General features: G+C 44.3%; 2 protein-coding genes across 2 annotated transcripts in view; both read right to left on the bottom strand.

Moving 5' to 3' along the window:
- Nucleotides 1–18,361: 18,361 nt before the first annotated feature.
- Nucleotides 18,362–100,695, bottom strand: RCOR1 (REST corepressor 1). Its single transcript, XM_005520115.3, has 12 exons — nt 100,481–100,695; nt 100,322–100,381; nt 59,652–59,735; nt 41,707–41,759; nt 37,548–37,709; nt 34,872–34,990; nt 31,721–31,799; nt 26,923–27,117; nt 25,859–25,936; nt 25,643–25,700; nt 24,887–25,116; nt 18,362–22,740 (listed from the first exon to the last, which is right to left on the bottom strand). Exons 1-12 carry the CDS (start codon nt 100,665–100,667, stop codon nt 22,699–22,701), a joined length of 1,347 nt encoding a protein of 448 aa, XP_005520172.1. The 5' UTR covers nt 100,668–100,695; the 3' UTR covers nt 18,362–22,698.
- Nucleotides 100,696–113,693: 12,998 nt separating this feature from the next.
- Nucleotides 113,694–115,314, bottom strand: part of LOC148184034 (uncharacterized) — a 44,053-nt gene continuing 42,432 nt past the window's right edge. Inside the window, exon 3 of the transcript XR_015772956.1 lies at nt 113,694–114,713. The gene's annotated coding sequence lies outside the window, so the exon portion shown is untranslated. The remainder of the gene's footprint in view (nt 114,714–115,314) is intronic.

Raw genomic sequence — 115,314 nt, 5'->3', positions numbered from 1 at the left:
TGCAGCAGGCAGGCAGGGGAGGCTGCCTGCCATGGCTGGTTGTCTCTAGCTGCTTATCTGGAACCTGAGTCACAGTTGGCTGCTGGTCCAGAGCTGAAAAGTGAAAGAAACCCAAATGAAATGTAGTCAGCTCAAGCTCTGCCATTTCACTCATGGGCTACTTCACTTCAAATCACTTACAACTTCTGCTACACGTGCAGAGGAAAAGAGCACTGCAGAAGTTACAAATACTCTACAAATACACAAAACCAAGCAGTGGCTTAGCTAAAACTGAGTATAGATATGGGGACATGGGGCAAGAGGGAGAACCCAGTACTCCTATTATGCATTTCAGGCTCACGCATAATAAGAATCTCATTTTCCTTTCCTACCTACTATCTGCATTCTCTCCCACTGTGGGCAGTGGTTGGAGAACCCAAATAAGCCAAGAGTACCCCAATGATGTGCCACTACAGGTGCAGTGGTGGCACTTGCTGTTTGCACACAACTGCCTTTACTGTGTAAAAGTGACTTCATGCTCTTGTAAAACCAGCCAGAGACCCTGTCCCACACTCCTTCATGAGAGCAGGTACACCTGCTACCCTATCTGTTCTATGGGCAGAGAAGGTACATTCACTATGTGAATGTATCCACCAAAGATGGGCTGGATGAAATAGGGGAAAAGTTCCCTCAAAGTACCCATTTTTCATTCCCTGTGAAGACCAGACCCAGGCAATAGCACAGGCTGTGGATCACTGTGTGACATGAGGCTGTACTGCACGCTGCCAAGCTGTCCAGGAGCTACAGACAGGACACCTCAGTGCCTCCAGCTGGCTTGATGTGCTCAGGACCTGTGGAGCCCTGTGCACTGCTCCCCCCACTGCTCAGTCCAGGCCATAAAGTTTTACTACAGCAAGAAAAAAGAAACAAGTGGGGATCTGCATGTGCAAGAGCTAAAGACAAAAAGGTCAGTCTCCACTTCCCAGCAGCAGCAATGTTTGGGCACTTCCTGGGAAGCAGGGCTTCAGCATGCATAACAGCTCCTCCAGAAGGGAAATATTGAAAACTCATGAATGCCCTCCCTCCTCCTCTCTCCCTAAGCTAATGTATCTGAGCTGATATCACAGGGTATGGAATATCCCTTTGGCTAATTTGGGTCAGCTGGCCTGGCTGTGTCCCCTCCCAGGACCTTGCCCACTCCCATCCCCTTTGGTGGGGGAAGGAATGTCAGAGGGACACTGCTGCTCAGCAGTAGCCAAAACACTGCTGTTACCAACACCCATCCAGCTACCAATGCAAAGCACAGCACTGTAAGGGCTGTGAGCTTTACCTCAGTCAGACCCAATACACCTGCCTAATGGAATCTCAGCTTGGGATGTTCAAATTACAAGCAGCAGGTCGATTTAGGGAGTTAGACCTGGAGCTGTGCTCTTGCAGGAGCCTGAGATGCTGTTCTGAGCATGACGCTGTCATGAGGAACCAGCCACCTGCCAGACCCAAGGTCTCCAGGCTAGGACTGGAACTTGACTCCAAAAAACAACTAAAACCCATGTAACATCCTAATTTTCTATTTTACCACTCAAAAAATGCTTCTCATGTTTTCTCGTGTGGCCAACAGCATTCAGCTGTCACTGCTGAGCAAAGGCAGCTCCACAGCCACACCATCCTGGCACGCTGAGCTGAGAGTGTGGCCACAGCCAGGGGAGGAGCTGCACCAGAAGGGCTGTGGACAGGCAGGATCTTCCTTCTGCTTTGCTCTCTATGCAGTGTTTTCTCCTTTTATCACTTTCACTTCTCCCCTAACCCTGACCTTTTCCTGCTGTTTTCTTCCTCCTCTCTCCTTGATCATGAGCCCACTCACAGTTCCTACCAAAGCCAGTGGGTTCAGCCTCTGACATTTGAAGCTCCCAATGCTGTGCTCTCTCTCAGGCAAGGATCAAGCTCCCCACCAAGACTGGTCCCCATTCTCTGCACTCCATTTCCCCCCACAGCTTTTCACTCTCCAGTCCCCAGAGTCACCAACTGTCTGGGTGAAGTTAGATTTGGAGACTGCCCATAGATGTCCATGGTGGCAGAGGACAGCCTTTGGCTGGATCACTGGGGCAAAGCCTGAGCTTTGATGTCAGATCTGAGTCCCTGGTGGGGGCACACGTTGCACCCCTCTGTCCAGCTGTGTTTGGACCCACAGCTCTCCCCTGCCAAGCTGGCATCTCTGCTCACATCATCACCCCACGCTCTGCTTGCAGCACTTGCTCAGAGTCAAAACATGCTCAAAGTCAATTGACATTCACAGTGATTGGGTACCTATGTCCTTCATTCCCATTGTTTCACTATGACACTGTGAGAAAATATTCTTTAGATTCAGCTTAGTGCAAGAAATTATTTCATTAAATGTTCACCAGAAACCCCTTACCTTATCCATGCTGCTTATGCAGTGCAGGACTCAGCATTAATCCAACATGCAGCCACCAACAAACCAAATCTGTTGCTAATAAACATGCAGAAATGCCTGGCCCCTGATGCATCCATGACCTTGTCTCTGGCATCACAAGGAAATACTATTTCCCCTCTACCTGATGCCTTCTGTTCCATTTCCCAGGATGTTAAACAATCAACCATGGCATGGGGAGGGAAGGGGGAAGTACTCCTCCTTGCTCCTGGAGAGGGGAAGTAAGGAGCTGCAGGACATTTCCAGCCCAAGTAAAAAGCATCAGCATAACAGTCTGGCACCAAGTCATTCTACAGAAAAATTAGCAACGACCCCCACTGCAACAGGAACAGGAGCTGGCTGGATATTTGTCAGGGTTTTGGCATGTGTGGGTTGGGGTTGGTTGGGGTTTTTGCTTTTACTCAAATTAATTTAGAAATGGAATGCAGAGATGCCTCTTTTATAGTGGCTCAGCTCAGAATAACGTTGATTTGTAGTTTTTGTGAGGGTTTAGGTGATAATGCTCCTCTTGCTTTCACTGTAGCAGCTTATTTCTACACCATGGACACACCAGTTTGCTTCCTCTTTGCTCATTCATGAGGAATATGTGTCAGCTATATATATGTTGTTTGTTTTCTGTGTTTGTATTTCAGACCTCCTTTTTTCCCTCTTCAGGCAATTCTTATTGACAGACTAATAAATATTACAGCCTCTTTTTCCTGTGGATTAGGAGGGCTGCAACTGTCAGTTCAAATGCTCAGAACAAGCCATTTTTTCACTGCACATAATAGGGGAGGGGAAGAAAAAGCATCATAACCCACGAAGGGCAATCAGGCAGGGGAACAGCATGTATACAAAACGCTCTGTGGCAGCTCTGGACTTACACTGTACCTGTTTCTGAAAGCTTCATTTGTCATTTCAGGATTTTGTATAGCAGAGGATCCAGCTGCAGGCTTGAATCACTGTTTCCATCTGGGCAGCTCTCAGCAATCATCCAGGAGGAAGGACACACACCAGCCACACAGGGCTTATTGTTTACAGCAGGCCAGGTAAGAATGGTTGTTTCAAACCAGCAGCGTGCCTGTATTTCTGGACACACCGAGCTGGGTCTGAGGTTCTTGGGTCAAGAGCAATCTTCTGGTCTTCTCAAGCACCCAAATATCTCAGGATGTCACAGCCTCACCTGCTCTCCCAAAGATGGTGCTGCATAAGTTAATCCCATGCTGCAGTGTGGGACCAGACAGGGGAAAGCCACACCAGATGTGCAGGCAGGATTTCCATCACTGATATACTATGGCTGCAAGATTCAATGCTCTAGGAAAGGCCAAGGTATTGGGACTTACTAAAATCACTGTTTTCCCTCAAAAAAAACTTTTTCCTTGTCTTTACTGCAGGGAAATTACCCATGGACTCATGGAGCTTTGAGAGCACAGGGCATCAAGTGGATAAAACTGACAGGAGTGAAGGAGAAATGAGATATGAAATTAAATAATGGATTATAACACTTGTCTCTCGCCTGTAGGAATTTGGAAAATAAGAGACAGGAAGGTGTCCAGCACCAGAAATACCATCAACAAAAGCATATGCAAGATTTTATTTTTATGAAGACATGCTCAAAAGGGAGACAGGCAAAGCATGGCTCTAAAACAAATATAATTTTTCACAGTCAAAAAGATTAGTCTTGCTCAATAGTCTACAGCTAAGTGAGAAGAGCTGGTAATTAGGTGACACTCAAAAAGAAAGAGAAACTGCAGTCTCACAAAAAAATGTTGGAGGGATATCACTATCATATAAAGACAGAAACTTCTGAGGTCTAAGATGGGAGATTTACATCTAACTCAGTATACTGAAATGCCTAGTTTAATGGTAGGTTATAAGGGCTGTCAGAGACACCAAACTGGAAAAGCCCCTGCTAAAAAGGGCTCAGTAAGGATTCACTATTGCTGAGGATCACAACTGCAAATCCTGGCCAGAAACCCATGGTGGACTGAGTGGGCATATCCCAACACCAGGGGCGGGTGCAGAGCCAGAATTGCAAGACCCAAGACAAGATTTGCAAAGTCCAGTGTCTTTGCAGAAAGGGTTTTCCATCCAGTGTGAAAGTACACATGGGCTTCTGCAGCTCTGCTGCACCGACAAGAGCACAGTGCAGCCCCACAGAAACACACCTTGGAAGCAGCCCCAAAGGTCCAGCCCCACCAGGAGCAGGTGGCTCCACTACAGAGGTGAGATGGGAAACCACCTGCAGGGATCTCTCCAGAAGTCAAGGCTCTAGATGAGTAAAACACCAGTGTGAGGGTCTCTTATAACCTGGATAGCTCTGGGGGTGGGTAGAGGTTCAATACAAGGGCTGGAAAGAAAATGTAATCAAGCACATTGCTGAACTCAGCTAGCACAGCAGGAAATCATTTCTGTCATGGGTAGAGGCAAGCTAGAGGCCTGAGGAAAACAAAATGTTGAGCAGTTTGTTTCAAGTAGCAAGTTTCTATCCCAGAGCTGAAAACATCTTAAGCTTCAGCACCTGGACTCCTCTGCCCCAGCCTGGATGGAAAACTGAGTCTGCACTGACTGTGCAGCACCCGCCATGTGTTCATAGAGGAGAACAGGCACCTTTGGGATGCAGTTCAGCTCACCTAGCTTAGAGATCTAACTTAGGAGGGCATGACTTGTGTCCTAGGAGAGGATATTTTTCTCCATCAAATCAAAACGGAGGCTTTACAACACAGGTAAACATGAGTTGGTCACATGGGTGACATGGTCTACACACAAGTTGGTGACCATCATCTGAAACCAGGATGGCATTCATCTCATCTAACTGAAGGAAATTTTTATCATAGTACAGGAGCTTGCAAAGAAAAAATAAAGAGAAGCAGAACTAAAGAAAGGAACAAAAACAAAATAAAAGCCCAATTCCCAGTAGTAGGTGAAGGCAATGCAGAAAGAGACACCTCTAAAGTAAAATGAAAAAGAGACAGAATGAAAAAAACCCTAAGATAGTGTTTCTGAACATACTGGAGGAAGCCAGATTCACAGGCCAAGGCTGGCAAAGGCCTGCTTATTCTGGGAAAATATATATATTGATTTTGGATCATTGTCCTTAAAATCCCAAAATAGCATGATTAAAGATTACAAAGCAGTAACCATGTGTCTAAAGTCTATCTGCCAGTCACAGCGTAACAACTATGGAAACAACAGATAAACAAACCCCAGCTCATCTGTTACAAGTTAAATTGTCCCGGGGGGAAAAATTATTGTGAATAAAATCCCCTGAGCCCAAAGCGATTTGGCTCAGTCTGGGATCTCCGGCTTATCTACCTCATGGGAAGCGATGCCTGCTGTCCCAGACCAGCACATAAATGTATTATGTATTATTCTTTGTGCTGGTGGGCAATTCCACCCTCCTCTAAAGGGATTGCTAGAGGGGCCAGACCAATAAGAGAACAGGAAACCCTCCTCAGGTTCATCCAGGGAAAAGGGAGATGGCAGCTCTGGTTGTCTGGGTGGGCAGGGAGGCTGGCCAGGCCCGTGGCACCTGGAAGGGGCTGGCACAGGGACACTGGGGGTGCACAGGGGGGAGGAGGCCAGCACTGAGAACAGCCCTGCTGAATTGCTTGTTCAATGCAAGACTGTCCTTCTGTCCCTCCAAACAGTGGGGCTGAACTGCAGTGTCCCAGAGCAACCCAGCCAGGGCAGTATTGGGAACAGCTTGAGTCTGCAGCCAGGGACAAAGCAGATGATGCCTTTCTTCAGCTGGCAGGAGGATTTTTTTAGATTTATCTCATACACTGCGAGATGCATCCAAGCCATTACTCCAGTCAGGCAGTGTCCCCTCTCCTCCTACACTCACTGCCTGTGTGGAGAGGCTGTCACCCACAGCTGGCACCCCCACCCCGCTGTGGCTGAGCCTCCTGACAGCTCCCTGCAGGGGAAGCAGGCTGGTCCCAGGGGATCCAGCACTGGCCCTGCAGCTCCTCTGGCTCTCCGGTGGCTCCTCTGCATCCAGAGCATCGCGACTTCAGGGTCTGCTGCAAGCTTGATGGTCATGATGGGAAACCTGGAACTTTTGGCAGAGGCACAAGAAAGAATGGAGGAGGGAGAGGGTGATAGAGAAGAATTTGATGCTGCTCTGAGAACAGTGAAAACTGCAGAAAGAAAAAATAATCCTGCAGAGGTAGAAAAACTGATTTACAGCTGAGCTGATTTTTAGAGTGGCAGCCACCAACATCTGCTAATGGCAGTAAAAGTCTTCCCACTTTGGCTACACATCAGCTTCTGTATAAACTCATCTGAAGGCTGGCAGGCATTCTGGGATGGCTCTTCCAGTATGTTTTATTGCTTTGGCTCTTGTAAAGGGAACAAATTCGTGTTTCTGATGGCCGAGGGCCACACGTAACCTGCAGCCTCCCCTCTCACGGAGATTTAAACCCCCCTGCATCCCCTGTCCCACACGGACTCCTTGATGCTGCTCCAGGCTGATGAGCCCTGGCTCAGCACCCACCTCCACCAAGTCCCTGCTTCCCAGAGTAGAATAAGAGCACAGCATCCAACCTTCCTCCCACCTGGTCAGGAGGAAGGCTCAGGTAAGCAAGCCCAGGGCAGGCATTGCTGCCCAGGGCACCGCCAGCAGGGCAGGAGGACAGCTACAACTTCTGCTCAAATTCCTCTGCAAAAGACTCAAGATGCTAATGGGTTTTAATTTTCCATGAATTTGCAAAAGCAGTATCCTGCAAAGCTGCAGATGATTGTTCATGCTTCCTCACCTAGTCTAACATTTATTATATTTTTCAAACAGACATTAGTATTAATTTAATCTTGATTTTTTTTTTTTTTTCCTGAAGCAGGCTATAATTAAATATGCTTTTCCCTGTGACATTTGCTGGGATATAGTGAGGCCAGGGCATTTTTAAAGACTGATTCAATATAACTAGCATTTCAATTAGTGTAAGCGCATGAAGTAAACATTTTAAAAAAACAGCCTAGTCACTTGAACTCATCCACATGGGACAATTTGATTTTTAATTGACTGCAGTTTTTTATTTTTTCAAAGGATAGGAAGTCTGATTGAGTGCTGGAAGTCCTAGCAGAGTATGCATGCTAAAGCATGCTGAATTACATCTCATTTTCTCCTCGGAGCTGTCATTTATTTTCCTTTCCACAACTGAAGCTTCACGTTGACACTTAATCTCTGTGTTCCTGCCCTTACTTGGGGAGGTTTTCATATAGGAAATTTCCTACTGAGCAGCACTGTTTCACTGAAGAAAGCTTCTCTTTTGGTCCATCCCATCAACATGCCTGAGCATCGACTGGGAAAACCATGAGTAATATTTTCAATGGCTTTCCCTTCCTCTTTACAAACAGTAACAGAGAAATATGGTATTCATCTCATTCCTCTATTTCAGGGAACATCTCTTAAAAAAAAATACAATAAAGGCCTCCTTTGGGAGTTCACAGGTCCCAGCTACCTACTGAGAAGTAGGTTATTAAAGCAAGAGTCAGATTTTGCTGTGTATCAGTGCAGCATCTCACACAACAGACCCCTGACCTTGCTTGGGGTGCTGGGCAGGAGGCAGCAGCGCTCTGCAGCAGGAACAGCCATCGAGCCTTTAATAAGTTGTCTCAAATTACCATAGGAGACATTAAGGAAAGAGACATTTAATTACAGTTCTCTGTTAGAGGAAAAAAAAAAAACAAGCATCATTTTAATCCATCTCCTACAAGCACGGGAAAGGAAGGCCACCTTCCCTGTGCCAGGTCTCCTTTCTGTACCGTGGTGGCCAACGCTGAGGGTCACAGGGAAAGGACACCAGTGACACCTGGAAAACAACATGGAAGGCTTAACTTTTCCAACCCATTCTAAAGGCAGCTGTAATACAGCATTGGAGAGGTTCTCCTGCTTGGAGAATGCTCCCTGTGATCCTGCAAGCAGCTGAAGTTTGCACAGCCCCTAGGGTGGCAAATTTGTGAGAGAGCTCTAATGCTTGTGGGCTTTTCACAGGAGCCACAGGGAGAAACTCTGGCTGAAGCTGAAGAGACAGGCTTGGGGAAAAGGTGAACCTGATATTTCCCTGTAGGAAGCAGAGGCCTGGGGGCTTACAGGGCAAGGGGGGCATGTCCCTAAAGTGACTGCTCAAAGGCATGTGCTGGAGGCTCCCACCATGGCAGCAGCAGCTCGTCCTTGGGTAACCCAACTGTGCTGCAGTAAATTGGGCAGGTCTTTGGCTCCAGTTCTCCCCAAGACCTGGAGAAACATGGGGACAGCACTCAAGAAGAAACTCAGTATCTGTACCACTATTTCTCTTCCCAATAATACTGCTGCCATACCAAAATGAAGCATGGTTACAAAAGCCAACGGTGTTTCTAAAAATAAAGAAATACCAGTAAATGCCTACATATGAAATGCAGCATTTTATCTAATGCTCCCAATTGAACTAAACGCTGTGCTGCTCACTCTGCCGTTCCCAGGAAAAGCACAGTGCATCTCCAATTGATTTACCCTTATTACTCATTTTGTACTGGGGTTTGCAAATTCCTGTCCCGGTGCAGCACATAATTTTCCTCCATTGCTGATGAACGGCAGCTGGCTGACTCCGATAAATCCCACTTGGTCACTATCAAGTATCTCCATATTCATTCCTCCTAACTGAGTGGGTGAAACACTGCTGCCACTGCATTAGTGGGAGGCAATTTCAGTAGTTGCCTTTGTCCTTCCTTTAGCCTCTTCCACAGATCCCAGAGCTTTCCCATTATTTCAGATGCTGGAGATGCTTTCCTTGACTTAGGTGCAAGGCAATCCTCTCCAACAGGAGGAGATTTGAATACCATCATCTCTGAGTGGAAAATCACCTTTAGAAAGGCTCAACCCAGAACCACTCCCAAGCGGAACAGAACATCCCAGTGCCCTTTTCCCATTTCACTTGGAGGCGCTTGGCTTGAGCTGGAACCCACAGACCCCATGGCTGGAGTAGGATTTGTGAGCAGTTTAGCACCATGTTTGGTTTTGAGCTGTCAGCTCCTACACACTGACAAATGTCCTTAACAGGGCATGTCTGGGGCTGGCATTCCCTGCCCAACAGGAGCTGCCCCAGGGGCTCTTACTAATTCATCCCTGGCCATGCTCAGTATTTGCTGTCAAGATCCCAGAAGCAAGGGTCCATGCTCCCTTTTCCTGGGTGTGAATAACTCATCTCCCCCTTTTTTTTTGATTGATCTGGCAACATGTGAATACCAGATATAAACCGGGGAGAAGGAGCAAGATGACAAGTTAAACATGGAAGCAGACCTGCCTGCCCTGCCAATGAAGCTCCCCCTTGGCAAAGCATTTCCCCACCTCTCCCTATGGCAGCAGAGAGGTGGCACAGGAGATCGCCACAGGGAATGCAGACCTGTGATCTGCTGTGACCTGCAGGTCAGTGAAAGGTGACATCTAGAAAGCTCCTTGCTGCAGGAGGGAGGTGGCACTCCTGGCTCTCTATTCCACTGGAGCCAACCCATGCCCCTCCCAGAGGAGCCTCCATCCAGCTCCTTGCCCCATGGCCTTGAGGTCCTGGTGCCCCCCAGGTGCTCCCCCAGGCCTTCTAGAGTCAGAGGAAGCCACGTTGTTTTTTTCTCAGGGACACCTGGGGACTTGCCTGGACTTTGCCAATTAGAGGCAGAGTTGCAGAGACTGCAGAACAGCTCTCATTTTGTATTTCATTTTTTCATTTAGATTAGTTCAGGGATCAGAAAATGAATGAGCTTAGCTCAAGTCCCACAAGCCTGCCTTCCCTCCAGGCAGCTAAACACGCTGCTCAACTTGCTAGGCAAACATTTAATCACTTTCTGTGCTCAGCATTCTCCGTCACAAGGGAGGTGGGCTCTGGCTGGGCTCCTCAAAGAGGCAAAGCAGCCACACAATTATTTCCCAAGCAAGTTGTGACCAATGCATGAGGACAAACACAAAGACAGGAAATCACCTTTTGGAAAGAAGAAACTTTGGATTGGGTTGAATTGATTTCTTGACTTCCAGAGCATCTTCAGCACAGCCATGAAACAGGAAACAGGTAACTGGCTGTAACCTACCTGTCTGATAATTTATTCCAGGAAACACAGGAAAAGGGAGATTCACCTCTGCCAGTCACCAGTGCCAAATATCATATGTTTGCGTGGAGGGCATTTAAATTCTGTGAAGTCCTCCTTTCAAGGAGGGCAGTAGCAAACTCATACTACTTGGTTTATTCAAAATAAGGCTGAGGCGTAGCTGCCCCCTCATTTACAAATAGCAGGCTGGGAAAAAGTGGCTGTCATAGTGTTTTTAACCTGGCAGAATGTGATGCAATGAGATATGCCAAGTAGAAAACAAAAAATATGCTGGGCAAATTAAGGCAGCAAAGGTAACTTAAAATTGAAGCCATTTGCTTAGGGACCTTGTGAATTCATCATTGCTTGAAGTCAAACCTGGGCATCATTCCAAGAGCTACGTTACAGCTCGAGAATAAATTACAGGTGTGACAGAGCTGATGTTCTGGAAGTGCAGAGATATGATAAAGGCCGTGGAAACAGTCACATCAAGCGGATGTTATTATGAATAAATTGACATTCCTTACCTAATGGGAGCTGCTGAAGTGTGTGGGAGAGGAAAGGGGAGAAAGGTATAATTAGGGCAAGCTCCCACAGTTGCCTGTACAGACGGCTTGTCCTCCTGAGACATCTCCTCCCAAAGAGAACAGCACTACTTGGCCTGGCAGGCTGGATGAAGCCTTTAAGGTAAAAGCAGTACTGGACATAGGAGAGCACTCCTCACTTAGGTACCAAATGCAAAACACAGGCTCCATATGCACCATCTTCCCCCTCTGTGGTTCTGGGCAAATGGGCACCTGCTTTGTGGGACCCTCTGCCCTCAGCTGGGCAGGTCGGGCTGGCATCCAACACCTGCAACCTACCACATTACATCTGAAGGCAGCCTGTTTGAAAACCCACTCCTTGGCTTCCAGCCTTCAAAACCTACAAGACATCATCCCACTTGATCATTTATCACTAGACATGTCGGTCCTTCATGCATCCCAGCAGAGCTTATGCCTCCCCTTCAAATTATATTCATCCAGACTTTTTTCCAGAGAAATCCCCCAAATAAATCATTAGTGATTTGTAATTTTTTTAAGCAGTCCCCGGTTCTTTGGAATAGGTATTGCTTGGGCTGTCATCTGACAAGATTAATCACTTTTCAGGGCCACAGGGAACACCTTCCCCATCCCTGTCTCCTCAGAGCTTTGCCGACTCTGGCAAAGTACAGGCTGGAGGTGCCACCTGGCACTCCTGCATTGAACACAGGCAGTTGAGAAAGAGTTTCTGTACAAAGATAACAAAATTTGAAGTTTCAGAGCAATAAGGAATGCGGCACATCTGTCACTCAGGTCTGCTAATGATTAATTCCCTTTGCCGCCTCATTTCCAGGACTTTGTCAAGAGCTGATTTCTGGCCCTACCACACAACCACGGCTGAAGCATCCACCTGTTCACCCTCCCTGGCCAAAAAACCATCTCCTGCAAAAACGAATTCTGCACTTCAGGGCTCCAAGCCTCTCCCTGCTCCAGGGGCACAGCCTACACTCAGTGTCTCCTTTCAGTCTCCCAAGAACTCACACCACATCCCTCCAGCCCCTCACCATTCCTGCCATCGCCCTTCTGCAGCCTCAGCCTCACCACTGCACAAGAGGTGGATTTTTTGCCAGTAGATTTCAGTAGCTTTGAATGGCCAGAGTAATGCAGATTTATGCAAAGCTTCCCACATGAAAGGCCTCCTCATAAGGGGGGCCAGAAAGGAGTGCAGAGAAAATGCAAGGACACATCCATGCCCCTTCCTACTGTAGGGTTGACAGTTTCTCCCCTGGCTTCTGCTGCAGGTGCTATTTAAGACAGCAGCCTGCACACATTGCCCAGCTCCCAGCCACAAACACATGGCTTCCAAAGGCTTCTGCGAGCATTAATCAGACACTTCAGGACACAGTTTTCACGTACTAATTTACTTAAATGACATGTTACTTTGTCTTCTCATCCGAGACACCTAAACAGCTGAACAGAAATCACAAAGTGAATCTCAAAGGAATAATTAGTATACAAAAAATAAACCAAGCCAATCTAAAGCCACCCAGGCAAGTGGCCCTTTGGGGTCTGCCTGCAAAACAACTCATTTAGAACAAAACAGTCACACACTGAAGAAATTTGGACACAGTTCTCCAAAGCTCCAGCTATTCTAGGAGAACAACCTGTTATAAAAGGCTGTTGTGAAAAAAGGGAACTTGTGATGTGCAGCCAGACTCAGCAGGGAAAACAACCCAAATTTCTCATCCATTACTCAGGAATGGCCTTAGAGACAGGATTGTGGCAGCAGTCCCAAGCCCAAACTCCCCCACAGACTGCGATGGCGCTTCCATTGCTCCTGGTGTAGGTTCCAGGCACCTTCTGTTGATTTCTAGACACCCACGCTAATCTGCAGCTGGAGCACAGCCCAGCAATCTTGTTGATGTGTATAATATCAAGACATTCTTCTTGTGCTCTCCAACTTTACTCTGTGCTTTGATTATGCCTGGTTAGGAGTTTCCAGAAAAACCTGCTAAAAATACCATCATTGCCAAGGAGCAAGCCAACACCAAGGGCAAAATCCTTCTAGAGTCAGAGAACTTCAGCCTTCAGAGAGCAGGTCCACGCTGACATCTCTCCAGAAGCCTCTTGCATCCAGCTAAGCCCTATCCCTCCAGTTTGCTACACAACCTCAGCCTCTGTGATGGTCCTCCAAGAGGGACATGCAGATCAAGCCCATCCCACCTGCATTGACTTCTCATGGGGCTTGTCTTACAACAGCCAAAAATAACCCTATTAGACAAGATCCACCACAAACCTCTTTTACATCACCTTGCTTGATCACTCTGCCTATAATGACAATTCTGGGGCTTTTGGTAGCCATGCACCACAAGGATTAGGAAATGTCTCTTCCATAGGTACATAACTGCTCTTCTATTACTGTGAAACATTAGCTAAAGGTTTTACCTCCCAAACACCCACAGGCTGGCAGTACGAGCCCTAACTGGTCATTATTCTAGGACTCACTAATCCATGGAAAGGACACATCCTAACACTGCCCATCTGCAGATGTCAGCTCACGGATGAGTTAACCTTGCCTTAGGTTTGGCAGAAATTAGCAGCAATTATAGTTTTGCTTCACCTCCATAAGCATATTAGCAACTCACAGCAATGCTGTGAGTCTCCCAAGCAACTAGCAGTTGTTTGAAGCCTTTAGCAGGTTCTGAATTTTTAAACAAAGACATATTCTCCTGAGGGTTTACAGGCCATTAAGTAAACGTTTAACTTTTTAGTAAAATGTAAAAACATTGAAAACCATCTCAATTACTCAGCTTTCATTTATACAGCACTGTGACCTCTCCATCCCAGGAGGCTGTAGAAACAAAACTGAGTTACTAAATGCAAAAATGCACCTTTACAAGAGAAACAGAGATGATTCCACTGCTTTATGGCAATCTTTAAATGCAAGAACAGCAACAAAAATCACAAATGCCCTCTTCGCTTTATTTTACAGATAACTTTTTCTTTTTATAACAGAAGCAAAACATTGCAGAAGGATGGAAAACTGGACCACATTCACTGCCCTCTTGTTAGTACAATTACTAGTGAAATCCTACCAATTACCCAGTTCAATCCACAAAATTACCATCTCCAGTGGACCAAGTGAAAAGGAAAATGCTTCATGAATGCAACATAATTCCCTCCTCTGTGTCTTCCAAACAGGTCCACCAACTAACAAGGAAGCCATTTGAGGAGCTGGACGCTCTCTCGAGTCCATAAAGCATTGCTGAAAGCTTGCTGCTCCTCACAGCACACCAACACATCCCCTCATTAGTAAGGCACATCCTTGTCAAGTTTCTGCTTGGCCCACACCTAATGAGAGGCTGACAAGCAATCATTTAAAACTGCATTTGTTCTAACATTATGAAGTTATTTACTATCCCCTGGTTCAATACTTATCTACTATCTCCCTGCAGACTATGTAAATGCACCTAACAAAGCTTGGATTAGGCTCCCTATTATTTAATGCCTATAGCAGGAACTACACCCCCTCATTTGGGGAGTTACGGTTTAAAGCATTAATACAAAAATACCTTAGGAAATCCAGCAGAAGTTAGGGAGCCATAGGTTATTTTTGTGTATACATATACACACATACACACACACACAAAATCAAGTTTTCTCCTCTTATTGTAAGAGATTTTCTCTGCACCTTGAGAGCCAGGCTGGCTGAAGAGGACTGCAGAGTGTATTTTTCATTCTGGAGGCCCTAGGCAAGTGTACATTTGAGGCAAGAGAAGATGCAAGTCAGTTGATATTTATCATGATCTTTTTTCTTGACACTGAATGCTGAACCACAATTCTGGAGCCCTGGCAGATCCCAGCACTCACTGCTAACAATGCACTAAAATAAAACCAATGAGGAAGAGAAGTTATCCATCCATGCCTTGGGCTAAAGGCATTGTTCATAACAAATTGCTTGACTAGTTTATCTTCCCTGTGTGCATGGAACAGTTCTCTTAAATTATTTTTCTGCTACTAAATCCCACTGTGGTTCTGGGTCACTCACAGAAAGTCAAAGCAAGAGGCTGCTTGTGATGGAGCACAGGCACAGGGTATTGTTTGCTTCCCGAGTAAAGCATGGCACTGAACCCCTGGCCTCCCATGATTAATTGCAGAAACTGAAATCTCTATACAAATACTTTTAAAGGAAAATTTGTTTAAGCTGAAAAGTTATCTTCTCAGAATATTTGTGCCAGTGACACTTGACCGTACAAAGGGGAGAACCAGTCACGCAGCAAAAGGGAATTAGCTTAAAGGAGAACATCCAATTGACTGCTTTTGGGTTTGGTTTATTAATAGTTGGTTTTAATTTATTTTTTGGGAACATTAACGGCACAACATAGTGATAAGAGACACAAAGCTACTTTTGGCATTAGAAAAGCTGTCCCAGAAGTTGTACTGAAAAGGCTAAATATGGTAGAAAATACACCATTATAACATTTTCAGCATTAGGGGCATTTCTTCATAGGACACTTACCTGAGCTATCCCTCCAAGTGAGGTGGGATACAGGGCTCAAAGGAATTGAAATTTGGCCCAGTGGAGTTCCCCACACAATAAAGATCCATTTACAGAGCAATTAAAATGTTCTAAGCCACTGGGGAGCTTGCTCTGTAATCAGAGGCAAATTTCAACAACCAATGAAAATTCAGGATCTTGAGGACATACTTGTCTAGAAGCTCCAGAAGTTTCCAACCCAGATTCCCCACTGTATCTTGGGTCAAGAACACAATATCCCAGAGGAATTTTCCAAAGCATGAGTATGAGACATCATCAACATTTCTTTGTCCATCTCCAAGCACAGTGCCCTGCACCGCAGTGAGGGGTCCAAGTCCTCGTCCCCTCTTGGGTTAAGGCCAGGCAGCCACGGCACCAGTGTGGTTAATGCCCAGGTCCCACATCAGAGACAGAGCCCTAGGCTCTACCTTGATCTATAATAAGGAAGGGAATAAGCCCTTTCAGGATGTAATACATTAGATCAGTTTTCAACATCTAATTTAGGATTAAATTAATTATACCCTAGAAAAGCTTATTTCTCTCTAAGGGATCCTGGACAGCGAGCTCAGGCAGTGATATCCTTATCCACTGATGAATCCTGCACCTTGCCATAGACTAGTCAGGCACATGTGGATCTCTGGCAAACCCACTGCACCCATTCTTCTATTTCATTAATTCACTTTCCACTGTGTCTTATTCTAAACCTTGAATACACAAGGCAGCATCAAGAAGTCTGCAGCTGCTGAGATCTCCTATTCATCTTTTTCTAATAGAAATCAGTTCAGTTTTGTCACACATACAGTCTCATCTTCCATTTCAAAAGCTTATCCAGGTCTTGCTAAGCCACAGTCTCATATGCTAGATGTCAGACAAATTAGGTCTGTGCCCCCAAAGTGTGCAGAGAGGGAAAAGCACCTCCCCCTTCACATTTTATTTCCATTATTCCACACACCTTCTCCTGTTGCAAGTACCTTCACGAACACATCCAGAATCAGAACAAACACCTCACCTCTTCCTCACCCTTGTCTCCAGGTACAAACAAGAAGCCACCATGACATGATTCCTATTTCCTGATCTGCCCTGTGTGAACTCCTTACCCGGTCAATGTTTTTACCCAAATCGGAAAATCCCGCCCTTTGCTGCCCTTGTTAGGCTAGGCTGCAGCCTTCTTCCATACAAACTTCTCCCCTTGCAGTTGGGGAAACTTCCAGGTGATTTCTCCATCTATTAAAGTTCAGGTCTCTACACTATCCCTTCTTGATAACCTTAGAACCTTCATTCCCATAAAATTTTACAGTGATTCGTCCTTAGTTCTTCTGCAGTAAAATAAATCAATTTCTCTAACACTGTCAGCAGGCCCTTTGCAGAAATGTTTTTGTTTGATTTTGTTTGTACATATACATTTTGTTGACTGTTTACTAAAAGCATGACCAGAAATAACATTTGCTCTTACTACTTCAAAGACTATTTGGGTGGATAAGCCAGAGCATGCTTTAGAGGTGAATAATAGGTTTGAGACCTGGTTTTCTCTCTCAAACATCACTCTCCATCCTTCAGACTGGAAGATGGTTTATGAAATTAAATCCAGGCTTATACTGTTACTTCATAAAGCTGATACTTGGGGATATTAAGATCTTGGCATACTTAGTAGCACCAACAGCAAACTCTTCCCTTTCAGCCTGAACTCCATCCTGCAAGGCAGCTCCTACTCTAAGGCAGAAGTGCTCAAGTGCCACCATCTTCAGATTCCAATTTGTTTATGCAGGACAAGCTATATCAGGAATAATACAGCATTAATCCAACACTGCATTCCCATTTACAAATACATACCATTACCAGGCACAGACACAGCACCTGTGTTTCCAAAAACACTGCCTTTACACTACCTTTGCTTCTAGACTCCTCAGAAAAGTACATGTTCAGGCAGGGGAAGTCCCCATTTCCTCACCTTTTTATGCTCTCTGATTCAAAGGTAATTTCCTTCTTTTTTGTTTCTCTTTGTTTTACTTTGGGGTTGGGGGGCACATGGGGCAAGAAGGGCTGGTTTGTATTGAAGGTTTAAGTGCTTTGAGTCAAAGAACTCCCCTAAAAAAGCAGATTGCTACATTACAATATTGGTACTGTATTCTCCACCAGCAGGAAAATTACAAGGAATGCTTTCCAGTAAGGAAACACCCTCAGCTCTCAAAAATGCTGCTTGTTCTTCCAAAACCCCAAATCAGTTTCCCTCCCTACCACTTTGCTTTACAATATAGAAATGCATGACTAATTCCTGCCCTCCATAGGCTGCAGAGCTGGAAACCACCAGTGTCCTGCTGTAGGAGTTCTGCTGCCTTTAACACACACGAGCAAAGCAGAGAACTTCTCGTCACCTGTCCTGTGCTAACCCTGGGCTCCCAGAGCACTGCTGGGACCTGCCTGCCCAAAGCAGTTTCCCACAAACAGCCCCACAAAGTCTTGAATGTGCTTCTGCATTTAGTGCTTAGCAGCACCCCATCATGGGGAGACAGAAAACATGATCTTCCTGAAAATTCCAAGGTGCAAAATTTCCTGCCCTTCTGAGAATCTTCAACAGCAGTATTGCACATTGCTAAGCTTTGAGGGCAAGTGTTGCCTTTTCCTATGTGTTTTAAATGTGTCATTCATTTGAAAGATGACAATCTTGTTAACTTGTACAGTCAAGGGCTTTTTACACGAAACAAAGAGGCAGCAGTTTCTTCTTCAGGTCCTCCTTATCTTAGGGATGACACTGTCAGGAAGGCAAAAACCCCTTTTGCATCTCCTGACCAAAATCTGAAAGGTAGGGGTTCAGTTACACATCAGAACCACACTTTACATCAATAACATTTTACTACATATTTTATTACATCAATGGCTTGAAAAAATTTTATTTGATGTCAGCAAACATTGGAAATCATAGAAAAATGAATTATGTAGAATTTCACAAAGGAATTTACCCACTATAATTCCTCATACAGTAAAATAATCCAAAACCAAATGTTACTTTTCAGTGGCTAAGCAATTTTATAATGCTATGAACATTCATCACAGTAAGTGTGCTGAATAATAGAAAACAGGCAAAAAAGACATTTAAAATATTACTTACAACAGCATTATTACAACATACTTTCTTTAAAATCCCAACAAGTATTTCGTCACTTCAAAAGCTATACAGCATTTCCATTATATTTGCAAACTTAACCTTATACATCTTTTAAAATCTTGAAAAAACTTCTTTTAAGCAATCTATAAGCAGTTAACAAAATTGATAAAATCTACATAATGGAATACTATACACTCCAGTATAAATTTTATTTTAGGAGAATATGAATGTAAACACTCATTATTATACAACATGCATAGACTATACTGACCTTCCATCTTCTGAACTGTAACTTTCACTGCAATTGTGCTTTACTATCAACAGGAAAAGCTGCATTAATCCAGGGAGTGGCAGAAAGTATTTGCTTTAGGGGCATTGCACAAGATCACTAGATTTTGACATACTGAAGACAAGCTGAAGCTAATAAAATAATTTTTCCTTTTTTTTTTTTTGTAAAATATCAGCCCACACATCGCTGAATGGGCTATACACAAATTCATACCAATTTGAAAAATAAACACATTATCAAAAAAATCTCCTATGGTATTTTTGCATTTTATTGACTTGGAGATTTTTGTTCACAAATCCAGTGATCAAGTTAGTGTAATGCACTGTTTGGCTCATATTTGGTGTGCAAGAATACCAACAGCAAATTAGCGATTTCATAGAATAAAAACTGAAATTTAAAGTGACAATGAGCATATTTTAATACATAATGTTTCTGATGTATTTGTACAGGAAAGAAAAATGTTTGTCAGGACATTGCTTTAAGAGAGTAAGAGTTTCACTCTTATTTTAACTATTAAAAAAGTGTTCAAGTGGATATTTATGGGGTCTTCCTGGTTGCAAACTTGTAAAAATATATTAACAAACCATTATCCCCACTGGTATTAAATATATCAAGACACAACCATTGTGGTTGCACTACCAGGTATGGCTACTACGGTCTTAAGCATCTGATTGTACATTGTTGCTTTACTGTTAAGCACAACTGAGGCATGTATTTTTTTCCCTTGGTTATAAGATTATATTACAAAAATTGATCACTGTTTCAAACCAGTTAAACACGAATATTCAAGTAACAAGGTTGTTTTAATGGATAAGTGAAAAAAGAAGTTACCTAGCACTTTACACAACTACATAAAAATTAAATAGAACAAATGAAATTTGTTTATGCATATGCAATACACTTTTATATCTTTAAGATTTCTAAAACTAAAACTTAAACTATCATTTTCTTTAACGATACCATATTTTGCACAATAACTTATACTTAGGAGAAATAATTTCCCATTTTCCACAAAATATATATAATTATGACATTCACATCGATAGTTTAAGAAACAAAATTTAAGTGAATATTCTTATCTTATGCAGTTATCTTTGTGGACCCTTCTAGTCAGAATGTAACCAGTTGATGTATCTAATGCTTGACCCATTTAACAAAAGAAAAACAGGGTCTTCACCTAAACAAGGTCAAACCATTTCAAAAGCTAAAATGATTTTATCGCATTTAAAAACATAGTTCAAGAGAAGGTAAAAAACTAAACGTTTAAAATACAGTGCTATTATATTGCATGTATCAACTACAATAAGATAGCAGTCAACTGAGAAGTAATTAAACAACTTTTTTCTTCCTAATATCACAAATTATACATGTTTCCCCCTACCCCATGGGGATGAAGCCAAAACACAACTTTTCTGATAAGATGGACAGATTTGAGGGCAAAAACCAATGAGAAGTCCTCACAGGTACCTAAGTCTCCAGCAGAAGCCTCTCCTGATGAGTTCCCCCAGCTGGGATGCAAGCAATCCCACACGGGTGAGGACCTGTCTCCATGCATTGGTACCAGCAGGAGGTTTAATATTTAATACTAGAGTGTTTCTAAAGAGCAGCATTGCTTTACACCACAACTGTCAGCTGGATTCACAGTGCTATTTGCCCGGTCTTTGTTCCTAATTCACACTGGCTAACACCTAGCATTCCTTCCCAGCTCCAACTGACACAGGTCTGAAGGAACATTTGAGCCACCAGAGCTGCCAGTTCACAGCAACAGCTGCAGAGACACAAAGAGCAATACAGAGGGTAGGGAATAGCTCCCTTCCATCCTCCCATAACCTCAGAGAATCTCCCTGAGCTACTGGTATGGAACTGCTCAGAAACAGCTGCCAAAACAGGCCCTTTTGGGGCTCCACACTCTAACTTGCCCTAGGAAATCTCGACCTGCTGTGCCTGTGTGCTGCTGCCCAGTTTCTGACATTGAGTTACTTTCCTCACATACAGCCCAAGGGTAAGACCACACCTCACTGCTACAGAAGGCCATGTCCCCTGCCTTTCCTGGGGCTCTGACCACACTGCAGGAGGTGCCAGAGCCAGCTCTGTTGCCCAGCTGGCATTAGCCTGCCCCACTCGTCTACAGAGAGCAGAGCCACCACAGCACACAGCACGGCACAGCCCAGCAGCCAAACCTCAGCACCAGCTGAGCTCCACCAGCCTCAGCTGCAGGCCAGGCCATGGGCTAGCTCATTTCAAGTTGTGGTAAGAAAGGCTGGTGCTGTACATCACTGTGTGCCATCTTGGCTTGAATCCTCTGTAGAGGAAGAGAAGCAAGAAAGGTCCTTTTTTCGGCCTGCAAAGACACCTGGTGATTTCTTCCAACATCATTAAATTAACCATTTTTAAATGCTTTGTGACTAGTGTTATTTTGCAGCTTTCCACTGTACAAGTAATACTGCTGCTTCCAGCTTCCCTGGACACTGTCTGCTCAGCAGTCAGCAACCACCCTGTTCAAGGTGCAAAGTCCTCCCATGGGACTTGCAAGAACAGTTCCAGTTCAAGCCAGCTAGATAGGCCAGAGCAGGGGCCATCCGAGCAGAGGGCTGGATTTGAAAGCTGTATGCACCAAGTATTTGGAAAAGCACCTCTTAAGATTTTAAATTGCATATCTTGGTTCAGAACATGAAAGCAATGTGTGCTTCAGAAGGGTTAAAATGGCCAAGGAAAATTAACCCGGTTCTTCTCCATTACACTTCCAAGAAACCAAAAACTCTTGAAGGCTGAATTTTGTGCTCCAACCCTCACCCAAACTTCCAGTGAGAGAAGCAGTTTGATGTCTTTGGCAAACAGCGCTCTGAAGAGGAATGAGACACTGGGACAGAAAGTGATCTATGGTAGCCAAATGCAAAAAGGCACATATTCCCCAAAAGGAGAGGCACCAGAGAAAGTTGTTTTGACTTAATCCCACAGAGGATCAGGAAAAAGAAAGTTGTGTAGCACTCACTTAACAAGTTACAATGCAAATGCTGAATGCCAGGGGTTAAATAGCGTATCAAACAGTTTAAGGTTAAGTATTCCAATTTGCACTAAATAAAAGCCATTAAAATATACAGGAATAAAATGCTCAGTTAGGGAGCTTTCTATGAAGCAAGAACACACAAATACAGTGGAAAGAATTGCACAAACCAGAAGTGTAATGAATTACATCTACAACCTTGGACTGACCAGACCTTAGAAATACTATTTCCTATCACTTTGCATTATTCATGATTGCTTGCTAACATGTCCTGTCACTGCAGAACAAACCTGACACGGCTGGCATGTACACAGGCCCCTCCTTTATAGAAAGCTCACTAATCATAGTGTCATCGTAAGAATACACAGGAAGCAGAGACCACAAGGCCATGCAGCAATACATACTTATACCCTACGGACCAAGTATTATAAGAACTCCTAATGTGTAGTTACTGTGGGGCTGCTAAGGAGCTCCTTGTTTTGCAGGTTGGTCAAAATTTATAGACAGGTGTTACTGGTTCTAGAAGTCCCCATGCTTAAGCATGACGTTGGTGAAATGGAGAGCTGAGCTACCTGGGTGCTTTTGAAAGAAAGTGGAGGCAGTATGGAGGAATGAGGGGAGATTAAGGCAGATGTAGCACAGGACTGGAAGCGTTTGCCTTTTTTTTGGTAATAGCTGCTTGTCCACAGATATGATGCAGATGGCTGTCTGAGGTTTGCTAATACCTGATATCCTGGATAACACAGTAGTCAACACAAATTGTTCTAGGCTACAGCACCTTCTCACGAAGCAGATGCATATCTGACATCAAGAACAGAAGTAGCCTGGAGGGAAGTGGGGAGAAAAAGCAGATATTTAGTTTAAATTTAAAAATTTAAAATGAATACACACAGCTTTCTTGCATGTCCAAACTTCAGCCCAAATCCATGGTAGTGACAGTGACAAAACAAACAACCTTGGCACATGGGAGGAATTCCAGCAGCTTTTCCTATTCTGAGGCACACTGGGATTTGTTGTTGGGAATGTAAACATTCAGGAATTAAGACTGGAGTTGATGCTGCTTTATAACCAGCAGCCTCAGCTCCCCCCTTCAAATAAAAGGAGCTATGGCCACTTGCTATGGAAAAGCCCAAAGCCCTCAGAGGCTTGACGAACCTTTATCTCGGCTGGTGGCCCAGATAGCCAAGGCATGCCAGGGAAGACAGCACTTGAGGGATTTCAGTGGTAGACCAGCAAAGTCTTCTGGCTACTGCTGAGTCCACCTGACTTGACCAGACACTGCCTGTGCAAGCACCCTCAGGAGCAGGCACCAGCCATGCAGCACTGCACAAGGAGGGCCCAGGAACCCGCTCCCAGTCCATGCAGGTCGCTTGTGTCACAACCCAAATTTCACTTTGGCCCCAGAACCACTGAGACAGACACCCAGTCAGCACCATGCTTACACCACCTCTGAAGGCAGGAGCCCCACATTCACAGCTTCTTTTGGTCTGGTTCCCACCACTCAGCACTTGCTCTGCTCCAGAGTGGACACTTTCTATCACTAATCTGGTGATCACAACTACTGCTCTAGTAGTAATTTTACCAGACCTTGCTGTCATGCCTGCACTCTCCTAACTCATTTGGGATCTTCATTGTTCCAGTATCCATACACCCAGCCACATCAGCCCACTCCAGCTCCTGCTGAAGCCATTTTTTCCTCATGTCAAGTGAGACTCCCCTTTTTTGATGTCAGCTTTCAGAAGTTAGGGTGTACTTGAAGCTAGGAAGAATCTCAGAGGGCTCAGAGAAGAAAAAGCTCTTCATTATCAACGTGTAATTCTACAAGTCACAGGAAAATACAGAGGCAAGAGCCACATAGCTTTCAAATTGGTGGCTGTGTACTAGCACCAATGCTGCTTTTCTCCACTTCTCAATTCTGGAAGAATGGGACAATTTCACTCACACGTGCCTGTGAAGGTGAGTTTTCTGAGTTTGGTTTTGTTCATCTGTCATACCTTTGGACTTAGTTCCCAAATATAAGCATCTTTGAATTGCATGTAATTAGGTTTCGTGAAGCAGTGAAGTTCTGCTTTTTTAATGTCTGAAGGACAATGTCCAAGTGATCCAGCCCTAATCACAGCAACAAAAATATACAGCACACTGAGAAGTCTTTACTCCATGCACAGCCAAGATTTGCCTTATGCTGTTGACTGTGCTTGCATTTGCAACACACAGCTTTTTCACTAAGTTGTTGTATAAATAAGGCCAGAGGGAGTCCTTGATCAGACTTATTAACGCACAAACCTCTACCATGGTTTTCTTCTGCAAGACTAAATATTAGTCTTTAGTGTAAATAATAAATTTTTGCAACTAACTTCCATACTTCAACATCCTACAGTCTCTTTGCTAATTTCAAACCTACATGACCTTTGGAGAAGTGTTAACTCTGTGAACCTCCATCGAGGAGAGGCTGTTCCTAGAATTTGCCTCTACAGAAACAGCTGAAAATTAAGGAAAGTTTGCCTTTAGGTAATTCCAGAGTGAAGTTCCACACACTCATCTTGCTTATAGCTTCCTTCCGTTCATTTGAGTGAAACCATTCACCAAAAATGAAAGAGCAAGCTTTGGCTCAAAAGACTCTATGGTCCCACAAACCTAGAAGAGCTGGGAGAACTGCATGCAGGGAAAACATCCAAGTGAGATAAAGATGCATGGGGTTTCAGCAGCAAGAGGCATTAAAGAATCGATATTCTGATGAGATACACATACTGTCAGAAGACTGCAAATTTACTGTTCTCCTTCCACTTTCATACAAGCCTGGATTTCCCAATTCCCCAAACCACTACTGAAATTGTATATCCAGGTAAAGTGAAATATGCACAGATTGAAGATTGACAAAAATGGCTTTTGCAAAGACTATATAAATACACACACACCTATCTGAACTGAGCTCAGACTGGGGATTTTATGTGACTTTTAAATTGGATTTACCTCATCTTCCTCTTCAGACATTTTAGTGGAATTATCAGGGGATTTTACAGGCTTTTGGCTATTGGTTCCATTTGTCTCCTCTTTGCCGTGCTCTGCCTCCCACTCCTGTAGGACTTCATCTATGTTGAAACGACGTCGATAATTTACAAAAAAGTTTTTCACTTGCACCACAGATTTGTTGCCAATCACATCAGAGATTGCCTGAAAGTCTCGGCCGTATTTCCTGATTGCTAAAGCAACAAAAAGAAAAACAAAAGCAGTGTGTTATTTCCACAAAGACCACAAATCAGGCTCCAGTCACAGCATAAAGACCCAAAGCTGAACTTCTGTAAAGGTCTCAAACCTTGAGATTAATCCAGGATTTAAAAAAAAGTCTAAACTGGACAAGAGACACAGTTAAGATCAACCCTGGAGAAGAGAAGAAATTTGAGGTGTCGTAAGAGATGGGCAGTGTCAAATGTACAAGACCTCTGTAAATCTGTCTGTACTACTTGAAAAGTCACAGCAGTGACTCCAGCAGAGCTTCACTTTCTGGAAGTTTGGACAAGCAGACATTATTTGCAACCATTCATACAATGTCATTTATATTGCCCAGGGACTGGAAGGGAGAATATTCTTTCCTTTTTCAAACACATTCTTCAGGTATTAGTACACAAAGTCCTCGTTCCTTAGCCACTGAAGAGAAACTCAGCTCTGAAACACAGCAGGGTTTTGACTATCAACAACTGAAGTACAAATAAACTTGTAGTGCCATACCTTGTACAGCAAGAAGCTGCTCATCTGTGGTCCAGCGTGCATTAAATTTCTGTACGACCTAGAAAACAACAAAAAAATTAGGTAAATTCATTTATATACTTTCACTTGTATCTGAGCTTATAAAAACCTCTCAAAAGTGCAATAAGGAATTGACTGTTAGTCAAAGTGTATCATTAGCATTTATCTTTACAATTAAAGGTCAGAAAATGATCTCACCTCTGGAAGTCTGTATTGTTCTATACCACCTTCAAGCTTTTCTTTGAGCGCGCTGTTTGTCTGTTTGATATTCTGAATCTGAAAAGAAAGTTTCATCCCTTTAAGAAGGATTAAAAAATATTTTTGGACAAGTCTTTTTCCAGCAGCCTTGGCAGGAACCTCACAAGCTCAGCCTTCCAGTTTTTCTCACAGCTTGCCTTTTCCAAAAAGGAAGTTTGCTATATTGGAATAATGTACAGCAGGAGCAGCTGGCAAATCAGGAGATCTCATTTAATTTATTCTCTGCTGTCTACAAGTTATCTGGAGCAAGAACTGCCCCAACTTCCAGATCTGTGTAAAGCCCAGCATAGGAAGACCAAACCCATCTGCAGCAAGTAATGAATCAAAGACTGCTAAAGAGTTCAGCTTGTCCCAGAGTGCCAAGAAAAAGGCTTCAGGCCAAAATACAAATTCTATTAAGTTTAATAAAGAGCCTGAGACAGAGCTCTGCTTTAGAAACAACAAAATGCTCAGATCTAGGCAACAAACTCATGTAGCAAATCTGTATTTACTCACAAATATTTGAAAAACATTTGTTTAAAAGGCAGACCCATCAGGGAAGCAAAAGGTACATAGGGAGTTTGTATGATACCTATCTAGGAAAGACCAAGCTGAACATATCTGCCACTTCTTAAAGTACCACATGAAAAGGCAAAGGAAACAGCTGCTCCACATGGAAATCAAATACCTCTGAAACCAATGTCACCTGAGGAAAGCTAAAGTTAAAAAAGAAGGAATTCTGAACTGCAAGAAAAGCTAAGTGCCAACAAATGTTCCTTTCAAGTCTCTGCTATAAATTTTTCCTTGCTTTACTTCAGGTCGAAAGTAGGCTTGCCCACAGAACTAAAACCTAAGAGATGTAAAACCCAGAGCTGCATTCAGAGCACAGGGACAGCAGCTTGTCAACTAAGGCATGTAGCATTGTGCATCATCACTGCCAAGCTACAAATTCCTGCCAACTTTGCAGACTGCAACAAGCACTACCAGCAAACCCAGCAGTTACTCCTGTACGATCTCGTTCATACCTGCCGTTTGATTGAGACTAATTCCATGTCCAGTTGTCTGAGTACAGTGGTAGCAGCTGTTGCATTTGCAGAAACAGCCTCCACATCCTCCTGGGAAAGGAACATTCCTTTGGGAGGTTTCCTCTTTGCTCTGTTCTTGGCCTGTGTACTGTGCTTCTCCTTCTTCACCTGAGGGACAGTTTCAGCAGGCGGCACCTGGCAAACAGCAGTCAGTCATTTTACAAAACTAAGTATCTTTAGAGATCCCTTCCAGCTCAAACCATTCTGTGACTCTGATTTTTAGCCACCATCAAAGGCTGGAGAACAACAATGCTAGTATGCAGACAGAAGGACACTTTTGCTTTAAGTGGCATGTCATACAAACTGTTTTATAAAAATTTCTCCCTTTCTTTAGCAGCTTTCAGTGTTCACAGAGATACTATGGTTGCCTTCTCTGCCCATTCTCATTTTGGGAGACAGATGCCCAATTTTGCATTTGTTAAATGTTCTGGTTATTTTCAAGCTTCCAAAACCCCTCTTCTTGTTTTCATCATCAAATTTGAACACACCAGTTTAACTGAACACCAGAAGGAAACAAAGTGAAGTGTGGAGACAGAAAGAACATAACTGAAACAGTTTACTGAGAATTGTTTTACTACCTGACAGACACAGGAAGGAATAAACCAAATTTATTTAAAGGCAAAGTGAGATTTAAAGGCAAATTTATTTAAAGCAGTGAGGTGACAACAGGATAATTCTTAGATTGTTACACCATTTCTTGGAAGCCAAGTTTTCTTGCATAGCACTTGTGTATCAACAGTTCCATCAAAATGGTGCAGTTTTGCCTAAAATAAACTTTAACCCTTTTTTGGAAAAAGGAGTATTTCACAGACCACTTCCTATTTTTATCCCTTATGTCTAAAGCAAAGACAGGTAGATTAGCCAGGACACTTACTACAGATCCTTCAAGAGCACAGCTGATTCTAAGATAGCACAACCATTTCTTCCAGAAGGTATACTCAACAATCAACTCATACCTAAGATTTATTATCCAGTGACTGGTTCTTGGAACCTGGCCAAGAACACACAACAGAAGGGTGGCAAGGCGAGAAAAAGCAGAGAGGGGAGGAAGTACATCTGAAACCTCTACTTGATCACCTTGGGCTTTAAAGACATTGGCTTCACTTGGTGCTATTGTTTTCCTCCTAATTTGAAGCTACATGCAGTTTCTACACAGTTTGTGGCATTCGCTCATTAGCACTGAATGCTTGCATTTGAAACCACATGAGGTGAGCACCAAACCCCAAGTAAGTATGAGGTTCTGACTCCCTAGGGACTCCAGCACAGCTGCCACAGATAAGTTTTCACCCTCCTCATGGGTACAACGGCCAGAGCCCCACAGCAGCAGCAGCAGCATGGACAGTTGCTGCTCTCAACCTTCTTCTTCCACACACTGGTGCAAAGCATTCCATGAGATACAATGCCTAGGGCAAGCCCAGAGGCAAGAGGTAACCCCTACTTCTCCTTGCAGATGGGAGTGGTGAGCAGGAGAAACCAGACTGGCTTAGGAATGAACAAGTAAAGTAAACTCTGCTCTCTGCTTCAGAAGGGAGCACTTGGATAACTGAGCCAGGTAAATTATTCAGCATGGACAGACATTTCAGATCCACTCATATTTCATCTACGTACACTGCTGCCCAGGACCACACAGCAATGCCTCACTACAGGTTCAGGCTGTCTGTTGACCAACAGGCAATGCCTGCAGTGCAAACATCCCAGAAGCCTCAACATTAAGGAAAAATGAAAGCAGTTTCAAATTACTGTTTTACACAGTTCAAAAAATGCAAAGCTCTTTTGTGTTGCGGACAAAAAGCAGAGCTCCAGCAGAACAATTTTTGACAGCTCCAAATGCCTTTAGGCCCCAGCAAAAATTGGAACATCTAGTCTGTTCTGGAAACTCTTCTTTTGTGGCCACACACATTTCTCTCTAGAATTTAATCAATTTTTGAAAACCACAGAGAATTAAAACGCAGGGATTTAGAAGGGATTTAGCAGTGCTCCTGTTTATTTAGATATTTCAACTGCTATCCAGTGCACTTCAGTCTTACAAACCCGTTAAAATACAAAGTTCCCTTCCTCAGATGTCACTGTGTAAATAGAAGCTGAAGCTATCTCAAGTTACATAAAAACAGGATGAAGTGAGAGGCACTTCCAGGAACAAGGAAGATACAAAGAAAGCAGGTCTAAGGTCTTGACCTCAGTATTACAGAGTCACTATGCAAGGAAATCCAAACAGTTGCACTAGCACTGGAAAAAAAAAAAATTCCCCCTCCAATGATCCTCAAAAGAAGAAACAGATGAGAGATTTCAGAAGAAATCCCTGTATAACTCTGAGAAATCCCAGTATAACTGCGTAAGTCAGAGAGCAACCAACAGGTCTCAGAGCTGAAAAAACCATCTCTGCAGATTTGGGACAGGAAGGTTCCTTATGGTGAGAGTCCCTGCACGTCTGACCACATCATTAGAAGAAACCTAATGATCAAGAACTCCCCCTTGGTACCTGCTCGCTCTCTCTCTCTCAAGGTATTTCAATAAGCCCTGAGTTCAGGTACTGTAAAATCAGAATCACTGAATCAGTAAGGTTGGAGAAGATCTCCAAGATAATGGAGTCCAACCTTTGACCAAACACTTGTCAACTAAACCACAGCACTAACTGCCATGTCCAGTCATTTCTTGAACACCTCCAGGGATGGTGACTCTGCTATGTCCTCAAGGCAGCCCATCCCAGTTCTTATCCACCCCTTCAGTGAAAAAATTCTTCCTGGTGTCCAGCCTTAACCCCACTTGAGGACATTTTCTCTCCTCATGTGTCTGGCTGTCTGGGAGCAGAGACTGACCTCCACCTTGCTACAACCTCCTTTCAGGCAGTTGTACAGAGTGACAGAAGTCTCCCAAGTCTCCTCCTCTTCAGACTTAACAGCCACAGCTGGATTCTGAACAGGCTATAAAGGCTCTTTTGCTCTCCAGCACAATCCCTGTCCTGAAAAGTCCCCACAAGGCTGCCTGCCATGGCATACGTAGCCAGACTGCATACGCCCCTTGAGTTTCAGATTGGCTGGAGTGCCGTGGCCTGTACCAGTGTGACAAGGAGAGCACAAAGCCTCCCCTGATGCTAAGATTTTCTGCAGAAATGTCTTAATGGTAACTGTCCAAACCAGACATCTGAGCTGGTTTGGTCTGACAAGAGATGCAGCCAAGGCGATGAAGAATTACTTTTCCCTCTTCCGCAGCAAGTTCAGGTCATGTCAGCATTGGCTGGGAAGAGAGAAATAATAAAGGGGGTAGACGGGAGCTCTTTTACAGGGGCAAGCTCTTGAAGAGCTTACAGAAAAATCTAAACAGTAAATTTATTAAAATAATGGGAAATGTGATAATAGTATTATTTACAAACACTATAGAGCTGCAGTACACAGCTGCAACTTAGGCAAGTGACAGCCTTTCCTGCCTGGGTATTGCTGAGACTTCTGAGAGCTCAGTATCTTGTAAGGATAAATACAAATGGCTTCACATCCCTACCCCTAGGGCACACTCTGCCCCCTAGGAAAACATCAAAGGTGCTGGTTCACTCAGTAGAAACAACAGCTAAACTTTCCTGGAAAGTCTAGAGAACACCCTCATGTGGGTGAGGAACAGATGGGAATGTTGTGATTTTTCAGTTATTACCATTCAAAATTATTTGTTGGAGAAATTAATCTCACTAAGAGTGACTGACAAAAGTCAATCTGAGTGACTGTTACTCTGGGACTTCTTTTTGACTGTGTGGGATCATGTTTTTAAACACTTCTACTGGGTTTTCCCTAAATATAACCTTTAAAAAAAATAAATTAAATAGAATGACTGGGGGAGAGAGACTGGGAGAAAGAGACTGGGAGAGAAATCAGGCTAGAAAAAATCAGGAAATGGAGCTAACTTCAAGGAGAGAAAGTCCGAAGCATCTTCCTGTAACTCATGCATACTACCCACATTGCTGCTGAACGAGGTGTTTTTATTTAGTAACAGGTAACCTGCAGGTTACACACATGGAGATGAAGTATATGATTTCCTGTAGGGCATGGCAGGCTGGGTTTTCAGAACTGTTTTATTTTTGTAGCTCTTTTCATGCAGAACTGTATGCCCACTGAAAATTAAGTACTTGAAGTGAGACTCAAGTACTACATTTTGAGCTGATGTAACAACAGGTGAAGGCCACCCTGCCAGACAAAATTAACTGATCACAAAAACTTTCTCCTTTACTCTTCACCAGTACTGCATACACCAATACTGCAGTCTTGGTGCCAGTGAAGCGACAAGTACTGCTGGGGATTTCAATACATTGGGAACTTCCCTTAGAGTCCAACGTGTACATAAACACACTTCTACCTGGAACAGGTCTGGTCTACCTAGAACAAGAGGCTTTATTTCCCCTCCACCAAGCCATCTCCACAGGGGGATATGCTTCTACTCCATCTCCATGCAGGTGGGTTGATTTAAACCATCGAGGGTGGTTCAAGCTAACACAGCCCAAGAGGGGATAAAAGAGTCTGGAAACAATCACATAGTACATTATCATGGGATGGTAAGTGTTAAATTTTTCCAGCTCTATCCATAATAAATAATTTATCTATACTTGTCTTGATCTAAGAATAATTGTGAAGACAATTCTTTTCTTGTATGACAACTATACAAAGTACTAAAGAAAATAAGATACTGTCAGCCTCTACACAAAGTATCTAGTAAGCAAACACTTTCATTTGTACAGGAGTAAGAAACAGAATTATACCTCCTTTTTGCTCTCCTTGTTTTGTTCAACTTCAATGTCAATAGCGTTATTTCCATTTGCTTCCTCCATTTCATCCTCACTGGAAGACAAAAGCAAACAGTACTGTATTAGTTTGTGAGGCTCTCTTTTTCTATAAAGAGCATGCTAAAACAAATGCATGAATGCCACAGCAAGCACAACAGCTTTCCTTAGTTTTATTCCCAGGATGTGTTTTCTTTTGGGGAGTTGGTGTTGATTTTATTTGGTTTTGGTTTAAGTCAATAAATTCTTAATTCTGAGGATAGTGCATACTTCTCAGCAGTGTACTTAGTCAAAATAAATCTACACAGATGAAGACAAGAGACATGAAATTAATTCCACAAGTTATCTTTCAAAGAACATGGGACACTAAGCATTTTTACTTTAGGCAAACTGAGACAGGAAGTAAGACTTAAAAATACAGCAAGTAGCTAAAACATAGATTTCATACAGCTCCTTAATATTTAGCAAAACAGACATGCACAAGATGAACTCCCTCAAGAACAAGCACAAAAAATGGGTTTTTTTCAGTGACTGCCTCACATTTCATTTTCCTCTGGAAAAGAAAAAGACGTTATCACTTACAGAGTAATAATAGGCATGAAATTGGGGCCATAGTGAAAGTGACCTTGGCACATCTGTCCAGTCTGGCTTAGGTGAAATTTTAATCAGACATTAAATCAAATGTATTTTCATGACTTAGAATTCTTGTACTGTACACAACCAAAGTTAATTGCACCATTTGAAATGATGCCCAGAAACAGAAGAAATAAGCTGATGTAATCAAAGCTTTTTTTTTTTTAATCAAAAAATAAACCTATTTTGTCATATCAAACTTCATAGGCTGTGCTGAGGAGCATCAGCTGGTGCAGGTATGTCACAGCTCCAGGGCAGGGCAGGGCTATGCTCACAGGGAGCAGGAGCCAGCAGGCATAGCATGGGCTGGTGAGCTTGGCTGTGGCATCCACACTCACGTGGCCATCTCCCTGCTGCAGCCACATCCCAAAGGAGGAACGAGCTGCCTGCCATCCTTCTCCACAAGAGCAATCAGTCATACAAGCCACTTCTGCTCTCCCATACCACCTGGCTCAACAGCTGAAAACAGACATTTAATTTGGGTAATGATGATTCCAGGGAATCAACTCCCAAGCATCCCCTCCCAGAGCTGCACACACAAAGCCCCTCACATACAACTTAGAACTAACTGCTGAAAACCTGGTCTCAAATGCACCAAGAGTTGTGTTTGTAGCAATCTGAGGGTTGGGGAATTTTCCTGCCTAGCCACAAAGGGGATATAGAGGTATTTTGAGTGAGATGCCTCAGACTGCCCCTTCTCTTAACCCCATCTCCAAAAGAACTTCCTTGTGTTCTCACCTAGGTTCAGATTTTAGCCTTTTCACAACAGTCTTTGCTGTGCTGATAGTTTGCTCTTGTATTCCAGCAAGTTCCCTAGACACGGACCAAATGAAAGCCCACCCCCTCATTTCTGCGGTTGTAGACACTGATTGCCATAACCAAACAACACTTGTGAGGTTCTGCCAACACTGAATGGCACAGTACAACCTGAAAATCCAGGCACCCTAAACTCACCCAGAGTGGATACCACACCCTGCGTGGCTGCACTGACATATCCTTTGAGGGTGTAGAGGTTTGACTATTTTACATAATGGAGGGGAAGAACAGAAATCAAACATCAAGCTGATAGCCTGGTGCTTAACTTCCTGCAGATGTAAATCAAGTTAAGCATTTCCAATCCAGCTGCCTTTCTCAAAAGTTGTAAAATTACAGCACATGCTGTAGTAGAGGTGCTACTTTTCCTAGCAAACAGACACAGGTACTGAGAGGTGTATTTCTACATTCCAGTAATTTCATTTGTGAGCACAGAACAAAAAGAGAGACAAGCAGTAAAAGACCCTAAATCACAAAGTACAAGACAAACACAGACTCCATATAAAAGATTCCCATCCCCCCCACAATAACTTAGTAGGAAAACTGAAAAACTAAACAAACAAAAAAACCCAACAACCAGAATGGGGAGCAAAAAAATAGACAGCCTTTGTAAAGAAGATACAAGAACAGAATGGAAAAAGAGACTCGGGTCAAAGAAAGCAAACCAAATACTGGACAAGTTGGTTGTCAGTATTGTCCCTGGCCCTGCCTGTTAAGAAAGTATTGCTGACATAATGGAGAGATGGGAGAGGTTGAGTGAGTCATCGGTGCAGCACAGCTCAACCCTAGAAACACATTTCTTCCCCCTTCCCAAACAAGACTTGCTCATATGCAGTGGAGCCAGCAAACAGCCCACTGGGAAATGCAACAATTCATCTGAGGGCAAAGGCTTTGAAGAAATTTGCCCAATTATGTCAGAAGTCTTCCAAAGGCAGGCAAACTTCAAGTTTGGTCTGCAAAGACATTAATTGCATTTTAGAGCAGTTTGAAAAGGCACCTGCATCAAGCAGATGGAGTTGCTGCTGTTCAGAGCAGTTGTTTTCCCCTCAGTCACTTGAAACCTCCGCATTTCTGAAGCCCTTTCGGCTCCAGAACTAGGTGAAGTCACCAAGTGACAGTAACTGTAGAGGTACTTACACCAATACGCACAAGGCCACTGATGACCTATCTTCAAGGGCTTGCATGGGTATCCAGGAAGGTGAGCTTGCAGAAAATGCATGAGTCAAGCTCATTTGCTAAAGCTCAGTAGTTAATGACCTCCTGAACACCACCAGCCTCACCCACATGCCAAAGCACCCAGCACTCCCTGGAACAGTTCAGCCAGAGAGCTCATCCTAAGTTTCCCTGTGCTCTGCTGACAACAGTGCCAATCAGACTGTAAACAGCTTTAATTTCAATTTCCCAACCCTCAAGTGGTACCAGAGAAAAAGTTCTAGAATGGTGGGACTGTAACCAGTGGGGGCAATCAGGAATTGGAATGTCAAAAAGGGGAGCACAACTAACTGCCTTTTGGCTTTAAGCAAACCAAAACACAGAAGGGAAGAGGGGTGGGGAAAGGTGTGGTACCAGGAAACATTTTGGGGAAAATCCTACATCTAGTTCCTTACAAGCTAACAGGAATTTCTGGGATATACTAAAGAAATCAGTGTGCAGCCATACATGGCCTTTCTGCTTGCAAACCTACCTTTCCTCACGTTCCCTTTTTTGTTTACGAGCATGACGGTCCATCACACTAGTTTTAGTCCTTGTCTTCTTCCAGGAGTAGTAAAATTTCACCAGGCTGGCTATTGATTTGTCAGGAAGCTGTAATTAAACATGTATCCTTTTATACATTTATAAATAAAGCATCTCCAGTTGACATACAATTGGTCTGTTTTTCCAAGGAACATCTGACCTCTTTACATTGGATTCTCTCAAAGGCTCAAGCAGGGCAGTTCTGCAACCTTTCCAAAAATTATCTATGGGGAGTGTTTCCGATTAATGCCTACTATTTGGGAAATCAAAATCTCTAAAGAGCATCTCAGCAAGCTTCCACTCTCTAGTCAAGTAGCTGATTTCCTCCAGAATAGGGGAACACAGCAAGAGCAAATTTGAAATGAGGCCTCAAAACTGAGATAACAGTTTTAAAGCCAGAACAGACCAAAAAGCCAACACAAACACATGTAAACAAGCACAGAAACTGCTGAATTGCAAACATCCCAAGCATATCTTTGATGTTTGGTTAAATAGGTTTATTCACACCATTCACATGACAAAGTCTATTCAAAGGTCTCAACAAAGGATGTTTTCAAAAGGTGAAGTATTACTATATGGTGAACTGAGGGTACAGGAAAACACAATTTTTTTTTTGTCCTCTTACACAAATGCCATTACCCTGTAGCTAGGAAAGAAAAGTGTGCCTCCAAAAAAGCATAAAACTACATTAAGACTAATTCTCTATTTTTGAGGTGCTCTACATAGATGCTCTTACACAGGACTTTTAAAAAGTGAAAGTCCAGTCTTTTCTGATGAATAAAACATACTTTTCTTAAGTGTCTGATTCAGTTTGAAGGGCAGAGCAGGTGGGGAGGAAAACAAAACTGAGAAAGAGCCAGATCTCTTTCACTCAAACACTGTAGTTTAAGCCTTCACCTGAGACAAACCTGGTTCTCAAACTGCAGACTGACTTCAGGTTCTAATAAAAGATCACACCAGCACTCCCACTCTGGCCCACAGCTGCACACAGGCAGAAATCCATTGGTGCTGGCAAAGCACGGGTGCTAAGTCAATGTTGTGCTGCCAACAGCCATGCAACAGGTTGGCGTTCTGAAATTTAAAAGAGCTCCACAGAACAAACTCAGGGACAAGGCCGTTCATGACAAACATCCACTTGGCTATAAACCTGTGCTAAGAGTGCCAAAATATCAGAACCAGCTCTGGTAGATAATGCAACTTGCCTTTCATTCTCTGGCTTTGGAGACTGCTCCCCTCAGTTCCAGTCTGCACAGGTGCTAATGGGGCAGCATCTATAAACTAACAACTAACATGCTCCTGAGCCATTGATTCCTGTCCCCTGCTAAACACAAAGCTTTGTGCCATTTAATTCCTTTCATGCAGAATTGCTTTCCTGGGAGCAACAGTAAAACAAATATCATTACCTAGGGAACAGTGCATGTGCTTGGAATGCACTTCACTCAGGGACAGAGAGCCATGCTTCTGCACATAAACCAAATTGAGAATTTCTTGCTTTGGCAGTTAACCAACCAACAGGACGGGCTTTATGGTCTCTTTTTCCCAGGACATTCCCCTGCCCTATTTTCCCTCCTATGTAAGAACACAGGAATAAAGCAGCTTCACTCTTGAAGAGTTGCATCACCTGACCCAAGGGAATGGGAGACCCTAGGACTCCAAGAACATTTGGAAACGAATGTCAGTGAAGGACAAGGAACACCAAGGAGGACATGATGAAAACAAGCCTCTTTCTGCCACCCTTTTGAAAGTGGACCTTCATCCCTGGAAGGCAAGGCACCTTTCTCTTTTCAGTGGGATCAGCAGCACAGATCTGTGTCACATGTGCTTTAAGAGGCTGAACAGACTGCAACAGCCAAGGCTCACTTCAAAGGGTCATAGACAGTGGAACTGGGTCCTGCTGGAACCCTCAAGAGGCTACTTTACTGAAGGAGAGCAAAGAACAAAGTCTAGTTCCCAACCAGATGATAAACCACTTGAAGACACTCATGATACAATTAATAAAATTTTTTTACAACCCATCCTCTCCCTCTTTCAAAAGCAAATTGCACACTCCCAAGCATTACCCTTTCAGGCAGAAACATATCCGTGAAGTTTTCAATCATACGTTTAAAACAGTATCATTACCAACAAAAAGCAAAGGACTGAAGCTTCCAAGGATGTATAAAAACCTCCACCACAGCATCCACTGACAGTCCCAAATCACATTAAACACAGACTTCATCATTTAATAAAATTAATTCCTAGAAATCAGGCTATAAGAAAGGAAATCAACTTCACACAGAGATGATCTTTACTGCATATGTGTGGGCATATGTGTACAGATCATGCCTGAACTCCAGCTGAGACAAACACTACCATAGCACACAGGGGACTGAAAACTGTAATTTCCACTAAAAAAAATAAAAAAAATCACACAGTCATAGTTTATCCTGAACCAGTAAAACACTTGAGGAAAACACTTCTACAGAGACTCTGGGAATAATATTGTTTCTTTCTATTCATGGTAGTATTTTCCCTCTAACATCCCCTTTGGCCTGTTCACTCTCAAGAGCATTAGACACACATTCAGCACAAACAGCACTGAAGACGACAGTCTATTCTGCTTTTCCACTCCTGAGACACCACTTACCATCTGCTGGATCCTATGAAAGGTTTTCCCATGGAAACTGAAGGCCTGTTCAAACAAGACCTTGTCTTCCACTGTCCACTCATCTGGGAATGGAGTAAAGTTTGGCAGATCTGCCAAAGACTTCTCGATGTTGTGCTTGTGCCAAAACAGCATCCCAAGAGCCTAGAAATAATACAGACACCAAGGTGACAACTGTAATCAAAAGAAACATTATTGGAAAATGGAACGGGAGAGCCACAACATTTTTCTCAGGCAACACATTTTACATAATTTTAATTCTCAGCTATATCAGATGCTTCTCTGAGTGCAAGAAACCTGCAAGGAATCTGCCTCCCAGCTAAGCTGTGAAGACCAGCCCAAAGTTTATCAAAACCACACAGGTCATCATATAATAAAAGATTGGCAACAGAAAGGTGAGAGAAGAACCTTAAGAAATTATTTCAGCTTTACTGATCATGGCATGCACAGATAAGCTGAGCAAAGGCTTGGGAAGTCTGCCTAAAGAAGACTGGACAAAAGGCAGCGTCTTTCCATTGCTGGACTCTATTTCCTGGCAATTAGAAGGATGGTTTACTTGACTGGGTTTTTTTACAATTGTTAACAGGGTTCTTTATGAGGGGGAAGGGAAAAAAGGAAAGAGAATGAAGCAAGAACTGGAAGAAAGAAAGGCAGAGAACATGCACCACCTTGACTTGCTACTAAAAGTCCCTGGCCCAAAGGAGGAATAAATCTCACTCATTTTGGGGGCCGCTCTTTTGTTCGCTTGAGGGAGGCCTTATTTTGCTGTCACAGTTTCTGGTTCTCAGTTCCAAAGTGCCTGTGCTGCACTTCACCACCTGCAAACCATTCCCCTTCTGCTGTCTCCGAGACACTCGTGTGCAGCCCGCCTCTCCCAGGGGTCCACAGCCCATTGTGTGTTATGACACAACACTACCTCTGGCATGCCAGCAACCACTGCGAGTCATTTTGGGAAAACTTGACTCTACAGAGCTAAAAACCAGCCTTTCACAATTGCTGTGAAGTGAAAGCAATCCCTACCATGCTGAGTAAAACCTAAGAGTAACCTACTCATCATATGCAAACTCAGCTCAGGTTTCGCAGACATAGTTACCCTCATCTAGTAGTTTCACCCTGGCTGCCCAGCATTACAAAATCCCTCCAAAATCAGGGTTTCCCCATTATGCTTTGATATGCAAAAAAGCAGTTCTTTTATGGGATTTCTGCAGAGAGATGCATACAAATGTTAATGTTATTATCCAACATCTTGCCCAGATCCTACTGGACTCTCAGTGCTGCCCGGACACCTTCTCCCTTCTGTCACCATGCAGAACAAATAGTAATCTCAGTTACAGCACAGGCACTCGAGATGTCATAGAAGCCACACAGCCATTCTGGCAAGGGTGGGGTCGAAGAAACTATTTTGTAGTCACGAAGGACTGAGTTTTCTCTCCCCTGACAACCTCCTTCAGCTTCAAATATGAGATCTACCTGATATCCCTACGAGGAAGCAAGGGATAAACAAGGAGCGAGACATTTTGGGAGGGCAGGGTAACATTAAATAGCACTGAGATATTAGTGAGGACTGAGGGGAGAGCTGCTTACATAAAGCAAGAAGTAAACAAAAATATTTTTCTTCCAGGCTTGTTTAACAGGAGATCAGTACTCCTCTTCCACCTATGCTGCCCTGGAAGAACTCTGCAATCATACACAGGTGAGCGAGCACAGGGCCTTCCCAAGCTTTTTCCTAGGGTGTCTGACAAAGGCTGGCAGGAAAGCCTGGGTCACAGCCAGACCTTACTGTGGTGCTTCCAAAAGTCAATGACTATTACAGCTCAGCACAAGCACCCGCAGCCGTCTGCACCACCAGCTGAAGCGCCTGCCCTGCCAGAGCTCACTGGCCTGCGGGGAACCTGCCCTTTGTGTGCCCTGGGGCTGGCCAGGCTGCAGGGACTCCCACCAGCACAGTCCTGAGCCTCCAGCCATCATCCAACAGCAGCAGAGCCAACAACAGGGCACTGAGCCATGGGCAAGGGGAACATGAAGACAGGGATGGGAGCTGGGCTGGCACGGATTGGGCAGCTGGACAGGAACAGTGCCGGGCAGAGAAGCACCAGCCGGCACACGCCCCTGCACCCTGCCAGCAGCTCCCACTCCTTTCAGCACACTGGCACATCTCAGCCTTTAAAGAGATGCTTTGGGCACTGGGCACAGGTGGAAAAAAGGCAATCTCTGTATGATGACTATTAGCCAAGCCACCTGGACAGAAGAGCAAAGTGACCGGCTGTCAGGGGAATGCACGTGTCAGAAAGGGATGCTTTGGCCAGCGAAGCCCAGAGACAGTGGCCAATTGCTAAAGTGAGCTTTTACTGCCTTCCAGGGAGTCTGTATCAGCTTGTCCAGTTACCCAGCCAACAGCAACTCTGGTGATACCTGCTGAAGACAGAGTTTCCCTTGGTGACACAAATAATCATCCTGATTTGAAAGCCTTGACACTTGTCCCTGTAATACGAAATGAATGTGTGCCTTCCAGAGCAATACAAGCTAGATCCTCTCCAGTTATTTCCTGAAAATGCCTAGCACAGCTATCCAGGAAATCCCACAGGACCTGGGAAACATATTTAACTCCAGATGTGAGATGTGAAAGTGCTACAGAAAATTTTTAGGAGCAGGGACGTTTTTACAAGACACTCAACCACTTCACACTCTGATGTGGCAAGTCATGCAACTTCTGTAGACAGAGAGGGAGAGAAAAATGGAGAAAAGACTTCAAAGAATAAGTGGGAGGTCTATATTTTCAACATGAAAATTAATGCAAATCTCTGTTAGCTAAATCTAAGTTTTTCAAACCACAGGAATTCAGTGGGTTTTTTAAAAATTGCAAGCTTTATCTTCATCAGTCTTCTGTATCAGTCTTTCCCAACACTTCTCCACTAAAATAATGAAACCCATTTCTACTATTCCAAGACGATCTGTCTTGGAAAATGTTATCCACAGTAACCAATACTAGGTTATACCAATATCAGCTGAAGAGAGCTACCATCTTTACTGTCATTTTAAGTAAATAGCCTTTTGATGCCTTCACATTAATTTTATTACTGTCTTCTGCTCTTAGAACCTACGATTAGCATCTCTAATTATTCCCAGTTTTGCTGGAAATTTTGCTGGCTATCTCAACTTCAGTGCTCTTGTTCAGCAAGAAGTCTTTTTGAGCATGAGTATCAACCACTGAAACTCTGAGTCAAGGATGACAGCAGAATCATTTACATAGAAGCCCTTGCCCATCCCAATCATCTGTTTATATGCTCACAGGCTCTGTCTGAACAATTTCATAAACTTTCAAGTTTTTGTACTTGTAGAGACAGTATGTGGTTTGCCAATACAGTAAGTCATGAGATTCCCTGCCTTCCCTTTCCGAGCAAGTATTAGTGCACGAGGAAACTCCACAGAATTCAGGAAAGTTTCCCAGGCACAGATCTACTCATCTCCCCAGCAAGTTTTGAAATCATTGTCAGTTAATGCAGGAAAGATTAATACACAATCCTAGACTACAGGGAATAAAGGAGAGGTCTGTTCTCAGACCAGGACTTCCATCCCTAGGTTACAAGTACTGGCTAAGATCAGTGGCCGCTGGCAGTCATCCTCTGTTTACTGCCCTGACAGCCAAGGTGCTCATCTGAGAAATGCAAAATGATTTGCAGCACAGTTTTAAGGTAAATAACTGTGGGTATCAGTTTGCCTCAGAAAAGCACATGATGGTTCAATAGCTCATTAATAACTGCCAAGACATCCATGAAGCAGAGACAGAGCAGTCAGCTGGAAACTGCACTGCAATCAGGCAGCTGTCCAAAGATAAGCCAATCTTTTTAATGTTGTTTAGGGGCTCTGAAAGTGCTCAAGAAGCAGTCACCAGAGGAAGCATAATACTCACTGCCAGACTCCCTTAGAAATGATAATGGTTTTGTTTTTCTTCTTTTGACTCTTGGGAACTCCGTGTCCACAGAACACAGGCTACTACTATTAGGAACAGTCAGTTTTGGGAAAAGTAGTAGAGGAGAAAACACAGAACATACAGAAAGAAAGAAGCAGTTCTAGGCAGTGGCTTGAAGTAATTTCTTGATGCTTGCTGAAAAATATTTTAAAATATTCAAAGGGTTGTTACCTGCTCCATATTGTATCCATGCTTCTCTTTAGCAATGGCAATATATTCATCCACTGAAAAACAAAGAGAAGGTGTGAGTGCATTTCATGTAATGATCTCATCATCTCCCCTTCCCTTTCCCAGTCTAAAAGCCAGATCTGCAGCTCTGACTTCAGCCCTCCACAAAGAACTCTCATGAACAGCAACAGCTTCCAACAATTCAGAAACAGAAGGAAACATAAGAAAAACTAAGTATTTTCCTTAACAAGTCTTAAATGGTCCATGATATCTAATCTAGTTCCAGTACTTCTGAAACATGGCCTATAGTACTTTATTGAAACTGGAGACATGACTGTCAGCTGCTTTTTGGGGTGTGTGTTGATTTCATTTTAAGTTTTTTATTGGTTGGTAGTGATTTTTCTTAATAGCCCCAGAGCATTTTTTTTTTCCTTAAGGAAAAACATCCCCAGACACAATCCATACCTTCCAATACTGCCAGAATTCTAGTGTCACATGACCACTGCAGGTATCTTGGTAAATTTTTCAATTTTTACGTCTCAGCAGTTTTTATCTTGGACCAAACTCCACACGCTTGTATTATGCCCCATGAGCTTTTAATCTTTACAATGTGCATGTGCACTGAGAAGTTATATTTTGTACAGATGTGACTAAACCCAAATGTCTTTCACTGAGAGTGACTGAGCCCACTTTATGTGCAACATCACCCATTTGAGAGGAATGGATCAAAGTTAGTAGCAGCACTGGTGTTCTGAAGTCTGTGTCCTTATGCATGATCATTATTAACCACACTGTAATGATAGTAACACCCTTGAAAATGAAAAATTAATCTAAAAGGTGAGACTCCAGCTTCACCTAGTGGAGTGGAAGATGCTAGAAGCACTGGTTTGTCTGTACGATCCCAAACAACAATGCTAGTACCCTAACCTAAAACTGGTACACACAGACGAAGTTTTCATCCCCCTACAAAATTTGGACTTCACAATGAGTCACATATCAGTGAACCCAAAAATCATTCCCTCTTCTTTTTCTACAGATACCCAGGGAGGGATGAAAGCAAATTCCAGTGCTGAGCACCAGACTCATGGAGAGCACGCGCAGCAAGGAAATGGTTCTGTGCGCTCTGCAGCTAAGAAAGCCACATTTCCTACAGGCTGGATCTCATTATTAACTTCAGCTCTCAAATGTGCTTCTTGCATATTTTCTACCTTTGTAAACACTCTTATGGAATAGTATGGCATTCTTTAAAGCTTTTTCTTCAAGCTGGGACAGTCCTCAATTATTCCTCCAGCTTATTAAACTAAGCTATAAGCTCAAAAGGTACTGGAAAAACAGAAAGGATAAATCAGAAAACACACAGCAGGAGAGCACCAGCCTCTTATTTTCAGCTTGTCACTAATAATAAGAATTTAGATCTAGGTAGTTAAAGTAGACATCCCATCTTTAGACTACCCAATATGACATGTGATAGTATAGTAATCACAGACCTTCACCTGGAAAGGAAAAATACAAACATTTTGTGTTAATTTTCACAAAAAAAGGTGTTGTAAAAGAGAGCCTTGTTAAGTGCCCTGCGAAAGTCCATGAGAATACTAATTCAGCCATATATTGTGGCAGGAGAAGAGCATGCTGTAAACACAAGGCACAGTTCCACATTAGCAAGGACATTCCATGAGGTTCTTGTCCTTCCAAGATCCCACATGCACACATGACAACTCCCAACAGGCTGACAAACCTGTTCATGGCCCCATGTTCTAGATCCATTCAGTAAAGTTTTCTTAGCCTGTTGAAAAAAGATCTAGCCACAACCATTCATTTGCACTGCTACCACACAAACACATCTGTCTCTCTAAGGAAACAAATTATTTCTAAGAACCATGTTGAACGGCAATGAAAACCATCTCATCTTGCAAAAAACCTTTTCTTGTACAAGGGAAACATAATAATAGTTACAAAGGCAGTGGAGATACTTGGGACAATGACCAACTTCCTAGGCTGAATTTGCTGCATTGTCTAATAGAACACTATTTTTAAGAATGTTTATTATTTAGGATGTTTCCTGAGGGTTACCAATGCCTAGTATGAAGCCTGAAAATCAGCTTAGCCAAAGGAAAAAAAAACAAAACAAACTTGCAAAAACACATCCCCAAGCAGGGAACATGATCCAAAAGAGACACACAGGGTAAAAATGGACAGAGAAGGGAGCTGCCTCATATACACACCATCCCTTCCCTCCCCATGCCCAATGGGGCAGGGAACATCAGTAGGGTGGGGGGCAGAACAGCAACTTCAGGTGCTTACAGAGTTATAAAACCACATCAAGAACAAAGGCTGCCAGGAAACCATACATGCAGCATTTCCCTGTAGTTTAGCTAAATGCTCTCTGCTTCCTTAAAAAACAGGTATTGCACATGCAGTGTTATGTATTTCATCTAAGGAGGATGTGAAGGAAGGAGGAGGGAACGGAGCTGAATTCTCTCAAGTCCAAGGCTGAATTAAGCTCCTGAATGCTAAGTACTACTGCATTAACTACTGCGCTTTCACTGTGGAAAGATCTATAGCTCCTCATTTGACTTCAGCATCTTATCCTTTAATATATACACAGAGAAGAGATGAGGTTGTCCTCCTTTCCAGCATATTATCTTTCTTATGCTTGATGTTGTTAAGTAATGAAAATATACTTGCTCCCAAAAAATCATTACAGCATTTTCTCTCCTAGCTAAGCAAGAATATTAGCAAGGTCCCTACATATCAACAGGATTTCTCTTCAAACAAGTCAATACACCAGTGAGCCAAACAGTAGATTATGAGTGACTAGACACCATGAAAGTAAGCTTTCCGGAAAAGATGCTTTTACTGTCACGGTAGGTTCTGTAACGCCTCAGTATTACAGCTCATTGTTACAGTGGAGGAAGAAAAAGAAGAAAAAGGCAATAAGGCAGTAAACTGACCATGAGCACACAGCAGTAGTACTCCTAAACACTAAAAGAGTGTTTGTGGGTGAAAGATGGACAAGGAGTACTCTCCTCTTGGCTTATTTCCTGCCTGCTTACTGCCAATCTAGCCCCTTCTGCTCGTCATTACTCAGCTAATTGTGAGCTCACTCGCTTTGATGCTTGCACCATCCAAGAGGAATGACAGTCCCTTGAGCAATCCTTCCGATTGCTCTTTATCTTCCCCCTCTGTATGAAGTAAGTAAGGAAGAGCAAGCATGGCACCAGCTGAGTCACACGGCCCCTTTAGTCTCCCATACCAGTAGAGCCTGGAATTGCCATAAGCTCAATGCTTCACATGCCACACCAGATAAAGAAGTGTCCTCTTCCATCTCTGCCTTTCCTCTGCACATGTAGCAAGCACAGGGCAGCAGGCACGTGAAATTCTGCTCACTGCATTTCAGTAGCATGCAGTCACGCTCAGCGTGTAACCCAGCAATCTGTTTAGACACCACAGGTCAGAGCCAGAGGAGCCTGCAGCAGAGCCCTGCTTATACCAGAAGAGATAGCTTGCCAGCACAGCTCTGAGCTGCTTTCCAGAAGAGGACAAGCAAGAGCAGCAGAGCAATCCCAGCCCATTTCCCCCAGCATAAAATACACCACCAAGCACTCTTCCTACCAGCATAACTTTTCCCTGAACAGGGTAGATAAAAGTATCCTCACCTCCCATCCAACTCATTTCCCTACGCCAGGAAGATATTTCCATACAGAGCAGCCAAAAATACAATGATACTTGAACAGAGACAGTTGTGTGACACAGGAGATGCATTGCTCCTGTGAAGGCTCTTGTTGCTACTAGAAACCAGATGGGGGGAGGGACAGAGAAGAGAACCATACACTGTATTTCTTCACCTACTTGGCTACATTTCTTCTCTTGCATGCATTTTAGCTGTGTTGGGGTGAGCAGGATCGCTCTGTTCACCCCACACCCAATATGGAGGGAGCACTGGCCCAAAGAGCCCCTTCCTACAGCCAGTCATGCTCAGGAAGGCAGGAGTAGCACAAGAGGCAGGGATGTAAAGGGAACAGAGCCTCACATCCACACTGTCACCTGCAAAGAGGGGTACAGAGTGCTCAGATGCTAAAACACATCTCCTGAATAGGAGATGACTGAAGGACCCCGGGTGTAGCACTAAGACAGTCAAAGAGATAAGGGAAACGGAAGGGAGTGGCAAAGAAAGCACAGAAAGATGCTTCTACCCCCCTGCCCTCTAGAGAGGGGGGTTTGACAAAAATGGTGCTCTTCATCCCCTGAATTTTGTGTTCTTGTTCCCAGCCAGCTTTCTCATAAAGACTTGCCTTTTGCTAACCACTTCCCTGCAAAAATTCTTCACCAGAGGCAAAAGAAAGGAGACCCTCTTGGCTGACACAGGAAAGGAGGAACAAGAGCAAACAACTGCATTGCTGATTTTCAGTCCCACATCCTTGAACAGTGAATTGAGACGTAAAACATGAGCATTTATTTCAGGAGGGTGGAACTCTGAAAAGAGAAATGCCTGAAAATAATGATTCCCCTCATCACCATTTGATCACATTAGGATCTCTGAGTGGGTCCTCCTGGATAATTTCTCCCCCCACCCAAATTGCTTCTCAATGACCCCGTAAGGATCACATTGTGTTCAGCAGACTCAGTGACCCAAGGCAGGTTTGCAGCATGAGCAAGTGTGCTAAAGCCTATAGGAAGCAACAGGAATGCAGAGGTAGAGCTGTTGCTGCAACCTCAGTTCACCCCTATTACTAGGGTACTGCAGGAGCTCTGAACACTTTGCATATTACGTGATGCAATACCCTGACAGAATAGGGTGAAATGAGGACAAAAGCAGCATCCTTTGCAGCCTCAGTAATGTGCTTCACAGGGTTTGATCAATGCTGGAACCTGCAAGGAATTCTGGATGTTGCTATACATCTTTCCCTCCCCTCCATCTCCCTTGAGAATAGGGAAAAAAAAAAAAGAAAAGAAAAAAAAAGAGTCAAGACTCAAAATAAATCAATACTATATAAAGAAAATAAGGACATGTAGACACACACACGTGTGAAACTTTTCCAAATTCCAAAACATAATTACGATGGTACGCAAACAACGGAGCACAGTTTTCACCTCGCCTATAAAAATGAGCAGCTGCATTGCTGTCCCGCTGCCCTGGCAGCACCGGTGGAACACTCCTGCCACCTCGTGGTTCCAGCTCGGGACTGGAAGATGCCAAAAACACACGAGTCTGCTCCATTGTCTCCCTAAAGTTAGCTGCAACTGGAAGCAGGGGAAGCAGGAAAAGATCCTGAACAAAATCACTTAAAAGAAACTAAACCCCACCTGATCTTAGAGGTCATTCTAACCTTAATTATTCTCTGTTCCTATTCAAAAGGTTCTTATGCCTTGGATGAGCTATTTCCTCTTCTTGGTAAGATGTGATGTAACAAGCAGGAGAAGAGCAGGGAGACAGAGCACAGACGTGTGTTTTGTGTCCTGTGCTGACCCATCTGTGCAGGCACACAGCCTCCTTTAACACTGTTTCTAGGAACAGAGCACTAGTTACACAGACACAAAGGCTGCTTAAAAAACACTTCAGGCAACTGAAGGCTAAAGAGGATTCAGGCTTCAACTCCACTGCATCTGCAGCAGGTGAGGATAAAGTCTGGATGCAATTGCAAGGCAAAGGAAAATGTACCCCTTACTTGGAGAAGCTTACTTGAATAGGACCAAGAAAAAACATGCTGCAGCAGGGAACAGTAACTTGAGTCATGGGACTCCACCACAGTATTTATCAACCCCCCTGTTGCTCAGATTTTATTTGCCTATCATCTCTTGTCCACATACCAAGGACCATAGGGTGGCACTGCATTAAAATCTCCTATGGCAGCAGCACCAGACTCAGCACCCCTATCTCCTCCATCCACATCTTTGCGCTTGTGAACACAAGCATCTGCCTGTAATGCCAGGGAAGCAGACTGGCAAACTGTTCCACCCGAAAACTCTTTCCCAGCACATCAGTTTCCTCACCTAAGCATGCAGTTAAAAGTCATACAAGCACTGACTGAAAGTATGGAGATACTCTGGCCTCCTAGGAAGGGCAGTCCTGGACCATCTTGTCACCAGCCCTACCCACACAGGCTGTCCCCTTGTCCTTTGCTAGCTCTGGAGCCCCTCAAGGCACTGACCACCACCAAAGCAGAAAGCTATTCATACAAGTTTTATACAGTTGTGTATCATATAAAAATCCTTTTTGTTGGGAGGTTGCACAAGTTTGAGAAGAGATGAGCCCTCCTAGTTTCAGTGAGGAATGAGACAGGCTCAGGCCAAAAGTGTGACTCATTCCTTGCCCCAGCACAGCACAGTGGCAGGGATGAGCAGGTGGGTAGGAACAGGTTTATGTAAACTTGCACTGGTGAGGAAAAAGCTGTTCACAGAACCACACCTGGAACACAGAAACTGCAGCCTAAGAGAGAATAAATCAAGGAATAAAATGAAGAGCCCCACTGCTGGGAGATTTATCCCTTCAAAAACCCTAATACCTACCAAGAGTTTCCTTTGTCACACAAAGGCAATGAGTCCTCAAGCAGTGCACACTAATAAACTAAAAAGAAGCACCGTATCTCCTACCTCCTTTTTAATTATTTTTAATACTGTTCTTTGCATGGCCTGCATCTAAGGACAAGTTCAAAGCTGAAACCTCAGTGATGGTTAAAGACACCAGATTTTGCTACACCAGCTAGAAGGCTGTACTACAGACACTGGTGTAGTGACAAATTAGCGTAATTTTTGTGGCTTGCCAAAACTACATTAAACTCCTTACCAGGAAAGGGCCTTTTGTTAGTACACATGTAACTTCTAAAGCCTTTACCAACATATGTTCATTCCTGAAGTCGCACCCTCTCCTGACACCATCACACCATGAAGTCTCCACACACTGTGCATATACACAGGGCAGCGGGTTAATGAGGACTGCCATAAGGAAAGCCAGACGGATGATGCTCTCTGCTGCTGTTCTCCTTCAGAAAGGCCATGTGGGTGCCCGTGGTAAGGACATCCATGGAGGATCCTCCGGGAAGAAAAACTGCTTCTTATACATCCATCACATTCAACCTTCAGTTAGAAATCTGCTCTGCAAATTAGCAGAGCAAATTAGTTACCCATAGCATAGTTTGCCATGGCAAACTGAACACCACTTTACTGGAGGGATGGCACAGGTTTAAAAATCTACATAGCCCAAAGCACCACAAACCCAGATGTTGCCAGATGTCCTACAGAAAAGGATGAGAGAGATCTCGCAGGGCAGTAACAAAGAGGAAATACTGTCTTTGGGATCTAGCACAGAACAGGAAGAGCCAAATGGGATAACCATGGGACCTAAACTGTGACCATATGGAATCTGAGCATGGCTATCATTTAGCATGGCAAGCCTGATCCTAGATCAGACACAGACACTGGACTGTACTAAATGTAATTATCAGAGTAATTGATATTGGGTTTAAAGCCTATGTGAGTACAGAAACCCATCACACATTAGCTTCTGGCAGGGAGAAAACACTCATTCCCATGTATGACCTTCCAAGACAGAAAGAGAAGCTACAGACAGGATAAATGCACACAGCAAACACCTAAACAACAAAGAGAGTTCATGGCAGAATAGCTCTTTGCATTATTCAGTACAGTGCTCTCAATTCAGTCTGAGAAGCCCTAAAGCAAGATTTATTCTGCTGTCAAACCATGGCTTGGTTTTTACTGGGAGATTACAGCCTTGGATTATACACTTCAACTACAGGCAGTAACACACCCAAGCAACTCAAGTAGCAACATTATCAATACAGTCAGAGGTACAGTTATCAATACAGTTAAAGAGGTAGATTATTTTAAAAAAGATTAAAAATCATCATATTGTTCAGTGCAGGGGATTCTAACTTGGGTTAGAAGAAATCTCCTTTGCAGATTTTTTTTATAGAAATTATCATGCTCACTTCTTGAGAATGCCCAATCTAGTGAATGCTTACCAAAAGCCATATTTGCTGATTTGAACAAAAAGAAAATATATATAAAAAATAAAAATAAAACAAACACCAAACAAACAAAAAACCAAAACCCCAACAACACCACCACCACACCAATTTGACGAACACTAATGACAGAATCAGTATGGGAGACCACAGAGTCAGGCTACTAGCAATCCAATACAAGACTTCAGTACCCTGCCTAGGAACATTCTCAGCTCTTCATCCACGTCATGCTTTATACGTTGAATTTCTTGGTCTGCAAAATAGTCAGCACGAATACCATAGAGCTTCATTGAGTAACCTGCTGCCAACCAGCTTCAGAAGCCACCAAGGACTATGCAGACTGAAAACACTAAAGACAGTGAAACCTTCCACAAGGTCCATTTTCCAACCTCAAAGAGATTTTGAAAGCCCCTAAAAACCAGTGCTATTATACTCTCTGTTGCTATAAGAATGCAGACTAATGAAAGCCCTGTATCAGAGCCAGGCTTCCTAAACAGCATGTGTAACTCCACTTCCTCACAACACAGGGTCTTTGTGCAGTATGAGGGCACACACACAAGGGGTATGCAGGAGCAGAATAGCCATCAGGTTCAATTACAGCTCATTATTATTGTTACTGATAATAAGGCCTGTGACAAGAAAGGAGAAGCCACACTGACTCCCTTTATATTGCAAAAGAAATGATCGATTTGTCCCCTGGGTACCTCCTTGAGAGATGTCACTTGGGCAGAAGGGAAGCATCAGGCAAGCCAGCAGTCAGCAAGAGAAAGGAGATAATTCTGTCACACAGTGGCTGCCCTCAGCAGATGTGGATCACCCTACTACAGACAGGTCAGCCTTTGGGAGATACTAACACTCAGTGCATCCGTTCTTGCACTTATCTACTTCCTATAGGCTTAGAAGCAGAAGAGTGGCAAAGATGTGTCTGACCTCTCAAAAAAGTCCATGCAGAAAGACAGCATGGTTCCACAGCCAGATTTTGGATAACATCATCCTTACAGCACCCTCTAACCAAAGCAGTAGTGTCATGTTGACAGATATTAAGGTACTAAAATACCTGTCAAATTAAGTCAATTTAGAAAAAAACGAAGTTACAGATTCATACAGCACATGCTGAAAATTGGATTATATGCAGACTCTCGGCCCTCAAGGCTAACCCTAAGACACTCTATGGAAAACCTTATGATAAACCAATGTTACTAAACAGACCCTGGGATATCAGTGGTGGGTTATCATGGCTTTTAGCCAGGAGTTATAAACCCAGTCCTTACTGAGAAGTTATTATGTATATACATATTACCACTAACCCTTGCAGTGCTAGAAAATTCACTACAGCCCTACCACAATTTGAACCTGCACAAGAAGCACATGAACAGGGAAGTAACTTAATGCAGAGTGCAAAAGTAAGAGTACAGCAAAATTAAGTAGTAGGAGTGGTTCCTAATTAGAGCACATAATGCCACAGCAAACACAATGATGAGGGAAGCTCTGGCACATGTCCTGGAGAAAGCCAGGCTGCTTTGCCTCCTGCACTAGCAGATCTGTAAAGGTCACATTTGGCAGCATAGGAACTCATCATGGCAAGCTGTTACAGCTACAACCTCCTCAAGCACTCCTCCACGGAAACATCTCCCACAAGAGCTCCTCCCTGCCTGTGCACAGCTTCCATCACATACCTATAAACACATACCTGCTGACCAACTTTGCTCTGAGGAAAAAATTTTAAGAAAAAGAACTTAGAAAGTTACCCTCAGTTCCCTGACCCTTCCTATTTTTGGCTCACAGCTACCATAAGAGACCAGAAAAAACAATCTAGTCCTCTGAAATGCCCCAAGCCTACCATTCCCAGCAAGACTGGAGCACACTCAGCCCGTCCCAGGGCTGGGCCAAGCAGCGTGAAGCAGCTGCAGCCTCCTAGTTCTCGTCATACTGGTCCTACAACTCGCACAGCGCTGATCAGGCTGGCTAAGGCTGCTCCCAAGCACATTTCAGATCAAGGCTCACTGCCAGGGTAACTCTTAACACAGCTATCATCACTCCATTACATCCACGTCATCCTGTCTCTAAACTTCTCTTAGGAAAAAAAGCTTCTGAGCGCCAGCATGGGTTCAGTCCCACAGCAGAGGCAGCCAGCATTTTCAAAGTGGGTCATCTTGACACGTTTGAAGAAGGCCTGGATCACGATGCAGTGAAAAGGAGGAACAAACAGGTGGCAGGAGAGAACAAGGCACATGAAGAAACTGGTGACTACCTCCCCCCTCCCAGCAGCAAAAATTCCTCCAGGATAGCAAAGCTACTTTAGGTAAGACATCCTTTTCCTGGATGCTGTCCAACACATTCTCTTTTTCAGGCGCTTTTTTTTTTTTTTTTTTCCCCCCAGGCTTTGGGGAAAAAAAAACCAAACAACAAACCAAACAACAAAACACACCAACACAATCCAGTGTACCTTTGTTACAATCCATCCAAATACACAGCCTAGTTCTCTCAAACTAAATTCCTTTCCTGACTCCACTACTGTGAAAGGGTTAAAAAATCATCTTAATTTAAATATGCATTCAGGATCCAGAAATATCAACCTGCAGCAATAACGATGAAAGAACTGCTCTGAGACTTCCACACAGCGCTGCAACAGCAACTAGCACAGCAGATGACAAACAAAGGGGAAACTGCTGCTAAGTTTGAGGCAACTCAGCCATTTCAGGGATACCCATAGCCCTTAAATGCTGGTTAGCTTATTTTTGCTATTCATAATACCACTACTATAAGCATCAAAAGTTTCCTTAATTAAAACAAAAAAGTGCATTCTTTCACCTTCGTCTTTTGAGCATTTTCTGAAGCGCAGTGACTGCAGCTGCTGGGAAAAGTGGCCATGACTATTATTTCTACAGCTAAATTTAAGCAGAATCTTAAATTAAGCACTAATTCTTTCATTTCTTAATTCATGGAGACACATTCTTCAGCTACTGTATTTACATCCAAGCTTCACAGCTGCCAGGTTCGCTGCATAATATGAAATTTGGATTAGGGATAAACATAAACCCAATTCTGCTTTAACATTAATCCTTTTTGCTGCCACTGGGACAGACAACAAACTGATCTTTCTAGGTAAGGAGCATACACAAACAGCACAAACCTAAGTTTGGATTTTTTTGCAATCTTCACTTCAGCAACAAAAGGTCAGCATGTACCTCCAGGAGACAATCACAATTCCTCAAGTCCACCCCTTAGAGACCTAGCAGCTCTTTTTTCACTGCTCATACTTTTACCACTATGAACAAAAAAAAGGAAACCAGCACTTCAACAAGTAAAATCTTGGACACAAACAAGCAAAAAAATCCCTAACAGGAGAAGCACAATACATATGCACCTTCCTTCACAACCTCCTACAGCATTTAACCAACCACAAAAAAACCCCAAGCATAAGCTCAGCTAAGAGTTCAACAATACTTTTTTTCTCTCTGGTAGCAAAGCCTAAGCAGTTCCTACTCTCCCATGCCTGGCCAAAGTGGCTGCACTTTTACTGAGCATCAACACAATCTTTTATGGGGTCACAAACTAGGTCACAATAGAAGATGGGGGGAGAGTGGATCCAAAATAAAACAACAATTTTTCAATAAAACAACAGTTTCTAGGACCCTGTTTAGGGCATGATGGAGAGAAGGGTCTTAAAAACAGCTTTTCTGATACATACAAGACTATATCCTCTGCCTCACTGCTGCTGCCTGAGGAAGAGTGCCTGTGTGCTGGGGAGAACGTGGCTCTCAAATATCTCTGAAGCAATATTCCCTTCCATTTTACATGCATCCTGTAAATAGGGGCTTTATTTTCTAAAGGGGAGATTTTAAGATCAGCACTTTCCCCAGTCTACACTCTCCCATTTGTGGTTTTCTTCTCATATTTATTTATTGCTAGGGCACTCTACACCCCATGGAAAATGAGAGCTAATGATGATAGTGACAGAGTCATATGTTCACAGAATTCACAGGACAAAGTAAGTAAGGCAATGGGAAAAGGCTATGTCCAAGCAGAAGCTCTTCTTAAAACAGGTATGGCTCATATACACACTGAAAACAGAGACCAGCCACACAAATCACCATCAGACACATGCAGGAAACCTTAGAAGACATTTTCGTGTTCTTTATTCTGATAGACATTTTAAATTAGAGAATAGACAAAATAAATTTCCAAGCTTTCTCAACATTCTCTTTAGAAGAAAAACTAAAGAGTAATCCAGAGTCCATTTAATGCAAAGATAAATATACCTTTAAAGATATATATATATAGATATATATATATATCTTTAGTATACCCTTGAACTAAAGGTAGAGACAGAATCTGGCCACTTTAACCTCCAACCTGCCCTCAGAAATTCCGGCATTCACCATCACAACAGTGAAGAGCTACCAAAACTCACTTCCACCCTAAGAAGGCTTCTGACACACTAAGGAACAGGGCACACTTTAAAACGTGGTTGGGACATGGGCTTTTCAAATCCTGAATGCCAACTCATAACTTCTTAGGGTGGAGTACCACATGCTCCCAGTTACCCAGCCAGTAGCACAGTTAACTAAACCTTGCCCATCCAAACACCACAGGGTTAATATCTTTAGTAACCATAGCAACCAGCACTTCTTCCTCCATCAGAGCATCAGCTGGCACATTACTGCCTTCCCAGCATCAGGTTTTTGCAGCACATTTAGGGACTGCTCCCTTTCCCCCCAGCCACAGGGTGTGGCCAGGCACATCAGGAAGATGTTGGAGCACTCAGCTGTTTCACCTAATTCTGGCATTTCTCTGTTCCCATGTCCCCTGAGTCTTTCTGTTTCCCCTCCACAGAGGGAAGGAGGATGTCTGAATTCCCCCTCATGTGCACCAAGGCAGGCAAAAATGTAAAGCAGGGAGCCAGCTGCAGCCTCTAAAGAGATGCCACAGGATAACACAGGAAGGGACTGGTGAATGTTGACGTTGGCAATGTCAATCAGCCATCAGGTCAAACAGAAGCAGCACTGCAAGACCAGAAGATTCAGTTGCCCTCCATGATCCAGTGTCTCACAGGTATTAGAAACAGTATTTGCCTGCTCAGTGACACCCCATAAACTGTAAATCCGCTGGAGACATCCACCAAGATACCAGCGAGAAAACAAAACGCCCATCTAGCAGCATACACATTCTGTCAAGAAGAAAGACCAAAAATTACTTTCAAAGCAGAGCTTATCACTAGCAAAATAATACATCTTTCCTTCTTGTAGTTCACCTCTGAACTGCAGATGCATAAAAGCAATAATCACATCCTACCCTCTTGCCTGGTGTCCGTGCCTCGCTCCTGGGCAGCTGCTGCATGCCAACACTTGCTCATTTCTAAACCAACCCAAAGTCATTTTTTTGGTTCCACTCACTGGCGCACTTGGCACAGAGAGAGACACTGCTGTTTTATTAATAGCTTCATGCTGGCCCAGCTCAATCCTGTGCAGGGTTTCCACAGCATCATTACAATGCATTTTTCACTATCTCCCCTCCTCCTTCACCACGTGCCACTCCGAGAGAGCAGATGCCTGTCTTCCACCTAGCTGTTCCTGCTCCTCAATGTCACCTTGCTCAAGGCATCATTCTTCCTGTGTCCTTCCCCACCCTCTGTGACAGAGCCAGCACAGCCAGAACAGCCACCCTCCATGGCTCCAAGTCCACAGAGCCTCTCAGGAGTCTCACTTCGAGAGCAAGCTCTTTGTGTGAGGTGTGACCTGGCCACAGCACAGGGAATTTGGAGCAGAACTAGAAGGGAGCAGTTATTTTAAGTCCAAATGCTCAGTTACTGCATAGTGACATTTCTTTCTTTCATCTTCAAAAGAGATAGGACAAACTTCTAGTTCTGGGCTAACTTTGTGACTACTATGGTGGCACTGCTATGCAAGTGACCCCTAAAAAGGCAGAAGTATGGAAGTGGATATGGACTGTGCTGGCAGCTTTCAACTTTGGTATTAATACGGGCAAGGCAGTAAGTGGTTTGTATCCAGAATTAATGGTTAACAAGGCAGAGGATAAAAGAAATCAGCAATGCGGCAACACATACTTTTGCTTTCATCTTCTCTGTTGCATCCATCACTTCATGACATCCAGGTAAAAGGTTTCTCCAGTGTGACTAAAACATTTCTTCAGCACACAGGCTGCATGGGACCCAAACAAACTGTGCGAGCCTGGAGCATCAGGTACACAGATATCCACCAGGTCTTGGCTGACACACTGGTCTTTCTGGGATTCATTTCAACAGCTTACAGGAGACCTTCCCATAACCTCCAACAGTTTGGCCAGCCCTCTGCCAAACCCATCAGGTGCACTGCACTGCTCTTGTCACAGATCTGCTCAGTGTTTTGTAGCACAGATTCCCCTTTAACAAGGGCGGGTTGCACAAGTTCCACTGATTGCACAGAACTCTCCCGCTCATGAGAGCTACAGTTCACTCTGAGGAAGAGCTAACATGTGCTACTTCCATCTTCATGCACAGCCCCAGCCACAGGAAGAGAGAAGAGTTCTGTAACTTTCAGGCACAGGATGGATTAAAGGCTTTGGAGTACAAACAAAAGTAATCACAGGTACCAATGTGCTGCTGATTGGAAAGATTTGTTCACCCACACTTCAGCCTGAAGAGCAGTACTGAAATGGATGTGTTAGCTGGGACTCACAGACGAACAGCCCAAGGGGCTACACCAACCTCCTGGAGACCACAGCTCCTTCCACTTCCAATTTCACATTGCCAATTAATGATCTTCCCCACCAAGAATAATACATTACAAAACCCCATGATTTAAAAGGGCATCAAGAAATACAAGAATCTATCGCTTCCCTGGAGAACTTCCAGCAGTCAGTCTCAAAAAAATGCCTCCACATACTTGGACATTTCACTTCAGTCTGTGTGGGCTTATTTTGTAGCCATCTATTTGTATTATGTGTGTCTCTTATTATGTCAAAATTTCTCTTTGAGAGAATAATTGACAATAGTTCCCCTTTCAGTCTCTTTTCAGTAAGCTAAACAGATGGGGTTTGCTTCAGCTTCTGTTTCCAAATTGTTTCAGCAGCTCCTGTCTCCATCCTTTTCTCAGTTTTTAAACACTAAAGCCAAGGTTCATTCCCCTGAATGCTGCTGGGTGGAGAGGCAGCAAACTGTTCCAATGACTACCTCACTCTTTACACCCACATCATCTTCTGGGTCAAGCACGACACTGGGAAGCTTTGCTGAATTACCTGCCCACTGTTTCCCCAAGATTGCTCTCTAATCCATTTCCTTCCAAACATCAGGCTTGATGTAGAAAGCCAGAGATTTCAGTACTGAGATTCATAACCCTGCAGTTGGGTCATTAAGAGCCCATTGCATTGGCAGCAGTCCAAGTAAGGAAAAGACCCAAAGCACTCTACAAGACTGTCAGTAGCATTAATTTTATTTACCCTCCTGTCAGTCTACGGCTCATCCACAATTCCCTATCAACTCCCACATCACTGATGGAAATGCTGATCATCATCAGTCCTCTCACACATCCCCATGGATGCCATTTAATTAGGATTCACTATCAACAATGCCAAGACTTGTCAGTGAACTTGAGAGTAGCTGGAGACACCTCCTGTCCCCTGACGTTCCCTCATCATAAACCATAAAGCAGATTAGGGAACTCTGGTTGTGATACATTTAGTAAGTGCTCTACAGCCATTGCAGAGCACTGGTGTTTTGGAGGAAGTTCCCCCCTTTTGCAAGGAAGTGGGATTGAATCAGGCTCTCATGCAATCAGTGCCTAACAACTCTCTTGAATACATTAGAGCAATAAACTTATTTCTACCAATCAATCAATTTTTAGTTTCTACCTAAAAGCTCCTACCTCCATCAGCATTTGTTTTTCACAGTTCATTTTTAAGAAATGCCAGATAGAGATAGGAATACCTGATTCTGTTCAAAACTATCAGCTCAGATTGACACAGAACAAAGCTATGACCAACCAGCCCCCACCCTGTTCTCTCATTCCCTGCACAGCTGCCTTCTTCCCATCTGCCACCCCAAGGTCCCCATAGCCACCTCTAACTATGCTCCTTCGGCTTTTTACTACTACTAGATACCTAATTTCTTAACTCCACCCCTCTGTATCAAACAGGCACCTGGGAGGTATTTTTGGTGCCATGCACAACATGTACAACAGCCTCATACTTTACTTCCCCAAACTCCACATGAATTTTACTGTTTTTTTGCAATGCCTCTTTTGGAAGGTGAACTCACTGGTGAGTCTTATATACTTACTAAAATGTTCAATATTTTGAAAAATTCATTCTAGCCCTGCTCTTATATTGAGGTTATTTTCCCCAACTTTTTTAGTGTACTAACAGACAACTGCCACCTAGTTTCTATTTCTCAATATCATACTATTTTTTAATTACCTCTTATGTTCATGACATCTTAGCAGGTATTATATCTTCTCTATGCTTTATAGAGAATATATATTTACAGGCTCCAAGCCCTGGACATCATGAAACTGCATTGTGCAGACAGATTAACCCTTCAGGGTAGGCACATGCATAAATATTTTTATGCCAATTACCACAGAATACTCAGTTAAGGATTATTTTACTCAATCCCACATATCTTCCCTCCTTTTCCTCCTCCATTCTGTCTTCCCTCCTCAAGAAACCAGTTTCCTATCAGGCAGGAGTTAAAGGTTCAAAACTTGAGATGAGACTCAAAAGACATTCAGACTTGAGCGGCAGCTACAGGAATCCCATGTCACAGACAGCCCATGAACAGTCACTCCTTTTGGTGGTGGCAACTATTTCTTGCTGTTATACCTTTTAAGAGGTTTCTAGCCGTAAATAACTCAAATACATTCTTCTCCTCATCAGTTTTATTTATTTCAGCATCCAATAGCCAGCAGGGAGCAGACAAGGAGAGAAGACAAACATGATCCTTGCAAAGCCCTTTTTATCTGCAGATCAGTACCATCATCCTTCTGTAATTTAAGGGGCGACTTGCTCAGTGGAACAAATGCCCCAGGGCAGAGCACAGGCCTTTCATGACAGAGCCAGTTGGTGCACAAGCTCTGCTGCCTTTATTTGCAAATGGCACTACATCTTCACATGTGCCTTATGATGCATCCCAGGCCTTGAGCCTACTGGAAAATCAGTTATTCACTTAACAGTGCCACCACAAAAACTGCAGAGGATCAGGAATGCATGATTCTCATTCTTGGCCCCCGAATCAGAAAGGATAAAAAAAAAAAAATCAAAAATCAAGGTATAAGCACAAAGTCAAAATTAGCTCCTTTCAGCTCCCTCCCCCAAAAGCGCTTAGGTTTAGTTACTGCATTCAAACAGCAGCCCTTTAATCAAGGAGTCCTACTTATTCATGAGGAGAACTGTAGCTAGACAAGCCTTTCAAACACTAGTTCTGCCATCTGGCAGCAGCACTGAGACTTGTTCCCAGACACACACAGAGCGCTGTTAATTGCCCTCACGTGGAATTGCAAGGCACTGCAATTGTTCTGGCATTTAAAACCTCCATGGGCTCCAGATGTGGATTTGTCTTTGTGGAGGAAAAGGTACTACTATTTATCAAATATTTCCTGCCCCTCCCCACCCCCCAACACTTTTCATTTTGCTCTCCCCAGTTCTTTCTGTCATCTTCTACAGCACCAACAGCAAAAAAAAGCCAATTGTGTAGGCCTGCAGATGAGTATCTTGAAGAATTCATACCACAGAATAATGTTTGTCACATTTCTCTTGCTTTCCTGGCCCCTGTGGATTTGACACTGAGCAGCTGCCCAGTGGAGAACAAAGATTATCTGGGGTTTGCTTTGTAGGCTTTTCTTTTTTCAAATTAATTTCAATTCATAATTAAAAGGTCACAGACATAACCTCTCTACCAAAAGTGGCAACTTTGCATTCTTGAAGTGATACATGTAAGGAAAGAATGGAATAAAAGCAGTTGAAGGGACTTACATTTTGCTTCAGACAGATTCTGGTTAGGTGACCAGACCAGCATGCCGAGATTCTCTCTCTCCTGACTTCGCCTTGCAAGTTTGGCTTAAGAGAAAACAGATACAAACCAAGTTACAGAGAAAGTAATTTCAGATGCAAAAGGGATACAAAAGTGACTTATCACACATCTGCAACTTTTAATCAAGATATAAAACCCAGCCACAGAGTTAAAACCCCATCTTCCCATTCAGACCCGAGGCTTTTCCTTGTTTCTTCAATGCATCACCGTCTATGTAACATGACAGATACTGCACACTCTCCTGCACTACACTAAGCAGCATACGTTAGATCTAAATTAAAAGTTAATTAATGTTTCTCTTCCAGCACACTTGATTATTTTTCTTCCAGCCATCATTAAATGAAAAAGGGAGGAGCTAGGCTCTGGCAGCAGGCTCCAAGCCCTGGACATCATGAAACTGCATTGTGCAGACAGATTAACCCTTCAGGGTAGGCACATGCATAAAACCTCCCACACCACTTCTGAGTGCCTCCTGCACCATCCCAGCAGCCCTTCTGTGCCTCCATCCCCCACACAGTCAGGAATGCCCACCCAGGTGACACTGGGTCCCTCAGGTTACCATCAGGTCCCAGTCTCAACTGCTCCAGGGAAATCCAAATGCATTCACACCCACACTGAAGACACACACCCACACTCAGAAAACAAGTCTGTTTTCAACCAGCTTAACTAACACCTGGCTGGCAGGAAAGCTCTGCAAGTCTCAAGTGAAGATCGACAGCTGCACATGGTTCAAAAAAGCAACTTCAAACTAAGGTATGTTTCAAGAGCAAGCTCTTGTCAATTCTGATGTTCAATCACAAGCAGTCAAAAAAGAAGGAGGAGGAAGAGGACAAGAAGAGAAAGAAACTCCCTCCTTTGAGTCAGCACACACACAGCCAGCCCAACCACCAGCCCTAGCAGACAGAAACTTGCAAATCTTGTTATGAATGAGTACCTACAGTACTATTTCCACTACAAAATACCACGTAACACTCAAATTTTATGCAATATTTCAACACAATGCTATTTTCTCTGTGCTGTGCAATTAGACATATTACCGCCACTTCATGATGCAATTAAAACAGGTCAGAAAAGATCTAGTAACACAAAATTACATTACAGTACTATGAGCACTCATTGTTTCACCACTGTTTTTAGCCTGAAATCTGCTCAGCTAAGAACAGTCATTTTATAACAGAAGTATTTTAACATTAAATTTAAAGCACAGCATGTATTAAAAATAACCACCTGTCAGCAACATATTTACACTGAACTAGCAGGTTTTTTTCATTATAAGACACCATGATTATCTTTCACTCGGGTTTTTGGGAAGGTTGTTTATTGTTTCAGAGAGGTTAGCAACTGTGCATACAAGGTATTTTGCACACTCTGCATGTTCATTACTTTCTACACTTGGCAAAAAAAAGGAGTGAAAGAGACAACAACCACTGTTGGCAAGAGATGGGAGGTGAAGACCAGATGCAGAACACAAAGAGTGTCTGAAATTAAAATTACAAGTCCTGAAACATTAAGCATTAAATTTTACCTTCTTCCTCATTTCAAGTCTAAGCTGCAATGCAAAGAAGGCAATGGAAGAGTCAACCCTAAACTTTCCCTTTATCAATTTTTTCCCTTCACCCTCCTTATCCAGGATGGCCTGTTCTACTAAAATCTAACATGGGGTTCAAAGAATGGAAAAGTAAAAAGTCTCCCTCCTCTTTAACCTACACTGAAAAGCACATTCTTATCCCATAAAAATACTCAAAGACAGAAATCATCAGTCCAGTCTCCATGAATTTAAACACTTCCATCCAAATGCCAACACACCCCCAGTACACACCACAGCTCAGGAGCCTGATGCCCAAACACTGCCAAAACCAAGCGAGGTGTAACAACAGGCAATGTCACAGCCTGCCTTTAGCACAGTCTCACTCGCTGAACTGGCAAAACCCACCTAAATCAGGAAAAGGAAAAAGCTTTCTCCCAGTTTAGCAGCCTGAACATCCTCCGCTCTGGGACACATCAGGCACACATCCCAGCCCAGCTGCCCCTGTCAGGAGCAGTGCACCACTAGCTCAGCTCACCCACAGTAAGCTGGGTGAAGTTTCACCTCCCATGGTTAAACCCCAAGTTAGGCTTTGGGGCATTGCAGAGGGAGCTCCACAGCCCTTCCAGGAATCCCTGGCTCCCTTCCTGAGCCAGCCCTAGGAGGTGATAACCTGTGCAGGAAGGTACTGCAGGACCTCATGGCACCCAAAAGCAGGGTAATGAAACGTGCTCCTCATGCTCCATTGCAGCTCCGTAACAGGTACCCAGGAACTCCCCTGGTCAAGAAAATGCCTTGGGTTAGGAGCTGCCTCCTTCCAGCCATGCATTCCCTCCCTGGGCATCATGCAGAGGTGCCTGCAGATGCTGGGCTTCATGCCACCCTCAGGACCCTCTTCTGCCCAGTTCCCACAGCCCAGTGTCTTCCTCTCTCCAGCCCCTCTGTAGCACCAACCAGCCAAGTTACACTGGGCTTGTGATATATGTGTGAAACAGCACCTCCAGTGCTCCCACAACTTATTCCCCATTCCACCTCTCTACTGAAGCCCACACCTATCCACCCTCAGGCCTCATTGCTTGACAGCTGTAGAGGCCAGTCCAAAGTACACAGAGTTATGCTGAAACTCATGCTTTTCTGCAAAGGGCAGAAGTACATAAAGGCCAACACACATAGAAAGATGGGGGTGGGGAGTTCCTCAAACATCCATAAAGGCTGATACTCCCTCCCTACATTCAAATATGCTTGCCAGGTCCTTCACCTTCCAGCACCACATCCTCCCCAGCACCCCTTCTCAAGCCCACATTTACTGTCCCTCATATGTAAGGCAGACATGACAGGCATTCTTCCAAGTACGGTGCTGACCCCACCACAAATATACACAGCATAAATACTCTTACTGCATGATGTACCAACGAAAAGCTTAAGAGCCTGCTCAGAATTTGGAAGCACACAAATTGAAATGACTGCTTGAGAGAACAGCCACGAGAGCAGAAGAGGGACCTCAGAGCAGAGGTTACATCCCTTTACAGCACCATTTCATGCACAGCTGCAGTGCTCACCCAACACTGTCCCATGCTTCTGAACAAGGAATACCAGGATGAATTCTGACACTCTGCACTTCAGTGCTAAAGCTATAAAGATAATTCAATTTAATCTGTTGTGTATTTCATATAAAAATAGCCACGTAAGAAGGGCAAGGGTTACTCTTTTTTTAGGAGAACCGATCAATTTAGGATCAATGAGGTTTGCTTGTTTAAGCAACTGCAGTTAAACCAGTGCAACCTGTGTTTAGAGCAGCTGTAGGGTGGCAGACAAGAACATCTGACACTTCAGGTAATCCTGCACTTTCATCTAGCTACCCACCAGATATTTGTAAAGTCTCTGCCACAGCCATTAGTTCCGTATCACAGTTGTTGTGGGAACAAACACTCTGTAATCACTTTCTCACTGTTAGCTTTCCCATTTGTCCCAAGTCTGTCAGGAATCATGCTTCCTCCAAGAGGAAGACCTACTACAAGCAGCACCGCCTAAATTTTGTTCCACTATCAGAATTCACAGGGGATGTAAAGTTCCATTGCCTCTACCCAGGCAGAGAAGTGCAGCCCCAACTAGCCACAGTTGCTTTTTCCACAGCAGCTACCATATCTCTCTCTTTTCTTACCACTAGAACATACCCCTACTCCATGGACTATACATTAAAACTCAGGAGAGAATCAATCCAGCTTAAAATTCACTTAGAGAGGAAAATGTTATTTTTAATTTTTGTCCCATTTTACAGATGTGGTTTACTGCACAAGCCCAAAAAGTTCTACTGTGCAAGGGAGGAGATGAAGTCAGGCAGAACACACACACACACACACATATATATATATCAATATTATTATAAAATGTTGTGGGGGCTTTTGGGCTTTATCAACTCCTGAAGCTGTCAGGACACATCTCAAAACCAGTGTATAAAATACCTTGATTTGCACAGGAGAGAAATAACACGGCCACTTAATTGCCTATCACTTCTACCCACAGACTGAGGCTCTCCATCCCTGGGGGCTCCCTGAGCTAATGCACAGGCCTGCCACACGCAAGAGCAGCACACTGCTAGATTTCAAACCCTGATCCACAGCAGCTAAGGCTCTCCTCACCTCTATCCAGGAGCTGTCAAGCCAGGACACCTGAGAGGGAAAGGGAGACAAGGATGTCTCCAAACAGGAACTACCAAAGGTCACTGTATGAATGTACATACATCAAGTCCCCCCTACAGGTCAGAGAGTACCTTCCCCGTCCTTCTGACCCCGCCCCAATTTCAAGTTAGCCATGGAGTAATTTGCATCAGAAGGAAATACAATGCTTCAACAGCACCACTGCCAAAGAGAGCATTGTTTCCACTTCCACCATCCCCTTGACTAACCAAAGCAGGGGATCCACCTGAGCTTTAAAAAAAATAAAAGTAATTCAAGAAAAAAAGCTGCTAGATTTAACTGAATACCAGTTCCTGGTTTTCTACCACATATCTTTAGAGACAAGGAAGAGTAAGGAAACAGGGACAGCCAGGACACCTCCCTCAAACAGAGCTCCTGTTTAAACTGTCTTAAGGACCATGGGTGGAACAGGCATTATACACAAGGAGCATGCAGGAAGGTAAAACACTGCCTGCGAGCAGAAGCCCAGCAGTACTGTGCAGCTCCAGCCTGACAAATCACATTTTATTTTTCTTCTCCAAGTCAGAGAAGAAACATGCCAGAATAAACTCAGTGGGAACAGAGGCCTCTCGAAGAGCCACCAATCACTCTGTCATCTGTTATTTTGCCGCTGTGCAAGGCAGCAGCGCAAGCTCCCACTTGAGTTCCTGCACTTGAGGGACTGCTCCACCTCACAGCTCTCCGTAAGGATGCTGCATGATCCAGCCACAGCTGTGAGCCATTCAGGAGCTTTACATTTCCTTTTGACACCTGTACTGACCCCTTGGAGAAATTATACTCACCTCTTGCAGATGTCAAGACATATTTAGCTTTCAGTTGCATCCTGCCCAAGTCAAAGTGAAGCTCGGGCAGGATGCCTCCAGCATTTTTCCTTCTCCATAACCCTTTCAGTAGTCTCTGATGTTTTTGCTGTTGCTGTTTGCACAAGGCATTTCAGAGCTATTGAAACCCTCTGGATTTCAAAACAAAGCACGCTAATACATGACTGTGAGAGCACTGCAACACACACCATAAAGAGTAGGACCCCGCTCTAGTCAGCTGCTTCTGTTATTTAGAAACGGCAAAAGCTAACTCAGAATAGTAGGTCCACAATCAGGTGCTTGATACAAACACATCCTTCTCTGGAAAGCAAACATGAACCTTAAACCAAAGTTTAAAATCACTTGCCATAAAACTACAGGGAATTCTTCAGGTACTGATCTTTTGCAAAACAACAGGTAAGAAAATACTTCTAGATCTGAGCAATGTCTTTCATTAAGTTAATAAAGCTTATACAGCAACTGAAATATCCAAGGTACAGGATGGCAAGATTCCCACCTACCAAACCTACTGCTTTACTAACAGCACTTACTGATCCCCTCCCCAACTGGTACTAACTCATTTTTAAATCACACATTGCAGATTTTTTTAAAAAGTGTAAGAAATTTCTCTTCCTTTTAATATGCAACCCTGAGCATTACATATAAAACATGCATTGTATAATATCCAAAGGTGAATAGATGCTTTTATTGTTTGGAAGAGCTGGAGCTGCCATATAACAACTTAGCTGCCAAGTGCTTCTTAAAGCAGTTTTGGATCAAGTCTAATGTATTTACTTCTAGTGAAGTGAGATTAAACAAGTGCTTCCATTCCCAACCCTGCATTTTCTTTATCAATGCAGAATTTAAATTTATTGCATAGTATAAAATTCCCAGTTTACAGTACCCATGATGGCTGTTAAACAAAACAAGACAAGGGAGGCACGGGCTCCCATAATACAAAAATCTTCTCTCTTAAGGATTCATTAGTATTACTCAGGCTCACAGTGTAATTGTAAATGCAACAGCTGTGATACAATAGCACAACACCTATGTGACTCAAGAGAATTCAAACAAGAGTCAGAAAGTTTTTTCCCCCTTCCTTCCCCACTACTGGCACTGGTGTCCCAAGCAGCAACTCAAAGACATTTTAAGAACTTTGCTTCTCATCTCCACTTCCTTCTGCATGTGACTTCTCCCTGAGTCAGCAGATAATGCTTGTGATCCCCTTTCATTTGTGTTTTCCAAGGACTGCCTAGTCACAGCAGCTGGCACCTCATAGAAATACCATCACTATACACCCTATAGCAGCATTAAATGAAACAGAACTGGAATCCTGAAAACTGAGAAACATTTTTTAATTAAAAAGCTATAAATGAAGCAGCAGTTAGCTCTTCCTCTACATGACTACACCCGGCTGGCACTATAATCTATATGCAAATAAAGTTCTGAGGGCATTTTTGTATCTGCCTAGGGAAACAAAAGTGACTATTTGGGTTTCTGTACAGAGCAGCAGCACTGGAAACATAGGGTGAAGGGCCTTATTGCCTCAAAATGACTGCATGTGCTGCGCTACAAAACCCCACAGTATCACATGTTACAACTGTGTGCAAAATATTGCTTTAAAAATTACCCAGTTAAAGATTAATCACCCAGCAATGATTACAAAGGTCACTTTGCAGTGATAAAAATTATTACCATTAGAAGAACTGAAGGAGAAAATGAGAAAAAGCATAGATAGCAATAGTTACCTTTTCTCTAAAGTAATCAAGTTCAACTGATCCTAAGTTTGAAGTTTGCATCTTTGTGTTATTATTTTTAAACCTTTTAAGAACACATCGAAGATTCCTTTCCAGTTTAAGAGCCAGCAGTAAAGCAAAAGCTGTGGCCTACATTCTGCCCACAGCCCAGGCCAGACCGAACAATAAAGCCAGAACAGATGTTGAGGCCTCGCCTTGTATTTTTTTTTTTCTTGAATAATAGGAGTCCGCTCATTCTCTCCCACAAGCAGGTGGCACCAATGTGCAGCCATAGATGAAGTCTGAATAACTATACAGGCAAACAGCCTTTCAATACACACTTTAAGTGTGTAAAATTTTCTACACCCATACAATTCCAACCTGAGCTCTTAAGAGAGTTCTGCAGATAGAAGCCCTGCAATCCATACACAAGCAGGAAGTACATTACCCCATCAGGAACATGAATATACCCCTGCACATGCTTAGCATTGAGCAGCACACCTCTGCTAATCACAACGGGCTTTTGTCTAGACATGGCTGGGGTTTTGTACCGAAATGTGAAAGGGCTGGGGTTTGTTTAAAGAGAGAGTTAAGTATAAAATTAAGAGGAAAGAGAAAATGCACATTTGATCAAGATTTTATCAGTGATCTCTTGCAAACCTTTTTAAAACACCATCCACTTTTTTTTTTTTAAGGAGGACAGCTGCTAACTATACCACAGCAATCCTGACTGCACAGCCAGAAAGCAGCAACCAGAACAAAGCCAAAGCCTGCAGCATACGTGTCACACTGAACTGATGAGGCTCACCTGCCCTCCCAAGCACACTTCTCCCTGCTCCACATCCCAGGGAGCATCCCCCACCTCCCCACACTGCAGTTCAGTGCCAGAGCAGCTCCAAAGCTCCTTCAGGACCAGAATGGGACTGGATCCAGTCCACCCCACCAGTCAGTACCAACAAAAGCAAGCACCACACATGGGGCCTCATGTGCCCCATACACTCTATGGCTAGCACCCCACAACCCATAGCTGCCACATGAACCCATATCCTGCCAGTAACCTTGGGAATCCCTGCACACTCACAACCCTACAAAAAAAAAAACCAAACAAAAACAAATTAAGCACCTCCACAGAGCCACACAGTGAATTATTTTAAAGTTTGTTAAAAATAGGTAAATGTATGCAAACAATCAGATCCGAAAACCAAGCTACAATAAGCAAACTACTGCTAGCTTCTGTTCTCCCCAAACACTGACCCAACAAGACGACACTTCTTTCCTTCCTTCCTTTTTTCCCTTCCATGCTATTTCCCTTCTGGTTTCATTCAGGTGACCAAAAAGTTACACAGGAATGCCTACATGCACACAAGTTAAGAATTTAATGTACAGAAAAGGAACAATAACACAGCAGTTTCCTCAAGTGCTAGGTCTTGTGCTGCTGACAAACATCTAGACACTGCTAAATCTATTTGAAGCCAAACAACCTACTGATGAGGAAGCAAAGATAAGGCAAACACATCCTCTCTTTCCATCACAGATCTTGATTCTGCTGCCTCCCCTGATCTTTGACAATCAGTAATTCCTACATGCACAGCTCCACATTCATACAGCCTCCCCTTTCTTTACTAATCCAGCCCTCTGCTCTTCCCACCCACTGAACAGGGTCCTCTGCTGTGTTCCCTTAAGAACAGAGCAGCTGCTTGGGCCAATCCTGCCCATTATTCACAGGCAGCACTTAGGAATAACAAGACCAGGACCAGCAGAGAGAATTCCTGAGCCTAGTACTGTATCTGCATCACTGGATTTAATGGCCCTTCATGGGAGGAGGGAAGAGAAAAAAAATCCATCAAAGAGACTAATCCTTTTTGAACCCATTTGTAATTTTGGCATCTACAACATCCTGTGGCAGAGTGCTTCAATTTAATTATATGTTTGTTGTCTGAAGGAGAACAAAGAAAGCCCATGCACACACTCCCTTCTCTACTCTGAAGCTGCTACCCAGTCATTTCATTTGGTGGCCCCATTTCCTGCCTTATGAGAAGCAGAGAATAACTGCGCCCTGTTCACCTCTTCCATGTTTCTTGTTGTTTTACAGATCTTCTACTGAACTACTCTCAGTCATCTGCTTTCCAAGCTAGACAGTCCAGCCTTTTCTGCTTCTCCCTTGTATGGAGATGGGAAACAAGAATAAATCCTGTACTTTAGTTATCTTACAGCTCTAAGCAGCATGTACCCATGGGGGAGGGAAGGGAATGGGGCACAACCAGAAGTGTACACAGTGTTCAAAGGTAAGGTACAACACAGGATTTATAAAATATGCCATAATGAGGTGCTGTGTTTTGTTCTCAGATACTTTCAAAACAGCTTTTAACAATACACTTGCATTTTCATTATTACCATTGAGTTGATGAAAAAACCACTGTCTATCAAGATCTTTATCTGGAAAGGCAATACCAAATTCAAAGACCACTGCTGTACAAACAGTAAGGGCAGTTTAGAGACCACTACTGTAGAGATACACGTAAGAGCTGTTCCACCCTACTCTCCCCCTCAATATTAGCACATAACAAGTGCCACCTGTCACAAGACTGAACATGTTGCCCATTCCCTCCATTCAGCAGATGCCCACACTCCCTACCATTCACATATTGTTTTCTGACAAAAGGACAATCCAGCTGTTAGTAGTAAAAATAAGGTGAGAAACAGAAATAACAAGATGCATAATTTGAAATGGGGAATACACAAGTGTTGTTTTATTTGGAGAGTGACAAGTACAGAGTGACTCTTCTCCAACCCCTAGATACAGGACACCCTTGGCTTCCCAAGGCTTCTTCCCTTGGGAAAAGTGACACAAGGAGCAAGAAGCCAACAGAAGGGTTTCTCAGACCTTGCATTTCCCCCCCTCTTCCCTTTCCTGTTAAACAGCAATGCTGCTTAGATCACCCATTCAAGAAGTCCCCACTCCTCAGTTCAAGCTACCCTTTTCCATTCCCTGGCAACCCAAACAAGCAGCATTTTACTCATGTTTCCCACACATTAAGGACCAGCTGGCCTGCTTCTATTGCCCAATGCAATGCAAGAAGAAACTTAAAAAGTCAGTCTCAAGTGTGTTTACTAAGCAGAAATTACTTTTTGGTATTTTTAGCAATACCTCTTCCCTTCCCACCCACCAAAAGTTCACAACAGCCTTCTTCTGAGATAGCTTAAACTGATAAGTGGAAGTAACAAGTGCCTAGAAAGTACCAGCGACATAAAATGTAGATTCCTGGTGAACAGAGTGACTGGTTTATTTTTTCCATTTCAAAAAACCTTGCCAGGATGACAGTCGGGAACAGATCTGACTAACCAGAACCCAGTCTCCAAAGAGAATGAGATGTGGGCACCTCTCGTCCTCACCCCACATCTCAAGAGATCAGATAATTTTTAAAAAACTAATGACCAGCTATGCTCAGTGGCTTATGAACTAACGCTGCTGGGAAAACTTGTTACTGCTTGGCAAGACAGTACTGTGAAGGACAAGGAAACACACCTGCATCCAGACAAGAGTCCACCCAAAAGGACAAGTGAGAAATTCCATGTAACTCTGCTCTTGCAGTACCAAATAATTTTACATAGTCAAATGAATTAATCAAGCACAGTCAGCTCTCAAAGACAGTAAAGGTTTGTCACATTATTATTCTTTAAAACCTGGGTCAAACACCAACACTTTTCAAGGCCACAAGCAGAAAAGCTCATCACAGACATCACACAACAGTGGCAAACACATCTTCCAAACTCAGTGGAGTGCTTTGAATAGGCTGGACATCCAAGGAAAGCACTACCAATGGCACCTCCCTGATGGAGGGTAGTGCCCTCCAAAAGAAGCGGAATCAGACCCTGCCAGCATGTCCAGGAGAGGCCTCATCTCTGTGCTGAAGTCACCTAAACCAACCCATTTCTACCCAAAGCCCACTTTGTAGAGGTGGCCTGCCTGGCAGAGCTGTGGAGAATGCAGCCTTCAAAAAGGGGACACAGCCTCCTCTCCCAACACAGCCACCTCCAGACACAGATACCTGTCCTTAGGCCAATGCGAGCATACAAGAAGCTTATATATCAAATCCCACCCAGCACTGAGTCATGCACGATGTGGTGTGCAACTGCAATCAACAGGCTGCGAGCATGCCCAGTTTAACCCACACAAATCCGACTTCTAAACGTCTGTGACAGTTGCATATCCTCCTCTCACCCCCAGCCATGACACTCTTCCAGGTCCTTATCCTCACAGTACCCCTACCAGCAGATGAGAGCTTTTATCGACACACACGCACACAAAGCGCTGACTGCCAGGCTCGCAGAGGCTGAGTGAGGTTTCCCCAGCCCCATGTAAGAGCCCTAACTGTGGATCATCCTCCCTCATCACCCCACTCTCTCAGAAATGCTGAAATCAAATAGGAACCCACAAATAACACATTTGTGATATTTCAAATCAGATCTTGAAAACTCAGTCTGCTTCCAGCTCTCCTTGGAGATGACTGGTGCATTCATTAGCCCACAAGCTCCCCAAGGTACAGACAGTCCCTCTCCTTCTGTCTGCATGGGGCCCACCTCCACAGGGTGCTGTAAGGATAATATTCATACCCAAAAACACAAAGTCAGATTTAACATGCCCTTGAAATGCAGGCGGCTCCTGGATCACAATTTTCCAACAGATTTCACAAGTTAGTTTGTTTTTTCCCCCATTTCTGCCAAACTCAGAGGCGCAGTAAGGACTATATTTAAAATGTAGTTAACAATTATGGCATTCTGGTTTTAACATTCAACTTTTACTAAAAGACTATCCAAAACAACTTATCTGGTTTCTCTCCTTCTCCCACCTTCAAAGAATCCCAGAACTAGTTTGTCCTGCATCTACATTAATAATCAGAACAAGAACACCATATGATAACAGGAGAGGCTAAGCAATTCATCACTGCTGCACACCAAGCACTGCCTTGCACTCACTCTGCAGATTCCTGCTTCACGCTGAACCTAGCTGATCCTAAAAGGTGCCAAGAAACATCGAAGCAAGCCCTGGAGACACAGGCTCTCGGCACTAAGTAGCAGCAAGTACACTTGCAGCCCAGAGGAACAAAACAGGGGCAGAGCTCTGCAAAGACGTTGGATTTTCCTGAGCTGCCTCTGCTTTAGGATTACAAACGCTCCTTCTGCAGTGCCAGCATTTGCATACCACAGCATATTTACAAAGAAATCAATCAGGACACAAGCCCGGAGGTGAACACGGAGAAGAAGCCCACAGCATTCGGGGCAGCCTGCAGAAAAAGCTCGTGGCTTTCTGCTCAGCCGCTTCAGAGAAAAGCAATCCGGCACGATCCCCTTCCCCACCCTGTTTAACAAAGGGGACAGAAGTTTGCAGGCGCAGGGCCCTACAGGCTCTCAAACGCAACCACCACGTGGTGAGTGAGCATCAGGAGCAGAGCTCACACAAAGAGCCGAGAAGCAGCAGCAGACAGGGGAGAGGGCTGGCAAAGCCTCGACAGCCAGGAGACAGGGGGAGAGCCAGCCCGTTTCCCCAGCCATCGCCAGAAGGAAGCAAGCACAAAGGGGACAGTGAGGCTAAGCAGATAAGGAGAAGCCCGCCGAATGCCAGGCTGGCAGTGCAGATAAACCGAGGAGCCAGGACGCTGCTGGAAGGAGCAGAGTGTGGTTTGGTGGAGAGCTGAGGGAGGAAGCCGGCTTGGCACTGGCCCGGGAGGGGAAGGAGGCAGAGGAAGGCTTTACCTGCGCCGGAGCACGTCCCTCGCACGGCGCACGCTGCGGCACGGCCCTCCACTCACACAGCTACAAAATTAACTTCATTTTTACTGTGTTCGGGGCCATTATTAGTCTTTCCAATCCGAAAAGTAGGATCCTATTCAGCACATAAATGCCTCTTTACTGAGGCTGAAAATTCTTGTTTTCTCCAATTTGTGGGATGGGGGAGTATCTTTTAGGCATAATTTATGCCCAGCGCAAAATATCCCCTCTCTCCTTTTCTTCCAAAAACCATCAGCACAGTGAAAGCAACCCGATTGTCCCTGCATGTGTTAAGAGCCCAGAGGTCTTGTTTTACCCTTCCACAAATTAGAGACTGGAAAAAACAACAACAAAAAAGTAGTGGCCATCCCCTAGCAGCTGTTTGATGGAATATGTGCCCCCCTGCACATCAGTTATGCTGCCCCACACTGTTCTCAAAAAATTCAAAGTGTGGGTTCCCAGTTCATTAGCTTCGCCCAGTGACTACTGGACAGCTTCACAAAAGCAACCAGTGACTCTCCACATGGCACCACATTGAGCTCCAGATACCTAAAGAGGCATTAACCAATTGTCCCTGTCCTCCTACCTCCAGTGCTACCATCCTGGCCACTCTGGAACAGACTCCGTATTAACACCTTCTGAGCATCAGTAACCCAAAGCAGTTCCTCATTCTGCCACCAGATTGCTTCAAATCCCAACCTCAGCTCCCCCCAGCTTGTACAGAAGTGCTTAATGGGGCTTGTACATATGAATGCAGAAGTTAAAAAAAAAAGCGAAGCAACAAGAACAAGGCAGCAAGGGAAACAAAACATGCAGGGACATAAAGAGGACAGAGAGCCTCAGGGGAGGGACAGTATTTAGAGTTACTAGAGACTGAGAAGCTAAACCATGCTAAGGTTGCTGAGCCTTCAAATGAGGGAAAAAAAGTCTGTGCTGAGCATCTTTGAGAACACAACAGTCATACAGGTGCATATGCAGGCTAGAGCACAGAAAAGCTGAGACATACTGGCACCAGAGAAGAAAGCAGACTGTCAAAACTACAAGACAAGACAGGCCAGCAAATACATATCATTTACCTGCAGTAAGGGGCTCTGCCAAGCTTTTTGAGACACTTGTATCTTCCTCAGCAGAAAAGTTGTGTCCACTTCTGTTCTGGCCTGCATTTTCTCTGTAACTTTCCCAGCACTATTTATTGCTTTTACTGAAAGATGACCATTTTCCCTGACATCTGGATTTTCACAGGCTGCTATTTCAATAAAATACTTTGAAGAATAGACTGTAAGACAGACACCATGAAACAGGTTGTAGCAACCTCTATTCTTAGTGCAACTGAGCTCTGATCTGTGACCGGGAGCTGCAGGTACTGCTGCAACCCTGCACATTTTAAAGTCTTCAGTCTTCGGCTCTGTGTCACCACTTAAATACAAATTGCTACAAGTCCAGTTATATCTATGTTGAAAGGCAAGAACAAGTGTCAAAATAATTCAGGGTATGTTAGTTCCACATACTTCTCTCTTCTACTCCTCCTTCTACCTCAGAAAATCCTTCAGTCCCACCTCTCCCCTTGCACACACACAGTCCCTTGGCAAGAGCTTTGCACAAATTAAACCACTACTTGTTAGCATGGCCAGGGACCCTGCTGAGACCCTCAGCTCCCTTAAGATGTGCTCCGATTGGTCTGGCTTTCTAACAACACAGCTATTTGTAGTCAGATATTCGTGATTCTGGCAGTGATTCTTGGTATAATTACTAATACCTAGCCTGAACTTAGAACAGCAAAGGAAGAAGAGCCCACAGCCTGTAAAAGATACCAAGCTTCACTCAAAAATACACGAGTAAATCAGCTTCACCAAACAAAACAACTAAAGCTCTTTTCCTATGCCTGATTTCTGCAGCATGCATTTACTGAGAAGAGCAACGAGAACATCTTACTCGTTCCTAAGATCCCACCCAAGTGATGCCTGCAGAAGGCACTGGCTGGTTGTACTGGGCCCAAATGCAAGACTCCAAATATGCTCTTGTTAAGACTTCCTACACCTCCACTCCTGCATGAGGGCATCCAGCTGCAACACTGACATGTTTACCCTCCCACACCTCCACAGACAGCTCTCCACTATCCTGCAATAGCTGTGGGAGCTCCCTGCAGGAGAAGACACAACAGGCGCTGCTGTGCATGACACAGAAGCAGCAGGGAAATGGGATTCCTTGAAGGCCAAGACATATACTGTCTTCACCATCATTCAGCAAGAACATGGTCTAAGTTTTCTCAGCAGCTGAATGCTAGATCTTTGCACCCAGATATTTTTTCTGGTATATCCAGCATAAGACTCTAACACGAGTGTTTCTGCTCCAGCAAGGCCTGAACACCAGCAATGCTTGCAAGATTGTTAGCACAAGGCAGGGAGACATAAAAACCCCTTTTCTTCAAAAAGAAGAATTCAGGATATTTTTCTCCAGGTCATGATTATCACAGGTACCAGTACAGGTATCCAAGCTGGTAAGGCACATGTCTGATCAACTCACACAGCCTCTGGAAAAGCAGTCCCAACAAGTCTTAGACCTCTAACCACCTTCAGCACAGTACCTCAGACTGCCAAACTGCTGACAGCTGGGCCTTGCTTGTTTCCCTGCCCCCACAGAGAAAGACAGAAGAAAGCTGCTTACAGTACTCCATAAAAAAACCACTTTCTCATAGAGGTGTTCCAAGTCCACTGCCAGCTGTTCCAGACTTACAGAACAGGACAATCCCATTGCATCTGATGTTGTCCTGAACCAGAGGCATCAACTTACATGCAGGAGAGTTTAGATGTCTGTTGCTGCTGAGTTTGGTCTAAATCTGCCAACAGAGTCCCCTCCAAAAGCCTCTGTTTCTCCTTCTTACCCCCACACCTCACTCCCCCACCCCTAGACACAACAGTTCAACTACATGTATGAACAGGTTCATCAAAAGACATGATCAGTCTAAGAACAGTTCAACAAGTCCCAGAACCCTGGCATGTCCCCTGACAACCTCAGCAGCTCCTTATGCAACTACCCAGTCAGTATGCAGAAGAGTCACATGAGACTAGCACAGATCCTGGGAGAGCAGGTTTTAAGTTATTCCTGCACAAGAAAAAATGGTGTTAATTAAGCAATGTCTAGTAAGATTCCTGGACTCTATCTGTTTGAGAATCCTTCCTCCCTTGACTACACCAAGAAAACTACATTCCCTTTTACACTGTTTGTTTAAGTATCAGTGCTAGTTCCACTAGAGAACTCTGTAGCAATTTCTAGGAAAGATGACACCAGAGCACCAGTTTCCACATCCCTGGCTTACTGCCCTTGGACAGTTCTTTCTGTGCAGTCAGTAAGGCTGAAAACTTATTTCTGTCTGACACTGACTCACGATGCAGTCTCCCCTCCCTCGCAGCCTAACCAAGAGCAGAGCCCTGCTGAAGCCCCAGTGTCTACAGGAACAGAGGAACTACACATTTTTTTACCAAGCGCCACTTTGCTGGTTTGATGCTACTGAAAAGAAAGCTTTCACAACAAGCTTCTACATTGCTTCTCAATCCCTAAAACTGAACGTCACGTGGCAGCAGGATCAGCGAGTGCCCTGCAGCTCACACTGCATAAGGCAAGGGCACTATGCCTTTGCTCTGCTGCTCACCTCCCTGCAAGGAAACATTGCCCCTGCAGGAGCAGGGGATACACAAAAGGCACAGGAAACACACCAGGCATGGTATGTAGAAACAAAATGTAAGCATTTGTCCCTTACAGCCATCTCCTGACAGAATACTGCTGAGTGCACACATGTTGGGTGGTCAGTTGTTACTCCCTCATCAAGTTTATGATCAGTCATGTCCAACTTTGTCCTGTGATGCTGGCACCTTCCTGAACTCAGCTCAATTGTATCAGCCAAGGACATGCTAGGAAATACCACTAGGAAAGCAGATTTTTTGTGCTTTCAGAAGCAATTCTGCTGCTGTTTCTACAGAACCATCAATTTTGACCACTAAAAACCTTGCCACAAGGGGAAGAAATACCTTTTTTTTATTTAAATAGAAGCAGCAATTATCCTCCTTGGTTTTGCCTTTTAGTTATCCTAACCATCTTCCAGGCTTCTTGGCTCTCCTGCATAAAACTCTTGAAATTATCATGCATTCCTACCACTTCTGCTGCTGTTAAAAAACGTTGTGAGATTCTCTTGTTCCACCCATTTCTTTCGTTTTGATTTCAGTGTCATTCTCAGCACCACCACTAAAGTAGCACTTGTGAACTGAAAGGGGAACTTCTCTAGCCACCTAAATTCTGGTAGAACAATGTTAACATGTAGAGGATAGAAGGACTGGTTTGTACATGTGCTGTCTCCTTACATCATAATGTAAAGATAATCGGTCCTGTTCCCCTCATGCACCATCTAGAGGTGTCATATTTCTGCAAGTTTGGAAACATGGAGAGTGAAAACTACTTTTTTCTTTCCACCTTTCCTAGAAGTTTTCAAAGAAGTCAGCTGTAGGAACTTGGAACTTCATTGTCTCGTTTAGGAATGAGAAACATGCCATGCTTATTTGAGTTAGCACATAAATTTCCACCAGGTATGCTTTCAAATACAGCTCTTTAATACAGGGTACATTTCTCACTGTTCAAAGGTGAGACTAGAACATCACAGCACACCGCAATAATAAATGTATTTGTTGCCAGTTGGTGAATCTGTAAAATGAGACAAAGGGGGGATGAAAAGTGTCAGAAATAGGAAGTATCAATATTGTTAACTCAAACAGAAGGTTAAATACCCTGGGGGCTCTGAAATGATACATAAATAAAGACCTAGTGTCATAATGCAAACATAAAGAAACATGTACAAAATCCCAGTCTGCATGGAAGTGTCCTTCATTGTGACATGAAAACATCAAAGACAAAAAGTAAATCTGATCCCATGTTATCACTAATTAAATTCATATGTACCAATTTTCTTTTTTTAAATGAAACATACATTCAAATTCATTAGTGACAGAAAACATTCTGAATAACTTAATTGCAGCAGTTATTTCCATTTAAAGCTTTTCACTTTTAATCCTAAATATATCTCAAGAGTATCTCTTCTGATTTTTCCACAACGGACATGGTGAGAGGAAAACGGACTCTAAGAGCTTATAAATTACTCTTTTTCCCTGTCAAGTCCTCACATCAAGTACATGACATCCCTGACTTTTCTACTGAGATTAAGAGTTGTTTCATGTACTGAATCTTGCCTAGAGAACTATCCGGCCTTCATGAAACACAATGCCAGCATTCATGAATCAGTCCTAGGTGTCATTTGCTTCCAGTTATGAAGATATGAGTTAGTCTGACTTCTGACTTTGAGCTCAGAGTTCGCAGGACACCCATAAAACCATTTTATTCATTTATTAAAATAAACAATGAACCCAAGGGTATTATTTTATTCTTGTAGACCTAAAAGATCTGATCCTTGGAATGGGACTCCCTGCATTTCATTATTGATTCATGAAGACCTACCCTGCTAAGTTTCTTTGTGGCCAGAAGCCCCATGTTTTCTCCTCTGAAGTAGCATTACAACAAAAGCTTAGATCACCTGCTAGAATGCTTATGCAGTGCAGTTCTGAAGAAAAAGCTGTATAAAAATGGATTTATTTCTGACTACCACAGAAAGTAACTGAGCATGGAACTAGGATGCAATTGGAAAACCATGTTTTGCTCCCCGAAGCAGAAGTAAGTAATTTTACCTCAGTGCCTCCATTTGCTCCTGCTGGCAACATGGGTGGGGTACTCAGCACTTTGCAGATGTACATGTAGAGGTCTAGAAAGCCTAAGGGCCATGATCAGGACAGCATTCCACACTCCAGGGCAAAAAGAACTGCTGCATTTCCATGAGCCAGGCAGGGACTGAACTTGGGGGAATTTATCACAATGCAGTTCAAAGTGAGAAGACCACAGAAGTCAATTCCTGTTACCTCCTGGTGGCCATAGCACCCATCACATCCAAAGAATGAATCACCCACTGCTAACAGCTCACCGACATAGGCAGATCACTGTGCCTGCTGAAGAACAACTTCCACAGTAAATTCTACTACAAAAATGTCTTTTCTGGCATTTTGAAAGAAAAAAACAAAAAGGTGGAGTCCTGCAGGAGAGCTACTGTGCTTTGCGGTCACACCCCCAATTATGTCTAATTTTTCCAATACAGACACCACCAGCAGTTGCATATCTGGTTCCAGTGCTAGTAAGAACAGACACCAGTGCCAGACCAGTTAACTGGGCAAGTCTCTTGGTAGCTTTGTCCTTTTTGCTTCAGACAAAGGCTTTTCCAGGAACCCAGATACCATAAATTGGCTCCTGTCCAGAGGGGGCAAAGCAAAGCCAAAAACCATTCACTCCAGCCGGACAAAGGAAAGGTGTCCTTGGGCTAACAGCCCCAGAATGGAGTCTGGTAGGAAATGAGAAGCCTTGACTACCTAGGCAAGTCTGCAGCTTCCCAAATATTATTTAAGGTTTCACAAAACTCCCTTCTAAATAGGAGACCCCAAAGGAAAAGGAAGGAAGGCAAAAACAATCTATTCAAAAGTGACTGGACTTCCTCTGTAAGGGTTATAAAGCCTTAACTAAAACAGATTAATTTCACAGCCTAGTTCAGCTCACACAAGAAAAGCTTTCTAGTATAGACAAAGAGTTAGAACCATGTGCAGATCTGTAGCCAGAGATGTGCTACACAGCTCAAGCTTTACCTAAACTACTAAAAGAATATAGCAGGACAATGATTCCCATATACTTGAGTTACCAACAGGAGTTCATGAAGTTCTTACACCCAGGAATCTCATGACAGAGTACAGTTAACTTACCTACAGCTGCTAAGCCAAGCTAGGACAGTTATGACATAACTCAAATCTCTGTACAGATACAGGAGATGAGAGCAAGTTAAACTGAGCAGTTACTGGTGAAAAAGGAGTCACATCACATTATGCCCACTCTTGCACTGCAGGGAGGTTGCTCCATGGTTATACTGGTATGATTTTATCAATTCAGCAGCAGAACTTCACCAGAAGCCAAAATCCTCTGTGTCCTTCAGGTGTGCTCCTCAGGGGCTGCTGAACTAAACCTTCCTTTCCTACAGTCAGGTTAAAACAGACAGCAACCTTCAGGCTGAGTCCAAGGATGCTCTGACATTTTGTAATGGCTTTACATATGGTATCTTTGGAGGAAATACTGCCAAAATACAACAGAAGGACAAGGCAGGACCAATCCCACTCTCCCTCAAATCCCATATTTCTCCACAATGAAACTTGATAAATTATTACATGCCAAGAGAAAGTCTAGCCCTAGCTCAGGATGACTGATGCCAATAAAAAGGAATCTTAACTCTTTCTGGTAAAGTGTTGGATGGAAAAAAATCAGACTGAACCACCGAGTTATTTACAGCATTACCAACTTCCTGGTTTGATGCAAGTCAGCAAAATCTTCTAGAAAACCCAGGAACAAAGAGCAGTAGTTAAGGGTGATAAGTGAGTTACAGAGAAGCTAATGATCTATCTCTGTTAAGACTTCAGAACAGAGGAAACTGCATCTATACCTCTCCTTTTCTAGCACTATTTCAAAAACTAATGCAGGCAAAAAAAGTAATAAAGTAATGAACTAGAAAGAAGAGCAAGGTACCAGTCGTAACAAAGGAGACTCCCTCTGCCTTTGGAATTGCAGGTAGAATTCTCCTCCCCAGTCCATCCTTCTGTATGTGCCACATCAGTTTATTCCAACTGGGCACTGTCACTCTGGTTCCAAGTGCAGAATACCTTTGGAAGGCAACTGGGCAGAAGCACTTCCAAAAAGTTCAGAACAATCTTACCTCCACACCAGGTGAACTGCTTGAAAAAGATCACTGGAGGCAGCTATTGAAGCAAAAAACTGAAGACATGACATTTGGGTTCTAGGAATCTTTTTGTTCTTATAAAAGCTCTTAGACTACTAAAAATCATTTTATCATATCACTAAGCTTTAATCAAGTCTCTTGCCAACTTAGAATTGTGGAGAATCACAGGTGACAGGGTAAGACAATACCATGGATTAAAACTAGCTACATTTAAGTGATAGGACAAGAAAAAAAACCCACAATTCTTTCACATCATAAATTGGAAAAGACGATAAATGGCAATACAAGGCCCAGCCTACAGTCCTCCAACCCACAGGGACTTGTTCCACTGACCTAGCTGGGCTCTGGGTCACAGCATTTACACTCTGAAGTTCATGGATTCACTCCATAGCAGTAAAGGACAAAAGCATCCCTGGAGTGTTCCCAGTATGTACCCTGCTATATTGGCAGAGCTCTGCTTTGTACAGTTATACTGAATCACCTCCCAGCAAGTTCCGCTTTAGAAGGGTGTGGTTTGCTGGTCACACAGCACCTACAGGAGAGATTTCCGATTGCCAGCAGATGACCCATACCTCTACCTCAAATATAAACTAACAGTGCATCCCACCACCAAAAGCCTGCACGCAGCCAGTAGCTCCAAACATTTTTAAAGCTGTAATTGATAAATCCATGAGGAAAGACCTTTGCATGATGATAGAATTAGTCACAGTATTCGTAAGAATGATGTGCCTCAAGGATTGCTCTCAAAATACCAGCAACATTGCTCTCTGATCCCCTGCAAGCATCTCTACTGCAGAACATGGTGCTGCAAACCTCTCTCTTCCAAGGCCCTAGACCAATTACAGAGAAAGATCATTCTCTTAAAAGCATAAAATTTCACAGAGCTGAGAAGACACAAGCAGCAGGCAGCCAGACTTCCAGCAACTGCTCCTGCACTCAGAGGCTCCATCCGGGATCCTTTGCACATACTGTGCCAATCAGGGACCAAGCCAGCACAACACACTTCAGACTTGCTGCTTAGCCCACCAGTGTTCACACTCTGACAATTCAAAAGCAAGTTTCCAGGAATAAGGAGCGGGGATTTTTGTCACTAGATGGATGGATAACTTTTGTTAGCATAATAAACACACCCTACAAAAAGTCTTATGATAACCAAGGAACAGCTACAGACCGATTTGTCTGATACACGAAATGCCCTGCATAGCTGGCAATACACCTTACAGAAATACATTTGCTAGAACCCTTGGGTGCATACTAGCAAGCAGGTTGATGAGCTAGCGTTTGTTTCATTCTTCTCTCTGCAAGCCATTCCCACAAGGTACTGATTAGGACAGTGTCTGTTTGGCTGCAAGATCTAGGAGAGGCTGTTCTAGCTACTCTGACCTCTTGCCCTCTTCTTGGCTCACCTGTGTGCCCATCTGTCAGAACACACGTCAAACTACAGCCTGGTGTAATTGGTCATAGCCTTGGAGCAGCTCCTGCTTGTCCATGTCACGACAGCATCGCTTCATGGTAAAGCAGGTCATCAGGAGGCCTTGAACCCTGAGAGGGGCCTCCTTAAATTATGCTTCTGCATCAGAGTAACAAGAGCTTATTCCCCTCAGGATGCCCTAAGGCTCCATTATAACTGAACCTGGGAAGATAATTTCACTATCCAATACACCGCGGTTTTCACAGACCACAGCAGACACATTTAAGACCTGCTTTTAATCTCTCCCTTCCAAGAGCCAACTGAACACGAGTTCTGTTAAAGTTTCCAAATAATAGGCGTGTTGAACAGACACACCTTGCAGAGTGGGCTGGAACAAACCTGAGATCCACTACCAAGGACTTCTGACGAATGTGACAGGCACTCAGCACCCTGTGCACGTGGCCAAGTGACAAATGCTGTGGTGTCTCTGTAGACCAGCTGTCCTCTCATCACTTCACAGGGGATAGTTCTGTAGTTGTTACTCAATGACAATTTTGAATTAATTTCCTATTCTACACCATCATGAGGAAAATCAGCATAGCTCAGAGGCGTAAGACAATGAATGGTGTGACTGATGCAGAGGGTGTTTATTTAGGCAAGCAGCTAGAGACAAATCTGGAAGAACTGAACATGCCTCTATTAGCATCACTTGACATTCCATTCTCCAGCTTTTGCAGTATAGATGAGGCCTTTGAGTGATGGAAATTCTAGGCTTCACGCACTTGCTTGAAAATCCAGCCTGCCAGAACACTTACCTGCAGAGTTTCCCTGCCTTCTCTGGTACCTTGTATTCCCCTCACAGATTTTCAGAGTACAGGTGTCCAGATTTTCAGAAACCCTTTTCTGTGACTATTTCACAAACAGAAAGCATAGAACACAAATTGTCAAGAAACACCCTCCAAAACCTTTGTGTAAGGGGTAAGAGGGTTTCTCCTGAATCATTGAAACCCACTGGCCCCAGGGCTGTGGCTACTCTATGATGCCAGGCTTCACCCACAGAAACAACATTCAAAAAGAGGGGCAACACCAAAGCAGTCAGACCAGAGAATTCCCGGGACTTCAGTGGTCCCTGGGAGCAGTTTTTCTTTCATGAGAAAGCAAGAAAGGCAGCACCATGAATGACAAAGCTCAGGTAACCCAGAGAAATGTGCCCATACACGAACAGCACTGGACAGTGCAGGGAATCTGATCCCACATAATTCCCTTACAGGCAGAGGGAAGGAGTTAAACTTTGAGACATGTCAATGCTGCTCATAAGGCACAGAACAGGTCTGGCACAACAGAGTCTAAACCAAACACACATTAACTTTGTATGTATTTCTCTTCCTTCCAAGAAGGGAAAATCTGTAAATTTAGCCTCTGCCTTCCCTGTTAGAAACACCTCTCCCTCTTGCCCAGTGCACAAATGCAGGCTCCTCCCCGAGGTAGCCAGGCAAGCCAAGCACTGCCTGCACCTGCTTTGCTTTGCAATAAAGCCAGACGAAGCACACTGTCTCCACAAGGAATTCACAGTGGAATAGTTAATGCACCTTAGTTAGCCTGCAGCCAGAAACACTTCTGACTTTTGGAAGACAGATTACATTTCTTCCTGTTCTACCTCCAGAACGTGAATTAGTCTGTTGTGGTCGGACCAGACTTCAGATGCATCGGTTGTGTTCATACGACAGACCACAAACACTGACATCTATTCCCATCTTCTTGTCACCAAATCAGACGGGCAATTCCTGCCTCATAAAGCACAAACTCTTCTCAGGCTGCTGTTTTCCTCTCTGATGTTTCTACATTCACACACATTTGTCCACTCCACTCTCATCCCATACTGAACAACACAGGTAGATTTACCACAAAATGGAGAAAGCTATAAGATTCAGCTTTCTGTCCAAGGTCACACTGGAACTCAAGCAATGAGTTTCCTATGGTGAAACACCTGTCATCACTTCCACCAAGTGGCAATGAGTCTCACGTGTCAGGATTTCAGGTGACTTTGCTTAATGAAACCAAGCTCTTTTTGGAGTGTTCTCCCTGCTACCACCTCTTACCTTCAAATGTCAGTGTTCTTTGCTGCAGGGCAGAGTACTCTAAACAAAGTTTACCTTCTTTTATTAAGGGAAACTTGTCTGTTGCCCCATTTGAAGAATCAACAGGAGGATATTTTTTCAGAAGAAGGTTTGAAGCCACTGGGCCAAAAGGAGAAGGAAGGGGAAGAAACATCATCACATTATCTTGTATACCAAACCGGGTCACCTCCCAACTGATTTCTCATTCATTCAAGTCCAGCCTCCATTGTACAAAGAGAGGTGACCCAGCTGGGTGCTAAGAGAATGCAAAACTTAAGAACTTCATGAATGCTTAGCTGTGGAGAACACACATGCAGTGCAGAGGTGCTAATTACTCATCTAACTACCCAGATTAACTGTACTCTGAAAGTTCTGTCCTGAAAGGGAACATTTTCTACTTTTCCTGTGGCACACGAATGTCCCAAGCTCTTCTGTGTGGACTGAAGTAAGTACCAAGAGCTATAAATGCTGCAGGCAAGAGTATTTATTTTCCCCAATCCCAGCGCAAGCTCATACTCTGACAATCCAAATGACTGAAAGAGGGGAACAGGTTATTTTTCTTCCCTTGCCACTGCCCACCTCTTGTTCCTACACATCTAAACCCTGGAAGGAACCGATCAGACAGCTTCACTTATCAGTCAAGCCACTGGCAGTGGTCAGATATGCCTGAGAGCCCTTCAGAGGCTCATGTCAAATCCCAGCATCCTACATGCGCTTCCCCCCATCACTGCCAATTAGTCAGACATCTATACAGAAGGGCCATTTTGGGTGTGCTGACAGCTTCCCCTGTCCAATTCATTCCAGGGTCTGTCCATGATCATTACTTCATTCTCTCCCTCGCTTCACTAACACTCTAGCTGTGCTTGGCCACGACCAGACTATTTATGGCCCTCTGGAGGCAGCATTCCCACCACTTCCCTCAGTGCTAGTCCATAGTTCTACTCCACTCAGTTGTAGTTGCATGGAGGTAGCTCACTACAATGTAAGTTAAACAGCCACTTAAACATCTGTTTCAACAAGGAAAGCTTTGACATCCTACAGCTGTGTGACACAAACACACCTGTGAAACAACAGGGTGTAACTGTACTGTGATCCAAGTACAACACAAGTATACCTCATGTATAACAATGGCACTAAGTGCCTGCTCTTATTGAACAGAGTTCTGGGCACACATGATGAAATTCAACACCAGAGTGACCACTTGCTGCATCAGGGACACCCCAACAGCAAAGGAGGGTCCTGGTCTGAACATGTGCCATGGGAACAGTGCATGAGTGACTGATTGTTTTCCAGCAGTAGTTAAATAGCACAAGGAACATGAACTGACATGACTCAAGATCTGAGTTAGACAAGGCCTGTCCCAGACTCTTAGAGGTCCAGAAGTGTGGATTTTCACCTCCAAAAAAGATAGGATGCTTTACGCTGCTCAGGGATGAAGCAAGATGTCTGTAAAGACGGGAGGTTAGAGGTGGAAAGAGAGAAAGCTGTAAGGGCTCCTTAACCCAAACAAGTATTTAGCCAAGAACTCACATGGAATAAAACACAGAGGTGGAAGAAAAGGACCTCTACTGTAAAACTCAAGCCTTAACAGAAGTAACAAGACTTTAGAAGATCCACCCAGAGCTGAATCCAGACTCTAGAGCCTGCAAAGCACATGTCCTGCAACTTTACTCAGCTGAATGTTGTGCCAAGAGCTGGCTTGCATGGTGACTTACAGTGTTTGGCTCTTCCTGTCTCTGGCTTGGGCACATTCCCCAGAGCCAGCAGTTCATTTGGCTCACTCACACTTCCAGCAGTCTGCCACAATCCAGGTAATCATACAGCAGTACTAAGGGATGCTGCCTGGCTCCAAAGGACAGGCAGGACAACCAATAGCAGAGTAAAACATATGGCAGGACAGCATAAACACACAGTTGCAATCCCCCCCACACTTTTATCACAGGTTATGGCAAGTCATGAGTTCCACTGTGACCAAGCCCAGCACAGCAGGGCCACATAAATAGTGCTGTGGAGGACATCACATTTTGCTGATGGTCACAGGAAATCCCAAGTGACAGCAAGAACAGCAGGTGCCAAACACAACATACACCCCACTATGTAAGTCCTCAACTTCTAAGCACACTGCTTCTGGAAAGGGTAAAACAGAAGTCACAGCAAAGAAGACATCCAGCTGAATGGCCTGAGCAGCTGCAGGTCTGGCAGAGGGCATGTGAGCACAGAAAGCCACAGGTCTCCTTGCCTGGGAGGAGAGAAAGGAAGGACAGGCCTGCTCTGGCTCTCCCATCACCAGGCAGGGTGCCTATCTGCCCAGGATGCCAGAGCAGTACCCAGCCACGTACATAAGCCTCTAACACAGACAAGAAGAGCGGCAGCAGGCAGAAGCAGCAGCTCAGCTCAGAGTAGAGGTGTCAGGCCATCAGGCCTTCAGCTCATTTAAGACTGTCATGAATGTAGCTCCCCTTCTAGCACCTCCCCACTAGCCTAGCCCTGGCTTTCTTCCAATGTCAGGAATTCAATTCAAGACCACATTCTCCAAAGTTTAGGAGAGCGGATTTGTACTCAACCTGAACTGAAAACTGTGTGTTTAACCTATCAAATCACAAAACAACAGAAAGAACAGACAAGTACCTTCAGAAAAGGACACTAAAAACATAAGATTTTTTTTTTTTATTAACATCTTGCCCAGTGTCACTTTTCAGCTGATCTCAGTTTTCTTCCTTCTTTATATTACCCACCTCCCATCTTAGACACTTAAGCTTCCAGCTCTGCTGACCTCACAAGTCCTTCTCGCATCATTCTTCAATCTCCACTGATTTCTCTCTCCCTACAGTTGCCCTCCAGGACTACAAAATCTTGCCAAAATGCAGAAGATAAAACACGTTGTTGTCAAGTCAGCTTGTCCTTTTAACATATGGCACACAGAGTTTTGTTTCATCTCAAACTCAAAGCAGTGAAGTTTAGCAGTCAGCTCTCATTACAGTATTGCAGGAGGAGAAATTTTAGGCTCATTAGAAAATAGTGTATTGAAATTTCTGTATTAGAGTCATAAACACTGAAAGTTACTTTAAAAAAAAAATCAAAGGCAACAGAAAGACATGTTTCATACAGCCTGAAAGCAATTCTGCCATTTGTTTTAAGCTTTCCAGCAACACAAACATAGCTTTTGAGTTAGCATTTCATTTCAAACCACTTTAGAATTATGTGGCTGCTCTGTGATTGTTCTGTTCCTGTGGACATTTTCGTTGGAAAAAGTAGATCTGGATACATATATTTTCTAGTCAGTGGTCACCGATTCCCTAAAACAAAGGCCAAAAAACCCAAGGGCATAAAAAAATGCTTTTAATTACTTTTACACTATTGATGAGAATCAGGTATTTGCTCTCTACTGCACCATCTCTATCTGTCAGGTACTGTATAACTCACCAGGATGCTCTCTTTCAAACTTGTTTACAAATGCTTCTGTTTTAACCAAGTTCCCCACCAAGCCCATACAATAGTTGTTACTCAAACAGGGAGAAAATTACATGGAATAGAATTGTTTTGCTGAAATTCATTACAACTGTCATTCCTAAAGTTTCCAGGTACTTCCTGAAAACATCCCCTTTCCTCCATTCCCATGAGATGCAGAGATTGATGAAATACACCTCTGCAAAGAAAGCTCCACAGGTAAGCCTTGCTCAAATCTGGGCTACGGCTTCACTTAGTCACAAAAGTGGATTTTAGTTAGAACAATTATGCCCAGAAAGATATGGAAAGATGGATTTCTTTTGAAGGCAGTATCCCATATCAAATCTGTTTCCACCTAGAGCACAGCTACTTAGAACATTTTGTTCAAACTGAAAAATTTCCAGCCCTTTGATTACAAAGGCAACCTGCCAAGTAAGAGTATAAAATTAGCACATTAGTGCAGTAGTGTCTTCCTTAGTTTGGATGCAGCTTCAGTGCCTCAACTGCATGCCATAGTTTTACCGGGATAAAACTGAGCTAAGAGTAACTAGATTCATTCTTTAATACTCCAGAGGCTAAGAATCACTTTTACAGCAGTGAAATACAGATATCAAGCCAAATTATGTCTACTGATGAATGACTAAGAACAGAGCAGCAGTAAGAGTGCAAGACAATCCTAGCACACAAGAGAGCCCTGCTGCAAGAGCCAACAAGCACCAGGGTAAGCAAGCAGCACCCGACCCTGGTAGCCCTTCCTGCTGCAGGGCATATTGCAGCACAGGTGTTTCCCACTGTGACTTGCAAGTGCCAAGTCCATTTTTCAAACCCTGGTTGTAACTGCTGCTGACTGTAGAAACATAAGCTATTTTTAAAATGCATCATCAAAAAAATGTTAAATACAACCTTTTTCCTTTTATTGTCGTGTTTGATAAACATTTCAGCAGGCATCTATCCAACTTCAGCAACCCCTGGGTATGCACCTGATCCAAGCTTTGTCCCAGTCCTGGCTGCATGAATTAAACCCACTGCCCATAATATTATACAAATGATTTCTCCTATCCATCTCTCTCAGAAACCCCATCACATCTCCTCCTACCCCCTTGCCCAGCAGACACTGAAATCATTTTGCAAGCAACACTACCGCACCCAGTGGTTTCCTTCACTCTAGCTGAAACGAAAGGACATGGTTGCTGCTACAGAGGTATTGCTGTGGGCAACACAGGGGCCACAGCACGGGACGCTGGATAACCAGACAGGACAGCATTCCACCAAACTGAGCTGGAGATAGCTGGTTCCAAAAGGAGCCCAGTGTAGGTTCCCAGAGCCTCTTTCACAAGGGCTCAGGAAAGAGGGCATCAAACAGTCCCCTTCCCAGCAAGTGTCTGAGCAACAAGGACTGCATCCAAGTCTAACTCTCCAAAAGCTCATTTGTTTGCTTTTATGATCTTTAAAAATATTATTAGCGGTTCAAGAAGTTCCATCTTTATTTTTCCTCCATCCTTCAAAATAACTTCAGCAAGATGAGTACAATAAACAACATGTATCTGCCTAACATGACTACTTCCAAGCACACTTTATACAGCTTTAGCATTTACAAATGTCTTCTCAATCTGCATCTATCCTTTCAAATCAGTGGTGGTCAGTCAGACTGCCATCTCCACTCTGTACCAGCACATTGGTGTTCCCCAGTCACCAGCTGCACCAGACCTCCAAAACTGCAAGACCTTCCAACTCAAATCATCTTTGTATCTGCTCATGTACAAAAAGCAATTTTTCACCCAAATCTACAAATACACTCCTAAACCCTTGCCAATTTTCAGTCTACTGGCAGAATGGCTGGATTTGTGCCTGCCCTGTTTGCACCACAAGAACTGCACCGGACTTGTGTGGAGGATATCTTGCTGTTTCATCTGAAACTACCCAAGAAAATAAACTGATCCCATGCACGCACAATCCCAGGTAAATCTTGGAGGAGAATCATCTTAAAAACCAAATCAAGAGAACTAAAAACCCACCCAAAATATATAAAGAGCTAGAGCACAATGCAGCACTTTCCCAGAGAGCAGACCCACTTCTCAGAGTGGTCCAATACACACAGGAAGAAATGATTTGCCAAGCAACTCAGCTCTTGGGCTGAAATCCAGAGGACAGCTCTGAAAAACCATCCTTCCATCACCAAGTTCCCACCAGCAAGTCTCTCTCCCAAGTTATTCGATACTTGCATAAAGCCAAACAGGAGAAGAGAGGCGATGAGAACTTCAGATGAGATCCAGCTGTACCCTCCGAGCCTCCCCTCACACAAGCAATGATGAGAACGAGGCCAAGACTACGTCAAGAGAAAAGCTCTTGCATGTCCTCAGTGTTTGCAGATTTGAGTCAGCCAGCAACCTCAAGGTTTGCTTTATTCACAAAACAGGTAGGGAAACCTCCCCTCTCTCTCCAAGTTCATAGGGCAGGCTTCAGAACTACTCTCAGCAATTCTGCCTCAGTGCCCAGCAGGCAGGGGCCAGCTAAAGGTTCCAGACAAGCACTCAGACAGTTCCCAGAGCAGCCCTGGCTGAAGGAAAGATCAGCTCTCTCACCTTTCTCACACACCTGTTTGCTCACAGCAGCAAGAGTTCACAAGAGTGACATGACTGGCCAGAGACAGATACTCCACCAGCTAAAGTGGGAGGGAGCATTTGCTCTGACAAGAACAACTGCCTTCCACAGGAGAAGCTGAGGCAGAAATTCTTCAGTGATGAAACAAAAGCTTTAAGGAGCCTGAAAAGGCAAAAACATCACTACTGCACAAATGCTTGAAAAGCAGGCAGAAACCATGTCCAGAGAAGCATGCAAGTTGTAAAAGAGGTTAAGGGAGAGACTTCTGATATATTTTCCCCTCTTAGAGAGCAAAATTTTAAGAAAGTAAAAATATGACCACTTTCTTCCAGCCTGAGAGGGAACTTGGAACAACACAACTACAGTGATGCTCAGAAATGGGTGTCTCTCCTGGATGAACAAAGTACCAAGGAAGAGGACTCAGGAGCACAGAGAAGAGCACAGAAATCCAAGCAAGGCTGCGTTAGAGTAAGAGGGTGGACAGAATCTATAAACTGTACTAAAACTCTAATCAAAGCTGGAGAACCACAAATAGCACTTAGGAAACAAACAAAAAAAAGGGATAAGACACTAAAGGAAAGAAAACTTTTCTTATAAGAGCTGACTACAAAAATGTCTGGGGCAAACCAAGCAAGTAGGCTTTCTCCCCAGAAGCAGATAATTTATGGAAGGACAAACAAGGACAACTGCAGTTTTTTAGGGTGGTCAGAGGGAAGAGGTATAGCAGTGAGCCAAGATGCAAAGAGAAAACAACTTCAAAGCAATTGCTGTGGGAGGTTAAATTAGGTAAGAGTGTATTTTGCTAAGAAAGAAAAAGAGCAGGTGGTAATTGGGAGCATCTCTATAAATGGCCTTATTCCAACAGGAATGACAGTTACTGCAGAGCAAATGTTTATAAAATAAAAAAGATCCATTTAAACCAGTGGCCAGAGCATTACTAATTACTGCTGTGATACAGGAAGCCAACAGCTGCAGGGACAAAGACATGCTGGAGCTCAGCCCTCAAGCAGCATACAGGGGGCCATCACTCCCTCGAAGTTTGGGTTTCCAGTTCCCTTTGGGTCCCCATAATATCCCAGACATCCTTTTCCAGACGTTGACAACGAAAATAACATGAGGGAACAGGCTGCCCTTGTTTCTTGAATGTAAAATGCCAAAACACAAGCTTGGGACAGAACAACTTATCAACAAGTTAAAAGGTCTACACCAGCTCATGCAGCACATAGAACACCTATGCTAACAGTGTGCAAAAGCAGTGCAATTTTTTGAAGGTATTTACCTTGCCTTAGTCATAATTTTAACTTTCACAGATAGAGTTTAAAAGTGATCTTGTGATATTCTAAGCTCATGACCTTTGTTTAGAGTGTATGTCACTTGTAGCAGTACCTATTTTAAAAGCTAAAACTTTTAGACTGAGTGGCACAAGAGTTTTGCACTGGGAGGCACATGGCTTTACGTCACAGCACTTGGTTTTTCACAAAAGGTTGTGTCAAAATCTACCTGCTGAAACTGCCGCTCCCCCAGCCACCACCTACTCCTGATTCAGATGTACAAGAGGGGTTTCCCCCAAGGTTGGCTGGTGTCAGGAGACTCTTCTGGGGCTGGTTTCTTTCTGCCAGCCTAAAGAAAGACCCAGAGTTAGGGGTGAGCCCAGTTGTCCTCGCCCACAGAAGTGGCAGAATATCTGGAGTGGGTTTTTTTGTTGTTGTTAAGATTACTTAATCCACACATTGAGCTGGGTCTGCCTAGCAACAAGTTAGAGTTTTAAACTTGTATCATCCTACTTGTGTTCCCATGGCTACTGTCATGAACAGTGTGGCAGCAGCTGCACAAATCAGCACAAGGGTCCCAGGAGGGACATCTTTAAGATTCCCAGACAGAAAACAATACTGAGAAAGTACAAATGCTACACCTGGTATGCCTGCCTGCCTTCACAGTCCTTTACTCCTCCCAGAAGCACCTACACCAGGCTCCCTCCTAGGGATGGAGAGACGTCAGCCAAAGGAATAGATGCGCACACTGGTATCGCTGATCATTTTACATTCTTTAGAACAAAAAAGCTTGGGTTACAGATGCGACACTTTTAGCTTCTCACGCAGCTGTTAGCAACCTAAATGCAGAACTATGCACAACTCCAGCCAACAGCACCTGCTACATGGGCCAGTGGGCTCTTAACACAGGGTGGGAGAAGAAAAATCCCCCCCATTATCATTTACACAAGGCCACAACTCAAACCAGTGTTACTGATGAGAACAGGGGATGAGTTTAGACACCCAAAGGTGGGAAGTCAGAGGAAAGAGAAAAAATGCCTTGCATTTCAGTGCAAGCTGCATGTAAAGAATTGCTACAAAAATAATGTTGTTATGTAGACCTGATTTTCCCAGTCCTGTTAATTCAGTTCTTCCAGAACAGAAGGTGATTTCCTACTCAAGAGAGGTTCCTCTTAGTCTTTATCCATCCCCAAGCCCCATGTAGAACTAGAATTACCCTGTACCCTCTCCAGGGACCAGCAGGCATTGTGCCCCTGCATGCAAGCCTTGTTTACACCTATTCCTTAGGGATTTCTAAACCCAGAAGCCACAACTATGATTACACATTTGTTATGCTGGGCTTTCACATTAGGGTTACAAAGTCTAGAAGGACACCAATTCAAGGTCATGTACACTAATAATTAATTCTTTTCAATAAAAAGCTTTCAAATCAACATCTATGAACTAAAGCCCAACCTGATAAAACATCCAATCATCTGAAAGTACACGTACAAGATATCATGGCAGGTTATCCCTGATACCGACAGAGAACAGAACTGAAAAGCTGCAATACACTGCCACGTGGTTAGACTCCCCTCATTAGACAACTGCACCACAAAAGCAAACTCTCTCAGGTTAATATCTGTGAAATCCGTCCAGGTGAAGAGCACTGAGTTAGGGGAGGGGGCAAGAAAGATTAAATAACTTTAAGGACAAAAACTCACAACCTTAAACTCCTGCCCCTAAGAGGGCAGAGGGATATTTTTCCAGAGACACATGTAGTCACATACACAGAGTACCTATGAGACCCTACTGATGTCCCCTAGACATACCTGCACAATAGAGGGACAGGGCTGAAGGGGGAGGAATAGACTAGAACTACCTCACGAGATGGGATTTTTGCAATTTTATCACACTACTGCAGCCTCCTACCCTCAGGAGAGGCAACATTTACCAATACTTCCTTTATGAAGTTCAAAGAACAAGCTGCTGTATAAAGCTGTATTTTTGAAGATACTTGGAAAGGTAGGTTAAACTCTCTGGTTTTATCTCAAAACCTTACATAAGAAGTACAGAAAATTTACTGAGTTTGACCTACAGTACATGAAGCCAGTGCTCATCACAACCAGTTGCATTTCAAAACAATGTGAGGAGCACAAAAGCATCCCAATTCTCCAGTATGCTGGGGAAACTTTCACTGCCTTCACTAAGGCTGAACACATCCTCTTGCACTTTCAGAAAGCACAAAGTCATCAAAACTTGCATATGGAACGATAAATTAAAGGCTTGAAAATTTTAAAGAAAGAGGCACCTAATCAAACATTCCTTAAAAAGTGCTTTTTAAGATCAAGTTTAGCTTACAAATCAACTTTGTATTTTCAAGAACTGAATTTCAAACTGCTCTTTCAAGTTCAAACACCTAATGTGGGATTGCTCATCCTGTTATACCACCAAGTCTAAGCCTCAAAACACAAGGTCACCCAGTGCAGAAAGAAGTACAGACTTCCTAGGAAAGGGGCACACTCTAACTACCCCAAAGTTTTCTTTTTTTATTTGCTCTCTATACTCAGCTTCTAGTCACCATGTATCAATCTTACCTTACACTTGGTATGGGTAAGGCAAGCCTTGGCCACAACCAGAAACTGCCCTGTCCGAGGGAAGCAGAAGCTTCTGAGGAGGCAGTTACTTCAGATTTACCTTCCTGGCACTTATTAAGGAATTGCATATTAAAGTCACAACACAGTTAAACACATACATATGTCCAGCAGAGCATTGTCATTCATACTACTCTGAAGGTATGTGACAGGGCTAGAGCCCACTATAAGCCGCATTATACAGTGCACCTTGATCACAGAGGCAAAGATTTCCGAGCTAATTATAATGACTAATCACAGGGAGCTCTAAGCCTTCACTTGGCCAAGTCACAGACCTAACTAGGACTGAAAACAAGAGTTTTAAGAGCACCTCATTAAGCAGCAGGAACCAGCTATGAAGAACAAAGCAGTCACTCTACCTAGTATTAATTCCAGTCCAGCCATTAATACATTTGTCAGTACATGAGACAGCTATTACCTCCACATACAAACACCGCATGTGCCAGGCAGGGAAGGAAGCCACAGGCTTTGGCTACATGGAGATTTGTTTGTTTACAACAGCATTAAGGTTTGAGAAGGATGTTCTCGGTGCTATTTGAATAATGAGAAAGCTCCAAAGCCGTGCCTTGAAATAAGTGTGAATGGGAACTGTGCTCACCACTGGAGCCTCTGCACACCCTCACAGGACGAGTGAACAGGCTGGGCGAAAGCTGACTATTGAGCAATGTAGGCTCAAAAACAGTCTCCCCTCAGGTGAGCAGCCCACAGGTAAAAAAAATACAGCACCAAATCAACAGCTGCACTCCTGCTGAGGTGCCAGAGGTATGGATAATAAAGTTTCCAACTTGAGAACTACTCATCCTTTTCACCAGGGTGGATTTTAAAAACAGAGGATAAGCTCTGAAGTGTCAGCATCTACAAGTCAGCTTCACTCTGTAGTAGCAGGACTGCAGCCTTTCCTGCCCTGGAGATTGGACCAGCAGTATGTACCACTGACAGAAAAAGATGAGACAGACTCACCCACACACCAGCAGAGTTGCCAGCCCAGTAAGGAGATGGCAGGAGTCACCTTCCCCCTTCCCCAGGGCTGTTGGACACCAGCCTGACCCTTTAACTGTAGCTAAATTCCTACAGTGCTGAAAGGAAAAGCCAAGGGTTCGGCAACAGTTTCTGGTGGAGCAGCTGGAGGTCGAGGACCTTCTCATCTGCTCTGCACTACAGCACATTCACAGAGGCTGTGACCTCTGAGAAGGAGGGCAAGACAAAAACAGCCCGTGAGGAAGTATGGCACTGAGCAGACTACAGCTAGGGGCAAAAACTCTTCTTCCACCAGGGTTTAAGAGAAAACCTGCACTACCTAAATTTTCCGCCACCTAATTCTGACACACTCATACTGGCGATGATGTACATCTCCTCAAACAACAGTGAAAGACCCAAGGCATGTGTGGTTTACCAAGACACCAGGCAGCCTCTGTCAGTCCAAACTCCCTGGGCATTAGTACATTATGGTTTGGTATTTCTGATTAGATCAAACACCCTTCACTCTTCCTTCTTTTCCAAAGGGACTGTTGCACTAAGTGAGTTCCTGCCTGTTGAGTTTAAGGCATAGTCATTTGAAGAGATGAGATAGCTTTCCAGGGTACCAGTATTTCCAGTTCCAGGAGTTTGGTTTTGAATTTTCCACTTGCTTAGATGGAGATCCCAAAGTCTCACCTAAAAAGCACTTTTTTTTTTCTTTTTTTTGGTCATCCCTTTTCTGATGAGTCTGTTCAGCAAAACACCATTTTCTCTACACCCACTGGGTACTCATAAGACGGTGAGGCACAGGACTAGCTGCAAAGAACCAGAAAAAGCAGGCTGGGAGTTGGACTTGTCAAGTGTAAGTCATAAGGGGGCTCATAATAACCTCTTGTTAAAAGGTTACAGCCCTGATTGTGTAGGTCAGAAGGTGCCTCTGCCCAGAACCCCATGAAGTAGCTGATGATACAACCTAATAAAATATGGCCTTTACAACCATCAGAGAAATACAACACTTCTAGGGGAATCAGACACCCAGGGGCTGTCCCAATACTATACTTTCAACCTTTGAACCTAAATAGGCAGAGAGTAAGCACATTTTAACAGCCAGAGTTGGATGGATGTATTAGCTACCTCCCCTAGGACATGGCCATGCCACCACTTCCACACAGTGATCAGGCACTCCAGATAAGAGACAGCAGTGATTATCTTGGTTGTTTTTTTTTTAAACTCCTCTTAGACACAACTACACTGACAAGGTTTCTCACTGTAGTGAAAAGAGTTGCTGGTTTCCTTTTCCCCCCCGCCCCCCTAATTTTTTGGCAGTGCTGAAACAGTCTTGGTCATGAAAGAAGGCCTGGGAATACCAACTGTTTGTGCAGGAGCACACAGAGTGCAGCTAACAGTGTGGACCAGAGAACAGGCTCCTCAAGGATTAGTGACATTCTGGCAGGGAGCACCTTCCAGCAGGCCTTTCTGAACCAAGGGTGAAAGCACTACAGGTGGACTTCCTTCAACCATTTATATTTTTACAGAACAAAACCAAAAAAACTGGGAAGACAGCAACACTGCAAGCAAGGGATTGAAGTCTCACAGCTGACACATATCCCAAATTTCCATTTCCACAAGATGCTGTTGAGTCAGCATCTCACTGGATGCAGTGATGAAGAAACCTGCTTTTCCTCATCTATTTCTTCAGGAAAGAGTCCCAGAAGCTGCTTTCCAAAGATGACCAACACAACCTATGTCCAAAGATACAAGATGTGGCTTGTATTTTTACTGCCATTACAACTTAAATAAGGAAATCTAAAGTTGCAATGCAACAAAGGACAAAAAAAAAAGTTCATCTGCCTTCAATACAAGTAAAAATTTGGAGTAACTGCTCTCTTCAGGGAGTTATTTAACACTCCTCAAAATTATGGAAGCTTTAATCATCAGTGAAATTCACTGGCTGTGTTAAAGTACTCACTAATGTTTTCTTCCTCCTATTTCCAGTGTTCCAATAGCATAAATTAATAAGCAACAAATAAAACAGTCAAGTACAATATCAGTGCTTCCCGATACGAAAGATTTTTATTTAGCTTTAGGATATGCAATGTTTCCTTCCACTGAGTTTTTCCATTAACAGGACATGTGGGTTTCATTTGTATGGATTAAAAGAACCATAATAGTTTGCCTCTTCAAAATCATCTGTGTCTGTTTCAGAACTCACAAGAAATGCTGACCTACCAATATCAGCCTTTGTTTAACACATAGAATTTTGGGCTGGCAAATAATTGATTCTGAGCTCTAATAAGGGAAGAAATAGCAGACACAATAGCAGTTTTTCACACCACATCTGTAAATTCAAGGCCAAACAGTGAAGTATAACTGAAATCCAAGTTTTACTGAGTCTAGTGGGCACTGGCGTGGGATTTTCAGCCCAAGGAAGTTTTGCCTACTCTTTTCCCAAGTTGAGTTGGCTTGTTTAATACACACATTGCCTCTGCAAAAGCCTTGCCTTTACTGTAAAGCTGCTCTTATTATACAAATAACAATAAAGGTGTAAGTACCATAACAGTAACAATAGAGCTTTAAGTTTTTGAGATAATAAAAGAAGTGAGATCAATGTAGTTAGAACACACTTTCCCAAAACATGAGATTGGGACAAGTAAAAAGGATGGCAACATTAACTTGAGCAAAGAACCTACAGGCTCTGCCAGCTCATGGAATAGGCCTTGCCACTGTAAAGAGACTTACTAAAGGGGCTGTGAGTAAGAACCTCCTACAGAGGATTCCAGCCCCAAGCATTTTTACAAAGAATCACATCAGGTCCTTCCTCGGCCACTGCCACAGCAAGTTTTAGCCACAACAAATATTATAAACTTACACCCAGATATTTTAATTCAGAATGTGAACTTGTTGTTTTCTCGAACTGTCATTTTCTTTCAAGGACAAAGGAAAAACAAAGCAGCACAACCCTCAACCCTTTTCCTCATACTCTGGGGTAAAGCAATAGAGGGACAAGAACTTTCTATCCTTCTCCATGCTAACAAAAAGATGAAGTCCCTTCACTTCCTAAACTTAACCACTAAGAATATTATCTTCACTTACAGGCCATACATACCATGCAATAGTTTTTTGCTCTTCTCTGACTACTTAACTCATGATACCCAGATTAACATCCCACCACTGCCTTGTTCTACCTCTCTTTTCCCCTACAGCTGCACAGAAAAAGATTTCAGACCTTTCAAAGCTTTCCTAATTTCACTGCTCTTTGCAGCAGCTCACATGTGGCTGAGAAGTGAAACAAAATGAAATGCTTTCTCTGCCCCTCTGCATGGGGACAGAGGAACTGCCACGTAAAATGCTGATGTAAGAATAAGCAGTTATAGATATACTTCAGCCAAACCCCAGGTATAATTGAACATTAAGTTTAAAGAAAAGCAATATACACAAGGCCTGGTCTGGGTTATTTTCCCCTCAGACAGAGCAGCACAACCACTTCGCATTTTCCCAGCCAGCTAACCTGAAGGTGAAAGCCCCCACAATGAACAATTTTCAAGCTTTCAGATCTTTTGTTTAACCAGTTACTAAAAATTTTAGTGAAAAACAGACACAGCATCTGTGCATTCTGATAACACTACTTCATAGATTTAACTTTTGACATTACCAGCAAGACAGGACAACTCAACAGTTTTAGTCAAAAGGTATTAGTGCAGCATGTTAGGCTTATTTAGGGTTTTCTTTCTTCAAGAGGGAAACAAAAGAGACATAACAAATGAACTTAATATAGCTTTTAGCCTTTAGGACTAAGAAGAGATGACAAAATTGAGGGAAAAACATGGCATTGCAAAATGATTCCTGGGTAATTCCACAAGATAGGAAACAAACTCTTCCATACGCAGGGAGATAAAAGTTTACCCCAAACTTCTTAACCAAAAGGTTTACTTTTCAGAAACAGGAAAAAAAACCCAGAGGCCAGTAAAGGAGGATCTGATGTCCATTCAGGTCATCAGAAGACTGATCATTTACTTTGGGTGAACCTACTATGAGCTTGCTGTATTACACTGTGTACTCAAACACAATCACCTGCTGATCCCATCTTACGGTACAGATTACTCAGAAAAAAAATTGTTTCTTCATACCACACACTTCCCCCTCCCTTCCACTCCACAGCACAGAAAGTAATAACCTTTGTATAGGTCACTGTATGTCTGTAAGTTTAAACCAGAACAATGTACATCTGAGTACACAACAGTGAGGAAGCAGCTCACAGTATTCTTCCCCCCTCCACCTATTATGTTAGAGAAATGAATTGCTCAAAAGAGCATAATTCACCAGGGTGACCATAAAGCCCAAGTATTGTTGTGATACGTGGTTGATAAGTCAGTGTGATGCACGCTGTGAGCTACAGAAATGCTGCGTTTGACCTACAGATTGAAAACCAGTGTCAACTGCTGCCTAGCTAACAGCTCCCCCTTCCTCCCCCTCCTCCTCCTCCCCCCCCACCGTCCACCCTCTTTTTCCTCCTGGTCAACCAAGAAATAGACCTCCCTTGTATCTTATTTTGTCAAGAAAACGAACAGGGGAAGGAGTAGGGAAAAATTCTTCTGTAAATGAATACAAGTAACTGAACTTAATGGAAAAAAAAAACCTCTGCCCGCCCTCCCTCCCTCCTGAGATCTTAACAGTTAGGAACGGACATATATTTAATAATAAAAAAGGCATCCAACGTTAGTGCACAGTCTGAGGATGACCCAAGATAAATCCTTTTCCTGAGTCCACACAATAGTAACTCTCAGGATTATTCAATAAGGAGACACCGTGCCTTTCCACACCATTCTTTTTGTTTTAGTGTGAGAGGTGCAGAGGATTCAATTAAGTTTGGGCTGGGCAAAGGGACAACTCCAAGCGCTAGGACCTCCAGACAGAAGGAGGATTTTCACTAGCTACAACCTCCACTTACAAAGGAACAATACCAAAAAAAAAAAAAAAAAAAAAAGAAAGAAAAAAAAAAAAAGCTTACATTTAAAACTAAAGAGGTTAACAGCCTGTCTTTCTATACACGGAGATACATCAGTACTACCGTGCTTCCAGCACCTGCCTTTCAGCACAGCCCCAATTCCTTTGTTTGCTCAAAATTTGCTTCCATACCACTTTAAATTAGCTTACAAAGAACCGCAGCAGAATAGCTGGAACGTAAAACAAATTTTTTTTTTTTTGAGGACAGAAGCAGCGAGCTTCTTAGGAAGAGAAAAAATTAAAATACAGACCAAAGTCACTTCTAAATACCTTCGAAAAAAATTATAATTATAACTTGATGTCTTCTAGTTCCACCCCTATTACTGAGACCACAGAAACACGAGTTCATGAGAGGATGGAACAAACAAAAAAAGAAAGAAACACAAACAAAAAAACCGAACAAAAGGGAAAAAAAAGGAAAAAGAAAGAAAGAAAGAAAGAAAGAAAGAAGAAGAAGAAGAAGAAAAAAAACCCACCCAACTGCCATCTCCTGCCTCCTCCAGCCCTGCCAGCTTCCCTGTTCCTCCCTGCCTGCAAAGCGCCCTCTGGAAAGCATCGAGACTTCTTTTATCAACCGTGTGCGCTGGGGAGGGGGAGGAAGGGGGGGTCCTTGTTCTTGCTCTGGGTGCTTGAGAGTGGAATTAAAGGGAGATTATTTTTGGACCCGATGAGCGGAACCAGGGGGGGTGGGGGGGAAGTACCCCTGTTCATCGGGGAGGGGGGGGGTCCAAAGCACAGGATGAGGGGGAGGAGTTGCCCCCCTTAAAACATAATAAAGACTTACCGGGGTCGAAATCGGGGACCACCGCCTGGTACTGCGGCCCGACCCTCATTCCGCCGCCAGCTGAGGGAGGCAGAGGGAGAAGCGTTACCCGCGTGGGCCCGAGCGGCCCCTGTAACCCCCAACCCCCCCAAAAAAACGCACCCCGCACCCGCTCCTCACCGTGCTCCTCATCGCTGGACGACCCCGAGCTCCCCTCCTCCCAGGAGTTCACGCTGCTGTTGCCGTTGGGGGCGGCAGATAAACTTTTGCTGCCGCCGTTGTTGTTATTATTCGCCCCGGCGGCGTTCTGGTTCCTGCCCCGCCGTTTCCCCGAGACCTCCGGGCCCTTCTCGATCATGGCTGGCATTTAGGGGAAGAAGGGGAGGGGGGGTGTGGAGAAGAAGGGAAGGGGGGGGGGGGGGGAAAGATCAGAGTTTAAAAACTGCGGGGGAGGGGGGAGGGCTGTGGGAGGCGCCAAGGGCGGGCGGGAGCCGGGGCGGGCCGGGCCGGTGCGCGGCGGTGGCGGCGCTGCTACATCCCCCACCACGATCGCCCCGAACTTTGAGGCTCATCCCAGCCCTGCGCTGGGACTCCACTCAACCTGCGCTGCTGCCCGCGGCCAGCCCCGCCTCCCCCCGCTCCTGCCCCTTCCCATTGGCCAAACCTACATTTTGGGAGGCCATCCCGCCCGCCCATTGGCCGGCGCCGCCTGTCCATCGCGGCGGCCCGGCGCTTCCGTTCGCTGGGCGCGGTGGAGGCGGACCGCGGGCCGTGTGTGTGCGGGATCCGCGATCTCTCCGCCCAGCGATACCTCTGCTCCGATCTCCTCTGCTCGGAGCCGAGCGGGCGGGAGGCGGGGCCGCACCCCCCGCCGGGGAGCCCCTCCCCGGCCTCTCCCCCGGCTCGGCCCCGGTTCCGCCGCCCCGCCGGGAACTCGGACCCGGGAGGAGCGTGGCGAGGGACTACTTTGCCCCCCCCCCCACCCCCCCACCCCCCCCCCGTGGCGGAAGGGTTCGGCGTGGTTTGAAAGGGATTCCATACAAAGCTCAGTTGTTCAGGAGAAGCTGAGCCCGGCAGGGTCGGGGGTCTGTGCCTGGTTCGTTCGGGACGGCTCCCACCGGCAGCAGCGGCGAGAGTCCTGCCAGGGGATTGGGGTCCCAGGCCAGGAGTGGCCTGAGGAGAGCAGGGGGTCGGCCCGACCGAAGCGGCGCCGAGAGTGCGGGACAGCGCTGGGCTCGGAGAGAGCCGGGGCAGAGGCAGCAGCCGGCCGGGGAGCGGCACCGCACGGGCGGGTCCGTGCTGCGGCCCCGTCAGAAGGGCGCTGCCAGCTGCCCCCGGGGCAGAGCCGCCCCCCGCGGGTCTCGCACGGTACCCAGGAGCCGCCCTCGCCCCGGGCGCCGCCCCAGGTCCCCTCAAGCAACTCCGTGGCTCCCCCTTGGTCTCTCGTGCCCAGCCGGGGGTCCGCGCTCGGAGCCCGGCCGGGCGGCACATCCCGCTGCCCGCATTCCCGGCGGCGCGCCCGGCTCCCCACGCGGCCCCGGAGGCGGGGCCCGCACGGAGCCCTCCCGGCGGGGCGGCCGCGTCCCACGCTCGGTGCCTTCCCCGGCGTGACCCGGCCGCGGGGCGAGGCGGGGAACAAAAGCGGCAGCGGCACCGTGTTCCCTTCTCTCGGCACACGAGGCTCCCGTCGGGAAAACCCGCACGGCGTCGGGGAGAACTGCTGGGGGGGAAAAACGGGGCGTTCAGCCCCGCCGTAACTCAAATGGGCAACCAAAGTATACCCAGACCGCACGCTGTTATTTGCGACTCGAACTGTACATCAGGCTGAGGCAGCACAATGCAGGGTCATGGAAAGCAGCTTGTCGGGTGTGTCTGCTATTTTCATTCAAATTAACTTATGTAGCAAGTTTTTTTTTTTATTGGCCCGAGCAATTAAAAGTGCCATTTGACCAGCAGCGGTTATCTCGTATCAGCCAAACTGTCCCCAGCCACTCCCTGCCTCTCTCTGCCATTTTAATCCAAGAGAATTTGCACAGGGGGAGGGGGAAAGAGTTGCCGCGGGGGAGCCATCGTCTCCAGCCCCTGGCCTTACCCTTCCTTCTCTGTGTTGTGCCTAAGATTATCAAAATTATTTCACTTCCAGGGAGTAGTTTGGAAAGGGTCCTTAATATTCACGTACTGTTTTTCTCCATTAAAATTATGAAAAGAAATACCCTGTTGAGGTGTGTGGTAGTTTGTTTCAGCATACTGTGGTCTTTACAATATCTCCTTTCCCATCTTCACTTGGTATGTGTGTGGTGTGTACATACTGATAGGCAGTTTCCTTTGTTTACACATGCATGTACCTGTGAGTATTTACTCACCCCAGTTATTTACCACTGAAAAAATAGGCTTATTTTCACTTATAAAAATTAAAATAAGTACATATATAAAAGTACATATATAAAAACAACTTTTTCTAGCTCACAAAACTAAAATTTATGATGGTGGCTCTTGATCCCACATTCTTTGAAAATATCAGTTCTAAATTAGGGGAGTAATTAGTGATGCTCTTAAACGCCAGCACTGACAGCTACAAATATTTCCCATTGCAAAGTGTATTAGTTCTGTAGCAGAAAATACATTTTCATGATAGACAGGACTGCAAACATGGCTGAGTGTTCATTATCCTTCTCCTCTATATTTGAGGATTTCTACTCCTGAAATGCAAGGGCAGGAAGGGAACACCTGATCATTTTAAAATGAGCTTTGAAGGTCCCAGTACTAAAGAAAGAAGAATATATATATATATATATATATATATAAATAATTTTTAAAAAAACTCCCCCAAGACCTAGGCTGAACCATACCCGAACTCGAACTTGAACCTGAGACCACAGATGACATTTGGAAATGTGTACAGCTTATACTGAGACACACACATGTGCACAGTTTTGCAAATCTGGGCCTAATTTTGGTCTTCCTTCACTTCCTCTTCCTCCCTCCCTCCTCCTCTCTTCATGGCCATTACCCACTTAGGCCCCAGGATTAAAATCTTAAGTCAATCATCTAAATTATTTATTACACAATTTCCCTCATTGGAACTGTTGAAACAACATTTGCTGCCGGCACTTCCCCACAGTGCGCCTGTCCCGAAGCGCTGCCCCACAGCCCGTCCCGGACAGGGCTGAGCAGCTCCATCCTGGCACAGTGAGTGGGGCAGCTCCATCCTGGCACAGTGAGCTGGGGCAGCTCCATCCTGGCACAGTGAGTGAGTGGGGCAGCTCCATCCTGGCACAGTGAGCTGGGGCAGCTCCATCCTGGCACAGTGAGTGAGTGGGGCAGCTCCATCCTGGCACAGTGAGTGGGGCAGCTCCATCCTGGCACAGTGGGCTGAGCAGCTCCATCCTGGCACAGTGAGTGGGGCAGCTCCATCCTGGCACAGTGGGCTGAGCAGCTCCATCCTGGCACAGTGAGTGGGGCAGCTCCATCCTGGCACAGTGAGTGAGTGGGGCAGCTCCATCCTGGCACAGTGGGCTGAGCAGCTCCATCCTGGCACAGTGAGTGGGGCAGCTCCATCCTGGCACAGTGGGCTGAGCAGCTCCATCCTGGCACAGTGAGTGGGGCAGCTCCATCCTGGCACAGTGAGTGGGGCAGTAGCACATTCCCTGTGTCCCCACTCCTGGGCAGTGCCATGAGGGATGCCACCCCTACCTGAGCCATGTCCCAGGTTGGCTGGGCACGCTCTGCCCCTGCTGCCCGCTCACCAGGCTGCTCCTTGACCCCAGCAGACGATAAGCAGGGGCCCGGGGACAGCAGTGGGTCTGTGCCTTCTCCCTTGGCTGCCGAGGGCTGCGTGTGTTGCGCTGTGCATGTGTGTGCGTGTCCCCAGAGCAGGAAGTCTCAGCGCTGTCACCGTCACAGCCCGTTTGCACCTGTCACAGCTGTTGTCCCAGGCCAACAACACCCTCTTCATCCACAGCAGGGCTGCTCTTCATTTTCCAGCCTTTCTGCAGAAATTCATGAGTCCTGAATATAACATTTCTGATGCTGATGGAGCTTTTTGTTTCTAACCATTCACAAAATTCTTCCTGTTTGTTTTTCCTTTCTGAACAGTGGTGTTGGGCTTCTTTATGCTTAAGCATAAAAGCCTGAATTTTTGGGAGTGTCACAAAACAGCACAACAGATTTTGGTGTTGTTCTTGAAGGAAACTTTGAAAAATTATTTTCTGGCCATAAAGGAAACTCTTTGCAGAGTGTAGGCGAGTGTGTACTCAGGCACTGTACACAAAATACAGAATTGTGTTTTATTTTTTAGCAGCAACAGTGAATACATGCTATGCAGCTTCTAACTTATGCCAAAAGAGCAACAAATTCTATTCCTCTGGCTCACAGCCCTTAATCTGGAGAAAACCCATGTTAACACTTCATTATTTCAACTTCTGCAAAGTGGGACAGATGGGGAGGAAACCCTCTGAGCACTAAGAGAGCCTCTGGTATGTACAGGGTCTTGTTTACCTGGATGAAAACTTCATTTAGACACATCAGGCCATGATCCCACACGACTGCACACACCTGTATGTCCTGCTCAGGCTCTTCAAGAGGAATTTAATGTATGATCTGCAGCAGTCTGAGTTATGTAAAGCAGAGAGGGTATTTTCCTAGCACCTGAGCTTGGCTGCAGCTTCTGGACAATACTGTAATGTAGTGGTTAACCTGCTCACCTGTTTAGATATTAGAGCAAAAAGAGTGGAAAATAAAGTCTCTTCCTTATGAAGACTGTGTCACTGTTGTGCGTATACTGTGGCCTAACAGGTTGGACCAGCCAGGACTGTCATTTTAAAAAATTTCTTGAAATTTGTTTCTCTTTGTTAAGAGAAAACCACCTCTCCTTGCCAATTTTTAAGTGAAAACTTTTCATATTGCCATTAACCCTGTCAGTCCCACAAGTAAAATACAGATGAAATAGAAATGCATTCAGGGTGCCCAACAACTGAACAGATTTATTCCCTGGATGAAGAGTATCTTCTGCTTCTTTCTTGGCCTCCTTCCTGCCCAGGTGAGTGTTTCAAGCCTTTTCTCAGGACAACAATGCTTATTGTGCATCCTCAGGGCTGCTAGTTCTTGCAACAAAGGGTTACAAGAGTTAAAACCCTTCCCATTAGCTGGAGTTTTAGAAGCAGCTCTCTCACCTCCTTCATAATGTATTTTCCTTGAAAACAGACACACTAAAATTGCTTACCCCAGTGAGAATGTGCCTGTGTGTTTACACAAGTACATATGTATGTATGTATGTATGTATGTATATACATACAGCTGGTTACCAGTAGTAAAAGGACAATTAATCATGCTCTAGACTGATTGTTTTTAATACTGAAAGGCTATTAATCAGGAAAATGTTACCCTTTGAACAAGATGTTTATACAGTCAACACTATGGGTTGTTTTTTTTCCCCTTGTGCTAAGCTGCCTGCAAATGCAGAGAGGAAATCTGGTTTATTATCTCTTACTTTAGAACTTCATGCTCCAAGTTGGATAACAATTTTGGCTGGAATTTTGAAGGAATGCACATGAGATGATGCCAGATTTTCTTAGGTTTCAACAGGACTTGAGGTGTTCAACCCCTAAATCTCAGGAAGCATTTACATGCCTAACAGACATAAACAGGAGTGATGTGCAAATTTCAAAAGCACCTCCTTTAGCTGAAAAAAACCCCAAGGGGAATCTAATTTCATCTTAATGTGACTAAAAGACTTTTAAAATCTGTCCCTAAATCTCTTGCGGGTCTTTGGAAATTTGTCCTTGGAGCCTTTCAACCTAAAAGTTGCTTTTAGAGAAGGAATCCAAAATCCAAACTTTTATTTCCCACTGGAGAGAATGGCTCATATCCTGTAGTCAGTGGGAGGCCAGCGGAAAAAATCGAGGCAGGGGACTGTGGTGGGAGTGAGAGGGTGCAGAGCTGGGGCTGGATCAGCAGAGGGAGGCAGGAGAAGGGCTGCTGGCAGCTGCAGGCTGAGCATGGCAGGACCAGGGGAGCCGAGGAAACACTGTCTTAGCCTGGAGCAGGGCTCCAGGCTGACCCAGAGGGGCGGCACTGAGAGATGGCCGTGGGAGGAAGAAGAGGATGAGACTGAAATCCTGCACAGGCAGAGGGTGGCAATGCCAGGGAGAGCAGTGGGACGAGAGCACACGACAACCTCGTGGGCAGAGTTGCAGAGAACGCCCTGTCTGTCCCCAGCAAAGCGCGGACGCAGCCCGCAGTGGGTTTGTTTCAGCATTTGTGCTAGGAGATATTTCATAGTTTGTGAAGCTGATGGGAACAGGAGTCACTCATCTGTACATGCTACTGTGACCACCCCCTTTGCAGAGTTTTGGCTCCTTTCTGGCGGGGGCTGTATGCTTTCCCCACTACCCTATATTGCCCTCACAGGACTCCACTTCCTCCCTTTCCTCCTGAGAGCTCCTCTCAGCGAATTAAACCTGAGGCTGTTGAGGAGCCCCGTTCCTCCTCAGCTCCCCCTTTCCCAGCCAGCAGTGCTCCAGGGCTGGGCACCCTTGTCAGGCAGCAGCCAGAGCGGGCAGCCCCTCTCTGTGCCCTGTCCTGCACCTCTGATCTGCCCTGGAGAAGAGCTCTGGAGGAGAATATGGGAAATGACAGCAGTGAGAGGAGGTGAGACAGGCTCTGGTTGTATCCCCTCCATAGCTGGTGCCTTCTCCCAAAAAACAAACCTTGAGTGAGGTGGGACAGGCACCTTCCCCTCCCTGAGGATGAGGAAGAGGCATGCAGCAAAACCAGAGTAGAAAACCTCAGATAGCTGATGGGTTTGCTTCAGTCAGTTCTGTGTTTAAGTTAATCTCCATATCTGATGAGAAACACACTGTGTGAAGAGATTCATCACTCCTTAAAAAAACATATGGGGAAAAAATATTTACTTTTAGGGGGCCACTTAATCGTAGGGATGATTGCAGTTAACACAGCACTTAACCTGGGAATATACCACTCTCTTTTTATTAACTTCCATTTCACTTGTCTCTGGGGCAGCCAATGAGCAGTGCTAGTCTGTGAAGGGAGATAGAATTGCAGGGGACAGCTGCCATCCTTTTTAGGGAGTCAAATAACATAATTCTTCTCACAGGAGATTTTGAACAAGAAATGCACACAATCCCTTCGGAGAGCTCTTCGTTACAAGACCTAGTGGGACAAGGATTGAGCTTTAACAGTAGATATCAGTTGTGAGAGCTTTGCAAGGAATACAATCCCTTGCATTTCAGTGTTAAAATCAGACTTCTTTTTTTCTTTTTTTTTTTTTTTTTAAATTGAGTGAGGGAAGAAGTTCTCCCCATGAGCTCATGCAGTACTGTGGCATTACCTTTGAAGGACGCTGCTACGTCAAGGGTAACTAACTATAAGAAACATTGCCCAGGTCCAGCAGGAAAACTCCTCTATGACAGCCCCTCCATAAAAGTGGCAGCTTTCCCGTGGCCCATGTCACTGCAGTCCACGGTGGGAGCAGAAAACACTGCCCAGAGAGAGGTGAACCACCTTTGCAAAACGTCAGGCAGCCCCTCCCTGCACCCTGCCATGGAGACGCGCTGGTGCCCAGGGCTCTGACCACAGCAAAGTCCCTCAGCCAGGTGGTCTCTTGCCTCCCTGGGAGTCCTCCGTGTGTCTCGCTGTCTTGCTGCTATCCTGGTAATCCCAGCAATGGGGAAGAAAAGTCCAGCTGAGAGGCAGCTGCTTGCTCCTGAAATTGTACCAAAAAATCCCCGCGTTGACTTTCTGCCAACGCAGCCCCCTTCACTCCACCACTCAGCCCAGTCTTTTCCCAAGACATAGGGGATCTTAGGGAAATGCAGCCAGGGCTATCCTACAGGGCCTCAGAGCACTGGCATTCCCATGGGAAAGAGAACTATTAGAATTAATCTGAAACTCCCTTCAAAACTCATAGTCATAGATCCGAGCAAACTGTTGTAATAGAGTAAAAATATACAGGTTTGTATGTCCATACCTGCATGTGAGAGTGAAGAAAATCATCTCATTCACATCCTTCTGATGTATGTGGGGATTGCTCTGCTGAGATCTCTGGAAATTCCCTTTGTTGTAAAACCAGTGGAAGGCTCAGGCCCAGCTTCTGTGAACACACCCCTAAGGCAGCACAGCTCAACAGGACTCTAGTGCCAGCTTTTGATTTGTACACTTTCTCTTCATTCAGCCCAAAATAATCTGGAAATCTCAAATGCTAGTGATCTCAGAGGGAGGAGAGAGAAATACGGGTTAGTTCCTTACTGGTATTTGTCTGAAGAAAATCTGTGACACATGAAAACCCCAAAAAGAAATTAAAAAAATTAATGAAACCTGTATTTGGTGTCAAGTGAGGCACTAATCATGAACCAAAAGAAACAATTTTCTAAAAAGCCATGACCTAGTACCTCTTAAAATCACAGTTAAAAAAAAAAAAAAAAAAAAAAGCTACATTCCTATCTGCCCCAAGCTTTGCCCTTATTAGACATGGAACACACAAAATACAGATTCATTTCCCCTGCCCAGCAGCACTGAGCACAGGAGATGAATGGTCTTTCATTGGTACCTCTTACAGCCACTGCCCCTCTGGGATTCCCCTGATGACACCAGAAACCTTGCACAAAACTCAGATATCAGACCAAATTTTTATTCTGTAGTCTTCCTCTTCTTAGTTACATTGGTGTAAATCAAAGGTTTAAACTGATCCCAACCTGCTCAGTGGCACTGGAAGGCTCTGGATTAATATCAAGCAAAGGCATCTATCTCCTGCTGTTTCTGTGCCTGTGGTATCAATAGTGATTTTGAAAATTATTATTTCCATACAGTCTATAATGACTTAGAAGGAATGGTTACAGCCTGTTGTGCAAATGTGAATAATACTTGCTTTTTAAAAATGTGGATTTTTTGTATGACAGGAACTAATGGCCCTTTCAGAGCATAGTTATGGTCTATCTTGTCAATTTGGTTTCTATTCATGCATGCTAAGTGAATTTTTATAGCTAAACTAGGAGTCCTTAAAAATGGGCCTTATACTGGAAATGCAGATGTGACTTACTGTGAGTTGTGCTAAGAGAGCATCCCTGCCCCTGGGGAGCCAGAGACAGTAATCAGAATTCCCTTTTCCCATGCACATAACACGACTTGCAGGCACTCTTTCATCTGCACTGAGAGGCAGGAAGGAGAGGCAGAATTAGCCCCTCATTACAATAATGTTTCTCACACTTTCTCCAGCTCCTCTCTGCAGGCATTAGTAAAGGGGGCCTGGCTGTCAGAGATGCTGAAAACCTACAGCACCAGTTAAAAGAAACCAGAGAGCAGGGTGCTCAGTGGCTCTGGAAAATCAGAGCCACAGAGCTTTAAACAAATGCTTTTTTGCTCTTAAAAATATAAATATATGAACTCACCTTAACTTTACTCTCTATTGTGAGTGCTTTGTTGAAAGGAAATTGTGCATTTTCCAGACTATCTGATTTCTCTTACAGCTTCGCTATAAAGTGTACTGCATACATACATCAATATATTTACGTGCCTGCTTCACAGCTGCAAAGAAAATGAAGCCATCTCAATCACCTTCACATTCAGCAATAGAAAAAACTGATTTTTTTTCCTCACTCAATGCCAATTAAAATGCGAAATGTGGATAATCTGATCTCCTCTAAATATTCCAATCCCCTCCATAGCACAGAGCGGATACACCTCCATCCTCAGTGCCAACCTGAACCTTTTCTAAGACTGGAAAAAGCAAAAGAACAGAGCCTGTACAGTCTTATTACTTATTTATTTAAAATGTTGTAGCTGTGCCTCCCTTCATCTCTTGGCTCCTTACCCAAATGAGCAACATCACAGGACCTGACTACCAGCAGACACGACACCTCCACTAAAATGAATGCATTTATACTGATTTATGGCAGCCAAGGAGCTGCCACAGCACATCCAGGGAATACCCACCTCTCCAGAAAAAAGGTACACCTCTGACAGTGCCTTCCCAACGTCTTCCCTGTATTTCTCGCAGATCCCATGCCTTAGTGGAGTAGGAGCCATCCCCACCCCAGCTTCTAACCCTGCCTCTCTTGCTGCACCGAGTGCTGAACCACTTTGTCCTGATCATAGAGGCTCTCCCCTGGAAAGGCACAGAGCCAAACCTGGCATGAACCGATCAGATATGTACAAAGGGAAATCTTGACAGCATCTGTGAACAGAGTTTAAGAGAAAGGAACAAAATAATACCACATATGTTAACAGATTGAAATGGTAGCTATGGTGACCACGGACAGACAAAGAACAAACCATTTTGACTGAATTCAGCCAATTCTTTCTGACAACAAACTGCAAGTATAAAGCAAACTTTTAAAAATCCCTAATGAAATCATTATAACAAGTCCATTCAGCTCTGTTTGGCTTGTTTGCTTTCTAAATTTCCATTGCAGCTATTACATTAAACCTATTAATCATTGATGTAGTCAAATAATTTACACCAACTAAAAATAGGTGTTTTCTCACTGTAAAATAAAAAAAAAAAAAAATTAAAAAATTAACTGATTGCAGTTTTCAAGGAAAAAAATTAAAAGCAAGGAATAGTTATTGTGAAATGGCAGACATTCATAATTCAGGGCATTTTCTTGTGCATGACAGAGTGTCTGGGTTTTGTAGAATATGGGCTTGTTTATAGAAGTTGAATTACTTTCCCTATCCTGATATGCATCGTAGCTATGAAAAATGACTGTCCTGTTCATTGTGTATCACAGTGTCAAACGTCTCAGCGCCTCTTTCCTCCAGTGTGCCACGGTGCTGGAGCTCTCCCATTGAGGGCTGGCCAGTTGTGCCTAAGGGAATTGAGCTGAGGGCGACGTGGGAGAGCAGAGAGCTGAGCTCTCGAGGAGCAGAAAAGCTGCCTACTAAGAGCCAGCACTGCAAATAGGCAGGCAGGAGATGGGGAGGATTACTCCAGTGCCAGCACAGCATAAGGCTGCTCAAAGTGCTGGGCAGCTGCTTGCTTCAAACTCCCCCCCAGGAGGCTGGCAGGGACCAGAGGAGCCCCCTCAGTGAATGTCGCGATGGAGCCTCCAGCACATCCTGCTGTGGAGCATCCAGGCATGCCTTGATGGAGACCCCACTGCCTGCTCGCTTTTAGTCTGGAGCACACCTGAAACAGGCGATGCTGCCCCTCCACCCTGTCCCTGCACCCAGCTGCGCTCACGGGGTAAAATTTTAGAGCACAACAAAAAATCTTACTTCTAACCTGTGGCAAAGCTGCAGTCATTTCCCTGAGTGAGGGTTTAATACTTAACTTGGCGTGCTTGGTCTCTTTGCAGACTGTACAGTTCCTAACCACATGAATTTGCATTGTAGCCGTGCTTTTGATGCTCCAGGAGCAGTAACTTCAGATTTCTGCAGTGCACAGACACTCTCAACTCCACTCTCACATTTCCATCTGCACGAACTCTTCGTTCTTCAAAGAACAAAACAAACCTGAAAAGCAAACTCGCAAGAAGTGCCCACCATTCAAACGCTGCTCTCTTTTATCTGTGAGCTGACGGAGGCTCTGGCTCAGCCTTCTGCCAATTAAATTAAGCTCCCAGCTCTGCCATCGCCGCCTGCCTGACGAAGGGCACTTTCACCGCCTGGCTGTGCCTGCAGAGCCCGCACACCAGAGAGGGACCGAGTTTATGGCTTTTCCTTTCTGCCTGCCACGGCCCTTCCCTGCGCTCTCCACCCACACACTTGGCTCTCGCTCCTGCCAGCGCACAGGGCAGGTCCTTCGGGACTGTGCTGGCTCCGTGCGGGTCCCCCGAGAGCAGAGCTGAGCCACGGTGAGCACACGTGCTCCTGTCCTTCCCACAGGGACGGCCGGGCAATGAGCATTCGGTCCTGCACAGCCTCACCTGCTCAACACGTTTGCTTTTGCTGCACCCTAAGTGCGGCAAGGAGAACATGAAGAGAAAAAACTGGCACGTTTTCTTTCGGTATTGCCGGCAAACAGTAAAGAAACAGTTACTTTAATTTTATGTGCAGTAAACCCTCACTAGATGGCTCCTTACAGCAAGTAAATATATTCCCCACAGAAGGAGCACTGATGTGGCATAGTCTGTGTGAAAGCAGAGCTAGCGTGTTGCTAACTGGGCTGTATGGCTGGCTGAGTGCTTTGCATGGAAAAGCAGGATATAACACGGGTGTGTGTGGGTGAGCAAGTGAACGCTTACACAAATTACGAATGACACCGCTCTGCGAGTCGTGAACTGTGAGTCACATGGGCACCGGTGTCTCAGGCACATCAAAAATGCAACTTGCCCTTTTCTCTAGGTTTTTATGTTAATTTGCTTCACATTCAACTTTCTAATTCAGAACACAGAACTGGGTTGTGGTCAAGGGTACCAGCAGTGGAGATCCTGCAGCGGAAACAGCTGATCCCAGCAGCCAAGGTAACAGATGGTATTAAAGCTGAACCCCCTAATGTCATGTAATCACTCCTGAAAAAAATAAGCAATGCTTGCTTCTGAAATGCCCCCCCATTACTATCACGAGAACATGTTATTTATAATGTGTGTATTGGCAGGATGTTCTGGGCAGAAGAGCAAAAAGAAATGAGCTGTCATCTGCAGTTAACCTCTCATTCATACATCACTGTGCGCTTTCAGTGGTTCAAGGTTATGCAAGTTGATTGTGCCCTCATTAACGAGCAGTGTTAATTGATGTCTATCCTGCTTTGAGACAAACATGTATATTATGTGTTAAAAGTACTGCAGGCTGTGAAGGAGCTGTATGGTATACAAATGTATAGGGGCCCTGCATAGGGAGCTGTGGGGAGAGGTTGTGAAATGCTAGGACTGATTTAAATCCACCAGCGATTCCAGTCTGTGCAGCCCACATCCCTGCAAGACAACCTGGCACTGGCTCAAGGGCCGAATGACTTCTGCTGGCAGAACTCTGCCACTGTGTGTGCCCCCAGCTCCCCACTCTGGCTCTTGTTGCACCCCTGGGCACTCTGCCTACAGCCCACTTTTCACGGTGAATTAGCAGTGATTTCAGTTTCCCTTAAGCCCCAAGGCTGTAACCTCTGGCCATCAGCAGCTTATAGGTGGTTTAACCACCAGTGCACCAGGGCAAACAGACACAGAGGAAGGTGTTGTCCATTTCCATATAAACTGCCCCTGCTCAGGAGTCAGAGGCAGTGGAGCCAGGTCGGCTCCTGGTCTGTGTCAGCAGCCCTTAGGGCTTTATCCAGCCTCTTTTCTCTTACATTTCCCTCTGCTCATATGCTGGCATAGTGCTAACTCAAAATGAACTCAAGTACACAGGCCCACGAGTCTCACCTCTTCTGGTGAGGGACAGAAAACAAGGGTTGACATTGTGTCAAACTTGTACATCATGAAAGATCTTTTATTTTTTGCTGAGAGCTGCTGAAAATCAGCACAGATAAATATCCCAAACCAGGTCACAATCACACAACATTGATGCAAATATTACTTAAATTAGACAATTATGGCATTTACATTAAATAATCTACTGGAATATTATAAATGCTCAAAAGAATTGAAATACGTCTCATAAGCAAGCATAAGCCATTCCAGGCCAATGCAAGAATTTACCAATAAAGTAATACTTGATCATCTAATTAATGGAGCTGTTATCTCCCCATAACAAGCGGGGCTTAGAGCTTTTAGGCTGTTAAACACTCTGTCTCAATGCTTAAAAGCAAGTAGCACCCAACAGACCTTTCCTTTTCTCAGTAACTTTCCCTTGAAATGCAGTTGTTTACTTCAGGCCTTGAAGGCCGGATTAAGAGTGGAGATTGTTTGCTTTAAATTATACACACAAATTTTATTGTCATTCCTTCTGCCACTAACATACTATTTAATAAATATCAAAGTGGCATAGCTCACTTACTGCAAAAGTGAAAGGGTCAAATCTGTGAATCCAGAAATAATACTGAGATTTTCCTCTCTTTTCACAAAATGTACTTGCAGCACGCAGCATTGAAGTGCTTCCAACTTTCATAGCAACAAGGAGAAGCAGCTCATGAGTCAGCCCGAAGAGGAAATATGTCATTAGCCAGGGAGTTTTCAACATATGCAAAACCATCAACGTGTCTATGGCATCCAGGGAGGAATTTTTATAATATTCGTTGTAGTCAGCAGTTCATTGCCAGAGCTGTGGGTGTGGGCAGGTATCTCAGTGGCTGAGGCTGTGACTGCCCCCAACATCACTGAGCATTTCACTCCATGACTCTCATGCTCCTCCTTTTCAAGACAGGAAACAGACGAGACATATTTGTTTTTGATAACTGCTGGAAAGACCCAGCTAAGTCCTCGTGGTTGTACCTTGAGTTCCTCTTCATCCTCCGTACCATGCTCACCACACCAAGGAAGGGGTAGGGCTCTTATCTCAGCTTTCTGCAGTTCCAGCCCTTCTCTAACTGAATGAAAACAAACACAAAGGAAAAAATAATCAGCTTCCTACATTTTCTTGCCTGTGTAAATTATGCATCACACTCATTATAGGAAAAAGGAAGACACAGATTTGGAAATCAGTTGTGAGTTTCTCCATATTTCTTAAAATTATGCAAGTATTACAGCTGCATACACTGGGGACTTTCTTTTTTCATGCAGCTTTACACCAAAATAAAGGCCTCAGTTGTTCTAGTTGGTGATTAGGCTCAATATTATGCCTCTGGGAATGGGAAGCATGGGGACTAAGAGGAACAGAAAACTTAATGAATTCTTTATTTGAAGAAGGAAAAAAAATTCAAAATGTTTTCCAGAGCTCACAGGAGAGACTTGGAAGCTCTTCCCTCTTCAGGAAAATGCAGCTCTTCCAGGTGAAAAAATTAACCTTCCTCTGGTCTCAGCTGCCCATCACCAAAGGTTTCCTTGCCCTCAAAGCCCAAGCTGAGCTGCAGAGCACAAATTCTCCCAGTGGCTAAAATAAAGTCACCAGCCCCTTTACTAGATCTTTTACTAGTATGGCTCACACCAGCACATCTCCCTGCAGGACTTGGGACTCACAGTGGGATGAAT

Source organism: Pseudopodoces humilis, chromosome 7 (genome assembly GCF_049639895.1).
Source record: "Pseudopodoces humilis isolate 2021_Gansu_Grassland_sample_001 chromosome 7, ASM4963989v1, whole genome shotgun sequence".
Classification (NCBI taxonomy): domain Eukaryota; kingdom Metazoa; phylum Chordata; class Aves; order Passeriformes; family Paridae; genus Pseudopodoces; species Pseudopodoces humilis.
This window is presented reverse-complemented; position numbering and strand designations above follow the sequence as displayed.

Coding starts and splice junctions, on each gene's coding strand:
- RCOR1 (XM_005520115.3), bottom strand. CDS start 100,667: ATGCCAGCCATGATCGAGAAGGGCCCGGAGGTCTCGGGGAAACGGCGG. Junction 59,736..100,321: donor GGTCCCCGATTTCGACCCCG/GTAAGTCTTTAT, acceptor TTTTCTCTTAAG/CCAAACTTGCAAGGCGAAGT. Junction 25,701..25,858: donor AACAATACAGACTTCCAGAG/GTGAGATCATTT, acceptor GTTGTTTTCTAG/GTCGTACAGAAATTTAATGC.